Below are 110,117 nucleotides of genomic sequence, written 5' to 3'. Positions count from 1 at the left end.
CGGACCCGACGTAGTGCACCAGTTGGAGGACGCTCAGGTGTGCGGTGGGATCCCGTCCGCGCTCACCCCAGCCCGGACGGAATTTCACATTGGCCCCAAGGTCCCGTACTTCCCGCGGGAGCCTGTGTCCCACAACCTGAGCCGCCTCCGGAATTTTAATTTTGTCCCGTTCAAGGACGTTAAAAGGCGTGCCCTATATCGACTGCTGCTGCACACCGTCCACCTCTTCTCCCTCATCCACCGCCCGGACACGCCCTGGCGTGCGCATTTGCCACCGGGCGGTGGGGATCCCCAGTGGAGGGCCCTCTATGCTGGAGTCCTCCCCCTTTCTCTCGGGGATCTGGGGTGGAGGGTGCTGCACGCAGCAGTCCCATGCAACCGCAGATTGCGGTGGTTCACGGACTCCCAGCGCAACTGCTTGTTCTGTGGTGCTGTGGAGTCCGTGGACCATGTGTATGTTGGGTGTGGGCGTTTGCACTCCCTTTTTGATTTTTTGAAAAACCTTCTCCTCTGTTTTTGGTTGCACTTCAGTCCCACGCTCCTGATCTTCGGGCACCCGGTGTGGAGGAGGGAGGGCAGGTCTGAAGACCTCCTCGTGGGTCTGCTCCTGGGCCTGGCCAAACTGGCCATAAACAGGTCCAGGCAGCGGGCCGTGGAGGGGGTCGTTAGGGCCGACTGCCTGCCCCTCTTCCGCGGTTACGTTAGAGCCCGGGTGTCCTTGGAGAAGGAGCACGCGGTGTCCACCAACACCCTGGAGTTGTTCAGGGAGAGGTGGGCGCCGCAAGGAGTGGAGTGCATCATTTCCCCCTCCAACGCTATTTTGATTTAGTCCCTGCCCTCCCCATCACTGTTTGATCACACAGCATTGCCCTTTGATGTGAAGGGCATTGCTTGTCACAGGCCACTCGGGTGTTTCCTTTCTTCCTGGTGGTGGAAATTAAATAAAGATTTGTGCACTTTGTGTCTCTCACTGTGTCTCTCACACACACACACACACACACCATGGGTGCTGGGGAAAATAAGCACTACCGCAGTTAGGCGGTAGTGTGGGAAAAAAGAAGAAAAAAAAGAGAAAAAAAAATAAGAAGTCGCTGTCCTCAGCCCGACCGAGGAATCCTGGCCGGCCAACTGGCAGGAGCTGGAGGCCAAAGTCTCGGCTCGCCTAGGCCGCTGGACAGGACTGCTCCGAGTGCTATCTTACAGGAGCCGAGTACTGGTCATAAACCAGCTGGTGGCCGCCATGCTGTGGTACCGGCTGGTCACTTTGGTCCCTCCTCCTGGCTTAGTCGCTGACATCCAGAGAATGTTGTCGACTTCTTCTGGGACAAAAAGATGCACTGGGTCGTTGCGCAGATTCTGAGTCTCCCTATTGAGGAGGGCAGTCAGTCGCTGGTGTGCGTCCGCACCCAGGTCGCGACCTTCCGCCTTCAGACCTTGCGATGATACCTTTACGTCGAGCCTCCTCCTAGGTGGTGCGCTCTGGGGACGGATTTTTTCCGCCAGGTGCGTAACCTCAACTACGACACGCAGCTCCTGTTCGTCGACTGTGACGGTTTGGAGGTCGCCCTCAAGGTGCTGCCTGTCTTTTACCAGGACCTGATCACTGTCTGGAACATGGTCGAATCGCGTCGCGCCTACCCTCCGGCAGGAGTAGCGGCTGTCGTCAGGGAGCCGTTGCTTAGGAATCCGCACCTCCATACCCGCGGGTTCGAGTGGCTGTCGGAGGGGAGGGCCGTGGCGGCGAGGGTGACCAGGGTCGGGGACATGCTGGGTGCCGGGGGCCTGGGCTGGACGTTGCCGCAAGACATAGCGAGCAGGGCAGCAGTAGACGTCTGGTACGTGGCCACCGCCATCTGACACCTTATAACGGCGGTGCTCGGACCCGACGTAGTGCACCAGTTGGAGGACGCTCAGGTGTGCGGTGGGATCCCGTCCGCGCTCACCCCTGCCCGGACGGAATTTCACATTGGCCCCAAGGTCCCGTACTTCCCGCGGGAGCCTGTGCCCCACAACCTGAGCCGCCTACGTAATTTTAATTTTGTTTCCTTTTAGGGGGTGAAAAGGCGGGCCTTGTATCGACTGCTGCTGCACACCGTCCACCTCTTCTCCCTCATCCACCGCCCGGACACGCCCTGGTGTGCCCCTTTGCAATCGGGCGGTGGGGATCCCCAGTGGAGGGCCCTCTACGCGGGAGTCCTCTCCCTTTCTCTCAGGGATCTGGGGTGGAGGGTGTTGCACGCAGCAGTCCCCTGCAACCGCAGATTGCGGTGGTTCACGGACTCCCAGCCCAACTGCTTGTTCTGTGGTGCTGTGGAGTCCGTGGACCATGTGTATGTTGGGTGTGGGCGTTTGCACTCCCTTTTTGATTTTCTGAAAAACCTTCTCCTCTGCTTTTGGTTACACTTCAGTCCCACGCTCCTGATCTTCAGGCACTTGGTACGGAGGAGGGAGGGCAGGTCTGAAGACCTCCTCGTGGGTCTGCTCCTGGGCCTGGCCAAACTGGCCATAAACAGGTCCAGGCAGCGGGCCGTGGAGGGGGTCGTAAGGGCCGACTGCCTGCCCCTCTTCCGTGGTTACGTTAGAGCCCGGTTATCCTTGGAGAAGGAGCACGCGGTGTCCACCAACACCCTGGAGTTGTTCAGGGAGACGTGGGCGCCGCAAGGAGTGGAGTGCATCATTTCCCCCTCCAACTCTATTTTGATTTAGTCCCTGCCCTCCCCTTCACTGTTTTGATCACACAGCATTGCCCTTTGATGTGAAGGGCACTGCTTGTCACAGGCCACTCGGGTGTTTCCTTTCTTCCTGGTGGTGGAAATTAAATAAAGATTTGTGCACTTTGTGTCTCTCACTGTGTCTCACATACACACACACACACCATGGGTGCTGGGGAAAAAATAAGCACTACCGCAGTTAGGCGGTAGTGTGGGAGTTAATAAAAAAAAGATTAAAAAAAGCTGTCCTGCACACACTGACACAATTCCAACAAGTGTTTGCCCTGTGCTGTGTTGTGTTGTGGGCTGGATGGAAAGGATTTCATGGGCACAAACATGAAGGGGAGGGGGAGTTCTGTCCGGTGTCTTGGCCAATACTTATTCATCAGGCACTGAAACAGCTGATGTGAGTGTGTTTATATTGCTGTTTCTGCCTTTACAACACTGACTGCAGTAGCTGTAAATTACATTGGGACATTTGGAGGTGCTAAAAGATGCTGTACAAATCCAATTTTATTACAATAATGTTGCCTCCATAATGCTGGTTATTTACTGAAGCTCGTACAATACAAAGGAAATCACATGATGCAGTCTTTGTGATTGGTTTGCAATGATCTTAATACTTCTCCTGAGAGGAATGCATAGGAGGCAGTCCTGGGAACTCCCAGTGATAAACCAGGATCCCCCAACATCAGCCACCTCTCCCACCCCAGTCTCACGGCCAAGACAATGGGACTCTGGTACAATCCAAGGTCTGTCCTGATCGATGGTCATCTTAGTTGTGGTGACATTGTTGTAGAGGTGAATAGGTTCTGCTCCATCTCACTGCCCTGTGACGCCATCTGCATACCTGCTGCATCCCAGAGAGAGCTGTGACCAGCTGGCTATACGTGAACCCTTCACAGAGTGCAGAATGGAGTTGGCACCTTCATTTTGTACCCCTTCGGACTCAAGACCATCCCTTCTCATTGCTGTATGCTGCTCCAAGCGTTAGTTTAATTAATTGATTATTTTAATGGCTCCTGTGTCTTTGTTTAAATGAGTGTGTATATAGCACCTGTAAATAATGACAGCAGGACACTGATCCACTGTTGCCTTAATGAAACAGATTGGGAGCCTGCAGCAGTATGACATAAATAGCAATATATTGCTCCTCTCTCCTAGCCCTTTGAGGTCAAGATTGCATGATCCTGAAATACAACTGAAGGTTTGGCAGGACCTCTCTCCAATTCCAGCACCGTCACCTTGTTCAGGGAGTTTACATTCAGAATGTTCTTGGGCACATACAGAGTCTCTTGGGGTCCTCTCTCTGGCCAGTAACGCCCCACATTAAAACCATTGATCCAGATCTGACCCTGAAAGATGATCAGAGAGTTAGCAGACACACACACACACACACACACACCATCACCCCCTCTCACTCATTACCATCATCCATCCACCTCTGGATCATGCCAACATCCCATACACACGTCTGCAATCGCTGCAGGTGCAGGAAAAGGGGCAGGGTCTTTTCTCCTTACCTTTGCCCAGCCTTGCAGCCTGACATAAGTGTCATGAGCCTTCGCTGACTGAAAGGTCCCGTAATAGACAGCAGGGCCCTGAGCCACCGAGTTCACATCTTCCTGTTGTTCAGAATGTGGCCAGCCATTCTTAATGACATCATCTATCGCCAAGGGGAACATGGACCAGTCGGTAAGGATAGTGGAAGCAAGTGTAACGTTTCTTACGAGGCCCTGTGTAGGAAAAGAGAGGGGATGAGTTCAACCTAGACTTCTCAAAACGATAGTCTCAGTGCAGCTTCCACTGACTACAGGAGTTATTTCCTGTCTGGTACAATACTAAGAGCAAGAAGAGCCTGTTTTCAGCACAAGCACAATTGTCGACTCCCGTCCAGCATGGGACCGAGCTCCACACGAGGGCTGGTGACATGTTTTGAGTAGGGTTCTGTCTTTGTATAAAGACGATGGAGATGAGAAATCCCCCAGGACTCCCACTCACTGAACCATAGCTGCCTTTTCCTGTGACCCTTACTCAGAAACAATGAAATCAAAGCAAAAAAAGTGGATTCTGGAGGTACAGAACAGAAACCAGTGCTGGAGAAATTCTGCAGGTGTTTGTGCAAGAGAAATAGAGTCAACATTTCAAATCCAATGTGACTCTTCGGAGCAATTTATTTTTATTTCAGAGACAGTAGACTTGCTATGATAGCCCCTGTTATTGGAATTCAGGTCCCATTCAGACACTAATGGGGAGTGAGTGGTCCAGGAACAGTCCAGGAAGTTCATAAACCAACAAACCTTCAAAACATATCCTGTCCTTCATCCCTCTATGGTCTGATGGTGTGTACATGGAGACCAAACCTGCCTTCATCATCTCCAGACCACCACCCCACTCCACCCCAGAGAATCAGAGTCACTGGGTCAAAATCCTGGAACGCCTTAAAGATACTTGGGGGGGGCAGGTCTCCTCACCAGACAGGCTGCAGCAATTCAAGGCGGCAGCTCACTGTCACCTTTTGGAGGGTTAACTAAGGACAGGCAACAAATGTTGGACCAGCCACCAACAGCCCCATCCTGTGACTGAATTAAAAAAAAACACTTTTACCTTGAGGTCCAGCAGACAGCTTCCAAAGTTGATGCGGCCCATGTTCTCTACCACAATGTCCAGTAAGTCACCTTTACTGCCAGTGATGTTTAATACATGGACACTGTCACGTTCTAACACACCCTGATATATCTGCAATATAGACAGGGAACATCTCTCACCCACTGATCATAATAACTGCTAATAACCAAGTGCACTCAAACCTTAAAGTGATAATCAAATAATCATCATTCACTCACCCCATTAACCAGGACATACCCTCGATCATGCATTCCATTCAACTCTGGTTTCAAGGGAAGGGCTTTCTCAACAGTGTGAGGCAGTTGTGTACGATACAGCATAAACCCGTAATACTGAAACATAAAAACAGGATGCAGGGAGTTAGAGACATCAGCAATCCTCACTCTCTTCCTCTTTACCAGGTCAGTCACGCCTGTCTCTGTTATCAATCTCATTGTCCTAGTCCACTCTAGTTTTATGTTATCTCTATCTGTTGCACATCTCATTTACCACATCTGGATCTACCTGGTTAGAGCATCTGATGATCCAGTAGAACCAGCAGGTAATCGCCAAAAGCCTTCCAGTCACAAAAAACACCCATTGTCTATTACTCTTTGCTTTCTGTCTCAGAGCCAATCTTGGAACCCAACACTTCCATTTCTGCCATGTGAGACCTCATTCAAAGTCCTACAAAATCCATCAGGAATACCATGAACATGCAGCCAATAAACACAAATCACATCAATTCAGACAGAAACACCTCAGGGCAGCACGGTGGCTCAGTGGTTAGGGACCTGGGTTTGATTCCAGCTTCGGGCAACTGTCTGTCTGGAGTTTTCACATTCTCCCCACGTGTGTGTGGGTTTCCTTCGGATGTTCCGGTTTCCTCCCACAATCCAAAGATGTGCAGGTTAGGTGAATTGGCCATGCTAAATTGTCCTTCATGTTCAGGGATGTGTAGATTAGTGGCATTAGTCAGGGGTAAATGTAGAGCAGTAGGGGAATGGGTCTGGGTGGGTTACTGTTCGGAGGGTTGGTGCAGACTTGTTGGGCCATACGGCCTGTCTCCACACTGTAGGGATTCTATTCAATATCATTCTATAAATTGCTGAATTCACTAAGGTTTCTTTGGTGGCTCCTTCCAAACCTGGATCCACTAATATCTAGAAGGACCAAGGGCAACAAATTCCTAGGAACACCACCACCTGCAGGATCAACTCTCAATCACACTCCAAGGACTTGCAACAGTTCAGGAAGGCAGCTCACCGACACCTTCTCAAAAGCAATTTGTGGTTGGGTCTAAATGTTGGCCCATGAATGGCCTAAAAAGTCTGCCCAATTCTATCACCGTAACTGTAGGCTACATGAACTCCACAGATAGTATGTGTCAGGACTCATGGGTAACGCCACTGGAAATCAAGCTCGGCCATTTCTGATATCATCACAAAAGATCTTAAAATAAGAATACAGAATTCCCCAATTTACTTGACCTCCTGATGCAGGTTGACAGAAAGCAAGGACCACGGTTCCGTACTTAACAACAATGGCTTACAAACAAGATATATAGGTATAAAGCATTGACATTTAACATTACTGATTCAAACATTAATCCTCTTGTAACGTCCCCTTACACACACCCCCCCCCCCCCCCCCCCACCCACCCACACACACACACACACACACACACATTCAATCAGGCAAAAATAGGTGAGAGCCAGAGGAAAACTGGGAAGGCAGTACAATGAATGGCTCCTGGTGAGGCGTTGCTGCAATGAATCTGATGGTTCTTCCGCCGATCAGAATGTTGTTTTTTCAGTCATCTTTCTCCAGATGCCTCCTCCAGTTTGCAAAAGACTGATGGCTGGTTCACTTACAAAACGTCTCTGACTTGTCAGTTAAAAAGTCACAGCTTACAGCAAGATGAGCTAGATGAACTAGTTTTTTTGTCAGTACAGAGACAGGCCCTTCGGCCCAAACTGGTCCGTGCCGACCAAAATGTCCATCCACACTAACCCCATTTCCCTGCACTTGGCCCATATCCTTCTAAACCTTTCCTATCCATGTATTTATCCAAATGCCTTTTAAATGTTAATGTACCCACCTCAATCACTTCTACTGGCGTATGCGTACCACCCTCTGTATAGAAAAGTTGCTCCTCAGGTTTCCTTTTATTCTTTCTTCTCTAACCTTAAACTGATGCCCTCTAGTCCTCGATTCCCCAACCTTGGAAAAAAAACTGAATGCATTCACCGTTTCTATCCCTCTCATGATCTTATACACCTTGAGAAGGGCGCCCCTCAGTCTATTAAGCTCTAAAGACAAAGGTCTGAGCTTGTCCAACCTCTCCCTATAACTCAGACCATTGAGTCCAGGCAACATCAATGTAAATTGTTTCTACACTCTTTCCAGTTTAATAACATCCTTCCTATAGCAAGGTGACCAAAACTGAACACAGTACTCCAAGTCCAGCCTCATCAATGTCCTCTACAATTACAACATAAATTCCCAACTTCTATGCTCAATGACCTGATGAAGGCCAGTGTGCCAAAAGCCTTCTTCATTCTCCTGTCTACCTGTGACTCCACTTTCAGAGAACCATGCACCTAACTCCAATGTCCCTCTGTTCCACTACACTCCTTAAGGCCCTACCATTCACCATGAAACTCCTGCCTTGATTTGACTTTCCAAGATAGAAGATCTCACCCTTATCTATATTAAACTCCATTTGCCATTTCTTGGCCCAACCATCCGCCCCCCCCCCGCTGATCCAGGTCCTGCTGCAATTTCTGACGACCTTCCTCGCTGTCCATGATACCGACTACTTTAGTGTCATCAGCAAAGTTACTAATCATGCCTTGTACATTCTCATCCAAATTATTGATATAGATAACAAACAGCAACAGCGCAGCACGGATCCCTGAGGCACACCACTGGTCACTGGCCTCCAGTCCAACAAGCATCCTTCCACTATTACCCTCTGATTCCTACCATCAAGCCAATCGTGTACCCAATTTGCCAGCTCGCCCTGGATTCCATGTAACGTAACCTTCCAGAGCAGCCTACCATGTGGAACCTTATTGAAGGCCTTACTGAAATCCATATAGACTACATCTACCACCCTGCTCTCATCTACCTTTTTGGTCACTTCATCAAAGAACTCTAACAAATTTGTGAGGCACGATCTCCTCCTCGCAAAGCCATGCTGTTTTCTTCAGGTTTAAAATAGGTCTTGACTGCAGAGAACAGTGGGACAGCTCCAATGCAGATGGACATTGACAACCAGAAGTGGCAGATTAGAACCACTAAAAATGCCGGAGGAAAGATCACAGAAGTGCTTCACAGGAGGTTCCCAAGCACTGAGGATGTCATCTAGTCAGGGGATGAAACGTCTGCAACACAAATTCCCAGCTCGGCGAACAGAATCACAACAACAAGCACCCGAGCTACAAATCTTCTCACAAACATTAAACACTTCTCCCAATCTCATTCCTAGCCCCAAGCTCTTCAATTACCGAAGAACCAAAGTTGTTGACAGGCAAAAGGCAACAATAACTGGTCACTAGTCCAGAGATAAATCGCTTCTTGTAGCAGAACGCCTCAACTCCAGTGCATCTGTGACCATTTCACTTACTGCTTGTTCAAACACTTGTTTACATGATCCTTACCATAAGTTGTAGGTTAATACTCAAAACTTGGAGTAATCCTTTAAAACAATGGCTTTAAAACCACTCTCTCTTGTTTCAGCCCACACTCTTCACATACCTCCATCGTTAAGAGTAATATCATTCACTATGTGTATTGCAATACAACACATGATCCATAAAGATCAAAACATAAGGTGTACACTCCTTTCTTGTTTTTCCTCTCCAATTGTACCTTTTACACAGACTTAGCATTTCTGAAACCTAAAACTTATTCCAACATTTTACATTTAAGATAATGACTCTGCAATTACGTTATCTTTCTCAGCAATGTGAATAATCTTCATATCAAATGGTTGCAACACAGACTCCATCTAAATATTCTTGCATTCCAAGTTTTAAACATTTCAGTGATGATTAGTGGACTATACTCGCTGTAAATTAGTGTTTCATTGTTTTATGTCTGTCTGAATTGTTGAAGAGCCAACAACAATCCCAAAGTCTCGTTTCCCCCCATGGTAAAGTATTTCTTCTGACACTGGATTAGCTCCTTCCATTTTTTTTAAGAAACACCCCACTGGCTTCTGTATTCCTGATTCCTCACCCAGCAACAAGACAACCGCCAGCCCCAGGTTGCTAGAACTGATTCCTATATTGAAAGATCTGGAAAACCCAGGGATGACTACACTGGTTAATTCATTCAGATTGTCTTCAGTTTCTCAAAGGCTGCCTGGTCACCCGCTGACGCACCACCTTTACTTGTTTACTTTTTTAACACATTCGTTAAAGATACCATTGAAAATGTCCACAAACAGCCTGTAAAAACCACACATTCCTAGAAATGTCATGATTTCTCATTTAGACTAAGATACAGAGTATTCTACTCGAGGCTCCACTCTGCCTGCCTTGGTATCACCTGTCCTTGTCCCAAGTTAGTTATCTAGCTTTTGCAAATTCACATTCAGCTGAATTTGTCACTGAGCCAGACAACTCCTACAAATGCTTAAACAGATCAATTACTGGTCTCACATGTACCTTCCATTTGCTACTAATACACCACAGCACCAATCAAATACACGACGCATTTACGAAATCAGGACTTGATTTGTAAGCCTCTATGATGTAGCAAAGGCATTCTTTAAGCCAAATGACATCAGCTGAGATTGGTATAACCCATTTGGTGGAACAAAGTAGATATTTCTTTCCCCCTGATGTTAGACACTTGCCAGTTCCCTTTCAATAATCAATCTCAGAAAGGAATGAGCCACTGCCTACTCTGTCAATGCAGTCTTCCAACCATGGAACTGGGGATCAAGTGGCTTTCGTGACCACATTCACATTTCTATAATCCATAAAGAGTCAAGTTGATCCAGCCAGTTTAGGACACTATTGGTGAACTCTAGCTGCTCAGATGAGGTTCAATCAAGTCTGTTTCCTGAATCTTTGTTTCTACATTTTTTCATTTTCATACATGGGATGTGGGTGTCACTGTCCGGGCCCAGTATTTATTCCCCATCCCTAGTTGCCCCTTGAGAAGGTGGGGTCCTTGAAGCGCTGCAGTCCATGTGCTGTGGGTAGACCCACAATGCCCTTAGGGAGGGAATTCCAGGATTTTGTCCCAGCAACAGTGAAGAAACGGTGATATATTTCCAAGTCAGGATGGTGAGGGGCTTGGAGCAGAACTTGAATGTGTACCGACTGCCCTTGTCCTTGGCCATGGATTTGGAAGGTACTTTCTAAGAACTGGTTAATTTCTGCAGAGTAATATCTTGTAGATAAAACACACTGCTGCTACTCAACGTGGGTGGGATGGATATTTGTTGATGTGGCACCAATCATGCAGCTGCTTTGTCCTGGAAGGTGTCGAACTTCTTGAATGTTGCTGGAGCTGCCCCCATCCACGGCAAGTGGGGAGTATTCCATCACACTCCAGACTTGTGTCTTGTAGATGATGGACAGGCTTTGAAAACTCAGGAGCAGAACTGCTGCAGTATTCCTAAGTCTCTGACCTGCTCTGGTAGCTATAGTATTTCAATGCAGAGTCTAGTTCAGTTTCTGGTGAATGGTAACCCCAGGATATTGATAATGGGGGATTCAATGATGGTAAAACCATTGAATGTCATGGGATTGGTGATGGTCACAGCCTGGCATTTGGTGTGATATGAATGTTACTTGCCCCTTGTCAGCCCTAAGCCTGGATATTGTCCAGATCTTGTTGCATTTGAACATGAACTGCTTCAGTCCATGAGGAGTGGTGAATGGGGCTGAATATTGTGTAATCATCGGGGACCATCCCCACTTCCGACCTTCTGATGGAGGGAAGGTCATTGATGAAGCAGCTGAAGGTGGTTGGGTCTAGCACATTATCCTGAGGAATTCCTGCAAAGATGTCTAGAGCTGAGATGACTGACCTCCAACAACCACAACCATCTTCCAATGTGTCAGGTATGACTCTAAATATTGGAGACTTTGCCCCCTGATACCCACTGATTCCAGTTTTGTCAGGGCTCCTTGATGCCATGCTCGGTCAAATGCAGCCTTGATGTCAAGGACTGTCCCTTTTCCCTCCCCTCTGGAATTCAGCTCTTTTGTCCACAGTCATAGAATCATACAGCACAGAAACATGTGTGTAGCTTCAGTCCAAGTACACCATGACAAACAAAATCCCAAACTAAACTAGTCCAACCTGCCTGCTCCTGGTCCATATCCTTCCAAACTACCAAGGCTGTAAGGAGATCAGGGGCTGAATGGCCCTGGGGGAACCCAAACTGGGCGTTATTGAGCAGGTTGCCCTGCATTTTTTGTGCAAGATATACCTGAACTTGTTATTTCTACAATCAGTAAGGATTGATTGATCGTGACTCTCCACACCATGATGAACTAATATGTATCAGGTGTATGAGACTCTTCCAGGGACCTCACATTCTCTCAGTAATCTTACAAGATCCTCCTATTATCCTTTCTCGAAATATGAGAAGAGTGTCTAACTGTCTCAGTATTTCTGTGTTTGTGAGTTGACTTGTTGGAGGTTCACTTGAGAATGGTCTCCCTGTCGTCCTAGCTCACTCTGTTTGTCTCTGCCATCCTCCACTGCTCTCACCACCTGACACATTTGCTCCTTCCTTATCTTCTTCCCCACGATAACAGTTTTACAGCATGTTTATATGACGAAAGTAATTAGCATTTATCAGATTAAAAAAAGTTAAGAACTGTGGATGCTGGCAATCAGAAACAAAAATAAAAATTGCTAGAAAATTTCAGTAGATTTGGCAACATTTGAGGAGAGAAAGCAGAGTTATCATTTAAGGGTCAGTGACCCTTCTTCAGAACTGGTGTGTTTTTTCTAACAATTTCTGCTTTTGTATTTTTCAGATAATTCACTGACTAACCCCCCCCCCCAACTAAAGTTGCTTTTAAAGGTTCACTTTGTAAGGTGACTATACCAATAATTATTCGCCCATTTGAAACATTTTCGATGTTTATCCACACATTCCTTCATTTTCGTCTTTGAGTCTTTTAAATGTTCCTGGAATAGCTTATGTGCTCCAGTGAGCTTAGAAACATGGAGATGTAATCCAAAATTGAGGATTTGCCTTTCTCATTTAGGAACTTCTCTCCTGACCATAAACCAATCCAAATGGACTAAATCCAGCAGATTCATTTAGGGAATCTCTGGTAGGAAACAGTAAGAAACTGAATCCTTTATTCCAATACTCTGGTATTTGTGACAGTTTTGCTGATTCATTATTTCGAGAGTTTGATGGGATCTCACCAAAGCTGTGTTTGTGGACGGGATGCAGTGATGGCAACTGACTTATACCAAAGTGTCAATGATCTCCTGGAAATCTTTACACCTGAAGTTAGAACCCTGATCAGATTATATTTCAATTGGTAGACAAAATGAGTAAAAGTCTATATTAACCTATCCTCTACTGCCCTCGCGGTAACTGTTCTTAAAGAATTGGGTTTGTCTCATTATTGAGATACACAGCTCAGAAACAGGCCCCTTTAGCCAACCAGTCTGTGCCAATCAAAAACAACCACCTAACTATTCCAATCCCAATCTCCTTTTCCCAAAGCCTTGTCTATCTTGGCATCTCAAGTGCACATCTAAATCCTTCTTCAGTTTTATGAGGGTTGCTGCCTTTCCCAATCTTTAGAGAAAGTTCCAGATTCCTACGACTCTCCTCACATCCCGAATAAACCTCTTTTCCCTTAAGTCTACATCCTCTTGCCATTGACCCCTCAACCAAGGAGAGAGACTTCTGCCTGCAATAACTCGGGAAGCCCAGGTTTTATTGAAAATAGAGCCACTACTTGTGGGTCTGCGTTTTTAAAACCTATTTTCCAATCAACTCACACAGCGATGTTATTACACACCTCTACAACAGGTTGGACTTTAACCCAGGCCACCTGACTCAAAGATATGGATAGAGCAGGATGAGGAATTGATGTTGCAGGTTCCAGGGTTTAGAGCTTTCATTAAGGACGGGCAAGGCGGTAAAAGAGGGGGAGGTGTGGCCTTGTTAGTCAAGGATAGTATAACGGTGGCTGAAAGAACTTTTGACGAGGACTCATCTACTGAAGTAGTGTGGGCTGAGGTTAGAACAGGAGAGGGGAGGTCACACTGTTTGGAGTTTTCTATAGACCTCCACAGAGTTCAATGGAGGTGGAAGAGAGGATTAGCAAATTATTCTGGGTAGGAGTGAAAGGAAAAGGGTGGTCATTATGGGGGATTTTAACTTCCCCAACATTGACTGGAAATGCTGTAACTCTAGTACGTCAGTTGGATCAGTTTTTGTCCAATGTATACAGGAGGGTTTCCTGACACAGTATGTCGAAGGGCCGACAAGAGGGGAGGCCACACTGGATCTGGTACTTGGTAATGAACCAGGCCAGGTGTTTGATTTAGTTGTAGGTGAACACTTTGGAGAGAGTGACCATAATTCAGTTACGTTTAGTTTAGCGATGGAAAGGGATCGGTACATGCCACAGGTCAAGAGTTATCGATGGGGCAAGGGCAATTATAATGCGATTAGGCAAGAATTAGGATGCATAGAATGGGGTAGCAAAATGCAGGGGATGGGGACAATGGAAATGTGGGGCTGGTTTAAGGAACAGATATTGCGTGTCCTTGATAGATATATCCCTGTCAGGCAGGGAGGAAGTGATAAGGTAAGGGAACCGTGCATTTACTACAGAAATTGCATCTCTTGTTAAGCAGAAGGAGGAGGCTTATGTGTTAATGAGACGAGATGGTTCAGATGAGGCGATGGAGAATTACAGATCAGCTAGGAAGGATTTAAAGAGAGAGTTAAGAAGAACAAAGAGAGGACACAAGCAAGTCTTTAGCAAGTAGAATAAAGGAGAATCCTAAAGTTTTCTATAGGTATGTGAGGAATAAAAGGTTGATTAGGGTAGGAATAGGGCCAGTCAAAGACAGAAGTGGGAAGTTGAGTGTGGACCCTGTGGAGAGCGGAGAGGTGCTAAATGAGCATTTCTCATCGGTGTTCACTCAGGAAAAGGAGAATATTGTAGAGGAGAAGAATGAGGTACGAGATATTAGACTAGAAAGGATCGAGGTTAGTTATCAATTCCAGAAGGAGTGAAAGTAGGTAAGTCTCCTGGGCCGGAGAGGATTTATCCGAGGATTCTCTGGGAAGCTAGGGAGGAGATAGCAGAGCCTTTGGCTTTGATATTTGAGTCATCATTATCTACAGATTTAGTACCAGAGGACTGGAGGATTGCAAATGTTGTGCCCTTGTTCAAGAAGGGCAGCAGAGATGATCCAGGTAATTACAGACCAGTCAGCCTTACTTCTGTTGTAGGAAAGGTTTTGGAAAGGATTATAAGAGATAAGATTTATAATCATCTAGGAAGCAACAATTTGATTTCAGATAGTCAACATGGTTTCGTCAAGGGCGGGTCGTGCCTCACAAACCTCATTGTGTTTTTTGAGAAGGTGACCAAGCATGTAGATGGGGGTAGGGCAGTTGACGTGGTAAACAATGGTCTTCAGTGAAGCCTTTGATAAAGTTCCACATGATATGCTGTTGGAGAAAATTCTGGATCAGTGGTGCTGGAAAATCACAGCAGTTCACGCAGCATCTGAGGAGCAGTAAAATCACCGATCCTCGGACGCTGCCTGAACTGCTGTGCCTTTCTCCAGCACCACTGATCCAGAATCTGGTTTCCAGCATCTGCAGTCATTGTTTTTACCTGTTGGAGAAAATACAAAGGCATGGGATTGAGGGTGATTTAGCAGTTTGGATTAGAAACTGGCTTTCTGTAAGAAGGCAGCGAGTGGTGGTCTATGGAAAATATTCAGCCTGGCGTCTGATTACTAGTGGTGTGTCACAAGGATCTGGTTTGGGACCATTGCTGTTTGTCATTTTTATAAGTGACTTAGACGCAGGCATAAGTGGATGGATTAGTAAATTTGCAGATGACACTAAAGTCGGTGGAGTAGTGGACAGTGTGGAAGAATGTTACAGGTTGCAGAGGGACTTGGATAAACTGCAGAATTGGGCTGAGAGGTGGCAAATGGAGTTCAATGCAGCTAAATGTGAGGTGATGCACTTTGGGAAGAATAACAGGAAGGCAAAGTACTGGGTCAATGGAAAGATTCTTGGTAGTGTGGATGTGCAGAGGGATCTTGGAATCCATGTACATAGATCCCTGAAAGTTGCCACCGAGGTGAATATTGCTGTTAACAAGGCATACGGTGTGTTACGTTTCATTGGTAGAGAGATTGAGTTCCGGAGCTGCAATATCATTCAAAACGCTGGTGCGGCCACACTTGGAATATTGTGTACAGTTCTGGTCCCCATATTTTGGGAAGGATGTGGAAGCATTGGAAAAGATGCAGAGGAGATTTACCAGGATGTGCCTGGTCTGGAGGGAAGGTCTTATGAGGAAAGGCTGAGAGACTTGAAAGAAGAAGGCTAAGAGGGGATTTGATAGAGACATACAAGATGATCAGAGGATTAGATAGGGTAGGCAGTGAAAGTCTTTTCCCTAGGATGATGATGTCAGTGTGTACAAGGGACATAACTACAAATTGAGGGGTGATAGATTTAAGACAGATGTCAGAGGCAGGTTCTTTACTCAGAGAGTGGTAAGGGCGTGGAATGCCCTACCTCCCAATGTCGTTAACTCAGCCACATTAGGGAGATTTAAGCAATCCTTAGATAAGCACATGGATGATGATGGGATACTGTAGGGGGATGGGCTTAGATTAGTTCACAAATCGGCGCAATATCGAGGGTTCTGTGCTGTATTGTTCTATGTTCTAAAGGAAGGGATACTACCACTGCACCACAAGAGCACTCCTCCCCTGCCCGCCCCAGAATCCAACTTTGTTTTTCACCTGTTTATTTTTTATCCAGCCAGATCAAGTAATGTTATCACACACCGATAAAGCAGGAGGGACTTGAGCCTGGGCCTGCTGATTCAGAGGGACACTACCACTGTGCCACAAGAGCTCCCCCCGCACATCATCTGCTTTCCCCCCCCCCCACTTCTTTCTACCCAATAGTGTTACCTACTCAAAAGTGAGTAACCTTCCCCCCATCAACCCCCACCAGTAAAAACACCCGTGGAGACAATTCCATGGCTCTGTTTTCAAAAGGTTTCAGGTGAGGGCTCAAGTTCCATCTGGGGAAGCCATTGTCTATTACCAGGGGAACTCATACTCAACAAGCTCCATAGGGAGATTAATTAGTGACTCTCCATGGGCCTAATCGGGGTTCTCTCACCACCATCTCTGCACTCCCTATAATTTTATACAGCTGAAACATGGCCTTTCTCAGTGTCGTCTCTCCAAACAAAACAACCCTAGAGTGTCTGGTCTGTCTTCATAACTAAAACTCTCCAGACCATGCACCATCCCAGTGAGTCTCTCCTGCATCCTCTCCAGTGCTATCATATTCTTCCTATAATGTGGATTCAGGGACTGCACATAATACTCCAGCTGCAGCCTAACCATGTTTTACACTGTTTCAGCATAATCTCTCTGCTCTTAAACCCGTGCCTTGGTTAAAAAAAGGCAGTCCACCACATATCTTCTTAACCATTTTATACATGCACACCAAGGTCCCTCTGATCCTCAGTGCTTCCCAGGGCCCTACCCCTCGTCATGTATTCCTTTGTCTTGTTTATCCTGTTCATGCACATCACCTCACATTTATACAGAGTAAATTCCATTTGCCACTGACTAGCCTGTCTATATCCTTCTGTAATCGAAGGTTTTCTTCCTCACTATTTACCACCCCCACCAATTTTCACATCATCCATGAACTTTCTGATCAACCCTCCTACATTCGTGTCCAACTGATTTATATAAATCACTGACAGCAAAGACCCCAACTCTCACCCTGTGCATCCCCACTGGACACAGACTTCCAGTTAAAAGATCACTCCCTCAACGATCACCCTCTGCTTCCTGCCACTCAGCCAATTGTGGATTCAATTGTGGAAACTTTCCTTGGATCCCTAAGGGCTCTTAACCATGCTATCAGTCTCCCAGTAGGAACCTTATAATGCATCAACCGCACTGGCCTCATCTACGAGCGTCTTTACTCCTGTTCTCTCTACATAACTGTTCTGTTATGTATGTCCAGTGGGTTGGCTATTGTTTCTCTGGCTAGGGTTTTGTCAATTGAAGTGAACAGTGCCGTCACGTCGAATGATACCATGGTTTCTTCTTTGTCTATGTGTGTATTCCTGATGACGTCCAAGAATTCCTGTGTTGATTGTATGGAGTGTTTGGATCCGCTGACTAGGTGTTTCAGCAAAAACTGAAACACAGGAGGCCGAACCTATCAACAAGGACGGCATACTTAAACTACTGGACCTGTGCCTCACCACACACTTTACATTCAACAATCAGATATACGAACTAATCAACGGAACACCCATGGGATCACCAATCTCGGGACTCATAGCAGAGGCAGTTATGCAAAGGTTAGAACATACAGCCCTACCACAAATCCAACCCAAACTCTGGATCAGATATGTTGATGACACCTTTGTAATCATCAAAAACACAGATATAAAAAAAACACACCGAATCATCAACGCCACACTCAAAGGAATCCGATTCACACGAGAAGAAGAAAAGGATAGCCAACTCCCATTCCTAGACGTGTTAGTAGAGAGAACACCCAACGGAGAATTCACCACAAGGATACACAGGAAACCAACACACACAGACCAAGTCTTAAACTATGAAAGTAACCACCCCAACACACACAAACGAAGCTGCATCAGGACACTATTCAAAAGGGCCACAACACACTGCAGTACACCAGAACTGCGAAAAGAGGAAGAGGAACATCTATACAAGGTATTTGCCAAAAACGGATACCCACGCAACTTTATCACCAGATGCCTAAGAGATAGACCGAGGAACGAGGACATGCCACAACCAAAAGGACTAGCCACTCTACCATACGTCAGGAGCGTCTCAGAACTGACAGCCAGACTACTGCGATCCTTAGGACTCATAACAGCACACAAGCCAACTTCCACACTCAGACAACAACTCACTAGAACAAAGGACCCAATACCCAGCATGAGCCAAACTAACGTAGTTTACAAAATACCATGCAAGGACTGCACAAAACACTATATAGGACAAACAGGAAGACAGCTAACAATCCGCATCCATGAACATCAGCTAGCCACAAAACGACACGACCAGCTATCTCTAGTATCCATATACTCAGACAACCAGCAACATGAATTTGACTGGGAAAACACCACTATCATAGGACAAGCCAGACAGAGAACAGCCAGAGAATTCCTAGAAGCATGGCATTCATCCCCAAACTCCATCAACAGACACATTGACCTGGACACCATATACAAACCACTACAGCTGAAACTGACACCCGGAAATGGCAAGAACATCCATCAACAGACACATCGACCTGGACCCCACATACAAATCACTGCAGCTGAAACTGACACCCGGAAGCGGCAAGAACAAACCAATATAAATACCGGAAGAAACATCAAAGCAGCGCTTCACACGAGGCTCCAACAGCACTGATGATGTTCCCTAGCCAGGGAACGAAACGTTTGCAGCAAAAACTTCCAGCTCGGCGAGCAGAACCACAACAACAGATACCCGAGCTACAAATCTTCAATCAGATTTTAAATATTCAATGAAGCTGTCAAAGTCTTCTTGAAACCTTTTTGCAGCCTTCTCACAGCTTATCCAGTTTGGTATCATCAATAAAGTCAGAAGTCTTACAACAGAAATCTATATTCATAGCATCCAATGCATCCAGGCTCAATGATGCCAAATCACTGCTAGTCATCGCCCACTTTGTGCCCTCTGAAAATTACCGTCATGCCCATGTCAAAATTTACACCAAATTCCATTCAGACTCATCCATGTGCTTTGTTGATCTACACTTGGTCCAGCAAAGCTCCAAATTTAAAAATCTCTTCCTTATTATTGTATCTACCTGTGCCTGCCCGTGCCAATCTCTATCATCTCCTCCAACCTCAGAACAGTGTAAAGAGGCTCTGCCATTTCTCACATTGCTCACTTCTCCTCAGGAATCCCTACAGCTACAAATTCACCGCTCATGTACACGACTGGGGATGGGAGGGTGGTGATAGCGGGATTAAAACTAATTCAATTCTGTTTTGAAATTTTTGCAATAATCTGCATTCTATCCCATTTTAAATACATGTCCTTTTGATGCACGTTGCATTAAAGTGGAACTGCACCTAGACCTAGCTCAAAAGCTCTTCACAATGCACTGACCTCCTACCTGTTGCATTTGCTCAAAGGTCAAAGGGTAAGTGCTATTGACAGCTCCTCCGGGTGACAGCACATTCAGGAAATCCAGTAGTGCTCCGAACTGAAAGATAAAAGCAACAGTCAGCCAGAGACCACAGGGAAGCCACAAACAACCCAACAGGCTAAACGCTTACCTTGGTCATATGGACAGTACCATATGCAAACTTCACAGTGGGTGGTGGTACTGGACCCAAAGGGACAGCTCGAAACTGAGAATAAAATAAGAGAGAATAAAAAATTAAGCTGCAACATTTCTCACAAATGAATACAGCCCCCATGAAGAGCTTCCTCTACACTGTCCCCATCAAACACGCCCAGGACAGAGACAGCATTTGGTTAGATACAGCGTAAAGCACCTTCCACACTGCAAATTTAAATATTCAGCAATTGAGAATGTGCAATGAGATGTACTTGCATTGAGGAACAGAGTTTCACAGATAGAAAGATGTTGAGGAAGTGGAACTCAGGATTACAGTCTAATTCGCTGGCAGAAAGTCTGAATGAAAACTGAACCGAGGCTGACACTCCCACGTGCAGTACTGAGGGAGTGCCGCACTGTTGGAGATTCAGTGCTGAGGGAGTGCTGCACTGTCGGAGGGTCAGTGCTGAGGGAGTGCCGCACTGACGGAGGGTCGGTGCTGAGGGAGTACCGCACTGTCAGAGGGTCAGTGCTGAGGGAGTGCCGCACTGTCGGAGAGTCAGTACTGAGGGAGTGCCGTACTGTCGGAGAGTCAGTACTGAGGGAGTGCTGTACTGTTGGAGGGTCAGTATTAAGGTAGTGCTGCACTATCAGACGGTCAGAACTGAGGGAGTGCCACACTATTGGAGGGTCAGTTTTTTCAAGGTCTCTATGAACCGGGGTGAGGTCCCAGAGGATTGGAGAATTGCTAATTTTGTCCCCTTAGTTAAGAACGGTAGCAGGGGTAATCCATGTAATCATAAACCAGTGAGCCTGACGTCAATGATAGGGAAGCTGTTGGAGAAGATATTGAGGGATAGGATCTATTCCCATTTGGAAGAAAATGGGCTTATCAGTGATAGGCAGCAAGGTTTGTACAGTGACGATCATGTCTTACCAACTTAACAGAACTTTCTGAGGAAATGACAATGTGGATTGATCAGGGAAAGGTTGTTGATGTTATATACATGAACGTCAATAAGGCGTTTGATAAGGTTCCCCGTGGTAGGCTGATGGAGAAAGTGAAGCTGCATGGGGTCCAGGATGTTCTAACTGGATGGATAAAGAACTGGCTGGGCAGCAGGAGACAGAGAGTAGTACTGGAAGGGAGTTTCTCAAAATGGAGACCAGTGACCAGTGGTGTCCCACAGGGATCCGGGCTGGGACTATTGTTGTTTGTGATATACATAAATGATCCGGAGGAAGGTGTTACGACAGGGGGGTAAACTCTCCTGCTTAACTTAAACCAGCAACACAGAAAAGAATTGTCCCATGCGATAGTCTGTGAAAATTCCAGAGGCCACGAACTATTTAAAGTAAATAGTTAAAGTAAAGTAAAAATTAACACCTTTACTTCTTAAGGTATAACGGAGAATGATTAACTAACAACTATTTACATCTCCTTTCTCTAACCGATCTTTTTCTTTCCCTTCTATAACACAAGTCCAATAGGATTTACCAAAAATTCAAGAATACAAAACCAGCCAGAAATCGAGTTTTCCTTTCTTCTTCGGGATTATCCTTCCCAGGTTAAAGGTACCTTTAAGAGAGCTACTCTCTGGGCCGTCTGCAGGTGTCGTTGGCTTGGCAGTTCTCCTTCCAACTGTTAAATTTTCCCTGGTCTTATACCCCCAAAGCATTGGCTTGTGTCAATGGCTTTGAAGAATGTCAATATACAGTAGCGCCTCGACATACGAACGACCCCGTTCACGTACAAATTGGTTTATGAACAGGATTGTACATAAAATTTTGCTTCAACGTACATACGAAATTCAAGGTACAAACGAAGGTATGAAAGCAAAAAGCCCGTGTGCGACCACGTGGTTTCATTGTTCTGCCTTGCTACACGCTTGTTAAACACAAAAGCTCTCGGGCCCTGCGTGATCTCATTCAGTTCGTCTTTGGGGTGTGCGCTGTGGACAGTGTTTGTTGCTACGCCCAAGCATTCTTACACTATCCGAACAATGGGAAAAATCGATTTGGTTCGTGAACCGGATCCCAGAACAGATTAGGTTCGCAAGGCGAGGCGCTACTGTACTCAATTCAAACTTAATTGGAATTTGATATTTTTCGGGTATAGTTTAAATTGATTAGCCAAATTTGTTTTTTTTTTATTTCCAGGCAACGCTGCTAATCTAGCTCTCCACCAAGTATTACATTGTTACTTTATTCAGAACACTTGGTGCTGTGACAGGTAGTTCTGCTAGCTTTAACTCTCTTAAAGGTACAGTACACCCACATCTCCATACGAAAGATTAGCAAGTGTGCAAATGACACTAAGATTGGTGGAGTAGCAGATAGTGAAGAGGATTGTAAGAGAATACAGCAGAATATAGATAGATTGGAGAGCTGGGCACAGAAATGGCAGATGGAGTTCAATCTGGGCAAATACGAGGTGATGCATTTTGGAAGATCCAATTTAAGAGCAAACTATACAGCAAATGGAAAAGTCCTGGGGAAAACAGATATACAGAGAGATCTGGGTGTTTAGGTCCATTGTTCTCTGAAGGTGGCAACGCAGGTCAGTAGAGTGGTCAAGAAGGCATACAGCATTGCTTTCCTTCATCGGACGGGGTGTTGAGTACAAGAGTTGGCAGGTCACGTTACAGTTGTATAGGGCTTTGGTTTGGCCACATTTGGAATACTGCGTACAGTTCTGGTCGCCACATTACCACAAGGATGTGGATGCTTTGGAGACGGTGCAGAGGAGATTCACCAGGATGTTGCCTGGTATGGAGGGTGCTAACTATGAAGAGAAGATGAGTAGATTAGGATGATTTTCATTAGAAAGATGGAGGTTGAGGGGGACCTGATTGAGGTCTACAAAATTATGAGAGGTGCAGACAGGGTGGATAGCAAGAAGCTTTTTCCCAGAGTGGGGGACTCAATTACTCGGGGTCATGAGTTCAAAGTGAGAGGGGCAAGATTTAGGGGAGATTTGTGTGGGAAGTTCTTTACGCAGAGGATGGTAGGGACCTGGAACACATTGCCAGTTGAGGTGGTAGAGGTGGGCACAATAGCGTCATTTAAGATATATGTAGACAGATTCATGAATGGGCAGGGAACAGAGGGATACAGAGGCTTAGAAAATAGGCAACAGGTTTAGATAGAGGATCTGGATCAGTGCAAGCTTAGTGGGCCAAAGGGCCTGTTTGTACAGCAAACCGTGGGAAATGGATATCGAGATAGTACTTTGACCAATATTCCTTCCTAAAACAGCAGCCACTAACAATAGTTAACTATTTATAAAACTATTGCTACTTATGGCAGTTAGCCATACATAGGTTAACTCCTTCAAACAGTAAATCTATGATTAGAATCTGATCCTGTCCATTCCACCACCTCCCTTCCCACCTCTTCAGATACACTCCCTATTGTGTCTTCAGTCTCCCCTGAGCTCTGGTCACATCATCCTGTTCTGATAGAGGCGAGGGTCATTGGTTCATACCTTACTAATCACATCTCGCAGTGCATAAAACTTCTGTGTGGGATCTCCTGCCTCGGACAGAGGGGCATTGTAATCATAGCTGGTGGTAATAGGACGGTACTTGGTATTGTAGTCAGCACCTGTGGAAGGAATTAATCAGGATTCGGATATCATGGTATTCCCCAAAACTCCATCACCTACTCCCTGTGCCTCCCATACACAGCCTTCCCCAGTCCCTCACAGAGATACAAACTGATTGAAAAACATTCAGACAGCTCACAAAGTTCGGCCCACTGTGCTTGTGCTGGGGGTCTGTTTGTGTTAGTTCTAATTTGGCATTTTTGTCTCCAATTTTCAAAATTTCTCAAAGTTTAGAATCTTGACAACTCCATGTTAATATTGATTATGAAAGTAGCTTCAAGGACCTGTTCAGGTCAGGTGGCCCAGCCACTCAGGACTGGAGGGGAGTCATAGTCATGAAGATGTACAGCACAGAAACAGACCCTAACTCGTCCATGCCAAACAGGTATCCTAAACGAATCTAGTCCCATTTGCCAGTGTTTGGCCCATATCCCTCCAAACCCTTCCTATTCATGTACCCAACCAGATGCCCTTTAAATATCAAAATTGTACCCAACTCCACCACTTCCTCTGGCAGCTCATTCTATACACATCACCCTCTCCATGAAAAATGTGTCATTCAGGCCGCTTTTAAATCTTTCCCATTAAATCAATGCCCTCTAGTTCTGGACTCACCCACCCCAGGGTAAAGACGTTGTCTATTTACCCCATCCATGTGCCAATCATGATTTTATAAACCTCTACAAGATCATCCCTCAGCTTCCGATGCTCCAGGGAAAACAGCCCCAGCCTACTCAGCCTTTCCCTATAGCTCAAATCCACCAACCCTGGCAACATTCCTGTAAATCTTATCTGAACCCTTTCAAGTTTCACAACATCTTTTCTACAGCAGGAAGACCAGAATTCAATGCAGCATTCCAAAACTGACCAAACCAATCTCCTGTACAGCCACAATATGACCTCCCAACTCCTGTACTCAATGCACTGACCAATAAAGGCTCTCATATCTTTACTATCCTATCTACCTGCAACTCCACTTTCAAGGAGCTATGAACCTGCATTCCAAGGTTTCTTTGTTCAGCAACACTCCCTAGGACCTTACCATTAAGTGTGAAAGTCCTGCCCTGATTTGCCTTTCAAAAATGCAGCATTTATCTAAATTAAACTCCACCTGCCATTCCTCAGCCCACTGGCACATCTAATCAAGATCCCCTTGTACTCTGACATAAACACCTTCGCTGTCCACTACACCACCAATTTAGGTGTCATTTACAAACTTATTAACTACACCTCCTAAACGTCTGGATATCAAACCTACAGCTCAGCAGCAAACCTACACCCTACACCTCCTGTGTTCACATACAAATCATTTATATAAATGACAAAAAGCTTTAGACCCAGCACCTATCCTTGTGGTACACCACTGGTCATAGGCCTCCAGTCTGACAAACAACCCTCCACCACCACCCTCTGTCTTCTACCTTTCAGCCAGTTCTGTATCCAAATGGTTAGTTCTCCCTATTTTCCACGTGATCTAACCTTGCCAACCAGTCTACCATATGGAACCATGTCGAACATCTTCCTGAAGTCTATATAGATCACATCTACCGTTCTGTCTTCATTAACCCTCCTCGTCACTTTTTCAAAAAACTCAATCAAGTTAGTGAGACACGATTTCTCACACGCACGAGAACTAACGTGCTTCCACTTTTCAAGATGGATGATAGAGATAAACAAGGGAATTACAGACCATTGAGTCTCACATCAGTGGTCAGGAAACTACAAGATTAAATTCTTAAAGAGAATTAAACTCCACTTGAGAGGCAAGGTTTGATCAGCCAAAGTCAGCATTTCTTTATCACAGGGAGGTCATGCCGAACATTTCATGGAGGTGCCCAGGTGTGGATGAGGACAGTGAAGTTGATGTAGTTAATATACATTTCAGCAATCACAGGAATAGGAGTGTGTGTAGGCAATTAGACTCATAGAGATGTACAGCAAGGAAAAAGACTCTTCGGTCCAACTCACCCATGCCGACCAGATGTCCTTCTCTAGTCCCATTTGCCAGCCTTTGGCCCATATTCCTTTAAAGCCTTCCTATTCATATACCCATCCTGATGTCTTTCAAATGCTGCAATTGCACCAGCCTTCACCGCTTCCTCTGGCAACTCATTCCAAACACTCACCACCCTCTGTGTGAAAACGTTGCCCTTTAGGTCTCTTTTATATCACTTTTATCTGCTTACATAGAACAATACAGCACAGAACAGGCCCTTCGGCCCACGATGTTGTGCCGAACATTTGTCCTAGCTTAAGCACCTATCCATGTATGTATCCAATTGCCGCTTAAAGGTTACCAATGATTCTGACTCTGCCACTCCCACAGGCAGCGCATTCCATGCCCCCACCACTTTCTGGGTAAAGAACCTACCCCTGACATCCCCCCCATACCTTCCACCCTTCACCTTAAATTTATGTCCCCTTGTAACACTCTGTTGTACCTGGGGAAAAAGTCTCTGACTGTCTACTCTATCTATTCCCCTGATCATCTTATAAACCTCTATCAAGTCACCCCTCATCCTTCGCCGTTCCAATGAGAAAAGGCCTAGCACTCTCAACCTATCCTCGTACGACCTATTCTCCATTCCAGGCAATATCCTGGTAAATCTCCTCTCCAAAGCTTCCACATCTTTCCTAAAGTGAGGCGACCAGAACTGCAAATGTGGCCTTACCAAGGTCCTATACAGCTGCAACATCACCTCACGACTCTTGAATTCAATCTCTCTGCTAATGAACACTAATACACCATAGGCCTTCTTACAAGCTCCATCCACCTGAGTGGCAACTTTCAAAGATCTATGAACATAGATCCAAAGATCCCTCTACTCCTCCACCTTACTAAGAACCCTACCGTTAACCCTGTATTCCGCATTCTTATTTGTCCTTCCAAAATGGACAACCTCACACTTGACATCGTTGAACTCCATCTGCCACTCCTCAGCCCAGCTCTGCATCATATCGAAGTCCCTTTGCAGCCGACAACAGCCCTCCTCACTATCCACAACTCCATCAATCTTCCTATCGTCTGCAAATTTGCTGACCCACCCTTCGATTCCCTTTTCCGAGTCATTTATAAAAATTACAAACAGCAGAGGACCCAGAACTGATCCCTGCGGAACTCCACTTGTAACTGGGCTCCAGGCTGAATATTTACCATCTACCACCACTCTCTGACTTCGACCGGTTAGCCAGTTCTCTATCCAACTGGCTAAATTTCCCACTATCCCATGCCTCCTGACTTTCCGCATAAGCCTACCATGGGGAACCTTATCGAATGCCTTACTAAAATCCATGTACACCACATCCACTGCTCTACCCTCATCCACATGCTTGGTCACCTCCTCAAAGAATTCAATAAGACTTGTAAGGCAAGACCTATCCCTCACATATCCGTGCTGGCTGTCCCTAATCAAGCAGTGTCTTTCCAGATATTAATAAATCCTATCCCTCAGTACCCTTTCCATTACTTTGCCCACCACCGAAGTAAGACTAACTGGCCTGTAATTCCCAGGGTTATCCCTATTCCCTTTTTTGAACAGGGCCACAACATTCGCCACTCTCCATCCCCTGGTACCACACCCATTAACACTGAAGACGAAAAGATCATTGCCAACAGTTCTGCAATTTCCTCTCTTGCTTCCCACATAATCCTAGGATATATCCCGTCAGGCCCGGGGGACTTGTCTATCCTCAAATTTTTCAAAATGCCCAACACATCTCCCTTCCTTACAAGTATCTCCTCCAGCTTACCAGTCCATTTCATACTCTCCTCTTCAATAGTACGGTCCCTCTCATTTGTAAATACTGAAGAAAAGTACTCATTCAAGACCTCTCCTCTCTCTTCCGACACAATACACAATCTCCCACTACTGTCCTTGATCAGACCTACCCTCGTTCTTGTCATTCTCATGTTTCTCACATACGCATAAAAGGCCTTGGGGTTATCCTTGATCCTACCCGCCAAAGATTTTTCATGCCCTCTCTTAGCTCTCCTAATCCCTTTCTTCAGCTCCCTCCTGGCTATCCTGTATCCCTCCAACGCTCTGTGAATTTTGTTTCCTCAACCTTATGTAAGCCTCCTTCTTCCTCCTTACAAGACATTCAACCTCCCTCGTCAACCAAGGCTCCCTCACACGACCATCTCTTTCCTGCCTGACAGATACACACATATCAAGGACACGTCGTATCTGTTCCTTTAAAAAGTTCCACATTTCAACGACATCCTTCCCTGACAGCCTATGCTCCCAATTTATGCTCCTCAGATCCTGTCTTGTAGCATCGTATTTACCCTTTCCCCAATTGTAAAACCTACCCTGTTGTGCGCACCTATCTCTCTCCATAACCAAGGTGAAAGTCACAGAATTGTGGTCACCATCACCAAAATGCTCACCCACTAACAAGCCCATCACTTGCCCCGGTTCGTTACCAAGTACCAAATCCAATATGGCCTCCCCTCTGGTTGGACAATCTACATACTGAGTTAAAAGTGAAGTCTGCAGATGCTGGTGTCTTATTGAATGCTGTCATTCCTGATGAAGGGCTCTGGCCCAAATCGTCGAATTTCCTGTTCCTTGGATGCTGCCTGACCTGCTGTGCTTTAACCAGCAACACATTTTCAGCTACATACTGAGTTCGAAAAGCTTCCTGGACACACTGCACAAACACCGTCCCATCCAATCTACTTGATCTAAAGAGCTTCCAATCAATATTTGGGAAGTTGAAGTCGCCCATGACTACTACCCTGTGGCTTCTGCACCTTTCCAAAATCTGTTTCCCAATCTGTTTCTCCACATCTCTGCTGCTATTGGGGGGCCTATAGTAAACACCCAACAAGGTGACTGCTCCTTTCCTATTTCTGACTTCAGCCCATACTACCTCCAAAGGCAGATCCCCCTTGAACTGTCTTTCTGCAGCCGTTATACCATTTCTAATTAGCAATGACACCCCCCCTCCTTTTTTACCACCCTCCCTAATCTTACTGAAACATCTGTAACCAGGAACCTCCAACAACCATTCCTGTCCCTCATCTATCCACGTTTCCGTGATGGCCACAACATCGTAGTCCCAGGTACCAATCCACGCCTTAAGTTCATCCACCTTATTTCTGATACTCCTTGCGTTGAAGTATACACACTTGAACCCATCTCTGTGTCCGCAAGTATTCCCTGTCAGTGCTACCTTCTCCACAGCCTCCCTACATTCTTGGACATCCTGAAAAACAGCTAACCTACTTGCTGAATTACAAGTCCCGATCCCAGCCCCCTGCCAAATTAGTTTAAACCACCCCGAAGAGTGCTAGCAAACCTACCTCCCAGGATATTGGTGCCCTTCTGGTTCAGGTGCAACCCGTCCTGTTTGTACAGGTCCCACCTTCCCCAGAATGCAGTCCAATTTTCCAAATACCTGAAGCCCTCCCTCCTACACCATCCTTGCAGCCACATATTCAACTGCACTCTCTCCCTATTCCTTGCCTCATTGTCACGTGGCACCGGCAACAACCCAGAGATGACGACTCTGTCTGTCCTAGCTTTTAGCTTCCAGCCTAACTCCCTGAGCTCCTGAATGACCTCCCCACCCCTCTTCCTACCTATGTCGTTGGTGCCAATGTGTACCATGACTACTGGCTGCACACCCTCCCCCTTAAGGATTCTGAAAACACAGTCCGAGACGTCTCGGACCCTGGCACCCGGGAGGCAACAAACCATCCGAGAGTCTCGCCCATGTCCACAGAACCGCCTGTCTGTCCCTCTAACTATAGAGTCTCCTATAACTAGCGCTCTCCTCCTCTCCCCCTTTCCCTTCTGAGCCTCAGAGCCGGACCTCGTGCCAGAGACCCGGTCACTGCAGCTTACCCCTGCTAGGCCGTACTCCCCAACAGTATCCAAAGCGGTATACTTATTGTTGAGGGGAACGACCACAGGGGATCCCTGCACTGCCTGCTTCCTCCCCTTCCCACCTCTAACTGTTACCCAGCTACCTCTATTCTCTGGCGTAACTATGTCCCTGTAGCTTCTATCTATCACCCTCTCAGCCTCGCAAATAATTCTCAGTTCATCCAACTCCAGCTCCAGCTCCAGTTCCCTAACGCAGTCTGTGAGGAGCTGGGGCTGGCTGCACTTCCTGCAGGTGAAGTCGGCAGGAGTATCGGTGGTCACCCCTACCTCAAACATCCTGCAGGAGTAACATTCCACTGCCTGCGCTGCCATAACTCTACACTTAGTCTCCAAAGCAAGAACACTAAGTAGCTTACCTGGTCAGCCGACTGAGTCCTTTTGTTTAGGTTAGAGGAGGAGGGAAGGTGGGAGACACTACACGTGTAGTGTCTCGGGTTCCTTATCGACTCAAACTTCTTATATAAAAGGCTTTGGGATTCTCCTTAATTAGAATCATAGAGATGTACAGCATGGAAACAGACTCTTCGGTCCAACCCGTCCAAGCCAACCAGATATCCCAACCCAATCTAGTCCCATCTGCCAGCACCCGGCCCATATCCCTCCAAACCCTTCCTATTCATATACCCATCCAAATGCCTTTTAAATGTTTCAATTGTACCACTTCCTCTGGGAGCTCATTCCATACATGTACCACCCTTTGCCCCTTAGGTCTCTTTTATATCTTTTCCCTCTCACCCTAAACCTATGCCATCTCGTTCTGGACTCCCCCAACCCAGGGAAAAGACTTTGTCTATTTATCCTATCCATGCCTCTCATAATTTTGTAAACCTCTGTAAGGTTACCCCTCAGTCTTTGATGCTCCAGGGAAAACAGCCCCAGCCTATTCAGACTCTTTTCTGAACCCTTTCAAGATTCACAACATCTTTCCGATAGGGAGGAGACCAGAATTGCATGCAATATTCCAACAGTGGCCTAACCAATGTCCTGTACATCCGCAACATGACCTCCCAACTCCTGTACTCAATACTCTGACCAATAAAGGAAAGCATACCAAACGCCGCCTTCACTATCCTACCTACCTGCGACTCCACTTTCAAAGAGCTATGAACCTGCACTCTTTGTTCAGCAACACTCCCTCGGACCTTACCATTAAGTGTATAAGTCCTGCTAAGATTTGCTTTCCCAAAATGCAGCACCTCGCATTTATCTGAATTAAACTTCATCTGCCACTTCTCAGCCCATTGGCCCATCTGGTCCAGATCCTGTTGTAATCTGAGGTAACCTTCTTCGCTGTCCACTACACCTCCGATTTTGGTATTGTGACCTGTGTTTCATCAGAAACATATTCATTTATTTCTTGAATCTGTTACTGATTCTGCTTTCACTGCCCTCTGGGACAGAGAGTTCCACAGATTCACAACCCTCTGAGAGAAACAGTTTCTCCTCATTTCCGTTTAGAACCTCCCTCCTCTCACTCTATATCTACATCCTCTTGTTGGAGACTGTCCCACAGGAGAGAACATCTGTTTAACAACCACCTTATCAATCCCTTTAGTATTTTATATCCCTCAATCAGAATCCTCCTTCATTCTTCAGAACTCCAGTGAGTACATGTCCAAGCTATCGAACTGCTCCTCTTACGACAGAGCTTTCATCGCTGGAATCAACCTAGTGAACCCCCTCTGAACGATCTCCACTGCTACCACATCCTTCCTCCTCAAGTAATGAGACCAAAACCTGACACAGTACTCTAGGTGTGGATTCACCAGCAACATAGATAATTGTAACAGCACGTTTTTGCTTTTTTAACCCAGTCTTTTTACAATAAATGCCAAGATTTAATTTGCCTTTCTTATTATACGCTACGTAAAAGGTAAAAACAATGACTGCAGGTGCTGGAAACCAGATTCTGGAGTAGAGTGGTGCTGGAAAAGCACAGCAGTTCCGAGAGCAGTAAAATCGCATTCCTGATGAAGGGCTTTTGCTCGAAACGTCGATTTTATTATACGCTACACCTGCACACCCACTTCCTGCGATTTGTCACAAAGCTGGCCCTTTTTTATGGCCTGTGCCTTTTCCCAAGGATACTGTATTCTTGATTTTTTTCAGAGGGGTCACAAAACACTCTGAGATCTGAAACACCTGCTTTGGTACAGAAATAAAAGGGTATTGAGAGGCCTTTTTGTTTATATCTAAACAGATGAAACTTGAGGCCAAAGCTTTTATGTTTTTAGAAGTGATCTGAAGTCAAGGGGCCATGGCCAGTTCTCTAGCTGAGCAGTTCAGTCAGAACTAGTTTGGGAGTTCAGCTGTGGACTGTGTGAAGAAAGATTGCTAAACTCTCTCTCTCCTTCTGCCCTTCTAATTTCGATCTGTAAGCTTTTGCTTCATTTTTACTGTGTTTAAGGGTTTGCTTACTGGGACTGTTATGTATATTCGGAACAGCACAATTAAGTCTCGTTTGGATAGACTGAGTTCTGTAGGGTTTCTTTATTCGGTTCTTTGTGCTTCATTGTGTAATTTTGTGAATACATTTTGTCTGTATTAAAACCTGAAGTCAACCTAGCTAACGTACACTGAGAATTACTCAGAGTAAAAGTACCAAAACAAATTGCAAAGTTATGGTCAGGGGTTTCTTGCTTAAGAATGTTTTGAGTGGTCTGACCTACTCCAGAATAGTTTGGGGGCTCTTTGCCGGATTTTAAACAGCTAGTTATAGATGCTAGTGTCTTTATTTCGGGTGTTGGTTTGCTTGGGTAGACAAAGCTTTGGATAGTAATGGCTCTTTCAGTTGCCAAATGTTTTCTGGAAGTGGATGTGGTTTTGGAAGTTTTGCAAAAAGTGAATGAGACCAAGCTGCAGGAATGAGCAGAGAAGCTGGAATTGGAGCTGCCTGCTTCTGTGAGGGAAGGAGAGATAATGACAGCAGCAGCTCAGCACTTACACTTGCTGGAGAAACCATCATCTGTAGAGATGGCAAGAATTGAATTGCAAATGTAGCAGCTTGAGTTAGAGGTGAGAGATAGGGACAGGATCGCAGAATTGAAACAGTTTGAGTTACAATTAAAAGCAGAAGAGAAAGAAAAAGAGTTTGAACTTCAGAAACTGACACTTAAAAAGGAAAGTCAGTTTTAAAAGGCTCGAGATAAAGGCTGAAGGCAAGTCTAGTGAGGGAGAGAGCGAGGATGAGCAAACCCATGGTGGGCGAAAGCCAAGTGAGAAACTGTTTAAGTATGTTTAAGCAATGCCTAAATTTGATGAGAAGGATATGGAAGCATTTTTCATCTCATTTGAAAAGGTGGCTAAACAAGTGCAGTGGCTGAGTGGCAATGTTGATCCAAACAAAACTTGTAGGTAGGGCTAGTGAGGTATTCGCATCTCTATCAGAGGAAGTATCTGGGGAGTATGAGGAGGTGAAAAAAACATTTTATGTGCCTATGAGCTTGTACCAGAAGCCTATAGACAATGTTTCAGGAATCTAAGGAGAGACCCTGGTCAATCCTATATTGAGTTTGAAAGGATCAAACACAGTAATTTCAATAGGTGGATAAGAGCTTTAAAAATAAAGCAAATTTTAGAGTAGATTCCCTACAGTGTGGAAACAGGCCTTTTGGTCCAACCAGTCCACACCGACACTTCGAAGAGTAACCCACCCAGACCCATTTCCCTCTGACTAACGCACCTATCATTATGGGCAATTTAGAATGGCTAATTCACCTGACCTGCACATCTTTGGACTGTGGGCGGAAACCGGAGCACCCAGAGAAAACCCAGGTGGACACGGGGAGAACGTGCAAACTCCACACAGACAGTCGCCCGAGGCTGGAATCGAACCCGGGTCCCTGGTGCTGTGAAATGGCAGGAAATGACATCACCAACCTAAGTGAAATTCACAACTAATCTTGGAGGAATCTGTTTGGGCGAAGTTCATAGCACAGAATCAGACAAGTTAATCGTTGTTTTAAGTGTGTCCAATAGAAAGGCTGCAATAGTGAGCAGAGTGGGTTCTTTCTTGATTAGATGTTTTGGGAGATATGTCTCTTGATTAAATTTAAAATATAAGCCACTGGGGCAGTGTTTTGTAGAGGAATATGACAGTGTTATTTTCTGGGTCTGTCGATTGTGAAGGAGTAAAAATGGCCTTTAGTACAGTGCTATGTACTCCTAGTCAGATGTGGGGGTTTAAAGAGAGTTTAAGGGTTTCTGCGGATTATATCTGCCATAAATGGTGTTGGATGTGAATCTTATCAGATCGAAAGGATCGGTTGGACAGACAGTTACAGCAACAGTATGTGATGGATGGCAGTTATAGGAAGGGGAGAAAGTCTCAGATACAGTCACATAGATGGGTTAACTCCAGGAAAGGTAAGAGAGGTAGGCAGCTAATGTAGGAGTCTTTTGTGGATATGCCCATTTTAAACTGGTATGCTGTTTTGGAAAACGTAGGGGGTGATGGATTCTCAGGGGAACGTAGAACGAACAGCCAAGTTTCTGGTATTGAGACTGGCTCTAATGCAACGAGGGGTACATTGGCTTCCAAGAGATCAATTGTGTTAGGGGATTCTGTAGTCAGAGGTACAGACAGATGTTTCTGTGGCCAGCAGGGAAAAAGCAGAATTATGTGTTGCTTCCCTGGTGCCAGGATCAAGGATGTCTCAGAGACGGTGCAGAATGTTCTCACGGGGGAGAGGGGCCAGCAAGAGGTCATTGTCTACATCGGAACCAACGACATAGGAAGGGAAAAGGTTGAGATTCTTGAAGGAAGATTACAGGGATTACTCTCGGTGCTACGAGCTAGTGAGGGCAGGAATAGGAGGATAGAGCAGATGAATGCATGGCTGAGGAGTTGGTGTATGGGAGAAGGATTCACATTTTTGGATCATTGGAGTCTCTTTTGGGGTAGAAGTGATCTGTACAAGTAGGACAGATTGCACCTAAATTGGAATGGGACTAATACACCGGCAGAGAAATTTCCTAAAGCTGCTCGGGGGGATTTAAACTAGTAAGGTTGGGGAGTGGGACCCAGGGAGATAGTGAGGAAAGAGATCAATCTGAGACTGGGAGAGTTGATAACAGATGCGAGTCAAACAGTCAGGGCAGGCAGGGACAAGGTAGGACTAATAAACTAAACTGCATTTATTTCAACTCAGGGGGCCTAACAGGGAAGGCAGATGAACTCAGGGTATGTTTAGGAACAGGGGACTGGAATATCATAGCAATTACAGAAACATGGCTCAGGGATGGGCAGGACTGGCAGCTTAATGTTGCAGGTTACAAATGCTACAGGAAGGATAGAAAGGGAGGGAAGAGAGGAGAGGGAGTGGCATTTTTGATAAGGGATAACATTATAGCTGTGCTGAGGGAGGATATTCCCGGAAATACATCCAGGGAAGTTATTTGGGTAAAACTGAGAAATAAGAAAGGAATGATCACCTTATTGGGATTGTATTACAGACACCCCCAATAGTCAGAGGGAAATTGAGAAACAAACCTGTAAGGATATCGTAGCTATCTGTAAGAATAATAGTGTGATTATATAGGGGATTTTAACTTCCAAACATAGACTGGGACTGCCATAGTGTTATGGGTTTAGATGGAGAGGAATTTGTTAGTTGCATACAACACAACTTTCTAATTTAGTATGTGGATGTACCTACTAGAGAAGGTGCAAAACTTGACCTACTCTTGGGAGATAAGGCAGGGCAAGTGACTGAGGTGTCAGTGGGGGAGCACTTTGGGGCCAGCGACCATAATTCTATTAGATTTAAAATAGTGATGGAAAAGGATAGACCAGATCTAAAAGTTGAAGTTCTAAATTGGAGAAAGGCCAAATTTGATGGTATTAGGCAAGAACTTTCGAAAGCTGATTGGGGGCAGATGTTCGCAGGTAAAAGGACGGTTGGAAAGTGGGAAGCCTTCAGAAATGAGATAACAAAAATCCAGAGAAAGTATTTTCCTGTCAGGGTGAAAGGGAAGGCTGGTAGGTATAGGGAATACTGGATGACTAAAGAAATTGAGGGTTTGGTTAAGAAAAAGAAGAAAGCATATGTAAGGTACAGACAGGATAGATCGAGTGAATCCTTAGAAGAGTATAAAGGAAGGAGAAGTATACTTAAGAGGGAAATCAGGAGGGCAAAAAGGGGACATGAGATAGCTTTGGCAAATAGAATTAAGGAGAATCCAAAGAGTTTTTACAAATACATTAAGGACAAAAGGGTAACTAGGGAGAGAATAGGGCCCCTCAAAGACCAGCAAGGCGGCCTTTGTGTGGAACCACAGAAAATGGGGGAGATATTAAATGAGTATTTTGCATCAGTATTTACTGTGGAAAAGGATATGGAAGATATAGACTGTCAGGAAATGGATGGTGACACCTTGCAAAATGTCCAGATTACAGAGGAGGAAGTGCTGGATGTCTTGAAACAGGTAAAGGTAGATAAATCCTGATCAGATGTACCCTAGAAGTCTGTGGGAAGCTAGAGAAATGATTGCTGGGCCTCTTGCTGAGATATTTGTATCATCGATTGTCACGTGAGAGGTGCCGGAAGACTGGAGGTTGGCTAACGTGGTGCCACTGTTTAAGAAGGGAACAAGCCGGAGAACTGTAGACAGTGAGCCTGACCTCGATGGTGCGCATGTTGTTGGAGGGAATCCTGAGGGACAGGATGTACATGTATTTGGAAAGGCAAGGTCTGATTAGGGATAGTCAACATGGCTTTGTGCGTGGGAAATCATGTCCCACCAACTTGATTGAGTATTTTGAAGAAGTAACAAAGGTGATTAATGAGGGCAGAGCAGTAGATGCGATCTATATGGACTTCAGTAAGGCGTTTGACAAGGTTCCCCATGGGAGACTGATTAGCAAGGTTAGATCTCATGGAATACAGAAAGAACTAGCCATTTGGATACAGAACTGTCTCAAAGGTAGAAGACAGAGGGTGGTGGTGGAGGGTTGTTTTTCAGACTGGAGGCCTGTGACCAGTGGAGTGCCACAAAGATCGGTGTTGGGCTCTCTACTTTTTGTCATTTACATAAACGATTTGGATGCGAGCATAAGAGGTACAGTTAATAAGTTTGCAGATGACACCAAAATTGGAGGTGTAGTGGACAGCGAAGAGGGTTACCTCAGATTACAACAGGATCTGGACCACATGGGCCAATGGGCTGAGAAGTGGCAGATGGAGTTTAATTCAGATAAATGAGAGGTGCTGCATTTTGGGAAAGCAAATCTTAGCAGGATTTATACACTTAATGGTAAGGTCCTAGGGAATGTTCCTGAACAGTGGCTCAGTGGTTAGCACTGTTGCCTTGCACTGCCAGAGTCCCAGTTCGATTCCAGTCTCAGGCGACTGTCTGCATAGAGTTTGCACATTCTCCGTGTCCGTGTGGGTTTCATCCGGATGCTCCGGTTTCCTCCAACAGTCCAAAGATGTGCGGGTTAGGTGACTTGGTCATGCTAAATTGCCCATAGTGAAAGGTGCATTAGTAGGGAATAGGTGAAGGGATCTGGGTGGGTTACTCTTCAGAGGGTCGGTGTGGACTTGTTGGGCCGAAGGGCCTATTTCTGCACTGTAGGGATTCTAATCTAATCTAAAGAGACCTTCGACTGCAGGTTCATAGCTCCTTGAAAGTGGAGTCGCAGGTAGATAAGATAGTGAAGAAGGTATTCGGTATGCTTTCCTTTATTGGTCAGAGTATTGAGTACAGGAGTTGGGAGGTCATGTCGCGGCTGTACAGGACATTGGTTAGGCCACTGTTGGAATATTGCTTGCAATTTTGGTCTCCTTCCTATTGGAAAGATGTTGTGAAACTTGAAAGGGTTCAGAAAAGATTTACAATGATGTTGCCAGAGTTGGAGGATTTGAGCTACAGGGAGAGGCTGAACAAGCTGGGGCTGTTTTCCCTGGAGCGTCGGAGGCTGAGGGGTGACCTTATAGAGGTTTACAAAATTATGAGGGGCATGGATAGGGTAAATAGGCAAAGTCTTTTCCCTGGGGTTGGGGAGTCCAGAACTAGAGGGCATAGGTTTAGGGTGAGAGGGGAAAGATATAAAAGAGACCAAAGGGGCAATCTTTTCATGCAGAGGGTGGTACGTGTATGGAATGAGCTGCCAGAGGATGTGGTGGAGGCTAGTACAATTGCAACATTTAAGAGGCATTTGGATGGGTATATGAATAAGAAGGGTTTGGAGGGATATGGGTCGGGTGCTGGCAGGTGGGACTAGATTGGGTTGGGATATGGACGGGTTGGACCGAAGGGTCTGTTTCCGTGCTGTACATCGCTATGACTCTAAACCCAAACATATAAATAGAAAGCGGGTCAGTAACAGGGAGACTCACTAATGATGTTACTTATTATGGTGATAAAATGTCTGTAAATTAACCTTCCAGCTCAGTGAGCAAACTTACATCCAGAACCTCAACCTGAGCTATAAATCTTCACTAGTGGAAATAAGTATTTATTTATTAAATTTATTAAGTATTTATGAACAATAATGGATGTATAGACTAGATTTCCAGAGGCAATCCCATTAAGCAATATCACTGCAAAAAGGGTTGTAGAAGAATTACTCAATTTTTTTTCCTTAATATGGACTACCAATGGACATCCAGTCAGATCAAGGGTCAAACTTCACATCCAAGCTATTCAAGGTTATGAATAACTTGGGAATAAAGCAATTCAAATCTCCTGCATACCACCCAGAACCGCAGGGAGCGCTTGAGAGAGGGCATCAAACACTAAAGACCATGTTGAGGGCTTATGGTCAGGACTATCCAGATAAGGGAATTCCATTTTGACTTTGTGCAATCAGAGATGCACCAAATGCATCAACCACATTCAGTCCATTTGGATTAATGTTTGGGCATGAAGTAAGGGGACCGTTAAAAGTTATTAAGGAGAAATTAATAAGTCAGAGTTCAGAGACCACCCTTTTGAACTGTGTGTCAAATTTTAGAGAATGACCAAATAGAGCTGGAGAGTTGGCTAGACAGCATTTGTCCACCTTAATATCCTTTAGCTTATCCGACACATCCCCTCTCCTTATGTCAATGTGAACCAGAGTAAACAAACTTCTATATCTAATCTCAACATTCATCATGTCCCTCTCCTCAGTGAACATTGATACAGAGTAATCACTGAGAATCTCACCCACTTTCTCAGGCTCGACACACAAACTTCCTTCCTTGTCCTTTAGTGGACCACCCTTTCTCTAGCTACCCTCTTGCCTCTTATTTCTGAATAAAAGGCTTTGGGATTCTCCTTAATTCTGCACGCCAAAGCTATGTCATGACCCCTTTTAGCTCGCTTGATTCCTCGTTTAAGACTGGTCCTACTCACCCAATATTCCTCCAAGGCCAGTTCTGTTCTTAGCTGCCAGGACTTTAAATTAGCTTCCCTTTTCCTCCTTGTCCTGTCATCCACAAATTTTGCCTTTCCTATCCCTGGTTTTCAATGGGACATGCCTATCCTGCACTATCTTTAACCTATTTTTGAAAGCCTCCCCTGTATCAAATGTGGACTTCCCTTCAAAAGCTGCATCCAATCCACATTTCCCAGCACCTGCCTAATTTTGATATAATTAACCTTGGCCCAGTTTAGTACTCTTCCCTTAGGATCACTCATCTTTATCTACGACTATAAGAGGTTAGAAACACGAGAGATCACACTGCTTGGAGATTTTTATACGCCTCCACAGAGTTCCAGGGAGGTGGAAAAGAGGATTGGCAAAATTATTCTGGGTAGGAGTGAAAGGAACAAGGTGGTCATTATGGGGGGTTTTAACTTCCCCAACATTGACTGGAAATGCCGTAACTCTAGTACGTCAGTTGGATCAGTTTGTGTCCAATGTGTACAGGAGGGTTTCCTGACACAGTATGTCGAAGGGCCGACAAGAGGGGAGGCCACACTGGATCTGGTGCTTGGTAATGAACCAAGCCTGCTGTTTGTCTTAGTTGTAGGTGAGCACTTTGGTGAGAGTGACCATAATCCCTGCCTCTGCGCTTAACCCTGCCCCCACTCCCAGCTCCAGCCCCACAGCAGGTCCTAGCTCCCAGCCCTGCCATGTTTTCACCATCCCTCCAGACCTCCCTCTCTCTGAGGATGAAAGATCACTCCTCAGAAGAGGCCTCACCTTCATTCCCCTACACCCTCGGATTAACGAGTTCAACACGCGGCGAGACATTGAACAGTTCTCCCGCCGCCTTCGCCTCCGTGCCTACTTTTTCAACCAGGATTTTCACCCACCCTCTGACGACCCCTTCTCCCGCCTCCAATACACCCCATCCACCTGGACACCCCGTGCTGGCCTCTTACCCGCCCTTGATCTCTTTATAGCCAACTGCTGCCGCGACATTAACTGACTCAACCTGTCCACCTCTCTCACCCACTCCTACCTCTCACCCTCGGAACGTGCAGCCCTCCACTCCAACCCCAACCTCACCATCAAACCGGCAGACAAGGGAGGTGCGGTAGTAGTTTGATGCACCGACCTTTATACCGCTGAGGCCAAACGCCAGCTCGCGGACGCCTCCTCTTATCGCCCCCTTGACCATGACCCCACCTCCCACCACCAAACCATCATCTCCCAGACCATCCATAACCTCATCACCTCAGGGGATCTCCCATCCACCGCCTCCAACCTCATAGTCCCACAACCCTGCACCGCCCGTTTCTACCTCCTGCCCAAAATCCACAAACCTGACTGCCCCGACCGACCCATTGTCTCAGCCTGCTCCTGCCCCACCGAACTCATCTCCCAATACCTTGACACGGTTCTGTCCCCCTTAGTCCAAGAACTCCCCACCTACGTTCGGGACACCACCCACGCCCTCCACCTCCTCCAGGATTTTCGCTTCCCCGGTCCCCAACGCCTTATCTTCACCATGGACATCCAGTCCTTGTACACCTCCATCCCCCATCACGAAGGACTCAAAGCCCTCCGCTTCTTCCTTTCCCGCCGTACCAACCAGTACCCTTCCACTGACACCCTCCTTCGACTGATTGAACTGGTCCTCACCCTGAACAACTTCTCTTTTCAATCCTCCCACTTCCTCCAAACTAAAGGAGTTGCCATGGGCACCTGCATGGGCCCCAGCTATGCCTGTCTCTTCGTAGGATATGTGGAACAGTCCATCTTCCGCAACTACACTGGCACCACCCCCCACCTTTTCCTCCGCTACATCGATGACTGTATGCCACGTGCTCCGAGGAGGTTGAACAGTTCATCCACTTTACCAACACCTTCCACCCCGACATCAAATTCACCTGGACTGTCTCAGACTCCTCCCTCCCCTTCCTAGACCTTTCCATTTCTATCTCGGGCAACCGAATCAACACAGACATCTACTATAAACCGACTGACTCCCACAGCTACCTGGACTACACCTCCTCCCACCCTGCCCCCTGTAAAAACTCCATCCCATATTCCCAATTCCTTCATCTCCGCCGCATCTGCTCCCAGGAGGACCAGTTCCAACACCGCACAGCCCAGATGGTCTCCTTCTTCAAGGACTGCAGACATCCCCCCAGACGTGATCGACGATGCCCTCCACCGCATCTCCTCCACTTCCCGCTCCTCTGCCCTTGAGCCCCGCTCCTCCAACCGCCACCAGGACAGAACCCCACTGGTTCTCACCTACCACCCCACCAACCTCCGTATACAGCGTATCATCCGCCGTCATTTCCGCCACCTCCAAACGGACCCCACCACCAGGGATATATTTCCCTCCCCTCCCCTATCAGCGTTCCGAAAAGACCACTCCCTCCGTGACTCCCTCGTCAGGTCCACCCCCCCCCCCGCCCAACCCAACCTCTACTCCCGGCACCTTCCCCTGCAACTGCAAGAAATGCAAAACTTGCGCCCACACCTCCTCCCTTACTTCTATCCAAGGCCCCAAGGGATCCTTCCATATCCACCACAAGTTCACCTGTACCTCCACACACATCATCTATTGCATCCGCTGCACCCGATGTGGCCTCCTCTATATTGGGGAGACGGGCTGCCTACTTGCGGAACGTTTCAGAGAACACCTCTGGGACGCCCGGACCAACCAACCCAACCACCCCGTGGCTCAACACTTTAACTCTCCCTCCCACTCCACCGAGGACATGCAGGTCCTTGGACTCCTCCATCGCCAGACCATAACAACACGACGGTTGGAGGAAGAGCGCCTCATCTTCCACCTGGGAACCCTCCAACCACAAGGGATGAACTCAGATTGCTCCAGTTTCCTCATTTCCCCTCCCCCCACCTTGTCTCAGTCGAATCCCTCGAACTCAGCACCGCCTTCCTAACCTGCAATCTTCTTCCTGACCTCTCCACCCCCACTGCACTCCGGCCTATCACCCTCACCTTGACCTCCTTCCACCTATCACATCTCCATCGCCCCTCCCCCAAGTCCCTCCTCCCTACCTTTTATCTTAGCCTGCTGGACCCACTTTCCTCATTCCTAATGAAGGGCTTATGCCCGAAACGTCGAATTTCCTGTTCCTTGGATGCTGCCTGACCTGCTGCGCTTTAACCAGCAACACATTTTCAGCTCTGATCTCCAGCATCTGCAGACCTCACTTTCTCCTCGCAGCTCTATAAAACTTTGGTTAGACCGCACTTGGAATACTGCGTCTAGTTCTGGTCACCCTATTATAGGAAAGATGTGGATGCTTTGGAGAGGGTTCAGAGGAGGAAGTCTGACTGAGCTCAGACTTTTTTCATTGGAGAAAAGGAGGAGGAGAGGGGACCTAATTGAGGTATACAAGATAATGAGAGGCATAAATAGAGTTGATAGCCAGAAACTATTTCCCAGGGCAGAAATGGCTAACACGAGGGGTCGTAGTTTTAAGCTGGTTGGAGGAAAGTATAGAGGGGATGTCAGAGGCGGGTCCTTTAGACAGAGAGTTGTGAGAGCATGGAATGCATTGCCAGCAGCAGTTGTGGAGGCGAGGTCATTGGGGACGTTTAATAGACTGCTGGACATGCACATGATCACAGACATTTGAGGGTGCATACATGAGGATCAGTGGTCGGCACAACATCGTGGGCTGAAGGGCCTGTTCTGTGCTGTACTTTCTATGTTCAACCTCATTAGGGAGATTTAAACAATCCTTGGATAAGCACATGGATGATGATGGACTAATGTCGGGGGACAAGCTGAGAACAGTTCACAGGTCGGCGCAACATTGAGGGCCAAAGGGCCTGTTCTGCACTGTATTGTCCTATGTTCTATTCTATAACTTACAGAATTGTGGTCACTATTCCCAAAGAAATCCCCACCGCAACTTCTATCACCTGGCCTGGCTCATTCCCCAGTACCAGGTCCAATATGGCCCCTTCCCTTGTCAGACTATTGACATACTGCTCTAGAAAACTCTCCTGGATGCTCCTTCAAATTCTGCCCCCTCTGACATTAAGTGTATCCTAGTCAATGTTGGGAAAATTAAAATCTCCCATCACCACCACCATATTGCCTCTATATCTTTGCATAATCTGTTTACCTATTTGTTGTTCTACCTCACGCTCACTGTTGGGAGGTCTGTAATACAGCCCCAACAATGTCACTGCACCCTTCTTATTTCTCAGCTCTACCCATAATGCCTCACTGCTCAGGCCCTCCATAGTGTCCTCCTTTAGCACAGCCGTGATATCATTCCTGACCAGCAATGCAACTCCTCCCCCACTTTTACTTCCCTCCTTGTCCTGTCTGAAGCATCTATATCCTGGAACATTTAATTGCCAATCATCATGCCCTTCCTTCAACCAAGTCTCTGTGATCGCAATAATGTCATTCTCCCAGGCACCAATCCAAGCCCTAAGTTCATCTGCCTTACCCACTATACTCCTTGCATTAAAGCAAATGCACTTCAGGCCACCAATTCCTTTGTGTTCATCTGCTCTCTGCGTACTCTTCACCTTGGTGATGCTAACGTCATGATCCTGTTTGTTACAATCTCTAGTTCCCACCTCATTGTTGACTAGTTTTCTCTTCTGGTTCCCAGCCCCCTGCCACATTAGTTTAAAACCTCCCCAACAGTAGTAGCAAAAACTCCCCCAAGGACATTGGTTCCGGTCTGGTTCAGATGCAGACCATCCAGTTTGTAAGAGTTCACCTTTCCCAGAACCGGTCCCAATGTCCCACTAATCTGAGCCCCTCCCTCCTACACCATCCCAAGCCATGTGTTCATCCTGCCTATTCTTTTATTTCTGCCCTGGCTAGCACATGGCACTGGGAGTAATCCCGAAATCACTGCCTGTGAGGCCCTCCTCTTCAACTTCTCTTCTCGTTCCCTGAATTCTGCTTTCAGGTCCTCAGCTCGTTTTTTACTTATATCATTGGTGCCCATATGCACCACGACAACTGGCTCACCATCCTGACTTGGAAATATATCGCCGTTCCTTCAGTGTCGCTGGGTCAAAATCCTGGAACTCCCTCCCTAAGGGCATTGTGGGTCTTCCCATAGCACGTGGACTGCAGCGGGTCAAGAAGGCAGCTCACCCCCACCTTCTCAAGGGACAATGAGAGATGGGTAATAAATGCTTGGCCCAGCCATTCTGTTTCCTCATTTCCCCTCCCCCCACCTTGTCTCAGTCGGTTCCCTCAACTCAGCACCGCCCTCCTAACCTGCAATCTTCTTCCTAACCTCTCCGCCCCCACCCCACTCCGGCCTATCACCCTCACCTTGACCTCATTCCACCTATCACATCTCCATCGCCCCTCCCCCAAGTCCCTCCTCCCTACCTTTTATCTTAGCCTGCCTGGCACACTCTCCTCATTCCTGATGAAGGGCTCTGGCCCGAAACGTCGAATTTCCTGTTCCTTGGATGCTGCCTGACCTGCTGTGCTTTAACCAGCAACACATTTTCAACTGTGATCTCCAGCATCTGCAGACCTCATTTTTTACCCAGCCAGTGGAGCCCACATTCCACAAATGTTTTTTTTCTTAAAGGCCTTTGAATGCAGTGGCTTACTCAGCCATTTTGGGGGTCACCAAGAATCAACAACATTGCTGTTGGTCTGAAATCGCATGTCGGCCAGACTGTGTATGGATGGTCAAGTTCGCTCCCTATAGAGAAGTTGTGAAACAGCCAGGGTTTTAGTCAATGGTAATTTCACAGTCACTGTCACTAATAGTAGTTATCCAATTTCTGATGGAGAAATTGAATTTTAATTCCCCCAACCATCTTGGTGCGTTTGAATATGTGACCCTGAATAATACCACAGGCCTCTGTGGTATTCGTCCATTGACAGCCCTTCTCATTCATGTGCATTACAGATAGAATCAGCCCAATGAGCTGGAATCTTTGATCAGCCTCAAACCGCTCTCTGTTTAACTCCATCCATCCCAGGACTTTCACAAAGACGCTGACCAGGATGCAGCACCTTGGTATTAGAGACTCACCGTTCCAGTATCCAAAATTAGTCCCACCTTCAAACATGTACCTGCAAAAATAACAGCAAAATAACAAAAGTTTAAAGTTAACACGCTGACCTGGCCAATCCTGACCTGTTGACCCATGCGGGGTGAGGGTGGGATATTGGTTGGTCTGGAGAGGAGGGTGGGAATGGGGGTGACTTGGAAGTAGGGGTGGGTATAAGAGTGAGGGAGGCAGTGGAGTAGGGGTGGGGAGGAGGGTTGGGGAGAGGGTGGGGGCAAAGGCAAGGGTGGGTATCAGTGCAGAACACGGTAAGGATGAGAGTGGGAGCTGGGAGTGGGAGTGGGGGTGGGGATGGGAAAGGAGGTGGGTCAAGGGTGGAGACAGTGGGTGGGCAAGGGGGGAGAGAGTAGGAAGCAAGGGAGTGTGGAGGGGGAAGCATGTGGCGAAGGTGAGGATCGGGGTGAGGTTGGGAGTGAGGGTGTGGGTGAGGGTGAGGGTGAGGGTGTGGGAGAGGGTGTGGAAGAGGCTGTGGGAGACGGTGTGGGAGAGGGTGTGGGTGAGGGTGAGGGTGAGGGTGAGGGTGAGGGTGTGGGAGAGGGTGTGGAAGAGGCTGTGGGAGACGGTGTGGGAGAGGGTGTGGGTGAGGGTGAGGGTGAGGGTGTGGGAGAGGGTGTGGAAGAGGCTGTGGGAGACGGTGTGGGAGACGGTGTGGGAGAGGGTGTGGGAGAGGGTGTGAGAGAGGGTGTGGGAGAGGGTGTGAGAGAGGGTGTGGAAGAGGCTGTGGGAGACGGTGTGGGAGAGGGTGTGGGAGAGGGTGAGGATCGGGGTGATGTTGGGAATGAGGATGTGGGTGAGGGTGGGTGTGAGGGTGGGAGGGTGGGTGTTAGGGTGGATGTGAGGGTGTGGGGGTGGGGAGTGAGGGTGGGTGTGGGTGCGGTTGGAGTGAGGGTGGGAGTGAGGGTGGGAGTGTGGGTGGGAGTGAGGGTGGGAGTGTGGGTGGGAGTGTGGGTGGGAGGGTGAAGGTGGGAGGGTGAAGGTGGGAGGGTGAGGGTGGGAGGGAAGGTGGGGTTTGGTATGTCGGTGGGTGTGAGGGTGAGGGTGGGGAGTGGGGGTGAGGGTGGGGAGTGAGGGTGAGAGTGGGTGCGAGAGCGTGGGTGCGGTTGGAGTGAGGGTGGGGGTGTGGGTGAGTGTGAGGGTGGGTGTGAGAGTGTGGGTGCGGGTTGGAATGAGGGTGGGGGCGAGGTTGAGGGTGGGGATAAGTGTGAGAGTGGGGGTGAGAACTCATGTTCCAATTAACAAGCACCAAGTACATGATCCAGCAGCTGAGTGGGTTCTGAGGGGCACTGCCCCACGGGCTAATTAAAGACATGAGCTCACATATTCACACTGGCTCCAAGTTGCAGCAATTCCTCCAGCATTCTGGTGGCATTTTCAATTGGAACCACTGAATGTTCCACACCCCAGTAATCCAGCCATCCCACATAAAACTCAGAATTCACCTGGGGAATGGAAATAAAATAGCATGGGTCAGGAATAGATCATAGCAGATCGAGTCAGGTCCAGCCAGAATACATTAGTCTATCCCCACTCCCTAAATCATCAAACCATTTCAGTCACAAACATAGGACCTGCTCTCTCTTCCTCACAGAGTCTCCCCAACCCACCTTGCAATGCTACAGACCAGGATCTGATGCTTACTCTCTCAGGCCATCCCCACACACCCTCCAGGGTCAACAAAACCCGACCTAAAGGCCTAGTCCACCCCAATCCACACAAACAGGTCCATCCCATAGCAACCAGAGTCCATCCAATGACCCCCAGAAACAGCCGCACTCACCAGTGGGCCTTCAGGTTCAAACTGCCTTTGGATTCGAAATGAAGCATTGACATCATCAGCTGCAGGGTCAGAAAACAAAGCATTTACTCAAAATGCAGCCCATCACTAACAGCTATCACCGGGGGAGGAACCCGTTGCTTACATGGTCTGATCTAGAACATAGGAACAGGGATACAAGCATAAATGTTCATGATTTAGAGACAAGTGAGAGAATTATTTTTGACTGTGCTGAAAGAATGGGAAATGTGCAGTTCAAGTTCAGGATTGAATCAGGGATCATCACAACATCAAAGAGTTGGTTAGCAATGGGTTAACGGTATGAATTGGGGATTTGGAGTTTAACATCCTGTGGCATGGAGTGGGAAGCTGAGTAAGCTGCCCATGTTGCAGCTCCAATTTAGCTCATTCAATGAGGGATCAGTAAGAAGAACAGAACATTCACCATGAGTATAATCCTCCACCACACAGAAATCTGCACCTCATCCTCTCAGCTTTGTTCTGCACAATTCAATCCGGAGCCAACAAAAGGAATCCCAAACCACAGTCTTATAAGCTGCAAAAATAGACTATTCCCCCAGTGAGAATCAGTGCATGTGGATCCACGCCCCAGTGGGAGTCAGTGTGTGTGGAAGTGTACCCCAGTGAAGGTCAGTGTGTGTGCATCCCACTCCCCAGTGAGAGTCAGTGTGTGTGGGTCCTATGCCCCAGTGAGAGTCAGTGTGTGTGGGTCCTATGCCCCAGTGGGAGTCAGTCTGTGTGGGTCCCACACCCCAGTGGGACTCAGTGAGTGTGAGTCCCACGCTCCAGTGAGAGTCAGTGTGTGTGGGTCCTATGCCCCAGTGAGAGTCAGTGTCTGTGGGTCCTTTGCCCCACTGGGAGCCAGTGTGTGTGGGTCCTCTGCCCCAGTGGGAGTCAGTGTGTGTGGGTCCCACACCCCAGTGGGACTCAGTGAGTGTGAGTCCCACGCTCCAGTGAGAGTCAGTGTGTGTGGGTCCTCTGCCCCAGTGGGTCTCAGTGTGTGTGGGTCCCACACCCCAACGGGACTCAGTGAGTGTGAGTCCCACGCCCCAGTGAGAGTCAGTGTCTGTGGGTCCCACGCCCCAGTGGGAGTCAGGGTGTGTGGGTCCTATGCCCCAGTGAGAGTCAGTGTGTGTGGGTCCCACGCCCCAGTGAGAGTCAGTGTTTGAGGACCTTTGCCCCAGTGGGAGTTGGAGTAATTACAGCTTACTGGTGCCAAAATCCACAGTTGAGTAGAGCCCCTGCAAGGTGCCACATTTCAACTCTTGTAGCTGGTTCCCATCAGTGGTGAAAAGTAAGACATCATCACCCAGGAATTTGCGCATGACCTCACGAAGATGCCGCAGGTAGTTAAAATCACATGTAAAATAACTCCCATATTCATTCTCCACCTGCAAAAGGAGCAAAGACATCTTCAGGTCAGTTATGTGGACAGAGACTTCAACACAAATTGAGGTCGAGTTAGTCTTGGCTCAGCCGTGTGGAGAGGGGGGCCTCACACCTTCCGCTCTCACCTGAACACTGATGATGGGGCCTCCATTCTGGTACATCAAGGGTTTCATCTTTGGTAATAAAACTGCAAACCATCTATCCACTGCGGCCAGGTAATCTGAGACGGAGGAGAATTTATCATCACATTATCATCAGTCTGAACTCAACAAGCCTTTTCAACCTTTATCCAGTTTCTTTTGGAAGTCATTTTCCCGTCTCTGTTGCCCTTTCAGGCAGCACATTGTTTCGATTCACTTGTAGAACAGCTCATTCTCAAACCCCTCTACTCCAGGGATCAGTTAAGCACTAATCAAAGTTCATAAAGTCCTAATTTACAGGTCTATTGCAGTCAGGCTCACAGAAAACATTGACCAGTTTCCTGTTCTTAAGAAGAATTACTGTTTCTCACAAATAAATAAATTCTAATCACAAGTAATCTCTATGAACTATCAACATGTGGCTCCACTCATTAAAACCTTAACCCTTTTTATATTTATATTTAGAAAAGAATGGCCTTATCAGTGATAGGCAACATGGTTTTGTGTGGGGGAGAGCGTGCCTTACCAACTTAATAGAGTTCTTCGAGGAAGTGACCAAGTTGATAGACGAAGGAAGGGCTGTTGATGTCATATACATGGACTTTAGTAAGGTGTTTGATAAGGTTCCCCATTGTAGACTAATGGAGAAAGTGAAGTCACATGGTGTGCAGGGTGTTCTAGCAGGTGGATAAAGATCTGGTTGAGTAGCAGGAGACAGAGAGTAGTAGTTGAAGGGAGTTTCTCGAAATGGAGAAAGGTGCCCAGTGGTGTTCCACAGGGGTCAGTGCTGGGGCCACTGTTGTTTGTGATATACATAAATGATCTGGAAGAGGGCACTGTTGGTATGATCAGCAAGTTTGCAGATGACACGAAGATTGGTGGAGTCGCAGAAAGCATAAGGGACTGTCAAAGAATACAGGAGGATATAGAGAGACTGGAGAGTTGGGCGGAAAAGTGGCAGATGGAGTTCAATCCAGACAAATGTGAGGTGATGCATTTAGGCAAGTCTAATTCTAGAGCGAATTATACAATGAACGGAAGAGCTTAGGAAAAATTAATGAGCAGAGAGATCTGGGGGTGCAGGTCCATTGTTCCCTGAAGGTTGCTGCACAGGTGGATAGAGTGGTCCATTCCTGATGAAGGGCTTATGCTCGAAACGTCGAATTCTCTATTCCTGAGATGCTGCCTGGCCTGCTGTGCTTTGACCAGCAACACATTTGCAGCTGTGATCTCCAGCATCTGCAGACCTCATTTTTTACTTACAAGAAGGTATATGATATGCTTGCCTTCACTGGACATGGTATTGAGTATAAGAGCTGGCAAGTCATGTTAACATTGTACAAGACATTGGTTCAGCCGCATTTAGAATACTGTGTACAGTTCTGGTCACCACATTACCAGAGGGCGGCACGGTGGCACAGTGGTGAGGGCGGCACGGTGGCACAGTGGTTAGCACTGCTGCCTCACAGCGCCAGGGACCTGGGTTCAATTCCTGCCTCAGGCGACTGACTGTGTGGAGTTTGCATGTTCTCCCCGTGTCTGCGTGGGTTTCCTCCGGGTGCTCCGGTTTCCTCCCACAGTCCAAAGATGTGCGGGTCAGGTGAATTGGCCATGCTAAATTGCCCGTAGTGTTAGGTAAGGGGTATATGTAGGGGTATGGGTGAATTGCGCTTCGGCGGGTCGGTGTGGACTTGTTGGGCCGAAGGGCCTGTTTCCACACTGTAAGTAATCTAATTACCAAAAGGATGTGGACGCTTTGGAGAGGGTGCAGAGAAGGTTTACGAGGATGGTGCCTGGTATGGAAGGTGCTAGCTATGAAGAAAGGTTGAGTAGGTTAGGTTTGTTTTTATTAGAAAAAAAGATTGAGGGGGAACCTGATTGATGTTGAAAACCTCATGAAGGGGATAGACAGGGTGGGTAGAGACAAGCTTTTTCCCAGGGTGAAGGATTCAATAACGAGAGGTCACGCTTTCAAGGTGAGAGGTGGAAAGTTTAAGAGAGATACACGCAGCAAGTACTTCACACACAGGGTGGTGGGTGTCTGGAATGTGTTGCCAGCAGAGGTGGTAGAGGCAGGCACAGTAGATTAATTTAAGATGTGTCTGGACAGATACATGAGTAGGTGGGGAGCAGGGGGATACAGATGCTTAGGAATTGGGCGACAGGTTTAGACAGTACATTTGGATCGGCTCAGGCTTGGAGGGCCGAAGGGCCTGTTCCTGGGCTGTAAACTTTCTTTGCTCTTTGTTCTTTCAAAACCCATACACACACAAATAGACACAGGCAAACTGAAAGAATTGGTTTGATGGATGGAGGGAAAAACAACCTGGGAAAACACAATTTGTAGAACCACTCGACAAGATTCATTAAGATAGTCCTGCTAACCTGCCAGGACTTGCTCTTCTTCCTAATCACTTCCTCCCTTTTCTTTCACTTATTTGCAGGGTGCTCAAGTCAATTAGCTACAAAGTCTCTTAGTTATTGGTTAAAGTCAACAGCTAACTGGTGGAGAAAGATTCTGGCTTTCTTCAGTGCAGAGAAGTAGAGCCACGCACAAAACCTGTCCCTCCAGCAGCTTGAAAGCCTCGCCCTGTGTCATTCACAGCCGCAAGTTGTTCAGCTGCCCAGGAACTAATCAGAGAGTTGTCATCAGGATGATGACCTTGAGCATCCATGACTGGTCACAACTGCACAAACCAATCAGCTACATGTTGCTGATCAAATCACACTGTGCACACACATACTCCACTGCCATTTACAACATGAACCATCCAACCCCCCTGCAAAGTTAGGATGTTGTTTTATTACTCCTGACTCTCCTATGTCCACCTCTTGTGGAACTAATATCGTATATCCAGGTGTATTATGGCAGATGAACTTAAATTCTCTTGGTAATCTTAGAATGTCCTCCTATTATCCTTTCTCTAAATATGAGAACAGTGTCTAACTGTCCCAGTATTTCTGTGTCCGTGAGTTAAATTGTCAGAGGTTCACTTTGAGAATTGTCCGTCTGCCATCCTCCACTGCTCTCTCCAGCTGACACACTTATTCCTCCTTATCCTGTGCCCTATGATAATATCTTTACAGAAGTTTATATGACAAAACCAAATCTTTTTGCTATGAACAGGAATATTCATCAGATAAGTCACTTCATTAAACTTCTTAAATACTGTAAAGATAATTTTTTTTTATTTTTTCCATATTTTTAATTATGGAGTGAAATGAGAAAACAAATATTTAAAAACAAACATTGCTGGGGGGATCCAAGATGGCGGAAACCCAGCAAGACTGAGTCCACAGTGCTCTACCCAAAACTTGGGAAAAGTGGGCTATCCACCCCCACCACACTCACTAAACCATTTATAATAGTTGTTAACCTTAAATAGTTACCTATTAGTACATTTAAATAGTCTAATACTAGCTGGAAAATGAGTAAAGGGAAGGGAACAGGCGGCTCTAAGAAAACAGGGACCCCTCCCCCACCCTCTCCCTCTTCAGCTGCAACAAAGGTGTCTTCAGCTACTTCAGGAGATTTACCAATGAAGATGAGCTTTGAGGAGATGTTTGCCAGGTGGGAGGCGAAGATTGATGCTTTTATCGATGAGTCTCGGCAGAGCAGAGAAGCACTATCAGCAGAGCTGCAGAAGCAGGGCAGAGACATTCAGGAATTGGAGTGCCGAGTCAGAGAGGTGGAGTCGAAGGCCGCAGCCTCAGAGACTGGGATAAAATCAACAGCCGACCACATCCGTTTTCTCGAGAATCGAGTCCAGAACCTAGAAAACCACATTGATGACCTCGAAAATCGATGTCGTAGAAAAAATATTCGGTTGTTGGGCCTGCCCGAGCAGGAAGAGGGAGGTCAGCTGACAGCATTCTTAGAGCATTGGCTGCCACAACTTTTAAATCTGCATAATGGATCAGGCCAGGTAAGGGTAGAATGGGCCTACCGGGTCACAGTACGTGGGCCCGGTTCAACCCAGCGCCCACGCCCGGTCCTGTTCCAGCTGCAGAGCTATAGGGAGAGGCAGATGCTCCTGGAAGCCTCAAGAAATCTGGGAAAAGATCCCCAAGCTATGACCCACAAAGGATCCAGGATCATGCTGTTCCAGGACTTCTCCCCAGCTTTGGTCCGAAAGAGGAAGGCATTCGATGAGGCGAAGAAGCGTTTAAGGGACTTAAATATCCAGTACTCCTTACGATATCCAGCGACGCTACGCCTTAGCCACGAAGGATCCATATATAACTTCGGATCACCGGAGAAGGCTAAGGAATTCTTGGACTCTCTTAAATAAACTGTAAGAGATTGTGGACGCTGGTCTGCCTTTCCCATTATTTTGGTTTACATCCCTTCATCTTTTCTTATCTTTCCCCCTATGTGTGTATGTATATATATATATATATATGTTGGGGCGTTTGGTTAATGTTGATGGGGAGAGGTGGTTACCTTATTCTATTTTACTTCTGTTTTTAGAAGCGGGGTTGTTTTTCTTTCCCCTGTTATTTTGTGGTATTATATTTAAGTATTACATGTTGAGATTGTAATCTTATAGTTATATATGGTATTAATATTCCCAAATATATTTAGATGTGGGTGTGGGTGGGGGTGGGGTGTTCACTGTTAACTCTAGCTTTATATTATATTTGAATTCTCCTCATTTTATTGAGGAACACCTGGGTCAAGGGTGGGGCACTGGTTGGAAGAGGGTAAGATGGACTGTGGGAGAGGAAGTGACGCTCCCTGGGAACAAGGGAGAAAGTCTCCAATTCGGAATGTTTTATATTTTTTATACTTAGAAAGAGTTTTTTGTTATATTGTTTTGAGTGTATCAGAGAGTCTTTACTTTTGTAAATCTTGTATGCTCCATGCTGGGGATGTTCTAGATAGGGTTTCCCCTCCCGAGGGGTCTCGGATCTGTCCAGATGATTATGGCTGAACAGTCGGTTAAGTGGTGCACCTGGAATGTCAGGGGGAGTAATTCGCCAGTCAAAAGGAAGAAAATATTATCAAATCTTAAGAAGGAGAGAGTTGATATAGCTCTCCTACAGGAGACACACCTGTCGGATAAAGAACACTTAAAATTACGACAGGGCGGATTTGATCAGGCCTTTTTTTCCTCTTTTAATTCAAAAAGCAGGGGAGTCGTTATCCTTGTCCGGAAGAACTTCCCTTTGAAAATTCTAAATCAGATAAAAGACGAATCTGGACGATATATTTTGATTAAAGCCCTCATAAATGGAGAGGAATATGGGATCTTAAATGTGTACTGCCCCCTGGCACACCCCTTTAAATTCATAACGGAAGCTTTTTCAAAACTGATGGCCTTTGGTGCCTGTCATACAATCATAGGGGGAGACTTTAATTGTATTATGGATCCGGAAATAGACAGGATTCCCAAGAGTGCCACTGGAGTATCTCCCAGATCTAGACAACTGGCGGACCTGAATAAAGAATTAGGATTGGTAGATGTATGGAGATGTCTCCATCCACAGGGTAGAGATTTTTCTTTCTACTCTAATCCACATAAATGTCACACAAGAATTGATATGTTTTTTGCCCCATCGATTTTTCTAAACTCTATAGCAACCTGTAAAATAGGTACTATAGCAATCTCTGACCATGCCGCTGTATACATGGAAACTAAGGTAAAGAACAATGGGACATCTGCTCGGCATTGGCGTATGGACCCCTTCCTGATAAAAGATAGCAAATTTTTAAAGTACTTCTCCCAAGAACTTAAAACTTTTTTAGAAATTAATACTGGTACGGCTAGCAATCCGTCAATGATGTGGGAGACCATCAAAGCTTATGCACGAGGTTTGATCATCTCCTATTCAGCGACCCAGAGGAAAATGAAGGGAGAGCAACAGCGTCTGCTCGAAGCTCGCCTAAAAGCAGCCGAAACAGCATACGCTGATAGACCTTCTATCACAAAATTGCAGAGGATTACAGCTCTTAGGACAGCTTTAAACACCGCGCTTACTCAAACGGCTAAAAGGGAAATATTATTTGCGAAACAAAGATTATATGAATATGGCGACAAACCGGGTAGATACTTAGCATTTCTTGCAAAGAAAAAGAAAGCCCCTCAAACTATTCCGACCATCAAGGAAAGTACAGGTACCCTGACTCATGATCATAAAAAGATCAATGCGACCTTTAAAGAATTTTATTCTGAACTATATAGATCGCAGGATTGTGAAGATAGGATTAGGAGGATGCAGTCATTTTTTAAAAATTTGACCTTCCCGGGCCTGACTCCGGAACAGGTGTCGGCCCTAAATACCCCTTTAACAGTCCAAGAAATACTTGAGGCAATTAGGCAACTTCAGAGCGGAAAAGCACCGGGCCCGGATGGTTTTCAAGCTGAATTCTATAAAGAATTTACAGGAATATTGGTTGACCCACTTATGGATATGTATAATTTTGCGCATAGTCAGGTCTGTCTCCCGCCCACGCTGAAAGAAGCAAATATTTCTCTTATCCTCAAAAAAGGAAAAGACCCAGAAGATTGTGCATCTTACAGACCAATATCCTTACTAAATGTAGACTTTAAAATTCTCTCAAAAATGTTAGCACTAAGACTAGAAAGGGTACTGCCATATATTATAAAGGAGGACCAGACGGGATTTATTAAGGGCCGCAGATCATCCAATAATATCAGAAGGGTCTTGAATATGATCCAAGCCTGTCATCAGGGAAAGATACCAGGAGTAGTAATTTCATTGGATGCGGAAAAGGCATTTGATAGGGTTGAATGGTCATATTTATTTTACACATTGGAGAGGTTTGGCGTTGGACAGGTGTTTACCAAATGGGTTTCAACATTGTATAATGACCCCAAAGCAGCTGTTATTACTAATGGGTTAAGATCGGATGGCTTCAGTGTGGGTAGGGGCTGCCGTCAAGGATGTCCTCTCTCACCATTGTTGTTTACACTGATAATCGAACCATTAGCAGAAGCCATCCGGACTGATCCTAATATAACGGCCCCGAGGATTGGTACAGGTAAACACAAAATTACCCTCTATGCAGATGACGTTCTCTTATTCCTCAGTAATCCTTTAATGTCAGTGCCTCGTCTAATTCAAGTTATTAATACATTTAGTGCATTCTCAGGCTATAAAATTAATTTTTCAAAATCGGAAGCCATGCCAATGGGTGGTCTGGCTATGATACCCCACTTAATGGACGGATCCCCTTTTCCCTTCCGTTGGTCCCTGGAGGGCTTCTTATATTTAGGTATTTTTATCACGCCAGTATTTGATCAGCTGTATAGGGCTAATTTTGTACAATTAATGGAAAGGATAAGGCAGGACCTCCAGCGATGGAGAGACCTTCCGATTTCCTGGCTAGGGAGAATAGCATTAATTAAAATGAATGTTCTGCCCCGTCTCTTATATCCTATGAGAATGCTCCCGCTGATGCTGCCAAGGCTAGCCCTACGTAAATTATATGGCTGGTTGGGCTCCTTTATTTGGAACCATAGACGGCCCCTTATTAAGCTGAAGAAGCTACAGCTTCCACAGGCAAGGGGAGGACTGGACTTCCCAGACTTTAGGAAATATCAGTTAAGCTCCCTACTAAGTTACATAGCTGATTGGGTTTCATCTGATCCACAATCAATTTGGCTGGATATCGAAGCCTCCCAAGTAAAATACCCACTTATTAACCTTTTATTTTCAGATAAGAGGAAAATCATTACAGACCACTGTAAAAATCCCATAATATTAAACACAATTAAGGCCTGGAATATAATGCGGCAAAATGAGGGTAACTCACATAAAACATCCCCCCATGCACCAAAAGTAGGCGCATGGGGATTCCAACCGGGGATTACAGATGCCACCTTTAAACTCTGGAGATCCAGGGGCATCTCATGCTTAGGGGACCTATTTAAAGATGGGATCCTGATGTCCTTTGAGCAGCTGCGTCTGAAATTCGGAATACCTAATGGGGATCTCTTTCGATACTTCCAAGTTCGAGATTATATACAGAGGAAGACTACATTAATAGATAGTCTTCATAAATCAGACAGAGAACGTAATGTCTTACGACCAGTGGGGGTATCCTCCGTTAGTACTATATACCATTTGCTACATGATGGAGTCTCAGGAGACATGGATGACCTGCTTAAAACATGGGAGCAGGACTTGGGGCTAGAAATCTCTGAGGATATGTGGAATGACATTTGGGAAAATGCTAGAAGAATTGCTATTTGTAACAGAACTCAGGCTATCCAACTAAAGATACTTCATAGGGCCCATATAGCTCCGGCTCGACTGGCAAAATTTAAGGCAGGAGCATCTCCAATGTGTCCTAAATGCAAAATAGAGGTGGGTACTCTTGTACATTGTCTGTGGACTTGTCAGAAAATCCGCAGATACTGGACTAAAGTGGCAAATACCCTGACAGAAATTTTAGGAACGGAAATTAGGGTGGACCCTGTATCTCTCCTTTTGGACTTTTCAAACCTCTCATCTCTGGATATGCATGGGAAGAGACTATTTTCTATTCTCTCTTTCTGTGCAAGGAAAAATATTTTGGTGAACTGGGTGGCTGAGGGCCCCCCTGGACTTTCAAATTGGCACAGATTAATTATGGAATATATCCCCCTTGACTTCCTCACAAATATGGTGCACCGAAAGACTGAATTATTTTATAAAATATGGCAGCCCTTTTTGAATTATATAAATGCAGATATTTCGGCTATCCTAACAAGGGCTTTTATTTAGTGAAGATTTCAGACCGGGCTGCTCCGGGGCCCCTTGGGAGAGGAATCCTGCGCGAATACGGGTTTTATTATATTTGATGTTTATACATTCCGAGCATGTAAGAGACTTAGGTATACACTCTGGTTAGTTATAGGTTAGATTAGTAGAAAGTTGAGTTTTTTTTTCTTTCTTTTTTTCGTTTCTTTTTTTTTCATTTTTTGTTTTCTTTCTTTCTTTTTTCTTTGTTAAATTATGACTATTGTATATATGATTTAATTGTACATCAATGTTCGTATTTGAGAGTTTTGTTTATTTTTGTAAATTTGCAAAAATGTTAAATTTCAATAAAAATATCTACAAAAAAAAAACAAACATTGCTGAATTATTGCATTTTTGAAAGAAAGTAACCTGACCCTCATTGTAAGCACTGTTTACACAGCTAATTCCAGCAGTGGCTGAAGTAGTTTGCAGATGAGCCAAAGGACTGTACAAGTGGAGCTTTGGACTATACAAGTTCAGCTGATTGGTCTATGGACTACTGACTAGTTATCAGTGGCAAGGGGCTTCTGCCTGCCAGCTACTACGTGATTGGTTCTCAGGTAACTGACCAGCATGAGGTTGTGACAAAATACAAAGGAGCTTCCAAATCGCTACCATCTCAGGAGCTCTCTTGGTTTTCTACAAAAAAAAACAAGTTTAATCCTGAATTCATGTAGGTTATATTTCTCTCATCAGTTGTTGTAAGCTGTGACATTTAATTAATAAGTTTGTAAGGACTTTCTTATTTTGTGTTTTTCAAAAAAATGTGTACTGAAGTGAGAAAGCTGTTTTAAAAACTGTTTGAAAGAGTGGCTGCATTTTTGAAAGTATGTGACTTGAAACTCATGGCAAGCATTGCAAACAACTGTCTGAACAAGCTGTGACTAAAATTCATTCTGCAGATAATCAGAAGCTGAGGGAGTGCACTGACACAGCTCCTTGCTGGCAACAATTTGATTGGTAACTGTGGGCATTTGTCGTTAGACAATGAGAGAGACCATTTTACTTGCTAACAATTGTGTGATTAGTTCTCAGGTAACTGAACAGTTTGGAACTGGAACAAGTTACAGAAATAGAGAAATGTTCAGTTTTTCCCCAGCTCAGGAATGGTCTCTCACTTGCTGTCAACTGTGAAGAAAACCAGTTTATCTTTCCTTCAAAAGTTGGTATGAGCTGAAACTTCTAATTGATAAGTCAGCCAATTTTTATGATTAAACCAGCCAGCTTACGCCTCTCACTGATGGTTTATAAATGTTTACCAATCTTCATTCACACATGGGACATGTGCATCACTGATGGCCAGCATTTATTACCTGTCCCTAGTTGCCCTTGAGAAGGTGGGGTTGATCTTAACTGCTGTAGTCTATGTGCTGTTGGTAGACCCACAATGTTGTTACTGTTCAGAATCACCACCCTGATCCCCTGACTATGCAATTCCCCATCACTAGTGCTCTTCCATTCTTCTTCCTTCCTCCCAGACAGCTGAGACACCCAACTGCCATAAACATGTTACTGACTGCACTCCTCTGAGGAACCATCACCCTCACAGTATCCAAATGGAAACAGATTATTAAGTACAATAAACACAGGGGACTCCTGCACTGCCAGTTCTCTAGTAGTCACCATTCTCTCTCTTTAGTGAAGGAGAATCGATGTTTTGGGCATAAGCCCTTCTTCAGGAATGAGGAAGGTGTGCCAAGCAGGCTAAGATAAAAGGTAGGGAGGAGGGACTTGGGGGAGGGGTGTTGGGAATGCAATAGGTGGAAGGAGGTTAAGGTGAGGGTGATAGGCCGGAGAGGGGGTGGGGGCGGAGAGGTCGGGAAGAAGATTGAAGGTCAAGAAGGCGGTGCTGAGTCTGAGGGTTGGGGGAGGGGAAATGAGGAAGCTGACCTTTTCTCAGTCCCAACCCTCAGACTCAGCACCGCCTTTTTGACCTGCAATCTTCTTCCCGACCTCTCCGCCCCTCTCTGGCCTGTCACCCCACCTTAACCTCCTTCCACCTATCGCATTCCCAACACCCCTCCCCCAAGTCCCTCTTCCCTGCCTTTTATCTTAGCCTGCTTGGCACACCCTCCTCATTCCTGAAGAAGGGCTTATGCCCGAAACGTCGATTCTCCTTCTCCTTTGATGCTGCCTGACCTGCTGCGCTTTTCCAGCAACACATTTTTCAGCTCTGATCCCCAGCATCTGCAGTCCTCACTTTCTCCTACCATTCTCTCTCTGCCTGGACATTTCTTACCTGTGATGTGACCACCTTCCTAGATGTACTATCCACGGTAATTCTCCACCTTCTGGATGTACAACAATGACTCCAGCCCCTGCTGTAGTTCCAAAAGCTGGAGCTCAGCATTCTGCAGGTAGAGACATTCTCTCGAACACATGGTGCATCCATAACTTCCTACCGCTGGTTTGAACTGCCTTACTGCAACGTCAAAAACGGCTTATTGCAAATAGAATATGTATAATAACCTACCAATTACTTAAAATCTGATTGAAGATTTGTAGCTCGGGTATCCGTTGTTGTGGTTCTGCTCGCCGAGCTGGAAGTTTTTGCTGCAAACGTTTCGTTCCCTGGCTAGGGAACATCATCAGTGCTGTTGGAGCCTCGTGTGAAGTGCTGCTTTGATGTTTCTTCCGGTATTTATATTGGTTTGTTCTTGCCGCTTCCGGGTGTCAGTCTCAGCTGCAGTGATTTGTATGTGGGGTCCAGGTCAATGTGTCTGCTGATGGATGTTCTTGCCGTTTCCGGGTGTCAGTTTCAGCTGTAGTGGTTTGTATATGGTGTCCAGGTCAATGTGTCTGTTGATGGAGTTTGGGGATGAATGCCATGCTTCTAGGAATTCTCTGGCTGTTCTCTGTCTGGCTTGTCCTATGATAGTGGTGTTTTCCCAGTCAAATTCATGTTGCTGGTTGTCTGAGTGTATGGCTACTAGAGATAGCTGGTCATGTCGTTTTGTGGCTAGCTGATGTTCATGGATGCGGATTGTTAGCTGTCTTCCTGTTTGTCCTATATAGTGTTTTGTGCAGTCCTTGCATGGTATTTTGTAAACTACGTTAGTTTTGCTCATGCTGGGTATTGGGTCCTTTGTTCTAGTGAGTTGTTGTCTGAGCGTGGATGTTGGCTTGTGTGCTGTTATGAGTCCTAAGGGTCGCAGTAGTCTGGCTGTCAGTTCTGAGATGCTCCTGACGTATGGTAGAGTGGCTAGTCCTTTTGGTTGTGGCATGTCCTCGTTCCTCGGTCTATCTCTTAGGCATCTGGTGATAAAGTTGCGTGGGTATCCGTTTTTGGCGAATACCTTGTATAGATGTTCCTCTTCCTCTTTTCGCAGTTCTGGTGTACAAGCCAGACAGAGAACAGCCAGAGAATTCCTAGAAGCATGGCATGCATCCCCAAACTCCATCAACAGACACATTGACCTGGACACCATATACAAACCACTACAGCTGAAACTGACACCCGGAAACGGCAAGAACATCCATCAACAGACACATCGACCTGGACCCCACATACAAATCACTGCAGCTGAGACTGACACCCGGAAGCGGCAAGAACAAACCAATATAAATACTGGAAGAAACATCAAAGCAGCGCTTCACACGAGGCTCCAACAGCACTGATGATGTTCCCTAGCCAGGGAACGAAACGTTTGCAGCAAAAACTTCCAGCTCGGCGAGCAGAACCACAACTACCAATTACTCACCAGCTTCTTTCATGTTCCAGAGTAAGAGCCAATTACTGGAGGCCAAAAACATATTAAGAAAAAGCATCACACTTCTCTCTTCAATGATCTCTCTCACTCAACAAACTCCTACTTTACATACTACACATCCAAAGCAACTCTGTGCAAGGACGAGGCCGCACTGAGCAAAGTCTCTTCGATATGGTTTTTAATCAAATTTTTTCGTCATGTTGTGATATACTTCAGCAAAAGTGGGAATTGAACCAGACTTTCTGGCTTAGAGGTAGGGACATTACCATTGTACCATAAGAGCCCAAAGAGCTCCCAGGTTCCCTGAAAAACAACAGATTCAAGCTCCTGTTAAATCAGATTAAGCTAACTACCTCACTATATAGCTGCAACTACTCTCAGAAAGTGGAAGCTGGAATTAAACTTCGCTTAAGTTAAACAGTATTTTCTTGTTAATTCTTAAATTAAACTTAATAAAGACTTTAAAAACAACTATCAAAATTTTCACTCATCAATTCCTAGTGCAATCCTCCCATCTGGGGTCAGTCTGTTTTTTTTTATGAGCTAGCTAATCTTACTGTGTCAGTGTGTTACATCCCATACCATAACCTTACATTTTCTGCAATAACCTTCAATGTGGCACCTTAGCAAATAAGACCAGAAGAAAGAGCAGCAGCACTAGACTCTTCAGACCCTTGGGCATCCTGTTCCACCATTCAATGGGATCACGGCTGATCCAACATACCCAATGTCTACTTTCCTGACCTTTCCACTGATTGCCCTCCTGAGCAAGAATCCTATCTGTCTGTCTAAAGTACTCTGCCCCAACAGCTCTCTTAGGTAAGAAGTTCCAAAAATTCTCAACACTCAGAAGAAATTTCTCCTCATCTCAGTCTTAAACTGGCGTCCCTTATTCTGAGACTGTCCTCTGGTGTCAGAATCTCCCATGAGGGCAAACATCGTCTCAGTATTTACCCTGTCAAGCCCCTTCAGAATGCTCTGTTTCAATGAGATCACCTCTCCTCCTTCTAAACTCCAGTCAGCACAGTCCCAACCTGTATAGCCTTTGCTCTTAAGACAATCCTCATGAGCCCATTCTGAACTGCCAATGCAGTAATATCTTTCCTTAAACAAGGGGATCAAACCTGCTCACATTGCTCCAGATGTGGTCCCCCCAGCATTTTGTACAGTAGCAGTAAGATTTCCCGGCTCTTATAATCCAACCCCCTTGAAATAAGGGCCAACATTCCATTAGCCTTCCTGATTCCAGTTGTATAAAACTTTGGTTTGACCACATTTGAAATACTGCGTGCAGTTCTGGTCGCTACATTACCAAAAGGGTGTGGATGTTTTGGAGAGGGTGCAGAGGAGGTTCGCCAGGATATTGCCTAGCAATGAAAAGAAGTTGAGTAGATTAGGTTTATTTTCATTAGAAAGACAGAGATTGAGGGGGACCTTACTGAGGTCTACAAAATCATGAGAGGAATAGACAGAGAGGATAGCAAGAAGCTGTTTCCTAGAGTGCGGAACTCAATTACTAGGGGTCATGAGTTCAAAGTGAGAGGGGAATAGTTTAGGGAAGATATGCATGGAAAGTTCTTTATGCAAAGGGTGGTGGGTGCTTGGATCGCATTGCCAGCAGAGGTGGTAGAGGTGGGCATGATAGCATCATTTAAGATGTATCTAGACAGATTCATGAATGGGCAGGGAGCAGAGGGATACAGATCCTTAGCAAATAGTCGACAGGTTTAGACAGAGGATCTGGATTGGCACAGCCCTGGAGGGCCAAAGTGCCTGTTCCTGTACTGTTATTTTCTTTGTTCTTTGTTTTATGCCCTTTAGTTTTAGGCTCCCCGAGGGTGGGAAAAAGCAGTTGGCTTATGTATGCCTCTTGTTATTTTATGGACCTGAATGAGGTCACCCCTCAGTCTCTACACTCCAGAGAAAGAAGTCCCAACCAATACAACCTCTCCTTATAACTCACACCTTCCAATCCAGGTGGCATTCTGATAAATCTTCTCTGCACTTCTTAAATTTAATAATATGTTGTACAGTAGGGAAACTACAGGGCCTAGGTTTAAGGTGAGAGGGGAACATTTAAAAGGAACCTAACAGGCAACGTTTTCATGCAGTAGGTGGTGCGTGTACAGAATGAGCTGCCAGAGGAAATGGCGGGAGGCTGGCACAATAACAACATTTAAAAGGCATTTGGATGAATATATGAGTAAGAAGGGTTTGGAGGGATATGGGCCAAATTCTGTCAAATGGGTCTAGATTTATTTAAGATATCTGGTCAGCATGGACCGAATTGTCTGCTCTCTTGCCAAACAGATCTATGACTCAATAATTGCAGATAATTACTCCAAACTGTGGCCTCGCCAACATTTGTAAACCACAAATACCTCTCTATAAACTGCTGGTATGCCTTTCTCTTCTCTTTCTATCTACTTTGTGTCATCTATAGATAAGGCTACAGTACATTCACTTCCTTCCTCCAAGTCATCAATATATATTGTAAACAGTTACAGTCCCAGCACTGATCTCTGTGGAATCCCACTGGTTACAAATCACCAACCTGAGAAAGATCCTCTTAACCCCACTCACTGGTTCCTGTCCATGAGCCAATTTTCTAACCATGCCAATAACTTCTAATACTGTGGGCTCTTATCTTCTGGCTTAACCTTTTGTGAGGTTCCTTAGCAAATTCCTTTTGGAAGTCCAAATACAATACATCTACTGATGCCCCTCTATCCACTCTAGTTGGGACTTGCTCAAAACACTCACAATAAATTAGTCAGACAGAGTTCCCTTTCATGAAGCCATGCTGACTCTGCTTGACTAGATTATCACTTTCCAAACGTTCTGCTGTTAGTTCTTTAAGAACTGATTCCAACATTTTTTTGGCTGGGCTGAAGAGTGGCAGATGAAGTTTAATTTAGATAAATGGGAGGTGCTGCATTTTGGTCGGGCAGGACGTATCCTGTTAATGGTACGGCCCTGTGGAATGTTGCCAAACAAAGAGCCTTACAGAAGCAGGTGCATAATTCTTTGTAACTGGAGTTGCAGGTAGACAGCAGGGGATTAAGATGTTTTTATTGGTCAGTGCATTGGGTGTTGAAGTTGGGAGGTCGCGTTGCGGCTGTACTGACATTGGGTAGGCCACTTTTGAATACTGCATTCAATTCTGGTCGCCCTGCTGTAGGAAAAGAACATAGAACAGAGAACTGTACAACACAGTACAGGCCCTTCAGCTCTTGATGTTGTGCCGGCGTTTTATCCTGTTAGACACAGCAATAACATGGCCAATTCAGAGACTCGGATAAAGAACCTGTTAGACCGACCACTCTCAGACATGGAAAAGGCCGTCCTAGTACAAGGGATATGGACAAAAAGGACTTCATAACAGCATTGGAAACCACCCTGAAAGAAAACAGACATATGGAAGAAATCCAGCAGGACATCAGATAGGCAGTAGCACCAACACTAAGCAGAATGAAAGAAGGGAACACCTACAACACACAGAAAGGCCCTGGAAGGTCTCAGAGAAGACTGTAATCCTACCGGCAGACAAAGGACACATGACCATCATCCTGAACAGAACACAATACATTGAAAAAGCAAACACACTACTCACAAATACCAGTCCCACAACCCCACACCAACCAGTACCCTTCCACTGACACCCTCCTTCGACTGACTGAACTGGTCCTCACCCTGAATAACTTCTCTTTTCAATCCTCCCACTTCCTCCAAACTAAAGGAGTTGCCATGGGCACCCGCATGGGCCCCAGCTATGCCTGTCTCTTCGTAGGATATGTGGAACAGTCCATCTTCCGCAACTACACTGGCACCACCCCCCACCTTTTCCTCCGCTACATCGATGACTGTATCGGCGCTGCCTCGTGCTCCCACAAGGAGGTTGAACAGTTCATCAACTTTACTAACACCTTCCATCCCGACCTGAAATTCACCTGGACTGTCTCAGACTCCTCCCTCCCCTTCCTAGACCTTTCCATTTCTATCTCGGGCGACCGACTCAACACAGACATCTACTATAAACCGACTGATTCCCACAGCTACCTGGACTACACCTCCTCCCACCCTGCCCCCTGTAAAAACTCCATCCCATATTCCCAAATCCTTCGTCTCTGCCGCATCTGCTCCCAGGAGGACCAGTTCCAACACCGCACAGCCCAGATGGCCTCCTTCTTCAAGGACCGAGATTCCAACACCGCACAGCCCAGATGGCCTCCTTCTTCAAGGACCGCAGATTCCCCCCAGACGTGATCGACGATGCCCTCCACCGCATCTCCTCCACTTCCCGCTCCTCTGCCCTTGAGCCCCGCTCCTCCAACCGCCACCAAGACAGAACCCCACTGATTCTCACCTACCACCCCACCAACCTCCATATACAACGTATCATCCGCTGTCATTTCCGCCACCTCCAAACGGACTCCACCACCAGGGATATATTTCCCTCCCCTCCCCTATCAGCGTTCCGAAAAGACCACTCCCTTCGTGACTCCCTCGTCAGGTCCACACCCCCCACCAACCCAACCTCCACTCCCGGCACCTTCCCCTGCAACCGCAGGAAATGTAAAACTTGCGTCCACACCTCCTCCCTCACTTCCCTCCAAGGCCCCAAGGGATCCTTCCATATCCGCCACAAGTTCACCTGTACTTCCACACACATCATCTATTGCATCCACTGCACCCGATGTGGCCTCCTCTATATTGGGGAGACGGGCCGCTTACTTGCGGAACGCTTCAGAGAACACCTCTGGGACGCCCGGACCAACCAACCCAACCACCCCATGGCTCAACACTTTAACTCTCCCTCCCACTCCACCGAGGACATGCAGGTCCTTGGACTCCTCCATCGGCAGAACATAACAACACGACGGCTGGAGGAGGAGTGCCTCATCTTCCGCCTGGGAACCCTCCAACCACAAGGAATGAACTCAGATTTCTCCAGTTTCCTCATTTCCCCTCCCCCCACCTTATCTCAGTCCCACTCTCCTCATTCCTGATGAAGGGCTTATGCCCGAAACATCGAATTTCCTGTTCCTTGGATGCTGCCTAACCTGCTGTGCTTTAACCTGCAACACATTTTCATCACAGGTACCGACACCTGCCAACAGGTGGTGAGGGACCTGACTCCACAGCTAGAAAACCATCTTACAGCAAATCCTGAGGAAACTTCACAAGGCAGGTGACATTAACAGGACAGACCTCCAGAGAATGAAGCTTGAAGAATCCAACACACCCCGTTTCTATGGATTACCTAAGGTATGCAAACCAGGGCCCCCCCCTCAGAACCATTGTCTCACTCCCTGCTACACCGACATACAGTCTAACAAAGGAACTGCAACACAAACTGAAACACCGCGTAGAAGACTCCCACCGCTCCATCCACTCCACCCAGGAATTCCTTAACAGCATCAAAGACACCAAGGTAGAAGATGGCGAGGTCATGGTTTCCTTCGATGTGATCGCCCTAATCACATCAACAACCTTCACCCAGACCAAAGAAACACTGGCCTCACTGCTAGGCAAACCAAGGACAAACAGCTGACAGCACCAACTCCATCAGCAAAGACAGCATCCTGAAGCTAGTAGACCTGGGCCTCACAACCCACATCACCTTCAATGATAACACCAACAAGCAAGTCAATGGCACACCCATGGGATCATCAATATCAGGATTCTTGAAGCAGTTATGCAGAGGTTGGAATGAACAGCCCTCCCCATGATCTAGCCCAAGCTTTGGATCCACTGTGTGGACGACACCTTTGTCATCATGAAATGAAACAAATTGGAATAAACCCACAAACACACAAACAACATCCTTAACGGTATAAAGTTCACCAATGAGGGAGAGAATAACAACAGACTCCCCTTGTTTGATGTCACATTCGAATGAAAAGCCAGTGGAAAGCTGCAGACCAGCATCTACAGGAAAGCCACACTGACCAGATGCTCAACTACAGGAGCAATCATCCCAACACCCACAAACAAAGCTGCATCAGGACATTATTTAAACAGGCCATAACACAATGCAGCACCCAAGAACTACAAGAGGCCGAAGAAAAATACCTATACAATGCATTCAAGAACAATAGGTCCCCGATAAGCATAGTTTGCCAAATCTTACACAACAAACCTAAACAAGACGCCACATCACACCCAGAATCTCATCATAGGCAACTCGGAGATGACAACCAGATTACTCCGGCCCCTTGGCATCATGGTAGCCCACAAACCCACCAACACACTAAAACAGCTCTTGATGAATCTAAGGGACCTTGTACCAACTACCAGCAGAATGAACGCCATATACAAAATACCCTGCAAGGACTGTAACAAAGGACAGACGGGCAGGAAACTAGCCACCAGGATACACAAGCACCAACTAGCCACCAAAAGACATGACTATCACTAGTACACTTATACATAGAGGATGAGAGACACCAGTTCGACTGGGACAATACATCCATCTGGGGACAGGCTCGACAAAGACTCGCATGGGAACTCCTAGAAGCCTGGCATTCAAACCAGAACTCCATTAACAAACATTTCAATTTGGATCCCATTTATTAACCTCTCAGAAAAAGAACCGAAAGCGATATCAGCCACCACAGCAGATCAAGCTTATAAATAGAAAGTGGGACAGAACCCCAGTGCTTCAACAAAGCCTCACTGATGATATTACCAAGCACGGTGACAAAACATCTGAGAACAAATCCTCCAGCTCAACGAGCAAACTTACAACCTGAACCACAACCTGAGCTACAAATCTTCACAAAAATTGCAATTTAGGTAAGTTAAAATCACCCATGACAACAACACTGTTACTTCTGCACCGTTCCCAAATCTACCACCCAATCTGCTCCTCTGTGTCTCTGCTGCTATTGTGGGGTGTGTAGAAAACTCCTAATAAAGTGATTGCCCCTTTCCTGTTATTGACTTCCACCCATACTGACTCTGTAGACAAACCCTCCTTGACAACCCTCCCTTTCTGCAGCTGTGATACTATCTCTGATTAGCAATGCCACTCCCCCACCTCTTTTACCTCCCTCCCTATTCCTTGTGAAGCAACTAAACCCTGGGGCATCCAACAACCATTCTTGGTGTCAAGATGTGAATCTCAAAAGGGTGTAGAGAAGATTTACAAGGATGTTGCCAGAGTTGGAGGGTTTGATCTAAAAGGAGAGGCTGAATAGGTTGGGGTTGTTTTCCCTGGAGCGTCGAAGGCTGAGGGGTGACCTGATGGAGGTTTATAAAATCATGAGGGGCATAGATAGTGTGAATAGGCAAGGTCTTTTCCCCAGGGTGGGAGAGTCCAAAACCAGAGGGCATAGTATTAAGGTGAAAGGGGAAAGGTTTAAAAGGAACCTAAGGGGCAGCTTTTTCATGCAGAGGGTGGTGCATATATGGAATGAGCCTCCAGAGGAGGTGGAAGAGACTGGTATAATTACCACATTTAAAAGGCATCTGGATGGGTATATGATTAGGAAGAGTTATGGATATGGATAAATGCTGGCAAATGCGAATAGATTTATTTTGGATATCTGGTCGGTATGGATGAGTAAGGGTCTGTTTCTATGCTGTACTTCTCGATTACTCTATTTTTCCAACAACAGATGTGAGGCTAATTGGCCTATAGTGACCCATTATTTTGTCTCCCTCTTTTATTGAATAGTGATGTCACAATGACAGTTTTCTAATCCTCTCGTACTTCTCCACAATCCAGGAATTTTTGGAAAATTAGAACTAATGTGTCCATGATCACTGTAACTACTTCGTTTAGGATCCTGTGATGAGTCTGGCTTTAGCCCCATTAATTTGTGGCACAGTATTCCTCTAACAATGGCTATCTGGAAATCTAAGCATAGTCCATCCACTGAGTTCCCTTTATCCACTTCATGGTATTTCTTCAAAGAACTTCAATAAATTGGTGAAACATGACTTCACACTGACAGAACTATGCTGATTTTGTCTGACTGCCTTACGATTTTTTTAAATGCCCAGTTGTAACCTCCTCAAGAAACTACAGCATTTACTCCCTGGCAGACATTAGGCTAACCAACCTGTAGTTTCCTGCTTTTGTTTCTCTCTTTTGATGAGAAGTAGGCAATACAGAATGGACAATAAGAATTAGCCTCACCAGAAATGCTCAAATACCATGACAAATACAAAAAAACACAGAAGTCATAGAGCTGTACAGCACAGAAACAGACCCTTCGGTCCAACCCGTCCATGCCGACCAGATATCCCAACCCAATCTAGCCCCACCTACCAGCACCCGGCCCATATCCCTCCAAACCCTTCCTATTCATATACCCATCCAAATGCCTCTTAAATGTTGTAATTGTTTCAGCCTCCACCACATCCTCTGGCAGCTCATTCCATACACGTACCACCCTCTGTGTGAAAAAGCTGTCCCTTAGGTCTCTTTTATATCTTTCCCCTCTCACCCTAAACCTATGCCCTCTAGTTTTGAACTCAGGGAAAAGACTTTTGTCTATTTATCCTATCCATGCCCCTCATTATTTTATAAACCTCTATAAGGTCACCCCTCAGCCTCCGACGCTCCAGGGAAAACAGCCCCAGCCTGTTCAGCCTCTCGCTATAGGTCAAATCCATCAACCCTGGCAACATCTTTGTGAATTTTTTCTGAACCCTGTCAAGTTTCACAACATCTTTCCAATAGGAAGGAGACCAGAATTGCACATAATATTCCAACAGTGGCCTAACCAATGTCCTGTACAGCCACAACATGACCTCCCAACTCCTGTACTCAATACTCTGACCAATAAAGGAAAGCATACCAAACATCTTCTTCACTATCCTATCTACCTGCGACTCCACTTTCAAGGAGCTGGTGGCACCTTTCTGGAATGTACAAAACTCAGAAAAATTGAAAGCAATACACATCTTTTCAAAGTCAATATTGTATTTAAGACCATAGGGTGAAGTCCTCAGGGTCTGGAATTTCATCAGATCTTAGGTAACAAATTTCTCAGTACCTTTTCCCTGATGTTTGTAATTGTTTAAGTTCCTTGCTCCCTATTATGTTCTGATTCACAATTATTTCTGGCATGTTATTCGAATCCCCTACAATGAAGACAGATGCAAAATAGCTTTTCAATTCATCTGCCATTTCTTTATTTCCCTGTATTAATTCTCCAGTCTTACTTCACACTTTCTTTTCAAACATATGTAGAAAAACTTACTGGCTGTTTTTGTATTTTTTGCTAGCTTTCTCTCATACTCTCCCTCCTTATTAATCTTCAAGTCATTCTTTGCTGTTCTTCATATTCTGTCCAATCTCCTGACCTGCCACTTAACTGAATTAAGAAACTTTTTTTTTAGCTTAATACTATTTTTAACTTCTTCTGCTAGCCATGAATGGCATCCCTCCCTTAGAATCTTTTCTCATCACTGAATGCATGTTTTAATACCTGCACCCCTACCTAATACCTAACCTTTAATCTCATTTCTCAGCTCTCTTAGACAGCTGACTTCAGGCCCTCAGAACTGTCCTTATTTAAAACACCAGTCTTAGATCCACTCTTCCCTCCATCAACCGAAATATGAAATTCCATCTATACTTCAGAAGATTTGGAAAGATCTTTGCTCTTTCCACTTTACATAAATTTTCAGTATAATCTGGACAGAAGTAGTGGTTGATCCAACCACATTGCTACTCGCCTTCTATTCACCGTTTGTGACTTAGCCCCATGGGCTTGTGCGTATTTCTCAGAACTTAATACTGGTATATTCAGAAAACAAATCAAGGAATCCCTTTCAGAATGCCTCTCCTCTTAAAGGGACATTACTCAAAATAGTGTCCAGGTTCTCCCCAGTACATGTGCCATCACAGTACATACATTTCAGTCTCAATCTCGACCTCACATTTGCCTCCAGTTAGATCTAATTTCCGAACTATTCTAAACACCAGTAGGAGGGAAACTACTGGATAAAATTCTGAAAGAGAAAGGTAAAAGCTCATGGATCCACAGTAACCTGGAAGGCTGGATCCTAAGCTAGAGAAGTGATTGCTGGGCCTCTTGCTGAGATATTTGTATCATCGATAGTCACAGGTGAGGTGCCGGAAAACTGGAGGTGCCACTGTTTAAGAAGGGTGGTAAGGACAAGCCAGGGAACTACAGACCAGTGAGCCTGACCTCGGCAAGTTGTTGGAGGAAATCCTGAGGGACAGGATGTACATGTATTTGGAAAGGCAAGGACTGATTCGGGATAGTCAACATGGCTTTGTAAGTGGGAAATCATGTCTCACAAACTTGATTGAGTTTTTTGAAGAAGTAACAAAGAAGATTGACGAGATAAGAGCAGCAGATGTGATCTATATGGACTTCAGTAAGGTGTTCGACAAGGTTCCCCATGGAGGACTGATTAGCAAGGTTAGATATCATGGAATAAGGGAGAACTAGCCATTTGGATACAGAATTGGCTCAAAGGTAGAAGAGAGAGGGTGGTGGTGAAGGGTTGCTTTTCAGACTGGAGGCCTGCGACCAGTGGAGTGCCACAAGGATCGGTGCTGGACCCTCTACTTTTTGTCATTTACATAAATGATTTAGATGCGAGCATAAGAGGTACAGTTAGTAAGTTTGCAGATGACACCAAAATGGGAGGCGTAGTGGACAGCGAAGAGGGTTACCTCAGATTACAACAGGATCTGGACCAGATGGGCCAATGGGCTGAGAAGTGGCAGATGGAGTTTAATTCAGATAAATGTGAGGTGCTGCATTTTGGGAAAGCAAATCTTAGCAGGACTTATACACTTAATAGTAAGGTCCTAGGGAGTTTTGCTGAACAAAGAGACCTTGGAGTGCACGTTCATAGCTTCTTGAAAGTGGAGTCACAGGTAGATAGGATAGTGAAGAAGGCGTTTGGTATGCTTTCCTTTATTGGTCAGAGTATTGAGTACAGGAGTTGGGAGGTCATGTTGCGGCTGTACAGGACATTGGTTAGGCCACTGTTGGAATATTGCATGCAATTCTGGTCTCCTTCCTATCAGAAAGATGTTGTGAAACTTGAAAAGATTTACAAGGTTGTTGCCAGGATTGGAGGATCTGAGCTATAGTGAGAGGCTGAACAGGCTGGGGCTGTTTTCCCTGGAGCGTCAGAGGCTGAGGGGTGACCTTATAGAGGTTTATAAAATTATGATAGGATAAATAGACAAAGTCTTTTCCCTGGGGTGGGGGAGTCCAGAATTAGAGGGCATAGGTTTAGGGTGAGAGTTGAATGATATAAAAGAGACCTAAGGGGCAACTTTTTCATGCAGAGGGTGTTATGTGTATGGCCAGAGGATGTGGTGGAGGCTGGTACAATTGCAACATTTAAGAGGCATTTGGATGGGTATATGAATAGGAAGAGTTTGGAGGGATATGGGCCAGGTGCTGGCAAGTGGGACTAGATTGGGTTGGGATATCTGGTCGGCATGGACGGGTTGGACCGAAGGGTCTGTTTCCATGCTGTACAGCTCTATGACTCTATGGCTTAGTGATCGTGGACAGAGGGTGGGCAGAAGGCCAATTGTGTGACTGGAGCCCGGTGTGCAGTGGTTTACCACAGAAATCACTGCTAGGTTCCTTATCAAAACATAGAACAGTACAGCATAGTACATGTCCTTTGGCCCACGATGTTATGCCAAACATTTATCTTAATCTAAGATCAACCTAACCTACACACCCCTCAATTTACTGCCACCTATGTGCTTGTCCAGCAGTCGCTTAAATATCTCTTGTGTCTCTGACTCAACCCCCACTGCTGGCAGTGTATTCCATACACCCATCACTCTCTGCGTAAAGAACCAACTTCTGACAGTTCCCTACACCTTCCTCTAATCACCTTAAAATTATGACCCCTTGTTACAGCCATTTCTACCTTGGGAAAAAGTCTCTGGCTACTTACTCTATCTCTGCCTCTCACTTCCTTGTACACTTCTATCAGGTCACCTCTTCCTTCTTCTCTCCAGTGTGAAATGCCCGAACTCACTCAACCTCTCTCCGTAAGAAATGCCCTCCTGTCCAGGCAGCAACCTGGAAATCTCCTCTGCACCCTCTTAAAGCTTCCATATCCTTCCAATAATGAGACAACCAGACTGGACACAATATTTCAAGTGTGGTCTAACCAGGGCTGTACAGAGCTGCAGCATAACCTCGAGGCTCTTAAACTCAATCTCCCTGCTAATAAAAGCCAAAATACCATACGCCTTCTTAACAATCCTATCAACTTGGGTGGCAGCTTTGAGGAATCTACGTATGTGGACCCCGAGATCCCGCTGTTCCTCCACACTGCCAAGAATCCTGTCTTTAACCCAGTATTCAGCATTCAAATTCGACATTCCAAACTGAATCATTTCACACTTTTCAAGGTTGAACTCCATCTGCCACTTCTCAGCCCAGCTCTACATCCTGTCAATATCTTGTTGTAGCCTGCAACAGCTCCTCGACACTATCTACAACTCCACCTACCTTAGTGTCATTGGCAAACTTACTAACCCACCCTTCCACTTCTTCATCCAAGTCATTTATAAAAACTACAAACAGCAGAGGCCCAAGAACAGATCCCTGTGGAATACCACTGGTCACCAACTTCCTGCAGGAATACTTTCCATCCATTAGTGCTCGCTGTTTTCTTTCAGCCAGCCAATTCTGTATCCAGACAGCCAGTTTCCCTGTATCCCATATCTCCTAACTTTCTGAATTTTGGATTTGGTGCTAGGCAATGAGACAATCCAGGTGTCAGATCTCTCAGTGGGAGAACATTTTGGTGACTGTGACCACAACTGCCTCACCTTTGCCATAGCCATAGGGAGGGACAGGAACAGACTGTATGGGAAGGTATTTAATTGGGGGAGTGAAAATTATACTGCTATTGGACAAGAGCTGTGGAGTATAAACTGGAAATGTGGGTAGCACGGTGCCTCAGTGGTTAGTACTGCTGCCTCACAGCATCAGGGTCCCAGGTTCGATTCCGGCTTTGGATGACTGACTGTGTGGAGTTTGCACATTCTCCCCGTGTCTGCGTGGGTTTCCTCCATGTGCTCCGGTTTCCTCCCACAGTCCAAAGATGTGCAGGTCAGGTGAATTGGCCATGCTAAATTGCCCACAGTGTTAGGTGCATTGGTTAGAGTGAAATGGGTCTGGGTGGGTTACTCTTCAGAGGGTCAGTGTGGACTGGTTGGGCCGAAGGGCCTGTTTCCACACTGTAGGGAATCTAATTTAATCTAATTGTTATACGGGAAATGCACAACAGAAATGTGGAGGTTTTTTAGGGAGCACTTGTTGCAAGTGTTGGATAACTTTGTCCCATTGAGACAGGCAAGGAATGGTAAGGTGAAGGAGCATTGGATGACAAGAGAAGAGGACTTTCTCATCAAGAGGAAAAAGGAAGTTTACTTAAGGTTGAGGAAGCAAGGATCTGGCACAGCTTTAGAGGACAATATTAGGCAAGAACTTTCAAAAGCTGATTGGGGGCAGATGTTCACAGGTAAATAGATGGCTGGAAAATAGGAAGCCTTCAAATCTGAGGTAACCAGAGTCTAGAGACAGTATATTCTTGTCAGGGTGAAAGCAAAGGCTGGTAGGTGCAGGGAATGCGAGATGACTGGAGAAAATGAGGTTTTGGTTAAGAAAAAGAAGGAAGGATACGTCAGGTATAGATCGGAGAGATTGAGTGAATCCTTAGAAGAGTAATAAGGCAGTAGGAGTATACATAAGAGGGAAATCAGGAGGGCAAAAAGGGGACATGAGATAGCTTTGGCAAATACGTTTAAGGAGAATACATTAAGGACAAAAGGGTAACTAGGGAGAGAATAGGGCTCCTCAAAGATCAGAAAGGCAGCTTTTGTGTGGAGCCGCAGTAGATGGGGGAAATACTAAACGAGTATTTTGCATCAGTGTTTACTGTGGAAAAGGGCCTGGAAGATATAGAATGTGGGGAAATAGATGGCGACATCTTGAAAAATGTGCATATTACAGAGGAGGAGGTGCTAGATGCCTTGAAATGCTTAAAAGTGAATAAATCCCCAGGACCTGATCCAGTGTACCCTAGAACACTGTGGGAAGTTAGGGAAGTGATTGCTGGGCCCCTTGCTGAGATATTTGTATCATCAATAGTCATAGGTGAGGTGCGAGAAGACTGGAGGTTGGCTAATGTGGTACCACTATTTAAGAAAGGTGGTAAGGAAAAGCTAGGGAACTATAGACTGGTTAGCTTGACATTGATGGTGGGCAAGTTGTTGAAAGGAATCCTGAGGGACAGGATTTACATGTATTTGAAAAGGCAAGGACTGATTAGGGATAGTCAGCATTGCTTTGTGCATGGGAAATCGTGTCTCACGAACTTGATTCGAGTCTTTTGAAGAAGTAACAAGGAGGATTGATGAGGGCAGAGTGGTGGACATTATCCAACTGGATTTCAGTAAGGCGTTCGACAAGGTTCCCTATGGGAAACTGGTTAGCAAGGTTAGATCTCGATGGATACAGGGAGAACTAGCCATTTGGATACAGAACTGGCTCGAAGATAGAAGACAGAGGGTGGTGCTGGATGGTTGCTTTTCAGACTGGAGGTCTATGACCAGTGGAGTGCCACAAGGATCAGTGCTGGGTCCACTACATTTTGTCATTTATATAAATGATTTGGATGTGAACATAGGATGTATAATTAGTAAGTTTTCAGATGACACCAAAATTGTAGGTTTAGTGGGCAGCGAAGAAGGTTACCTCAGACCACAATGGGATTTTCATCAGATGGGGCAATGGCAGAGGCAGTTTAATTTAGATAAATGTGAGGTCCTGCATTTTGGAAAAGCAAATCAGAGCAGGACTTAGATACTTAATGATAAGGTCCTTGAGAGTGCTGCGAAACAAAGAGACCTTAGAGTGCAGGTTCATAGTTCTTTGAAAGTAGAGTCGCAGTTAGATAGGATAGTGAAGAAGGTGTTTGTTATGCTTTCCTTTATCGGTCGGAGCACCGAGTACAGAAGTTGGGAGGTCATGTTGTGGCTGTACAGGACATTGGTTAGGCTACTTTTGGAATATTCATGCACTTCTGGTCTTCCTATTGGAAAGATGTGGTGAAACTTGAAAAGGTTCAGAAAAGATTTACCAGGATGTTGCAAGAGTTGGAGGATTTGAGCTGAATAGACTGGGGCTGTTTTCCCTGGAGCATTGGAGGCTGAGGGGTGACCTTATAGAGGTTTACAAAATCATGGGGGGCATGGATAGGATAAATAGACAAAGTCTTTTCCCTGAGGTGGGTAAGTCCAGGACTACAGGGCACAGGTTTAGGATGAGAAGGGAAAGATATAAAAGAGACTTAAGGGGCAATTATTTCACACAGAGGGTGGTGTGTGTATGGAATGAGCTGCCAGAGGAAGTGGTGGATGCTGGTACAATTACAGCAATTAAAAGGCATCTGGATGGGTATATGAATAGGAAGGGTTTGGAGGGATATGGGTAAAAACAATGACTTCAAATGCTGGAAATCAGATTCTGGATTAGTGGTGCTGGAAGAGCACAGCAGTTCAGGCAGCATCCAAAGTACAGCGAAATCGGCGTTTCGGACAAAAGCCCTTCATCAGGAATAAAGCCCTGTTGGAGGAATATGGGTCAACTGCTGACAAATGAGACTAGATTGCGTTGAGATAGCTGGTTAGCATGGATGAGTTGGACCGAAGGGACTATTTCTGTGTTGTACATCTCTATGACTCTATTACAGGATAGCTAGGACAGAACTCAGAAAGGACTGAGGAGAGCTAGGAGTGGGCATGAAAAAGCCATGGAGGGAAGGATTAGGGAAAACCCAAAGGCTTTTTACACTTACGTGAGAAATAAGAGAATGATCAGAGAGGGTAGGGCCAACCAAGGATAATAGAGGGGACTGGAGTCTGGAGAGGAAGTGGAGGCCCTAAATGAGTTTTTTGCTTCAATATTCACTAGGGAGTGGGACCTTGTTGATAGTGAGAACACCATGGACCAGGTTAATAGGCTTGAAGAGATTGATATTAAGAAAGTGGATGTACTGAAAATTCTGGGATGCATCAAGGTAGATAAGTCACCAGGGCTGAACCAGGTATATCCAAGGTTACTACAGGAAGTGAGGAATGAGATTGCTGTGCCTCTGGTGATGATCTTTGTATCCTCACTCTCCACAGGAGTAGTAATGGATGATTGGAGAGAGGCGAATGTGGTTCCTCTGTTCAAGAAAGGGAATAGAGAAATCCTGGAATTACAGACCAGTCCAAGAGATAGGATTTATGACTATTTGGAAAAACATAGTTTGATAAAAGATAGTCAGCATGGCTTTGTGAGGGGCACATCATGCCTCACAAACCTTATTAAGTTCTTTGAAGATGTGATGAGACAAGTTGATGAAGATCGAGCAGTGGATGTGGTGTATATGGATTTCAGAAAGGCATTTGATAAGGTTCCCCAAGGTATTGTTTGTGTTGTTCATAAACGATGGAGATGACAACGTGTGGGTGATGTGAAGTAAGTTTGCAGATAACATCAAGACTTACCAGGTAGTTGACAGCGAGGAAGACGGTCTTGGCTTACAAGGGATACAGACAGATTGATCAGATGGGCAGATCAGTGGCAGTGGAATTTAACCCTGATAAATGTGAGGTGATGCAATTTGGATGAAGTATCAAGACAAGGGAGAAGTCAATGAATGGCAGGAAATGAGGAATCTCCATAAACAGAGGCATTTGGGGTGTTTGTCCACAGATCCAGGAAAGTAGCAGGCCAGGTTATCAGGATAATTAAAAAAGCATATGGGACATTTGCCTTTGTCAGACATGACATAGATTATAACAGCAGGGAGGTTATGTTAGAGCTGTACAGAACTTTCATTAGACCACAGCTGGAGTATTACGTGCAGTTCCAGTCACTGCATGATTGGAAGGATGTGATTGCACTGTGGGGGTGCAGATGAGATTCACTGGGATGTTGTCTGGGATGGAGCATTTCACCAATGAAGAGAGGCTGGATAAGATCAGGTTTTTTTTGGAGCAGAGAACATTGAGTGGCGACTTGATAGAGATGTATAAGATTATGAAGGACATGGACAGGATGGGTAGAATGCAATTGAAGGGTCCATAACACAGGGGTGTGATTTTAAAATGAGAGGCAGGAGGTTTAGAGGTTTACAGAATTTTGTTTTTCACCCAGAGAATGGTAAGAATCTGGAATGCAATGCTTGGGAGGGTAGTTGAGGTGGGAAAACTCACAACCTTTAAAAAGTACCTGGTTAAGCAGCTGAAGTGCCATAGTTCCAGGCTAGGGGCCAAGTGCGGGAAACTGGTTGATTTTTGTTGATATAGATTCGATGGACCAAAGGGCCTCTTTTATACCGTATGGTTGTGAGTGTGCAGTCTTTTATTCTTCTTTTCCTCTAATTATTTCATACCGGTACCCATATCCTACCAAATTATTTCCCCCTCAGTGTCCAACGTTAGAATAGACTCTTTATACCTGGATCAGATGATCGTAAACTGATTGTTGAATTTTGCAGAAGCCAGGCTGGAAGACCACCCTAAAAACAAACAAAAACAATTATAAACCAGAAGAGTGCACCTTAAGTCCCAGGAGTGCCCGACAGTGAGAAAGGAGACCAGTGCCTGAGCTGACCGGATTCAGTGTGGCAGTAGAAACCTGGTTACCCTCCCACTCTCTGCAGGGTTCGACTGCACCCCTCCCATCTCAGTTCAGTTACACATTCTGGCAGAGCCCAGCCCTCCTAACGCTTCTCTCTTAACCATCTCATCCAAACCCCTTCTCTTGGTTGACTCTGTTCCTGACCCCACTTCCTGTAAGCCAGGCAGCATGCCCATATTTCAGCCCCATGGCCCTGAGCTCCCAGGATGACAGTGCGTACAGTGTTTAATGGCTCTCACCAGATCCCACTCAGCACAGATGTAGGGTCCAGGACGCAGAATGACAAACAGACCTATCTCCTGAGCAAGGTTCAGAAAATACTCGATATCTTTAGCCTTGCTGAAGTCATACTCCCCAGGGTTCGTTTCATGGTAATTCCAGGCAACGTATCTGAGAAGGTGAATGAGAAGACAGAACAACAAATACAAAGTTATTTACTGCCCAGGTAAAAGGATCCACACAATCCCACACCTGCCAACTTGAAACAATTTCATAATCAAGTATTCATCACCAAGGGGAGGTTACAAACTGGAAACACTTTGAGGGTTCAATATGCAGATAACTATCGTTGACAGTGTTATTGAGCAGCTCTCATTCATTCATAACCTGCTCAGTGATGCCCAGTTTGTATTCTACCAGGGCCGCTCAGCTGCTGACCTCAGTATAGCCTTCATTGAAACATGGACAAAAGAGGTGAATTCCAGACGGGAGGGGAGAGGGACAGTCCTTGACATCAAGGCTGCATTCGACCGAGTGTGGCATCAAGGAGCCCTGGCTAAACTGGAATCAGTGGGAACCAGAAGCAAACTCTCTGCTGGTTGGAGTCACACCAGGTACATAAAAAGATGGTCATGGTCATTGGATTCAGTCATCTCAGCTCCAGGGCGACTCTGCAGGAGATCCTCAGGGTAGTATCCTAGGCCCAGCCATTTTCAGCTGCCTCATCAATAACCTTCACTCCAGCTTAAAGTCAGAAATGGGGATATTCACTGATGATTGTATAACATTCAGCACCATTAAAGACTCCTCAGATACTGAAGCAAGCCATGTTCAAACACAATGTGCCCGAGTCAATATGCAGGCTTGGGTTGACAAGTGACAAATAACATTCACTGCATACAAACGCCAGGAAATATCTATCTCCAACAAGAGAAATTTTAATAATCGGCCCTTGACATTCAATGGCATTACCATCACCCTTAGTACTAATATCCTGGGGGCTACTACTGATCAGAAACTGAACTGCATTAGCCACATCAATATTGTGGCCAGATAAATATTGTGGCTATAAGAGCAGGTCTGGGGCTAGGAATCCTGCAGCAAGTAACTCATTTCCTGACTCCTAAAGCCTGTCCACCACATGCAATACACAAAGAACAAAGAAAATTTACAGCCCAGGAACAGGCCCTTCGGCCCTCCAAGCCTGAGCCGATCCAAATGTACTGTCTAAACCCGTCGCCCAATTCCTAAGCATCTGTATCCCCCTGCTCCCCACCTACTCATGTATCTGTCCAGACACATCTTAAATTAATCTACCGTGCCTGCCTCTACCACCTCTGCTGGCAACACATTCCAGACACCCACCACCCTCTGTGTGAAGTACTTGCCGCGTGTATCCCCCTTAAACTTTCCACCTCTCACCTTGAAAGCGTGACCTCTCGTTATTGAATCCTTCACCCTGGGAAAAAGCTTGTCTCTACCCACCCTGTCTATACCCTTCATGAGGTTTTCAACATCAATCAGGTTCCCCCTCAATCTTTTTTCTAATGAAAACAAACCTAACCTACTCAACCTCTCTTCATAGCTAGCACCTTCCATACCAGGCAACATCCTCGTAAACCTTCTCTGCACCCTCTCCAAAGCGTCCACATCCTTTTGGTAATGTGGCGCCCAGAACTGGTCACAGTATTCTAAATGCGGTCGAACCAATGTCTTGTACAATGTAGCTTTCAGCTACTCCACCAATCTTTGTATTATCTACAAACTTGCTGATCATACCAACAGTGCCCTCTTCCAGATCATTTATGTATATCACAAACAACAGTGACCCCAACACTGACCCCTGTGGAACACCACTGGGCACCTTTCTCCATTTTGAGAAACTCCCTTCAACTACTACTCTCTGTCTCCTGTTGCTCAACCAGTTCTTTATCCACCTAGCTAGAACACCCTGCACACCATGTGACTTCACTTTCTCCATTAGTCTACAATGGGGAACCTTATCAAACACCTTACTAAAGTCCACGTATATGACATCAACAGCCCTTCCTTCACCTATCAACTTGGTCACTTCCTCGAAGAACTCTCTATTAAGTTGGTAAGGCACGCTCTTCCCCGCACAAAACCATGTTGCCTATCACTGATAAGGCCATTCTTTTCTAAATATAAATAGATCCTATCCCTCAGTACCCTCTCCAGCAACTTTCCCAACACCAACATCAGGCTCACTGGTCTGTTGTTAGCCAGAATATCCCTACTATCCTTCTTGTACAGGGGGACAACATGAGCAACCCTCCAGTCCTCCGGCACCTCACCTGTGTTTAAGGATGCCACAAAGATATCTGTCAGGGCCCCAGCTATGTCCTCGCTCGTCTCCCTCAGCAACCTGGGATAGATCTCATCCGGTCCTGGGGATTTGTCCACCTTAATAACCTCTAGTCTACTCAACATATCCTCCCTACTTATGTCACCGTGATCCAGACTAATCAAATTTCTATCTCTAATCTCAATATTCATCATGTCCCTCTCCTCAGTGAACACTGATTCAAAGTAATCATTCAGAACCTCACCCATTCTCTCAGGTTCGACACACAGTCTTCCTTTGTTATTCTTCAGTCGACCAATCCATTCTCTAGTTACATGCTTGCTTCTTATATAAGAATAAAATGCTTAGGGATTCTCCTTAATTCTGCTCACTAAAGCTCTTTCATGACCCCTTTTAGCTCGCTTGATTCCTCGTTTAAGACTTGTCCTACTCTCCCGATATTCCTCCAGGGCCCGTTCTGTTCTTAGCTGCCTGGACCTTATATACACTTCCCTTTCCTTCTTGGCTAGTCGTACAATTTCTCCTGTCACCCATGGTTCACGAATCTTGTCTTTCCTAACCTTTGCCTTCAAAGGGACATGCCTATCCTGCACTATCTTTAACCTATCTTTGAAAGCCTCCCACATCTCAAATGTCGAATTCCCTTCAAATAGTTGTGTCCAATCCACATTTCCCAGCTCCTGCCTAATTTTGATATAATTGGCCTTGGCCCAGTTTAATACTCTTCCCTTAGGGCCACTCTCTTCTTTATCTACAAGTTTTCTAAAACTTACAGAATTGTGGTCACTGTTCCCAAAGAAATCCCCCACTGCAACTTCTACCACCTGGCCTGGCTCGTTCCCCAGTACCAGGTCCAATATGGCCCCTTCCCTTGTTGGACTATTGACATACTGCTCTAGAAAACTCTCCTGGGCGCTTCTTACAAATTCTACCCCATCCAGGCCTCTCTCGTTAAGTGTATCCCAGGCAATGTTTGGAAAATTAAAATCTGTAGTAGTGGGTCTGTTCGCCAAGCTGGAAGTTTTTGTTGCAAACGTTTCGTCCCCTGGCTAGGAGACATCATCAGTGCTGTGGAGCCTCCTGCGAAGCGCTTCTTTGATGTTTCTTCCGGCATTTATAGTGGTCTGTCCTTGCCGCTTCCGGGTGTCAGTTTCAGCTGTCCGCTGTAGTGATTGGTATATTGGGTCCAGGTCGATGTGTCTGTTGATGGAATTTGTGGATGAATGCCATGCCTCTAGGAATTCCCTGGCTGTTCTCTGTCTGGCTTGCCCTATGATAGTAGTGTTTTCCCAGTCGAATTCATGTTGCTTGTTGTCTGAGTGTGTGGCTACTAGGGATAGCTGGTCGTGTCGTTTCGTGGCTAGTTGGTGTTCATGTATGCGGATTGTTAGCTGTCTTCCTGTTTGTCCTATATAGTGTTTTGTGCAGTCCTTGCATGGTATGTTATAAACTACATTAGTTTTGCTCATGTTGGGTATTGGCTCCTTTGTTCTAGTAAGTTGTTGTCTGAGCGTGGCTGTTGGTTTGTGTGCCGTTATGAGTCCTAGGGGTCGCAGTAGTCTGGCTGTCAGTTCTGAAACGCTCCTGACGTATGGTAGTGTGGCTAGTCCTTTTGGTTGTGGCATGTCCTCGTTCCGTGGTCTATCTCTTAGGCATCTGTTGATAAAGTTACAAATCTTCACACAAACTTTGAAATTAAAATCTCCCATCACCATTACCCTATTGCCTCCACATCTTTCCATAATCTGTTTACCTATTTGTTGTTCTTCCCCACACTCACTGTTGGGAGGTCTGTAATACAGTCCCAACAATGTATCTGCACCCTTCTTATTTCTCAGCTCCACCCATCATGCCTCACTACCCAAGCCCTCCATAGTGTCCTCCTTTAGCACAGCCGTGATATCGTCCTTGACCAGCAATGCAACTCCACTCCAAGCCCACTTCGTCCTGTCTGAAGCATCTATATCCTGGAACATTTAATTGCCAATCATCATGTCCTTCCTTCAACCAAGTCTCTGTGATTGCAATAACGTCATTCTCCCAGGCACCAATCCAAGCCCTAAGTTCATCTGCCTTACACACTATACTCCTTACATTAAAGTAGATACATTTCAGGCCCTCAGTTCTTTTGCACTCATCTGCTCTCTGCCTACTCTTCTTTTTATTAATGTTATCTTCATAATCCTTACAGTCTCCAGTCTCCACCTCGCTACCTACTTGTCTTCTCTTCTGGTTCCCAGCCCCCTGCCACATTAGTTTAAAACCTCCCCAACAGCAGTAGCAAAAACTCCCCCAAGGACATTGGTTCCAGTCTGGTTCAGATGTAGACCATCCATTTTGTAATAGACCCACCTTCCCCAGAACCGGTCCCAATGTCCAACAAATCTGAACCCCTCCCTCCTACACCATCTCTCAAGCCACATGTTCATCCTGCCTATTGTTTCATTTCTACCCTGGCTAGCACATGGCACTGGTAGTAATCCCGAGGTCCCTGTCTTTGAGATCCTCCTCTTTAACTTCTCTCCTTGCTCCCTGAATTCTTCTTTCAAGACCTCATCTCGTTTCGTACTTATATCGTCGGTGCCTATATGCACCAAGACAACTGGCTGTTCGCCCTCCCCCTTTAGAATGCTCTGCAGCCGATCGGTGACATCCCTGACCCGAGCACCTGGGAGGCAACGTACCACCCGGGAGTCCTGTTTTCGGCCACAGAACCGCCTATCTACTCCCCTCACAATAGAATCCCCTATGACTGTGGCCCTACAAGTCTTTTTCCAGCCGTTCTGAACAGCAGTGCCTGCCACGGTGCCATAATCCTGGCAACTACTGCCCTCCCCTGGTGAGCCATCTCCCCCAACAGTATCCAGGAGTGTGATGAAATAATCGCTATTTGTTAGGTGGACTCAGCTCCAACATTTGACACCATCCAGGACAAAGCAGCCCACTTGATTGGCACCACATCCACTCCCTCCACCACTGACACTTAGTAAATACTGCTGCAACTATGTCCAAGATGCACTGCATAAATTCACTGAACATCCTCAGACAGCACCTTCCAAACCCACAATCATCCAGAAGGACATGGGCAGCAGATACACAGGAACACCACCACTTACATGTTCCTCTCCAAGCCACTCACCATCCTGACTTGGAAATATACCACTGTTCCTTCAGTGTCACTGGGTTAGAATCCTGGAATTCCCTCCCTAAGATCATTGTGGGTCTACCTACAGCTAATGGACTGCAGCGGTTCAGAAGGCAGCTCACCACTACCTTCTCACGGGGGCAACTAGGGACGGGCAATAAATGTTTGCCCAGTTATCAACATCATATCTCATGAACAAATTTTTAAAAACCCAGGAGTAAGTTACAGATGACATGGATGTATATGTGTATAAATTGTTAAAGGTGACAGGACTGGTGGACAGAGCAGTTATTAAAACATACAGTATTGTGGGCTTCATTAACAGAGTACAATAGCAAGGAGTTGATGTTGATAAATCATAAAAGCAAAGCATTGCAGTCGCTGGAAATCTGAAACAAACATAATTCCGGAGAAACACAGCAGGTCTGGTAGCATCCCTGCAGAGAGAACCCGTGTTAACAGTGTGGACTGAAGAGACATACTGCATTTAAAAGTTTTCTCAGTTTCTCTCTCCACAGGTGCGGCCAGTCCTGCTAAGGTCATGTTGAAATTGGTGAAGACACTAACTCAGACTTGTCTGGAGTACTGCGTATAGTTCTGGATGCCTCTGATATGGATCAAAATGCATGCATTGGAGAGAGTACAGAAGAGGTTAACAAAATGGTTCCAGGGATGAGGATTTTCAGTTACAAAGGAAGATTGGGGAAGCTGATACTGTTCCCATTGGAGCAAAACAATTTGAGAGGAGATTTGTTAGAAGTTTTCAAAATCATGAGAGATCTAGATAGCACAGACAAGGAGAAACTGTTCCCATTTATTAGCAAGATAAGAAGTCACCCGACATCAGGTTATAGTCCAACATGTTTATTTCAAATCACAAGCTTTCGGAGTGCTGATCCTTTATCAAGTGAAATGAAGAGAACTACACACAGGCACAGAATTTATAGGCAGAGAGATCAAAGGATTAAATGGTGTGAGTGGAATGTAAGTCTCTGCAGGTGATCGACGGTGTGAGTGAAGTGTCAACAGCTGAATAGCAAGTGAAGGGACGACCTATAATCTGATTAATTGAGGCAGAGAGATAATTACTCCTGAAAAATAAAAATAAGGTGATGCTGGAAACAAACCAAACAGCTGGAATAAAATGCTAGGTATAACAGTCACATGCAGAGGGCCCAACCAAAGCAACAAGTAAATCCAAAACTGTACAAATCAATTGTGGTCGAGAGGTCATAACAAGTTATCAAGGTCATGGTGTCAATACAGGACAGTAAGGAAGATCTTACAGTTACGGAACAGTACAATGGGGTTACATGTAGCACAACATTAACCCAAGATCACCAACATCAAGACACAAGTGACCCTCATGTTAAACTACCACCATCCTCTCTCTCTCTGTAGGACTCAGGTCTGGTAAGACAATGGAGACTTTACCTTTGTACCATGATTATTTAGTTTTGTATTTTTTAACGATTGTGGACTGAAGTATACAAAAAACTGTTTGAAATCCGCATTTTAAAGAACTACTGCATGTTTTGGAAAACAAATCACTTGAAGCTTATGTCCTGCATCATGTAAGTAGTTGTTTGAACAAACAGTGAAAGATCGCAGGTGCATTGGAGCTGAGGAGTTCAGCAGCGTACAGATGGAGCTGAGTGGCAAGAAGAGCTGACTGACCTATGGCCAAGTGATCAGTTAGCGGTGAAAAAGCTTTTTGCCTGTCAACAAGTGGGTGACTGGTTGTTAGGTAACTGAAGGGCCAGGGGCTAGGCTCAATACTGGAGGAAGTGCTTTAATCTCCACCAGCATAGGATCTGTCTTTCTGTTCTCTGCAGTTAAAACCCATTATAAACCAGAAAAAATATCAGTTCCTGGTTCCATCAGTGGTTGCTCTAAGTCGTGAATTTCTGATTGATTCAGAAGTATTTTAAATGTGAATCATTCTCTTGAAAACTAATGGGAGCTTTCAGAAAAGGGAAGCCCGGAAGAGATTTTCAGATCAGCAAGAATCAATGACACAACACTTTGGAACAAAGCAAGCTGAACTATTGTTCCAATTTTCTTCCACTGACCACGTGTTTTGTTCCATTTGTAAGTCTGCCTGTGTGTGTTTAACAAGGAGTTTATAAACGGATAAAAGCTTGAATTGGAATGTTATATCCCAACAGGTTATAACTGTGTACCTGCAGCTAGGGTCTAATTACTTGAAATAATCTTGAAAATATTCTTGTTAAGTACAGAAACATGATCTTTGCTTTCTATCAACCTGTGTCTGAAAAATCAGGTAAATTTGACAATATTCTGTACTTAGTTTAAAATATTTAATGGTTGTGATGCTTCTGCAAATAGTGGGGCTTGATTTCCAGTGCATTCTGCCTGCCTGGTGGAACAGCTCAGCCTGAGAGTGTGCTGGAGACATGTTCAACAGAAGCATTCAAAAGGGAATTAAGGATATTGGAAACAATTGGCTAAACGTTGGCATATTCACCTAACCTATCCATATCCATTTGGAAGTTTCTTATTTCTTCAGTGGAACTTAGTTTCCCATCTATTTTGTGTAAACTGCGAATTTGGCAGTCAGACCTTCTATCCACGCATCCAAGTCATTAATATAGACTGGAATCAGTTGGGGCTCAAGAACTGAATACTGTGGAACTCAAATAGTTACATTCTGTCAACCAAAAAAAAAATCCATTTATCTGAATTCTCATCTTTCTATTGGTTAACCAACTCTTTATCCAAGCTAATAAATTACTCCGAACCCCATGTATTTCTGATTAAGCAGAACGTTACAGCTGCGCTGAGGATATCTTGGAAGGCCCATCCAGCAAGGCTGTATGGTAGAACTCAGGAATAAGAAAGGAGCAATCACTGTGATGGAGTTATACTGTAGGCGTCCCAAAGTCATTCTAAGAAGCAAGAACCTTTGGAGTGAGAAAAACAGCCTTAGCTTCTGTTCAGCCAGCTGTAACTGCAGTAGTGTGAACTTCTTTGCCATCTTGCACTCCCAAAGCAGGTTGTAAAGCAGTGAGAGAACACAGGCATTTAAGAACTGTAAGGTTACTCGGTGACTTCGGCCCATCATTTCAATACCAACCAACAAACACCCAACTGCACTAAGCCCAGTTACCTGCTCTTGGTCCACAGCCTGATCTGCCATGGCATTTTAAGAGCCTGTCCAGATGCTTCTTAAATGTTGCAAGAGCACCTGCATTTACCACTCTCTCAGGAAGCACATTCCATATTATGCCAACCTGAAAGTGATTTCTTTTCCCCAGATCCCTCAAGAACAAGTATATCGTTTTGGATACTTGTGGGGGTGACGACTTACCGGGGTAAGCAATGGGGTTCAGGCCTCTGGTACGGAGCCTATCCCCGTTGCTCAGAAGGGAAGGGTGGAGAAGAGCAGAGCAATAGTTATTGGGGACTCGATAGTTTGGGGCACAGATAGGCAGTTTTGTGGGGGCGAGAGAGACTCATGTTTGGTATGTTGCCTCCCAGGTGCAAGAGTACGTGATGTCTCTGATCGTGTTTTCCGCGTCCTTAAGGGGGAGGGGGAGCAGCCCGAAGTTGTGGTCCACATTGGCACTAATGACATAGGTAGGAAGAGGGATGAGGATGTTAGGCAGGCTTTCAGGGAGCTAGGTTGGAAGCTCAGAGTTAGAATAAACAGAGTTGTTGTCTCTGGTTTGTTACCCATGCCACGTGATAGAGAGTCGAGGAATAGGGAGAGAGAACAGTTAAATGCGTGGCTACAGGGATGGTGCAGGAGGGAGGGATTCCTGTATCTGGATAACTGGGGTTCTTTCTGGGGAAGGTGGGACCTCTATAAACAGGATGGTCTACACCTGAACCTGAGGGGCACCAGTATCCTTGGGGGGAGGTTTGCTAGTGCTCTTTGGGAGGGTTTAAACTAGCTTTGCAGGGGCATGGGAACCTGGACTGTAGCTTTAGGGTGCAGGACCTGGAGTGTAGGGAGGTTAGGAACATGGCATCAATCTCGAAGGAGGGTGCCTGTAAACAGGAAGGTGGCTTGAAGTGTGTATACTTCAATGCGAGAAGTATACGAAGTAAGGTAGGTGAACTTGCAGCGTGGGTTGGTACCTGGGATTTCGATGTTGTGGCTATTACGGAGACATGGGTAGAACAGGGACAGGATTGGCTGTTGCAGGTTCCAGGGTTTAAATGTTTTAGTAGGGTCAGAGGTGGGGGTAAAAGAGGGGGAGGTGTGGCATTGCTTGTCAAGGATAGTATTACAGCAGTGGAAAGGACGATGGAGGAAGACTCGCCATCTGAGGTAGTTTGGGCTGAGGTTAGAAATAGGAAAGGTGAGGTCACCCAGTTAGGAGTTTTCTACAGGCCTCCGAATAGTCCAAGAGACGTAGAGGAAAGGATTGCGAGGATGATTCAGGAGAAGAGTGAAAGTAATAGGGTGGTTGTTATGGGGGACTTTAACTTTCCAGATATTGATTGGGAAAGCTATAGCTCCAGTACGTTAGATGGGTCGGTGTTTGTCCAATGTGTGCAGGAGGGTTTCCTGACACAATATGTAGACAGGCCAACAAGAGGTGAGGCCATACTGGATTTGGTTCTGGGTAACGAACCAGGCCAGGTGTTAGAATTGGAGGTAGGTGAGCACTTTAGTGACAGTGACCACAATTCGGTGACTTTTACTCTAGTGATGGAGAGGGATAAGTGTGCACTGCAGGGCCAGAGTTATAGCTGGGAGCAGGGAAATTATGATGCGGTGAGGCATGACTTAGGATGCGTGGCTTGGAAAAGTAGGCTTCAAGGGAAGGGCACAATCGATATGTGGAGCTTGTTCAAGGAGCAGCTATTGAGTGTCCTTGATAAGTATGTACCTGTCAGGCAGGGAGGAAAGGGTCGTGTGAGGGAGCCGTGGTTTAATAAGGAATTGGAATCCCTTGTTAAAGGGAAGAGGGCGGCCTATGTAAAGATGAGGCGTGAAGGTTCAATTGGGGCGATTGAGAGTTATAAGGTAGCCAGGAAGGATCTAAAGAGAGAGCTAAGAGCAGCAAGGAGGGGACATGAAAAGTCGTTGGTTGGTAGGATTAGGGAAAACCCAAAGGCTTTCTATAGGTATGTCAGGAATAAAAGAATGACTAGGGTAGGAATAGGTCCAATCAAGGATAGTAGTGGGAAGTTGTGCGTGGAGGCTGAAGAGATTGGGGAGACACTGAATGAATACTTTTCGTCAGTATTCACTCAGGAACAGGACATTGTTGCCGATGTGAATATTGAGTCACAATTAATTAGAATGGATGGCTTTGAGGTATGTAGGGAAGAGGTGTTGGAAATTCTGGAAAGGGTGAATGTAGATAAGTCCCCTGGGCCTGATGGCATTTATCCTAGGATTCTCTGGGAAGCAAGGGAGGAGATTGCAGAGCCATTGGCCTTGATTTTTATGTCGTCGTTGTCTACAGGAATAGAGCCAGATGACTGGAGGATAGCAAATGTGGTTCCCTTGATCAAGAAGGGGAGTAGGGATAGCCCTAGTAACTATAGGCCGGTGAGTCTCACTTCTGTTGTGGGCAAAGTCTTAGAGAGAATTGTAAGGGATAGGATTTATGAACATCTGGATCGGAATAATGTGATCAAGGATAGTCAGCATAGTTTTGTGAAGGGCAGGTCATGCCTCACAAACCTTATTGAATTCTTTGAGAAGGTGACTAAGGAGGTGGACGAGGGTAAAGCGGTAGATGTGGTGTATATGGATTTTAGTAAGGCATTTGATAAGGTACCCCATGTGGTACCTTATGTGGAGGGGCTAGAAGGTTGGGTGAGCAAGTTTGTGGATGATAAGAAAGTCGGTGGAGTTGTTGACAGTGAGGAAGGATGTGGCAGGTTACAGCGGGATATAGATAAGCTGCAGAGTTGGGCAGAAAGGTGGCAAATGGAGTTCAATGTAGCTAAGTGTGAAGTGATTCACTTTGGTAAGAGTAACAAGAAGATGGATTACTGGGCTAATGGTCAGATACTTGGTAGTGTGGATGAGCAGAGGGATCTTGGTGTCCATTTACACAGATCTCTGAAAGTTGCCACCCAGGTAAATAGTGCTGTGAAGAAGGCATATGGCGTACTGGCTTTTATTGGTAGAGGAATTGAGTTCCGGAGTCCTGAGGTCATGTTGCAGTTGTATAAGACTCCGGTGCGGCCGCATCTGGAGTATTGTGTGCAGTTTTGGTCGCCATACTATAGGAAGGATGTGGAGGCACTGGAACGGGTGCAGAGGAGGTTTACCAGGATGTTGCCTGGTATGGTAGGAAGATCGTATGAGGAAAGGCTGAGGCACTTGGGGCTGTTTTCATTGGAGAAAAGAAGGTTTAGTGGTGACTTGATAGAGGTGTACAAGATAATTAGGGGTTTAGATAGGGTTGACAAAGAGAACCTTTTAACATATATAGAGTCAGCTATTACGAGGGGGCATAGCTTTAAATTAAGGGAGGTAGGTATAGGTTAGGGGTAGATTCTTTACTAAGCGAGTCGTGAGTTCATGGAATGCCCTGCCAGTAACAGTGGTGGACTCTCGCTCTTTACGGGCATTTAAACGGGCATTGGATAGGCATATGGAGGATAGTGGGCTAGTGTAGGTTAGGTGGGCTTGGGTCGGCGCAACATCGAGGGCCAAAGGGCCTGTACTGCGCTGTATGTTTCTATGTTCTATCTCCTCACCTTAACTGTATGCCCCCTGGTCTTAGACACATCTGCCTTGGGGGAAATATTCTCACAAAGTATCATGTAAATGTCTCTCATAATTCTGTATCCCTCAATGAGATCTCCACAACCTCCTCTGCTCCAAGGAAAACAAACCCACTCTATCCAGTCTCTCCTCATACCTGAGACTTTCCATCCCAGGTGACACTCTGGTGAACCTTCTCTGCATCCTTTCCAGTGTAGCCACATCCTTCTGATGGTGTGCTGATCAGAACCACACATGATATTCTATCTGCAACCCAACTAATGTTTTATAAACTTGTAACACAATTTCCATGCTCTAATAATCTCCAATCCAGCTACTGAAGGTAAGCATCCATATATCCTCCTCAGCATCAACAACACCACTAACTTTTGTGGCATCTGAAAACTTACTAATTATACTTTCTACATTCACACCCAAGTCATTAACGTACCTAACAATCAGCAATGGTCCCAGCACCGATCCTAGTGGTCACCATTTCCAAGCACAAAAACAACCCTGTACCATCACCCTTTGCCTTTTGTTTGTCAGTCAATTTTAGATTCAGTTTGACAACTTGCCTTGGATCCCAATGGCTCTTACCTTTTGGACCATCCTTCCACATTTAAACTTTGCTGATAAGAGAATCCCTTCATCTTGGGGATCATCCTCATGAACCTTTTCTGAAGTGCCTCCAACAAAATGATAGCTTTCCTTAAATAAGGGAACCAAAACTGCTCACAGGACTCCCGATGTGGTCCCCCCAGCACCACAGTAAGACTTCCCTACTCTTGTTCTCCAACCTCCTTGAAATAAGGGCCAATGTTCCATGAGTCCTCCTGATTACCTGCTGCATCTGTGTTTGGGGCACAATTCTCCCCAAGTCCCTTTGTGTTGCAGCTTTCTGCATTTTTCTCCATTTAAATATATTCTGTTCTTTTGATCTCTCTTCCTAAACAAACTTCACATTTTCCCCACATTATACATCATTAGACAACTTTTTGCCCACTCACAACCCATGTAACTGATTTTTGTCACTTATATAAATAATCTGGATGCGAATATAGGACGTACAGTTAATATGTTTGCAGATGACATCAAAATAGGTGATCTAATAGATGGTGAAGATTATTTCAGAATATAATGGGATCTCGATCATGTGGACCAATAGGCCAAGACGTGGTGGATGGAGTTTAACTTAGAATAAATGTGTTGCATTCTGGTAAGGCAAACCATGGCAGGGCTTATAAATTAATGGTAGAGCCTGGAGTGTTGCTGAACAAACAGACCTAGTTCCTTGAATGTGGAGTCCCAGGTAGACAGGGTGGTAAGGAAGGGTTTGGTATATTTGCACTGAGTTGGGATGTCATGCTGCGGGCTGTACAGGACATTAGCAAATGCAATACTGCATTCAATTCTGATCACCCTTCTATAGAAAGAATGTTGTTAAACTTGAGAGGGTGCAGAAAAGTTTAACAAGGATGTTCCAGGGACTGGAAGGTTTGAGCTATCAGGAGAGGATGAATAGGCTGGCATTATTTCCCTGGAGTGGAGGCTAAGGAGTGGCCTTATAGAGGTTTATAAAATCATGAGGGGCATGGATAGGGTAACTAGACAAAATCTTCTTCCTCAGGCGAGGGGAGTCTAAAACCAGACAACGCTAGTTTAATTGGTTTAAGGGAGCAAAGATTTAAAAAGGGCCCGATTTCATAGAGGGTGGGGTGGAACGGCTGCCAGAGGACGTGGTGGAGGCAGGTACAATTACAATATTTAAAGGGCACCTGGGTGTAAGAACAGGAAGGGTTTCGAGCGATATGGGCCAAATGATAGCAAATGGCACTAGATCAGATTGAAATGTCTAGGTCAGCGTGGATGAGTTGAATTAAAGGGTGTGTTTCTGTGCGGCATGACTTTATGATTTTATCATTATCTCTCTGTAAACTGTTTGTACCCCCTTTGCAAGCTGTCTTTCTACCTATTTTTGTGTCATTTACAAGTCTGACTGCAGTACATTCACTTCCTTCCTCCCAGTCATTAATATATATCATATACAGATGCAGTCCCAGCACTGAACCCTATGGAGCCCAGTGGTCACTTGTCACTAACGTGAAAAAGAACCCTTTATCCCCACTCTGTCTCCTGCTCATGAGCCAATCCTCTATCCATGCCAATATACTACTTCCAACACCATGGGCTCTTATCTTATAAGTCTATATCTTATGAATAAGGAAAGTCAGGAGGCAGAGTTGAGTTTGGTAGCCATTACAAAAGAGAAAGTGCTAGAAAAGCTAAAAGGTCTAAAAATTGATAAATCTCCTGGCCCCGATGGGCTACATCCTACAGTTCTGAGAGGAAATAGCGGAGGCGCTGACTGTGATCTTTCAAAATTCACCGGAGTCAGGGAAAGTCCCAGATGATTGGAAGATCACTGTTGTAACCCCCTTGTTCAAGAAAGGATCAAGACAAAAGATGGAAAATTATAGGCCGATTAGCCTAACCTCGGTGATAGCTAAAATTCTAGAATCCATCATAAAGGATGAAATTTCTAAATTCTTCGAAGTGCAGGGTCAGATTAAAACAACTTAGCATGGATTTAGTAAGGTGAGGTCGTGCCTAACAAACCTGTTAGAATTCTTTGAAGAGGTAACAAGTAGGTTAGGCCAAGGAAACCTAGTGGATGTTATCTGTCTAGACTTCCAAAAGACCTTTGATAAGGTGCCACATGGGAGGCTGCTGAGTAAGGTGAGGGCCCATGGTGTTTGAGGTGAGCTACTGGGATGGATTGGGGATTGGCTGTCTGACAGAAGGCAGAGCGTTGGGATAAAAGGTTCTTTTCTGGAATGGCAGCTGGTGACAAGGGGTGTCCTGCAGGGTTCAGTGTTGGGGCCATAGATGTTCACATTATATATTAATGATCTGGATGAAGGGACTGGGTACATTCAGGCGAAGTTCGCCAATGATACGAAGTTAGGTGGACAGGCAGGTGGTATTGAGGGGGTGGGGAGGCTGCAGAAAGATTTAGACAGTTTAGGAGACTGGTCCAGGAAATGGCTGATGAAATTCAATGTGAGCAAGTGCGAGGTCTTGCACTTTGGAAAAAAGAATACAGTGTAAACAGTGAAAAAATTCATAAAGCCAAAGTACAAAGGGATCTCTGAGTGCTAGTACAGGATTCTCTAAAGGTTTATTTGCAGGTTAAGTCCATGATTAAGAAAGCGAATGTAATGTTGTCATTTATCTCAAGAAGGTTGGAATATAAAAGCAGCGACATGCTTCTGAGACTTTATAAAGCTCTGGTTAGGCCCATTTAGAATACAGTGTCCAGTTTTGGGCCCCACACCTCAGGAAGGACTTACTGGCACTGGAGCGTGTCCAGCAGAGATTCACACAGATGACCCCTGGAATGGCAGGCCTAACCTATGATGATTGGCTGAGGATCCTGGGATTGTATTCATTAGAGTTTAAAAGGTTGAGGGAAGATCTAATAGAAACTTACAAGATAAGGCATGGCTGAGAAAGGGTGGATGCTGGGAAGTTGTTTCTGTTTGGTGAGGAGACTGGGACCCATGGGCATAGCTTTAAAATTAGAGGGGGTCAATTTAGAATGGAAGTAAGGAGACATTTCTTCAGCCAGAGAGTGGTAGGCCTGTGGAATTCACTGCCACGGAGCGCAGTGGAGGCTGGGATGTTAAATGTCTTCAAGGCAGAGATTGATAAATTCTTAATCTTACAAGGTATTAAGGGATACGGGGAGAGTGTGGTAAGTGGAATTGAAACACCCATCAGCCATGATAAAATGGTGGCGTAGACTCGATGGGCCGAATGGCCTTGCTTTCACTCCTATATCTTATGGTCTTAACATTTTGTGAGCTACCTTGTTGAACATCTTCTTGAAGTCAAAATACAATACAGCTACTGATTCTCCTCTCTTCACTCAAATCGAGACCTCCTCGAAAATCTCTAATAAATTATGATTCGAAGGAGTATGTGTTGGACTGGGGTGGACAAAGTTAAAGATCACACAACAATAGGTTATAGTCCAACAGGTTTATTTGGAAGCGCAGCAGGTCAGGCAGCATCCAAGGAGCAGGAGAATCGATGTTTCGGGCATAAGCCCTTCTTCAGGAATGAGGAAGGTATGCCAAGCAGGCTAAGATAAAAGATAGGGAGGAGGGGTGTTCAGAATGCTAGAGGTGGAAGGAGGTTAAGGTGAGGGTGATTGGCTGGAGGGGGGGTAGGGACGGAGAGATCGGGAAGATGATTGCAGGTCAAGAAGGCAGTGCTGGGTGCGAGGGTTGGGACTGAGATAAGGTGGCGGGAGGGGAAATGAGGAAGCTGGAGAAATCTGCATTCATCCCTTGTGGTTGGAAGGTTCCCAGGCGGCGCTCTTCTTCCAGGCGTTGTGTTGCCATGGTGTGGCGATGGAGGAGGCCAAGGACCTGCATGTCCTTGGCGGAGTGGCAGGGGGAGTTAAAGTGTTCAGCTACGGGACAGTTGGATTGGTTGGTCCAGGTGTCCCAAAGGTGTTCTCTGAAACATTCTGCAAGTAGGCGGCCTGTCTCCCCAATGTAGAGGAGGCCACATCGGGTGCAGCGGATACAGTAAATGATGTGTGTGGACGTGCAGGTGAATTTGTGGCGGATATGGAAGGATCCCTTGGGGCCTTGGAGGGAAGTGAGGGGGGAGGTGTGGGCGCAAGTTTTGCATTTCTTGCGGTTGCAAGGGAAGGTGCCGGGAGTGGAGGTTGGGTTGGTGGGGGATGTGGACCTGACGAGGGAGTCGCAGAGGGAATGGTCTTTCCGGAACGCTGATAGGGGAGGGGAGGGAAATATTACCTGGTGGTGGGGTCTGTCTGGTGGTGGCGGAAATGATGGCGGATGATACATTGTATCTGGAGGTTGATGGGGTGGTAGGTGAGGACCAGTGGGGTTCTGTCCTGGTGGCGATTGGACGGGCGGGTTCAAGGGCGGAGAAGCAGGAAGTGGAGGAGATGCGGTGGAGAGCATCGCCAACCACGTCTGAGGGGAAATTGTGGTCTTTGAAGAAGGAGGCCATCTGGGTTGTTCGGTATTGGAACTGGTCCTCTTGAGAGCAGATGCGGAGAAGGCGAAGGAATTGGGAATATGGGATGGCGTTTTTACAGGGGGCAGGGTGGGAGGAGGTGTAATCTAGGTAGCTGTGGGAGTCAGTCGGTTTATAGTAAATGTCCGTGTTGATCAGTTGCCTGAAATAGAAATGGAGAGGTCTAGGAAGGGGAGGGAGGAGTCTGAGACCGTCCAGGTAAATTTGAGGTCGGGGTGGAAGTGTTAGTAAAGTGGATGAATTGTTCAACCTCCTCCTAGCGCCGATACAGTCATCAATGTAGCGGAGGAAAGGTTGGGGGGTTGGTGCCAGTGTAGCTGCAGAAGATGGACTGTTCCACATATCCTACGAAGAGGCAGGCATAGCTGGGGCCCATGCGGGTGCCCATGGCAACTCCTTTGGTTTGGAGGAAGTGGGAGGATTGGAAAGAGAAGTTGTTCAGAGTGAGGACCAGTTCAGTCAGTCGAAGGAGGGTGTCAGTGGAAGGGTACTGGTCGGTTCGGCGGGAAAGGAAGAAGCGGAGGGTTTTGAGGACTTCGTGATGGGGGATGGAGGTGTATAGGGACTGGATGTCCATGGTGATGATAAGGCGTTGGGGGCCAGGAAAGCGAAAATTATGGAGGAGGTGGAGAGCATGGGTGGTGTCCTGAACGTAGGTGGGGAGTTCTTGGACTAAGGGGGACAGGACAATGTCGAGGTATGCTGAGATGATTTCGGTGGGGCAGGAGCAGGCTGAGACAACGGGGCAGTCAGGTTTGTGGGTTTTGGGCAGGAGGTAGAAACAGGAGGTGTGGGGTTGTGGGATTATGAGGTTGGAGGCGGTGGATGGGAGATCTCTTGAGGTGATGAGGTTATGGATGGTCTGGGAGATGATGGTTTGGTTGTGGGAGGTGGGGTCATGGTAAAGGGGCAGTAGGAGGTGGTGTCTGTGAGCTGGCGTTTAGCCTCAGCAATGTAAAGATCGGTGCGCCAAACTACCACCGCGCCTCCCTTGCCTGCCGGTCTGATAGTGAGGTTGGGGTTGGAGCGGAGGGCTGAATATTGCGAGGGTGAGAGGTTGGAGTGGGTAAGACGGATGGACAGGTTGAGGGGATTAATATCGCGGCAGCAGTTGGCTATGAAGAGATCGAGGGCGGGTAAGAGGTCAGCATGGGGTGTCCAAATGGATGGGGTGTGTTGAAGGCAGGAGAAGGCGTGGAGGCGAAGGCCGTGGAAGAATTGTTTGATGTCTTGCCGCGTGTTGAACTCATTAATCCGGGAGCGTGGGGGATGAAGGTGAGGCCTCTGCTGAGGACTGATCTTTCATCCTCAGAGAGGGGGAGGTCTGAAGGGATGGTGAAAATATGGAAGGGCTGGGAGCTAGGACCTGGTGTGGGGCTGGAGCTGGGAGTGGGGGCAGGGTTAGGCATGGGGGCGGAGTTAGGCATGTGGGTGGAGTTGAGCATGGGGCGGGGGTTGAGCGTGGGAGCGGGGATCGGCGCTGGGGCAGAGATCGGCATGGGGCGTGGTCGTTGTGTGGTGATCCTCCCCTATCAGCGTTCCGGAAAGACCACTCCCTCTGCAACTCCCTCGTCAGGTCCACACCCCCCAAAAACCCAATCTCCACTCCCGGCACCTTCCTCCTCATTTCCCTCCAAGGCCCCAAGGGATCCTTCCACATCCGTCACAAATTCACCTGTACCTCCACACACCATTTACCGCATCCGCTGCACCCGATGTGGCCTCCTCTACATTGGGGAGAATGTTTCAGAGAACACCTCTGGGACACCCGCACCAACCAACCCAACTGCCCCATGGCTGAACACTAACTCCCCCTCCCACTCCACTAAGGACATGTAGGTCCTTGGCCTCCTCCATCGCCAAACCATGGCAACATGACACCTGGAGGAACAGCGCCTCATCTTCCGCCTGGGATGGTGATTGTACTGAATTCCTCTACCCAGATTCTTTAGTATTAATGAGATGTTTGAATTTCTTCCATTGTAAAGATTGATGCAAAATATCTGTTTAACTCCTCTGCCATCCCCTTGTTCTCCATGACCATCTCCCCAGATTCATTTACTAAGGAGTCTATGTTCACTTTGCCCTCTCTCTTCCTACTTATATATTTAAACAAGCTCTTCTTGTCAGTTTTATATTCTTTGCCAGGTTGATTGTCAGTTTATTTTAGCTTTATTGTCTTTTTAGTCTTCCTTTGATGGATTCTGAATTAATATAAAGAATAACAAATACCCAGAGTGAGTCACAAACAGCAATCTGATCGAGGAGCTTTTTTTTGGTGGGGGGGGGGGCAGAGAGGTGGTATGAACAGAATGAGCCTCAAACACAAGCCTAACTGAGGTGTTCAGGGTGATTTAGAAATAGAATAGCAGGTATCTGGGACTAAGTTACAGACCAGGATCTAATCAATGGGTTTAGAGGTTCATACATACAATAACAGATGCCCTGAAATGAGTTACAGAGGGTTTGAGAAATAGTGATGAAAATGATGAAACAAAAACTAGGAACAATCAAGTGAGAAAGTATTCAAGAGGAGCAGAGAGAATTGCAAAGTGGAAAGGTATCTGGCACAGATCCACTGAAATCAGAGGTAGGGACACTGCCACTGTGCTGCCAGGGTCAGGGACAGGGTTCTTATGGAGAAGGGAGAACAGCCAGAAGTTGTGGTACACATTGGTATCAATGATATAATTAAGAAAAGGGATGAAGACCTGAAAAGTGAATACAGGGAGTTAGTTTGGAAGTTAAAAGGCAGTACGAGCAGGGGCTAGTGAGGCTGGGAACAGGGAGCGAGTGCAGCTGAACAAATGGCTGCTGGGCTGGTATAGGAGGGAGAGCTTCAGATATGTGGATCATTGGGATACCTTTTGGGGAAGATGGTATCTGTACAAGAAGGATGGATTGCACCTGAACTGGAGGGGGTACCAATATCCTGGGAGGGAAGTTTGCTAGAATTGTTCAGGAGGATTTAAACTAGATTGGTGGGGGAGGCTGAGAACCGGAGCTATGGATCAAATGATGGAGTATGTAGTGAACAGCCAGATACAGTGTGCAGACAGTCTGTGAGGAGGGATAGACAGTTGATAGGACAAAAATGCAGTGATGAGTTGAAGTGTCTATTTTAATAAATCAAGTATCAGGAATAAGATTGATGAACTCATTGGACGGATCGGTACTTGGAGCAATGATGCTGTGGCCATTGCTTTGATATCACAGGGGCAGGAATGGTTGTTGGATGTTCCAGGGCTTAGATGTTTTAAAAGGAATAGCAGGGGAGGTAAAAGAGGTGAGGGAGTGGCATTGCTAGTCAGGGATAGTATCACAGCTGCAGAAAGGAAGGCCGTCGAGGAGGGTTTGTCTACAGAGTCAGTATGGGTGGAAGTCAGAAACAAGAAAGGACTGTAGAGCAGTGGATGTGGTGTAAATGGATTTTAGTAAGATGTTTGATAAGGTTCTCCATGGCAGGCTCATTCAGAAAGTAAACAGGCATAACATACAAGGAAATCTGGCTGTCTGGATACAGAATTAGTTGGCCTATAGAAGACAGAGGGTGGAGGTAGTTGGAACTATTCAGCCTGGAGCTCAGTGACCAGTGATGTTCTGCAGGAATCTGTTCTGGGGCCTCTGCTCTTTGTGATTTTTATAAATTTCTTGAATGAGGAAGTGGAAGGGTGGATTAGTAAGTTTGTTGATGACACAAAGGTTGGAGGAGTTGTGGATAGTGTGGAAGGCTGTTGTAGGTTGCAACGGAACAATGACAGGATGCTGATAAGTGGCAGATAGAGTTCAACCTGGACACATGTGAAGTGATTCATTTTGGAAGGTCAAATTTGAATGCAGAATACAGAGTTAAAGACAGGATTCTTGGCAGTATAGAAGAATAGAGGTATTTTGGGGTCCATGTACACAGGTCCCTCAAAGTTGCCACACAAGTTGATAGGGTTGTTAAGAAGGCACACAGTGTTGACTTTCATTAGCAGGGGAATTGAGTTTAATAGCCATGAGGTTATGCTGCAGTTCTATAGAGCCTCAGTTAGACCACACTTGGAATACTGTGTTCAGTTCTGGTCGCCTCATTATAGGAAAGATGAGGAGATTTACCAGGCCACTGCCTAGTCTGGAGGTCATGTCTAAAGAAGAAAGGTTGAGGAGGCTAAGACTTTTCTCATTGGAGCGAAGAAGGAGGAGAGGTGACTTGATAGAGGTGTATATGGGCGAGAATGAATAGTGTAGGTTAGATGGGCTTCAGATTGATGTCACAGGTTGGCCCAACATAGAGAGCCAAAGGGCCTGTACTGCTCTGTAATGTTCTATGTTCTATTACGTAAGTGGGCAAGGGTGTGGTAAATGGAGTGTGAGAGAATGTGAAATTGTCCATTCTGGCAGGAAGAATAAGAAAGCATATGATCTAAATGGTGAGAGATTGCAGAGCTCTGAAATACAGAAGGATCTGAGTGCCCTCATGCATGAATCACAAAAGGTTAGTCTGCAGTTTAAGAATCAGAGATTACCCATTTAAAACAGAGATGAGATGAAAACATTTTCTTTCAGAGGACTGTGAACTTTTTGACTTCTCCTCTTGAAAGCGTGGTGGATGTAGGAGTCCTTGAATATTTTTAAAGCAGAGACGGATGAAATGATTCTTGTTAATCATGGTGTGAAAGTTTATCAGAGGTAGGAGTAATGTGGATATGAGATTATAGAACATAGAACATAGAACATAGAAGGATACAGCGCAGTACAGGCCCTTCGGCCCTCGATGTTGCGCCGACCGAATCCTACCTAACCTATACTAGCCCAATAACTTCCAAATGCCTATCCAATGCCCGCTTAAATGACCATAAAGAAGGAGAGTTCACCACTGATACGGGCAGGGCATTCCATGAACTCACAACCCGCTGTGTGAAGAATCTACCCCTAACATCTGTCCTATACCTACCACCCCTTAATTTAAAGCTATGTCCCCTAGTAACACCTGACTCCATTAGCGGTAAAAGGTTCTTAGTATCTACCCTATCTAAACCCCTAATCATCTTATACACTTCTATCAGATCTCCCCTAAACCTTCTCTTCTCCAATGAGAACAGCCCCAAGTGCCTCAGCCTTTCCTCATACGATCTTCCCACCATTCCAGGCAACATCCTGGTAAACCTCCTCTGCACTCGTTCTAAAGCTTCCACATCCTTCCTATAGTATGGCGACCAAAACTGCACACAATACTCCAGATGAGGCCGCACCAGAGTCTTATACAACTGCAACATGACCTCAGGACTCCGGAACTCAATTCCTCTGCCAATAAAGCCCAGTACACCATATGCCTTCCTCACAGCACTATTTACCTGGGTGGCAACTTTCAGAGATCTGTGTACATGGACACCAAGATCCCTCTGCTCATCCACACTACCAAGTAGCCTACCATTAGCCCAGTAATCCATCATCTTGTTATTCCTACCAAAGTGAACGACTTCGCACTTAGCTACATTGAATTCCATTTGCCACATTTCCGCCCAGCTCTGCAACTTATCTATATCCCGCTGTAACCTACCACTTCCTTCCTCACTATCCACAACTCCACCGACTTTTGTGTCATCCGCAAACTTGCTTACCCAGCTTTCAAGTCCTTCCTCTAGATCATTTATAAAGATAACAAAAAGCAATGGTCCCAAAACAGATCCTTGTGGTACACCGCTAGTAACTGCGCTCCAAGATGAACATAATCCATCAACTACTACCCTCTGTCTCCTTCCAGCCAGCCAATTCCTAATCCAAACCTCTAATGTATCCTCAATGCCATACCTCCGAAGTTTTAGCATTAGCCTACCATGGGGAACCTTATCGAACGCCTTACTAAAATCCATATACACAACATCTACTGCTTTACCCTCATCCACTTCCTTGGTCACCTTCTCAAAGAACTCAATAAGGTTTGTGAGGCACGACCTGCCCTTCACAAAACCATGCTGGCTATCCCTGATCACGTTATTCCTACCCAGATGTTCATAAATCTTATCCCTTACCATTCTCTCTAAGACTTTGCCCACCACTGAAGTCAGACTCACTGGCCTATAGTTGCTAGGGCTATCCCTACTCCCTTTCTTGAACAATGGGACCACATTCGCTATCCTCCAGTCCTCTGGTACTATTCCTGTTGACAACGACGACATAAAAATCCAGGCCAATGGCTCTGCTATCTCCTCCCTAGCTTCCCATAGGATCCTGGGGTAAATGCCATCAGGCCCAGGAGACTTATCTATATTCATCCTTTCCAATATTCCCAAAACCTCTTCCCTGCATATTTCCAGGGCATCCATTCTAATTATTTGTGATTCCATATTCACATCAGCAACAGTGTCCTGTTCCTGAGTGAATACTGAGGAAAAGTACTGATTTAATGTCTCTCCAATCTCCTCCGCCTCCACACACAACTTCCCACTACTATCCTTGACTGGACCGATACCTACCCTAGTCATCCTTTTATTCTTGACATACCTATAGAAAGCCTTTGGGTTTTCCCTAATCCTACCAGCTAAAGACTTTTCATGTCCCCTTCTCGCTTCTCTTAGCTCCCTCTTTAGCTCCTTCCTGGCTACCTTATAACACTCAATCGCCCCTACTGAACCTTCACGCCTCATCTTTACATATGCCGCCTTCTTCCCTTTCACAAGGGACTCCAATTCCTTACTAAACCACGGCTGCCTCACAAGGCCCTTTACACCATGCCTGACTGGTACATACCTATCGAGGACACGCAGTAGCTGCTCCTTGAACACTCCCCACATCTCATTAGTGTTCTTCCCTTGAAGCCTGTTTTTCCAATCCACACATCCTAAGTCATGCCTCACTGCATCATAATTTCCCTGCCCCCAGCTATAGCTCTTGCCCTGCGGCACACGATTATCCCTCTCCATCACTAAAGTAAAAGTCACCGAGTTGTGGTCACTGTCCCCGAAGTGCTCACCTACCTCCAAGTCTAACACCTGGCCTGGTTCATTACCTAGAACCAAATCCAATATAGCCTCCCCTCTTGTTGGCCTGTCGACATATTGTGTCAGGAAACCCTCCTGCACACATTGGACAAACACCGACCCATCTAATGAACTCGAGCTATAGCTCTCCCAGTCAATATCTGGGAAGTTAAAGTCCCCCATAACAACCACCCTGCTACCTTCACTCTTTTCCTGAATCATCCTCGCAATATTATCCTCTACTTCTCTAGGACTATTAGGAGGCCTGTAGAAAACACCTAACAGGGTGACCTCACCTTTCCTATTTCTAACCTCAGCCCAAACTACCTCAGATGGCAAGTCCTCTTCCATCGTCCATTCCACTGCTGTGATACTGTCTTTGACAAGTAATGCCACGCCTCCCCCTTTTTTACCCCCATGTCTGATCCTACTAAAACATTTGAACCCTGGAACGTGCAACAGCCATTCTTGTCCCTGTTCTACCCACGTCTCTGTAATGGCCACAACATCGAAGTCCCAGGTACCAACCCACGCTGCAAGTTCACCTACCTTATTCCTTATACTTCTGGCATTGAAGTATACACACTTCAATCCACCTTTCTGGTTACAGGCACCCTCCTTAGAGATCGCTGCATTATTCCTAACCTCCCTACACTCAAGGTCCTGTACCCTAAAGCTACAGTCCTGGTTCCCATGCCCCCGCGGAGTTAGTTTAAACCCTCCCAAAGAGCACTAGCAAACCTCCCCCCAAGGATACTGGTGCCCCTCAGGTTCAAGTGTAGACCATCCTTTTTATAGAGGTCCCACCTTCCCCAGAAAGGACCCCAGTTATCCAGAAACCGGAATCCCTCCCTCCTGCACCATCCCTGTAGCCACGCATTTAACTGCTCTCTCTCCCTGTTCCTCGACTCTCTATCACGTGGCACGGGTAACAAACCAGAGACTACAACTCTGTTTGTTCTAACTCTGAGCTTCCAACCTAGCTCCCTGAAAGCCTGCCTTACATCCTCACCCTTCTTCCTACCTATATCGTTGGTGCCAACGTGGACCACGATCTGGGGCTGCTCCCCCTCCCCCTTAAGGACCCGGAAAACACGATCAGCGACATCACGTACCCTTGCACCTGGGAGGCAACATACCAAACGTGAGTCCCTGTCGCCCCCACAAAACCGTCTGTCTGTACCCCTCACTATCGAGTCCCCAAGAACAATTGCTCTACCTTTCTCCACCCTACCCTTCTGAGCAACGGGGCCAGGCTCCGTGCCAGAGGCCTGAACCTCGTTGCTTACCCCTGGTAAGTCATCCCCCCCACAAGTATCCAAAACGGTATACTTGTTCTTGAGGGGAATGACCGCAGGGGGTCCCTGCACTGTCTTCCTCCTCCCACTCCCCCTCACTGTCACCCATCTATCTTGAACTTTCGGAGTAACTACTTGCCTAAAGCTCCGATCTATGACCTCCTCTGCCTCCCGAATGATCCGCAGTTCATCCAACTCCAGCTCCAGTTCCCTAACACGGGTTTGGAGGAGCTGGAGATGGGTGCACTTCTTGCAAGTGTACTCAGCAGGGACGCTAATGGCTTCCCTCACCTCATACATGTTGCAAGAGGAACATTGCCCTCTCTGCACTGCCATCCCTCTAAAAGTAAGCTTTCCTTAAAAAAAACAACAAAAACCAACTAAATCTAAAGAAACAAACAAGGAAAATGCAGCACTTACCCGCTAGTCACAATTGGTCTTATTATTAGGTTAGAGGAGGTGGAAGGGTGGGAGGCACTACTCGTGTAGTGCCTCGCGTGACTCGCCTACGCGTTTAAATATGGGGAGAGAGAAAAAAAAACCTTACCCAGGTAACCTAGCGCGCCTTCCGGGTCTGCTACCGCTTTTTTAAAGGAAAACTTTAAATTAATTACATTCAGATCAGTCAGGATCTTATTGAATGATGGAGAATGAGGCTGAATATTTTTGCCTGCTCCTGGTTCTTTTGACTGCATCTACATTTGTTAATAAATAGAGTCACAGAGATGTACAGCATGGAAACAGACCCTTCGGTCCAACCCGTCCATGCCGACCAGATATCCCAACCCAATCTAGTCCCACCTGCCAGCACCCAGCCCATATCCCTCCAAACCCTTCCTATTCATATACCCATTCAAATGCCTCTTAAACGCTGCAATTGTACAAGCCTCCACCACTTCCTCTGGCAGCTCATTCCATACACGTACTACCCTCTGCGTGAAAACGTTGCCCATTAGGTCTCTTTTATATCTTTCCCCTCTCACCTTAAACCTATGCCCTCTAGTTCTGGACTCCACGACCCCAGGGAAAAGACTTTGTCCATTTACCCTATCCATGCCCCTCACAATTTTGTAAACCTCTATAAGGTCACCCCTCAGCCTCCGACATTCCAGGGAAAACAGCCCCAGCCTGTTCAGCCTCTCCCTGTAGCTCAGATCCTCCAACCCTGGCAACATCCTTCTAAATCTTTTCTGAACCCTTTCAAGTTTCACAACATTTTTCCAATAGGAAGGAGAGCAGAATTGCATGCAATATTTCAATAGTGGCCTAACCAAATGTCCTGTACAGCTGCAACATGACCTCCCAACTCCTGTACTCAATACTCTGACCAATAAAGGAAAGCATACCAAACGTCTTCTTCACTATGCTATCTACCTGCGACTCCACTTTCAAAGAGCTATGAACCTGCACTCCAAGGTCTCTTTGTTCAGCAACACTCCCTAGGACCTTACCATTAAGTGTATAAGTCCTGCTAAGATTTGCTTTCCCAAAATGCAGAACCTCGCATTTATCTGAATTAAACTCCATCTGCCACTTCTCAGCCCATTGGCCCATCTGGTCCAGATCCTGTTGTAATCTGAGGTAACCCTCTTCGCTGTCCACTACACCTCCAATTTTGGTGTCATCTGCAAACTTACTAACTGTACCTCTTATGCTCGCATCCAAATCATTTATGTAAATGACAAAAAGTAGAGGACCCAGCACCGATCCTTGTGGCACTCCACTGGTCACAGGCCTCCAGTCTGAAAAACAACCCTCCGCCACCACCCTCAGTCTACTACCTTTGAGCCAGTCTATATCCAAATGGCTAGTTCTCCCTGTATTCCATTAGATCGAACCTTGCTAACCATTCTCCCATGGGGAACCTGGTCGAACACCTTACTGAAGTCCATATAGATCACATCTACTGCTCTGCCCTCGTCAATCTTCTGTGTCACTTCAAGAAACTCAATCAAGTTTGTGAGACATGATTTCCCACACACAAAGCTATGGTGACTATCCCGAATCAGTCCTTGCCTTTCCAAATACATGTACATCCTGTCCCTCAGGATTCCCTCCAATAACTTGCCCACCACTGAGGTCAGGCTCCCGGGCTATAGTTCCCTGGCTTGTCCTTACCACCCTTCTTAATCAGTGGCACCACGATTGTCAACCTCTAGTCTTCCTGCACCTTACCTCTGACTATCGATGATACAAATATCTCAGTAAAAGGCCTAGCAATCACTTCTCTAGATTCCCACAGAATTCTCGGTTACACCTGATCAGGTCCTGGGGATTTATCCACCTTGAACCGTTTCAAGACATCCAGATTCAAATAACCAGATTTATTTGTTTAATAATGCTGTTTGAGGTAAAATGATTGGTCCAAAGTACTGGGGAGATCTGCCCTACTCTTGAGTAGACTATACATTTTGGCGGGAAGAATAAGAAAGCGTATGATCACATTGGTGAGAGAATGCAGAACTCTGAGATACAGAAGGATCTGAGTGCCCTTGCGCATAAATCACAAAAGGTTATTCTGCAGTTTCCTCAAGTTGATTTTCCTGCTCCTCGGATGCTGACTGACCCGCTGTGCTTTTCCAGCACCATCACTGCACCCCCCAGGTACCTCCATCGCCCCTCCCCCTAGTCCCTCCTCCCTACCTTTTATCTCAGCCTGCTTGGCTCTCTCTCTTATTCCTGATGAAGGGCTTATGCTCGAAACGTCGAATTCTCTATTCCTGAGATGCTGCCTAACCTGCTGTGCTTTGACCAGCAACACATTTGCAGCACCATTCTGAACTAGACTCTAATGTGCAGTACCCACCTCTGCCTATCCCTCATCTAGAAGAGTAGCACACCCTTCTTTCCTGATTGCTACAATAACCTTTGGGTTGTGCCATACTTACACCTGGATTGTGTTAAGCCCAGCCATGTACATTTTCTGTAGCCTGTCCTTCCAATAGATATGTGGAACTCGGAAATAGTGTATACTCCCAGAGATGTACCGGAAACAGGAATCATCTTTACTGAAGCAATTATTTTCATAATCAATCGTGAAAGTGCCTGACTTAGAAATCTGTAAAACAAAGAGTTTTGAAGCTAAAAATACTCCAAGTCATGAACATTAAAAAAAAGAGTAAAGCTCCCTCTACACTGTCCCCCATCAAACACTCCCAGGACAGGGACAGCACAGGGTTAGATAAGCTCCCTCTACACTGTCCCCATCAAACACTCCCTGGGCAGGGACAGCACGGGGTTAGATACAGAGTAAAGCTCCCTCTACACTGTCCCCATCAAACATTCCCAGGACAGGGATAGCCCAGGGTTAGATACAGAGTAAAGCTCCCTCTATACTGAGGGACACTGTTGGTGAAGCCGTTGCCCGGGGTGTGTATGTATGTGGGGGTGTGTGTGTGGGCGTGTGTGGGGGTGTGGTGGGGGGGGTGGGGTGTGTGTGTGTGGTGGGTGTGTGTGTGTGTGTGTGGTGGGGGGGTGGGGGTGGGGTGTGTGTGTGTGTGTGGTGGGGGGGTTGGGGTGGGGTGTGTGTGTGTGTGTGTGTGGGTGGTGGGGGGTGGGGGGGTGTGGTGGGGGGGGTTGGGGTGGGTGTGTGTGTGTGTGTGGTGGGGGGTGGGGGGGTGTGGGGGGGGTGGGGGGTGTGTGTGTGGTGGGGTGTGTGTGTGTGTGTGTGGTGGGGGGTGGTGGGGGGGGGTGGGGTGGGTGTGTGTGTGTGGTGGGGGGGGGGGGTGTGTGTGTGTGGGGGGGGTGGGGGGTGTGTGTGTGTGGTGGGGGGGGTTGGGTTGGGGTGGGGTGTGTGTGTGTGTGGTGGGTGTGGGTTGGGTTGGGGTGGGGTGGGTGTGTGTGGTGGGGGGGGTGGGGTGGGGTGTGTGTGTGTGTGGTGGGTGGGGGGGGTTGGTTGGGGTGGGGTGGGTGGTGTGTGTGGTGGGGGGGTTGGGGTGGGGTGTGTGTGTGTGTGGTGGGTGGGGGGGTTGGGTTGGGGTGGGGTGGTGTGGGTGTGTGGTGGGTGTGTGTGGTGGGGGGGTTGGGGGGGGGTGTGTGTGTGTGTGTGTGTGGTGGGTGGGTTGGGTGTGGGTGTGGTGTGTGTGTGTGTGGGTGTGGTGTGTGTGTGTGTGGGGGGGGGGGTGTGTGGGGGGGGGTGTGTGGGGTGGGGGGGGGGGGGGGGGGTGTGGTGGGGTGGGGTGGGGTGTGGTGGGTGTGTGTGTGTGTGTGTGTGTGTGTGGTGGTGTGGGGGGGGGGTGGGGTGTGTGTGGTGAGGGGGTTGGGTTGGGTTGGGGTGGGGTGTGTGTGTGTGTGGTGGGGGGGGGTTGGGGTGGGGGGTGTGTTATGGGGTTGGAGGGGGGTTTAGGGATTGGGAGGTATATTCACTCACCGCCAGCCCCGGGGCCAGGAGCAGGAGCAGCCAGAGAGCGGTCGCCATCCTGGGGCCTGGGGGCGGAGCGGGGGCGGGGCCTGGGCCGGGGGCCGTTGGCGGTTGTTGACGTAAACAGGCGGCGGTTCAAAAATGGAACGGACTCCCAGCCCCTCCCCCACCCGGACCCGCCCCGCCCACAGACACACACCACCCTCACCCCCCATTCCCTCACCCCCCCACCCCCACACCCACACCCCCCCCGTCCCCTCACCCTCACACCACCCCCCCGTCCCCTCACCCACCCACACACCCTCACCCCCCCATCCCCATCCCCACACCCCCCCATACCCATACCCTCACCCCCCCCCCATCCCCACACCATCACCCCCCCCAACCTCACACCCTCACCCCCCCACCCCCACACCCCCCCGTCCCCTCACCCTCACACCCCCCCGTCCCCACACCCACACCCTCACCCCCACACCCTCACCCCCCCATCCCCACACCCCCGACCCACACCCTCAACCCCCCGTCCCCACACCCCCACCACCCCATCCCCACCCCCCATCCCCACACCCCGGACCCACACCCTCATCCCCCCATCCCCACACCCCCGACCCTCACCCCCCCATCCCCCCCCCCCCCCGACCCACACCCCCACCCCCCCCATCCCCACACCCCCACACCCCCGACCCACACCCTCACCCCCCCATCCCCACACCCCCGACCCACACCCTCAACCCCCATCCCCACACCCCCGTCCCCTCACCCTCATCCCCCCGTCCCCACCCCCCCATCCCCACACCCCCGTCCCCTCACCCTCATCCCCCCGTCCCCCCATCCCTACACCCCGACCCACACCCTCAACCCCCGTCCCCACCCTCACCCCCCCAACCACACACCCCTGACCCACACCCTCACGCCCCGTCCCCACACCCTCACCCCCCCCCCATCCCCACACCCCGGACCCACACCCTCACCCCCCCCGTCCTCACTCCCCCATCCCCACACCCTCATCCCCACACCCCTGACCCACACCCTCACCCCCCCCGTCCCCACCCTCACCCCCCCCAACCACACACCCCTGACCCACACCCTCACCCCCCCCATCCCCACACCCTCATCCCCACACCCCCGACCCACACCCTCACCCCCCTCATCCCCACACCCTCACCCCCCCATCCCCACACCCCCGACCCACACCCTCACCCCCCCATCCCCACACCCTCATCCCCACACCCCCCAACCCACACCCTCACCCCCCGGTCCCCACACCCTCACCCCCCCATCCCCACACCCTCGACCCACACCCTCACCCCCCCATCCCCACACCCCCGACCCACACCCTCACCCCCCCATCCCCACACCCTCACCCCCCCATCCCCACACCCCCCAACCCACACCCTCACCCCCCGGTCCCCACACCATCACCCCCCATCCCCACACCCCCGTCCCCTCACCCTCACCCCCTGTCCCCACACCCTCGCCCTCACCCTCACCCCCCGTTCCCACACCCCCCTGTTCTCCACACCCTCACCCCCCCACTCCCCCGACCCACACCTTCACCCCCGTCCCCGTTTCCTCACCCTCACCCCCCGTCCCACACCCTCACCCCCCTCCCCACCCCCATCCCCTCACCCTCACCCCCCATCCCCACACCCTCACCCCTGTCCCCACACCCCCGTCCCCGTTTCCTCACCCTCATCCCCCTGTCCCCACACCCCCCCGTCCC

General features: G+C 46.6%; 1 protein-coding gene across 1 annotated transcript; it reads right to left on the bottom strand.

Annotated features, from left to right (window-relative positions):
• Nucleotides 1-3,206: 3,206 nt before the first annotated feature.
• Nucleotides 3,207-108,460, bottom strand: glb1l (galactosidase, beta 1-like). Its single transcript, XM_060828182.1, has 16 exons — nt 108,404-108,460; nt 106,923-107,092; nt 78,542-78,692; nt 78,120-78,180; nt 48,155-48,249; nt 47,851-48,031; nt 46,623-46,681; nt 46,163-46,284; nt 44,809-44,849; nt 23,402-23,520; nt 19,910-19,984; nt 19,747-19,836; nt 5,558-5,671; nt 5,319-5,450; nt 4,235-4,447; nt 3,207-4,066 (listed from the first exon to the last, which is right to left on the bottom strand). Exons 1-16 carry the CDS (start codon nt 108,449-108,451, stop codon nt 3,872-3,874), a joined length of 1,866 nt encoding a protein of 621 aa, XP_060684165.1. The 5' UTR covers nt 108,452-108,460; the 3' UTR covers nt 3,207-3,871.
• Between the last annotated feature and the right edge of the window lie 1,657 nt (nt 108,461-110,117).

The sequence above is a fragment of the Hemiscyllium ocellatum genome, chromosome 7 (genome assembly GCF_020745735.1).
Source record: "Hemiscyllium ocellatum isolate sHemOce1 chromosome 7, sHemOce1.pat.X.cur, whole genome shotgun sequence".
NCBI classification, from domain to species: Eukaryota; Metazoa; Chordata; class Chondrichthyes; order Orectolobiformes; family Hemiscylliidae; genus Hemiscyllium; species Hemiscyllium ocellatum.
Note: the sequence above shows the minus strand (reverse complement) of the source record. Positions and strands in the feature narration are given on the sequence as shown.

What these genes read in the sequence shown, in the direction of transcription:
- glb1l (XM_060828182.1), bottom strand. Translation starts at nt 108,451, where the DNA reads ATGGCGACCGCTCTCTGGCTGCTCCTGCTCCTGGCCCCGGGGCTGGCG. An exon ending in TCCTGGCCCCGGGGCTGGCG is followed by an intron (nt 107,093 to 108,403) that starts GTGAGTGAATAT and finishes TTTGTTTTACAG; the next exon opens with ATTTCTAAGTCAGGCACTTT. An exon ending in TCTGTGCTGAGTGGGATCTG is followed by an intron (nt 78,181 to 78,541) that starts GTGAGAGCCATT and finishes GTTTGTTTTTAG; the next exon opens with GGTGGTCTTCCAGCCTGGCT.